The following is a 144179-nucleotide window of genomic DNA, read 5'->3' as shown; positions in this document are numbered from 1 at the left end:
ATGAGTTTAAGGTAATTTCAGGATGGTATTTGATAGGGTTTTGTAGCTGACCGCGAAGTCCACTATTGTATCTTTCTGCTATCTAGTTAGTGGGCCTCGCTGTGCTAAATCTGCTTTCATACTACGTGTGTCTTTTCATCTGAACTCACCGTTATTGTATGTGGGGGGCTGCTATCTCCTGTGGGGACTTTCTCTGGAGGCAAGCCAGGACTGTGTTTCTTCTATCAGGGGTAGTTGGTTCTCCGGCTGGTGCGAGACGTCTAGCGAAAACGTAGGTACGTTCCCTGGCTACTATTGGTTGTGTGTATAGGTTTAGCATCGCGGTCAGCTCTAGTTTCCATCACCCGAGAGCTTGTCCGTTTTTCTATGCTCCTGATGTTCCCCTGCCATTGGGAACCATAACAGGCCACTCTAGATACTATCAGGTGAAGGTGTTATAGCATGTTGGCAGCCACAATGTGTTTGATCATTTAACCACCCCCTGGTGTGCTGGCCCCAGCTGCCAAATTATCCCCACCCTGGTCCCACAATCCATCTCTTCTGACCCAGCATTGGACTATAAATGTAGAACCATCCTTAGGGGTGCACGCAAGTGGGAGTGCACGCATCACAGAAGCAAAGCGTCACGGAGATAAGCGTCGTGATACAGCAGTTATTCCATGGCACTTAGAGCAGGAGTCAGGTAACCCACACTCTGTTCTCCCTTCTATCCATGTGCTTTATTCCTATCCTCCTATGCTCCCTTGCAATCCACATTCACTGCCCAATACCCCCTCCGACACCATCAGCTCCTCACTCCTTCCATCTCCCATGTACAGCTCCCATGCACTTCTCACCTTCCTGAAAAACCTCAGCCCATCTTACCCAAACACACTGCACAAAAAAACTCCTTACACTTCAAAAAACTACTTGCGTTTTATCTTGTTACTCCTACTGATTTCGGGGGACATATCCCCCAACCCCAGTCCCCCATCCGCCAACCTCAACCGCTACCCTACCTCATATCAAAACCATACTAACCTTATTAATATTACTTGCACTCCCTCATCTCTCTCAATTGTGCCTTTTGGAATCCACGGTCTGTATGTAATAAGCTTCCTTTCCTGCACAACTACTTTGTGAACAACTCTCTGAATCTGTTGGCTCTCACTGAAACCTGGATCCAGGACTCTGACACTGTCTCCCCTGCTGCCATTTCCCATGGTGGCTTACAATTCTCTCATTCCCCAAGACCCACAAACAGACCTGGTGATGGAGTCGGCATACTCTTGTCCCCCCAATGCACGTTCCAGGTTATACCCCCAGTTCCTTCACTTTCATTCCCTTCTTTTGAGGTCCACACCATCAAGCTCTTCCGTCCCCTCTCCCTCAGAGTAGCGGTCATATACCGGCCCCCAGGCTCACCCACCCACTTCCTGGACCACTTCTCAGCCTGGCTGCCACACTTCATGTCCTCAGAACTAGCAACCCTTATCCTGGGAGACTTCAACATCCCCATTAACAGCCCCACTTCCACATCTGCATCCCAGCTTCTATCACTAACCACTTCCCTAGGCCTCTCACAGCTCTCAACCTCTGAAACACACAAAGACGGTAACACCCTGGACCTGGTCTTTGTCCAGCTCTGTTCAATCTCTTACCTAGATAACTCACCACTTCCCCTCTCTGAGCACAACATTCTCTCCTTCACACTCACAATTACTCGCCGACCCCAGCACTCTCCTACCTACCACACATTCAAGATCTACAAGCCATTAACCCTCATACACTTTCAGACTCCTTACACTCATCACTGTCCCCAATCTCTTCTTTTTCCTGTCCTGATCTGGCTGTACATCACTACAATGCAAATCTTAGAAGCCCCCCAGACCAAGTAGCTCCCCTCACCCTCAGAACCTCCAAACACAGAGTGAAACAGCCCTGGCTCACATCGCAAACCCGATTTCTCCAGCGATGCTCTAGGAGTGCTGAACGCTTATGGAGGAAAACTCGCACCCCAGAAGACTTCATACACTTCAAATTTATGTTAAGGACCTATAACTCTGCCCTTCACCTCGCCAAACAGTCCTACTACACCACCCTAATCTCCTCACTATCCAACAACCCCAAGAAACTTTTTAACACCTTTCACTCCCTCCTCAGGCCAAAAGCACAAGATCCTATCACAGACATCTGTGCTGATGACCTGGCCTCCCACTTTATAGAGAAAATAGACATTATCCGTCAGGAAATCCGCTCCCTGACACCAAGTGCAATGACTCCCATTCCTCCCTGCATCTCCCCTGGCTCACTCTCTGCATTCGATCCCATCACAGAAGAAGAAGTCTCCAAGCTCCTCTCCTTTTCTCGTCCGACTACATGCACCACCGACCCCATTCCCTCACACCTCCTCCAGTCTCTCTCTCCAGTCATCACAACTCACCTAACTACAATTTTTAATCTCTCCCTTTCCTCTGGCATTTTTCCCTCCTCCTTCAAACACTCTATCATTACTCCATTACTAAAAAAACCCAACCTTGACCCATCATGCATAAACAACTACAGACCGGTCTCCAATCTCCCCTTCATCTCAAAACTCCTGGAGCGCCTAGTATACTCCCGCCTTACCCGTTACCTCTCCACTCATTCCCTCCTAGTCCCTTCACAGTCTGGGTTCCGCCCCCTACATTCGACAGAAACTGCACTCATCAAGGTGACCAATGACCTTCTGACAGCAAATTGTAACGGGGACCACTCTCTGCTCATTCTCCTCGATCTTTCTGCAGCTTTTGACATGGTTGACCACCCTCTCCTACTCTCTAGGCTCCAGTCACTAGGCATTAAGAACACTGCTCTCTCCTGGTTCTCTTCCTATCTTTCTGAACGCTCCTTCAGTGTTCTGTTCTCTGGCTCCACTTCATCTCCTCTTCCTCTCACTGTCGGGGTACCTCAGGGCTCAGTCCTTGGCCCCCTTCTCTTCTCCCTCTACACGGCCCCAATTGGACAGACCATCAGCAGATTTGGCTTTCAGTACCATCTTTATGCTGATGACACACAACTATACACGTCATCCCCTGACCTTACCCCTGCTGTACTACAGAACGCCACTGACTGTCTGTCCACAGTCTCTGACATCATGTCCGCTCTCTATCTGAAACTCAACCTCTCCAAAACTGAACTTCTTCTGCTCCCGCCTTCTACTAACCTCCCTAAATCTGACATTTCCCTCTCTGTGGGTGGAACCATAATAACACCCCGGCAGCAGGCACGCTGTCTGGGTGTTATGTTTGACTCTGATCTCTCCTTCACCTCCCACATACAATCTCTTGCCAGCTCGTGCCGCTTACACCTAAAGAACATCTCTAGAATCCGCCCTTTTCTCACCATGGAGACAACAAAAACTCTCACTGTCGCCCTAATCCACTCCCGTCTGGACTACTGTAATGCTCTATTAATTGGCCTCCCCCTCACGTGACTTTCCCCTCTCCAGTCTATCCTTAATGCGGCAGCCAGGGTTGACCATCTGGCTAATCGTTACTCGGACGTGTCCGCTCTTCGCCAGTCGTTACACTGGCTGCCCATTCATTACAGGATACAATTCAAAGTACTTGTTCTCACCCACAAAGCTCTCCACAGTGCGGCACCCCCTTACATCTCCTCCCTCATTTCTGTCTATCGGCCTAGCCGACCACTGCGCTCTGCAAACGACTTACGTCTAACCTCGGCACTAATCCGTACCTCCCACTCCCGACTCCAAGACTTCTCCCGTGCTGCGCCAATCCTCTGGAATGCTCTGCCCCAAGATATTAGGACCATCCACAACTTGCATAGTTTTAGGCGCTCGCTCAAAACTCATTTGTTCAGAGCGGCCTATCACGTTCCCTAATCAAACTCATTTTATGTTTGTGTGTGTGTATCCCATTCACACACACACACACACACTATCTCCACCTACCCCCCACTCCCTGAAGATGGCTGGACCATCATTGTAAATACATAATTGTAAATACACACCTGTGCTTTGTATCTCCCCACCTCATTGTAGATTGTAAGCTCTCACGAGCAGGGTCGTCTTATTTCGTCTTATTTTGTCTTATTTTGCTTTATTACTGTATTGTTAACATTGTTACCCATGGCTGCTGTGTTTAAAAACTGTTAAACTGTAAAGCGCTGCGGAATATGTTGGCGCTATATAAATAAAGATTATTATTATTATTACTGTGTACGCCAATACCCCATATGTTGTTAGAAACTACTGTTTGAGCACACTTTTGAGCTTGCAAGAGAATGGACACTCTTTGGCTTTAGAAGCACAGATTTCCTTGGCGCAGCTTTCCGGTGGAATTTTCAGAGCCCCAAGTGTGGTATAAGAGCAGAAAATTAGACCCCTATGAGAATTCATCTAGAGGTTGTAGTTATAAGTGTGCAATTAGTGTTGATGAGTAAAAATTTAAAACATGCCAGCTTATTACCCACCATATTTTGCCCAGCTTGTGCTTCTGGAGACATTCACCCTGCGTTTCCCACTACAGCATCGGCATACATGTAGACGCTATCTGCAGTTGGATTTGGGATAGCATATGTCGCTATTTCCTAATTGTATTTTTTTTTTTACTGTTCATCATGTTAGTAAGGTGATAAAACTATTTAATTCTTAAAGTCAGTATGATTAAAGTGATAACAGAATTATATCCTGATATATGGATTGTTTTGCACGTTAAAAGCGGTTTTAAATTTATTTTTTTTTTAATTATTTCTTTCTGTATTTCCATATTGTGAGAGATTTTTTTTTCATTTTAGACCTTTAGTAGATTTTACTGCAGTTTTTCAATTTTACAAAAGCAAATTTCACTCTTCCCCATTTCTCATCTCCACAGATTATGATGTTGCAAAAAATTTTTTTTGCAATATTTACATTATATACAGTAATATCAAAGTGGTTTCTAGTATTTCTACACAAACATTGTGAAATCATCCACTTCAACATGTTCTCTGTTTACAAGTGTTAGTAAGATATTTATATGAATAATTTATATTAGGGATGAGTGAACCCAAGCTGTAAAATTTGGAGTGTGTGCCTAGGTGTCCAGTGCTGACCTCTAAGCAAGGACTTCTCATGGAATTCTGTTTTAGTGTTTGGAGTTTGAATGCTGAATCGAGTTGGCTGAAAGGCTGCAGCACGGCCAATCTGTGATGCTAGTCACTTCTCACAGCCAAGCCGTGAGTAAAAATGGTCAAGGAGTCCAAGGTCAGAAGCCAGGTGGGTGCGTCATTAACAGAAGGAAAAGACAAAAGCGTGGTCAGGTAAGGTTCCGAGGTCAGAGTACTGGGAGGATAACGAATCAGAGCTGAAGGGGTTAAACAGATGAATGGTCAGAATGAAGTCCAAGGTCAGGCAACAGATGAAGCATACAGAACTCAAGACACAGGACAACAAACCTCACAAGCTGAATGTACTTCTAGCAGAGGTCTGGGAGACACAGCTCAGTTAAGTGGCATGTCAATCACCTGGAATAATGAACACTTGGAGACAGCCGACTCCTCACAGTCTCAGATTGGATAGTTGAGCTGTCAATCAACACACTGACAGCTCAGCATGCCCCTTTACCAGATTGTATAGCCAAGCTGTTGTTGTAGCTATTGTTGTTCTGACCCAAAGTCAGATATGTCGGATCACCAGTGAGGCTGAATTAAGAGACTTTCCCCTAAAATAACAAGCGCTCGGAGAAAAGCATGCACACTGGTTGTGAGCAAGTCACTTTTCTGTATATTCACACAAGAATGCAGTATTTTATACCATTTACAGCAGTGAAACCCAGTGTAACTCATGTAGCCCCCCTATTACCCAGGTCACGATGACTTTATTTACCATGTACCCAAAACATGTTTTTGCAGACTCCTAAAAACATTGCATATGAGATAAGAAGTATAAAATCCTAGAATTGTAGACTATAAGGCTACGACAATATAAAAACACATTCAAGCAAAAGAAGAAAAAACATTAACCCTTCTATATCAATTCCCCCCTTTTATAAATGGTATAACCTTTTTCCACAGGGTCAGTTGGTGTCCACAAAGGAGCTACTGTCTCATGGGTCTAGTACCCTTAAGGGGACTTCCTACCTGCTTCGCCCATCCACCCTCAGGCCATGTGCACACGTTCAGTATTTTTCACGTTTTTTCACTATAAAAACGTGATAAAAACACGAAAAAAACGCTTACATATGCCTCCTATTATTTACAGTGTATTCCGCATTTCTTGTGCAAATGTTGCATTTTTTTCAGCGAAAAAATCGCATCGCGGAAAAAAAAGCAACATGTTCATTAAATTTGCGGAATTGCGGGGATTCCGCACACCTAGGAATGCATTCATCTACTTACTTCCCGCATGGGGCTGTGCCCACCATGCGGTAAGTAAGCAGATTATGTGCGGTTGGTACCCAGGGTGGGGGAGAGGAGACTCTCCTCCACGGACTGGGCACCATATAATTGGTAAAAAAAAAAAAGAATTAAAATAAAAAATAGTGATATACTCACCTTTGCTGGCCCCGGAGTCTTCCTGCCTCTCAGCGGTGCCTGCTGCCGCTTCCGTTCCTATAGATGGTGTGTGTGAAGGACCTGCGATGACGTCGCGGTCTTGTGATTGGTCGCGAGACCGCTCATGTGACCGCTCACGTGACCGCGATGTCATCGAAGGTCCTGCACACACACACCATCTATAGGAACGGACGCCGCTGAGGAGATCGGCTATCTGCAGGTGAGTATAACCATTTTTTAATTTTTTTTTATTATTTTTAAACGTTCTATCTTTTACTATTGATGCTGCATAGGCAGCATCTATAGTAAAAAGTTGGTCACACTTGTCAAACACTATGTTTGACAAGTGTGACCAACCTGTCAGTCAGTTTTCCAAGCGATGCTACAGATCGCTTGGAAAACTTTAGCATTCTGCAAGCTAATTTCGCTTGCAAAATGCTAAAAAAAAAACGCGAAAAAAAACGGGAAAAAAACGCAAAAAAAAAAAAATGTGGATTTCTTGCAGAAAATTTCCGGTTTTCTTCAGGAAATTTCTGCAAGAAATCCTGACGTGTGCACATACCCTCAGTGTGGACACCTACTTCCCGTCAGCAGTGGTTATCTGGGGTCTATGATACACTATGAAAGGTTCAGCCTTAGATTCATTTTTTACACATACACTATTCAATAGCTTAGGTAATACATATATCAGTGCTTTTACGGCTGAGTAGGGCAATAAACAAAACAATAAAATCTGCATGCAAGTCTGTACAATACCAGAAATCCATCTCGCTAGGCCACTAAACCAGTTGAGTGGATTTAAAAAGGAGAATGTGTTACCCCACCAGGAATCTTTATTTGCACTGTGTTGCTTTAACTATTGATTGGTCTCTGAGATTACCTATACTGGCCCTGACCTGGAGATTGCCAGCGGGGTCAATATAATTGCAACAGGTGGGCCCAATTATTTGACACATTCCTCCTTCTTTCGCTGTCAGGTAATCTAGTACTATAGTATGTTGGTTAGTAACTATGATTAATTATCTTTATATTGTATTAGCCTCATTAAGAACCTCAAGAACCTGGAAAATCTGATCTTCCATGTAGTCGGTAGCTTCCACTAAGGCTACTTTCACACTAGCGTCGTGCACTGCACGTCGCTATGGGTCGTTTTGCAGAAAAAACGCATCCTGCAAAAGTGCTTGCAGGATGCGTTTTTTCTCCATAGACTTTTATTAGCGACGCAGTGCGACGCATTGCCACACGTCGCAACCGTCGTGCGACGGTTGCGTCGTGTTGCGTCAGACCGTCGCCACCAAAAAACGTTGCTTGTAACGTTTTTTGGTGCGTCGTCTGCAGCATTTCCGACCGCGCATGCGCTGCCGGAACTCCGCCCCCGCCTCCCCGCACATCACAATGGGGCAGCGGATGCGTTGAAAAACAGCATCCCCTGCCCCCGTTGTGCGGCGCATTCACTGCTAGCGTCGGTGAACGTCGCCCGACACTAGTGTGAAAGTAGCCTAACTTATCCTAAATTTGTGTTATGAAGGCGTATATTAGTATACTACTGAAAATTTTATTTGTTATCCCCAATTCTACTAAATGTGGCCTACCATTTGGACGGGGCTTATTGTCTGCAGCCCTTCTATGTAAGGTGTGAATTGGGACTGCTGCTGTGTCTATATTACTATGAGGAACTATGAAAGTGACTGGTAGTTTGGCAAGAGTGCAAACCCCTGTTACATCCAGGCTCACCCACCTGTAGGCACGATGTCCGCAAACTATGAATACTCCTTCTGGGAGAACACAAATGTGACCAGGGGTCTGTATACATTGGTATAAATTCAAAAGTCCCAACAGCTTTATGGTCTCACCAAATATTATTCATTTATTTTTCGTTTATACCAAACTAGTTGAAGAGCCCGGCGTTGCCCAGGCATAGTAACTAACTGTGGTTAGCTATAACAGATTGTAATGATTATATTGCACATAAAAACATTTCACATCATATATTCAGCACTACAGATTTGCAACACAAACTAACTAAATGATTACCCAAGTATTGATAGTATTTTATTTTCAACTCATTCAAACAGCATTTTTGGTTTTCCCTTCCGCTGCAAAGATGAACAGATTTTTGGCAGTTCCAACTCTTAAATAGGCCACGTAAAGTTGACAATGAGAAAAGCATGGAGATTGCAATTGCAATGACGACTTTTAACGGCGACAGTTAAAGGGAAGGTGCCATCAAAAAATTTTTTTTTCCAGCGATTGAAAAAATGTAAAGAATTAATGTTTACATTTTCTTAAAAAATATTATAATTTGTTTATAATTTAGTAAATATGAAAAATAATTTTAAAAGGTTTGGCATTTCCACTTTTAAATACTAGGGGGAGCAGCTAATGAAATTTGACAAAAAACTAGTGTACAACTAGCTCACATTACTGCACTGCAGTAATTATGGGCGGAGTCTGCTGACATGGCTGTGAACACAGTGAGAAGCCATTTTGTTGGTGACTGCAGAGTTATACTGACAAGTAGACAGTCAGAGGATGGCAGGCAGCAAGGATTTTGGGAGATATATGGTGGAGGGAGCAGGGTGACAGCAGCACAGAGTATTTCAGGAGAGCAGTGTGCTGGTCTATGGGGGGGGGGCACCCTGTTCGGTGAGCGGAGCAGCCAGAAATTGTACATAGAACGCTGTCTTTTATACACATGGATGGGCCGACTGCTTGTCTGCTTCACAGAAATCCAGGAAACATTTCTGTGGATTGATGGCCTGTTCTGATCCAGACTTTGCATGCAAAGACCCCATTCCTCTCCTCTGATCCTATCCTGGCGATGTGGGAAAGCGAGGCGACAGGCACAGTCCGGGGTGACGCTGGGAAGGAAATGTAGCCATATAGTAATGATAAAAATGAGACCCCTCTCTTCAGCTGCCTCACCAGCCTTCCCCTGACTGCACCTAAGGCCTCTTTCACACGTCAGTGTCTCCGGTACGTGTAGTGACAGTTTTCTCACGTACCGGAGACACTGACACACGTAGACCCATTCAAATGAATGGGTCTAGGCACATGTCTCTGTGTATCACGGACCGTGTGTTCGTGTTGAAAACACGGAGACATGTCCGTTTTTCTCTGGCAGCACGGTCCGCAAAGCGCCCCGCACACTTGCACACGGAGAACAGTGTGCACTCTCCTCCGTGTGCACGTACCGCAAGTTTTTGTTTTTTTTTGTTAAAAATAAAATATGGGGGTCACGGAGGGTGGGAGGCAGGAGGTGACCCCCAAACTTTATTTTTAACAAAAAAAAACAAAAAAAAAACCTTGATTTTTCATCTCTTCTCCCCTGCAGGAGAGAAGAGATGAATGCCGCCTTCACCACCACACGCAGGGGGGACAGCGCTTACTGTAGCGCTGTCTCTCCTGCACGGTCCGTGTGGTCCTCAGGCGGCACACGGGCGGCACACGGCTGCCGCCCGTGTGCCACACTGATGTGCCATGTGAGCACACGGACACAGATAACTCCGGTACCGATTTCTCCAGTACCGGCATTATCTGGACGTGTGAAACCGGCCTAAGTGGAGGTCATGCTGCCCCCTCTATTACCCCAGACCCGTGTGCAGCTGCTCAGCCAGAACCACCCTAGAATGGGTCCCCTTTCTGAAGATAATACTGCCATAGTGTTCTCACATAATACCGCCATACAGATCACACATAATACTGTCCTATAGTTCTCACATAATACCATCATATAGTTCGCAAATAACAACGCCATAGTGTTCTCACATAAAACCCGCCATATAGATCACACATAATGCCGCCATATACTTCACACATAACACCATATAGATCTCACATATCACCAGTGTTCTCACAATACCGCCATATACTTCACACATAATACCGCCATATACTTCACACATAATACCGCCATGTACTTCTCACATAACGACGCCATATAGATTTCACATACCACCAGTGTTCTCACAATACCGCCATATACTTCTCACATAATACCGCCATATAGATCACACATAACAGGGGGAGAGGAGTGCATAGGAGAGGATTAGATACACGGCCCAGCAGTCAGTATCACACATAGGAGGATTAGATACACAGCTCAGCAGTCAGTTTCACACCGGATAGTATTAGATACACAGCTCAGTCAGTATCACACAGGAGAGGATTAGATACACGGCTCAGCATACAGTAACACACAGAATAGGATTAGATACACGGCTCAGCACGCAGTATGCCACAGGAGAGGATTAGATACACGCCTCAGCACAGTATCACACAGGGTAGGATTAGATACATGGCTCAGCAGACAGCATCACACAGGAGAGGATTAGATACACAGCCCTGTCAGTATCACACAGGATAGGATTAGATACACAGTCAGCACAGTAACACACATGGGAGGAGATACACTGCTCAGAGTCAGCATCACAAAGGATAGGATTAGATTACCTCTCCCCTTCCCCCGCCGATATTACTTCACTGCTGCCGACGCTGCTCCTTTCTCCCTCCTGTGCCGTCCTTGGTCCTCCTCTCAAGTGGAGCACACAGACACACTGTGATCTCCAGAAAGATGGCGCCGATCTCCTGCCTCTGCTGTGGTGTTGACAGCCCAGGGGGTGTGGCCAGATTACAGCACGGAGCAGCTCAATGCAAAGAATAGGGTCGGATGCCGACCGCAGATCTCTATGCCCAGGGCTGCCGTATTTGCAGAGTGTAAGTGTCGTGCAGCTACACTTACACTCCTGCAAACCAAAATGGCGGCGCCCAGTGGCTGAAAAAAAATAATAAAAAAAATGTTAAAGTTAAAAAATGTAAATTTGTATTAAAAATAATTGTTTATATAAACAATAATTTTTAATACAAAAAAATAAAATGCGGAACCTTCTCTTTAAGGGGCCTTATTCCTCTGCACCTCATGCTCCTTCTTTTTACACAGCCTCCTCCTGCACCTGATGCTCTTCCTTTATACACAGCATTTTTCTGCAGCACAGCTTTTCTCCTTTATAATCGCCTCCTGCAGCACCTCACACTTCTCTTCCATATACAATTGGATATGCAAATTGCCTCTTCAGAGAAAAAGAGGACTTGAACTCTATAGCGTCACCTATTGGAAGTAGCGATCCTACAAGTCACAATCAACCCTTTATAACGAGTCTTGCAATATGACTTAGGATAAAAGCCAAATCAGTATCTCAATTCGCAGACACGGTGTTTCGGGCTGTTAGCTTTCGTCAGTACGAAGCATGAGAACTGATTTGGCTAGGTATATACAATATATACAATATACAATTAGAAACACTTAATGTTTTTGTCTGGACAGGATTCAGTGTAATTTGCTTAGGTCTGGTTGCAGCACAGGTCACACAAGTACCTCTCCAGTCTGGGTTTGTCTGACTACAGTGTTTACAAGTCCATCTGTCTTGTCTGGGTCTCTGGTTATACAGAGGTAGAGCAGTAGCAGTCATGTAGTGATCATAGTCTTAAACTTTTGTGCATCAAAACATTCAATACACCTCACTTCTGTACTGCTGCACTTTCTTAGCTACACGACACCATTTATTCACTTGCCACTTTCTCCCCTCGTCTGTGCTATTTTTGTATATCCAAACATCCACATGCAGCACCCCAGGTAGCCGGTTGCTGCAGTGATGTTGCCTTCCCTTTGGGGAGGGTGATGTCATGCTTGGAGGCAAGGGGGATTTTTTCTATCAGGTAAGGCACTTACATTCAACACATCTGAATCTAGGCCAGGAGGGGGAGCTCAAGACCCAGAGTCAGGGGAGCTTACCTTAGCTATATGTATCCTGGTCTGGAGGAGGAGCCAGTCAGTTTACAGCGAGTTGTAGAGAAGTCAAGAGAGAAGAAGGACGTCTGGAGCAGATGTAGGGGCCGAGCAGCCACGAGGGAGCTGCTACCCCTGGAAAGAACGAGAATGAGAAGGAGAGTTGAATAGTGAAGGAGCTTAGAGGGAAGAAGCACAGTAGAGGAAAGGGCTCAGGAGGGGAACAGCGGAAGGACACCCTCAGAGCTAGAGCGCAGAAGCCGGGTACCGGGAGCCCGAGGTCGTGTTCTTCTCCAGGATGTGCGACAGAACCGGAGGGCATAGTACTATATGTCAATTTTACCTGTAACAAGTCTGAGGTGAAGCAGTAACCCTAAGAGCCGGGTCATCTAAGAGATCCTATAAACAGGCTCAAACTGGCTATCATACAGACATCTGTCTTAGGACAGGAGAGAGGGGACCCTGTCAGCAAGCTTTAAGCCGCAGGGACCTTGCCATCTGGTGCAAGTAGGAAAGGCTTACGGACCTCACCTGAAGTGGGATCTCTTATTGCCTCCAAGCCGGCCGGACTACAGCTACCCTACACCTGGTACCCTGGACTGAGGACTGCTACTATCAGTAAACCAGGTAAAAGACTGCAAACTCTGTGTCCTCCACTTATTCGTCGGCTTACACCATCTTGCCATACACTTGGGAAGCCCTGGGGACTCCGCTTCACCTGTGGGAAACATTACCATCTTGCAGCAAGAACATCACCCCAGAGGACCCCTTTAAGCAGCGTCGGTCCCTACTGACCGAATACCACAGGTGGTATCACGAACAATAGACATTACAAATCCCCTTAACCCCTTCACGACATGCCCCGTACTAGTACGGCGCATGTCGTGTCTCCCCCTTTGATGTGGGCTCTGGCGCTGAACCCACATCAAAGTCGCGACATGTCAGCTGTTTTGTACAACTGACATATGCGCGCAATAGCAGCAGGTGGAATCACGATCCACCTGCCACTATTAACCAGTTAAATGCCGCTGTCAAACGCTGACAGCGGCATTTAACTACCGCTTCCGGCCGCGCGGCCGGAAATGCGGTCATCGCCAACCCCGTCACATGATCGGGGGTCAGCAATGCATCGGCATAGTAACCAGAGGTCTCCTTGAGAACTCTATGGTTACTGATGCCGGCTTTCTGTGAGCGCCACCCTGTGGTCGGCGCTCATAGCAAGCCTGCAATTCAGCTACATAGGAGCGATCTGATGATCGCTGCTATGTAGCAGAGCCGATCAGGCTATGCCAGCTTCTAGCCTCCCATGGCTATTGAAGCATGGCGAAAGTAAAAAAAAAATGTTTAAAAAAAAATATGAAAAAAATAAAAAAATATAAAAGTTTAAATCACCCTCCTTTCACCCCATCCAAAATAAAACAATAAAGAAAAATCAAACCTACACATATTTGGTATCGCCGCGTTCAGAATCGCCCAATCTATCAATAAAAAAAGCATTAACCTGATCGCTAAACAGCGTAGCGAGAAAAAAATTACAAACGCCAGAATTACATTTTTTTGGTCACCGCGACATTGCATTAAAATGCAATAACGGGCAATCAAAAGAACATATCTACACAAAAGTGGTATCATTAAAAAAGTCAGCTCAGCACGCAAAAACTAAGCCCTCACCTGATCCGAGTTCCCAAAAAATGGAGACGCTACAGGTATCGGAAAATGGCTCAATTATTTTTTTTTTAGCAAAGTTTTGAATTTTTGTTTCACCACTTAGATAAAAAATAACCTAGACATGTTTGGTGTCTATGAACTCGTAATGACCTGGAGAATCACAGTGGCAGGTCAGTTTTAGCATTTAGTAAATCTAACAAAAAAAACGTTAGCCGTAAGCCGAACAAAAAACAAGTGTGGGATTGCACTTTTTTTTGCAATTTCACCACACTTGGAATTGTTTTCCCCTTTTCTAGTACAAGACATGGTAAACCCAATGGTGTCGTTTAAAAGTACATCTCGTCCTGCAAAAAATAAGCCCTCACATGGCCATATTGATGGAAAAATAAAAAAGTTATGGCTCTAGGAAGGAGGGGAGCGAAAAACAAAAACGAAAAAGGGCTGCGTCTTGAAGGGGTTAAAGACCTTTCCCTTTACTTGGACACCCAGGGCCACGGACCGGGTCGCAGCCACCGTGACATCCCCTTTAAGACTGGTCCCGGTACCGAGTACCCCGCTGCCCTGGTTGGGGCGCTCCACACACTCTGGCATGTTTGCCTTTTTCAATATTGGTCCCACGTTCTTCACTGCTTATTTTCCTTCTCTCTTTTTTATGATCTGTATAGCTATTTTGGATCCCATTGGGGCCCTTGACTGCTCACAGAACAAGTTTCCCATGGCTTCAACTTATTCTCCAGACAGCTCACCTTTCTGCAAATGCCCTCTCAGTGTGCTTGGACCTTGTCTACAGGCCACACTCTAGCAAGTCAGAATTAGCTTGTCAAGGTGAAGCGGGAAGGCTCTTTCAGCTCTCTCACCCATTAGACCAGCTGACTAAAAAAGGAAGGCCCAGGTGTGATAGGCCTCTCACATTCTAGTACAGCCATGCACTTGACTACCCTCTTTTGCTGATCCTCAACTAGCTGTATATCAATCACACAACTAGAAGCAGGTAGCAACACTGATGACTAGTGTTGAGCGATACCGTCCGATACTTGAAAGTATCGGTATCGGAAAGTATCGGCCGATACCGGCAAAGTATCGGATCCAATCCGATACCGATACCCGATACCAATACAAGTCAATGGGACTCAAGTATCGGACGGTATTCCTGATGGTTCCCAGGGTCTGAAGGAGAGGAAACTCTCCTTCAGGCCCTGGGAACCATATTAATGTGTAAAAGAAAGAATTAAAATAAAAAATATTGCTATACTCACCTCTCCGAGGGAACCGGCAGCGTTGTTTGCTTAAAATTCGCGCTTTTCTTTCCTTACGTGAAGTCCCGGCTTTGTGATTGGTTGCTTCGCAGTCACATGGGCGACGCAACCAATCACAGCAAGCCGTGACGTAATTTCAGGTCCTTAAGGATTTTAAAATTATGTCCCGGCTTTGTGATTGGTTGCGTCGCAGTCACATGGGCGACGCAACCAATCACAAGCCGTGACGTCACGGGAGGCTGGACACGCGCCCATTTTAAAATGCGCGCGTGTCCAGCCTCCCGGCTTGTGATTGGTTGACCGCGATGCAACCAATCACAAGCCGGGACGTCACGGGAGGCTGGACAAGCGCGCATTTTAAAATGCGCGCGTGTCCAGCCTCCCGTGACGTCACGGCTTGTGATTGGTTGCGTCGCCCATGTGACTGCGACGCAACCAATCACAAAGCCGGGACTTAATTTTAAAATCCTTAAGGGCCTGAAATTACGTCACGGCTTGCTGTGATTGGTTGCGTCGCCCATGTGACTGCGACGCAACCAATCACAAAGCCGGGACGTAATTTTAAAATCCTTAAGGACCTGAAATTACGTCACGGCTTGCTGTGATTGGTTTCGTCGCCCATGTGACTGCAACGCAACCAATCACAAGCCGGGACTTCACGTAAAGGAAAGAAAAGCGCGAATTTTAAACAAAGAACGCTGCCGCTTCCCTCGGTAAGGTGCAGGCTGCGTCGGAGAGGTGAGTATAGCAATATTTTTTATTTTAATTCTCTCTTTTACACATTTTTACATTAATGTTTCGATACCGATACCCGATACCACAAAAGTATCGGATCTCGGTATCGGAATTCCGATACCCGCAAGTATCGGCCGATACCCGATACTTGCGGTATCGGAATGCTCAACACTACTGATGACTAAACAATCACTTACAAGTTTTCTCTAAAATAGGCACAATATTTTACTTTAAACTTCCAAATTCAACTTACAATATTACTTTCCACCTAAGTACAGTATTGTTACTTTAAAAGCACACATCTCTCATGGCACACTCCACCCAGCAGCCCAGAAACACAGAGAACTTGGTTACAGCTTCATCACCCCTCCCGTCATGTACTGGCAGAGATAAGAAAACTTGCAGTATCGTTTACACAGAAACAGAAGGTAGCAGTTCTCAGACTTAATTTATCGCTGCAAAACCTTCATCCTCATTCTCAGGGAACCAAGGTATTTCACTATAAGGGCTCCTTCTCATTTGCGTCAAATACGGCCGAGTCTCGCAGGTTAAAACCCGACTCTGCCGCCGGCACTTGGGAGTGGAGCGTGCAGCTCCATGTATTGCTGTGCGGCTGCATGCTCTGCTCTGGAGTGCCAGCGGCAGAGCCGGGTTTTAACCTGCGAGACTCGGCCGTATTTCACGCAAGTGAGAAGGAGCCCTATGGGCAGATCACTGCACGATTTGAATAATCTGACCACATCTGGCCAAACACATACAGGAACCTGTCCAATGTCATACCATTTACAAAACAGGCTTCATTGTTATGCAGCACCCCAGGGTCCTGGTCGTTGCATTAATATCATTCTCCTCTAGGGGGGAGTGATGTTACGTTTGAAGGCAATAAAGGAGATCTCTTTACCAGGTATCACAAACCATGCAACACACTTCATGCTCCAGTCCACCAGGGGGAGCTATGCTCCTATTTATTAGGGCACTCTTCACAATTAGGTAAAACTGGTGGTCTGGATAGAAAGTTAGTCAGAAGCTGACTGGGCTTCACTCAGTTAGTATCTGTCAGGCAGACAGAGAGGAAGGAGGAACATCAAGCAGTTGCCGACAGGGTGGCCCTGACTGGGGTGGGTGTTGTGAATTTGCTTTTTGGCTCCCTCTAGTGGTTACTAGTGATTTGACTCTGGGTATGTCAGTCATCCCTTGTATGCTCACCTGGGCCGTTAGTTCAGGGGTGTTGCTATATAAGCTCCCTGGACCTTCAGTTCTATGCCTGGCAACGTTGTAATCAGAGCTAATCTGTTGTGCTCTTGTCTACTGATCCTGGTTCCTGCTAGATTAAGCTAAGTCTGCTTTCTTGCTTTTTGCCTATTTGTTTTTGTTTGTATTTTTGTCCAGCTTGTACCTAATCTTATCCTAACCTTGCTGGAAGCTCTAGGGAGGCTGGAGTTCTCCCCCCGGGCCGTTAGACGGTTCGGGGGTTCTTGTATTTCCAGTGTGGAATTTTGATAGGGTTTTTGTTGACCATATAAGTTATCTTACTACATTCTGCTATTAGTAAGTGGGCCTCTCTTTGCTAAACCTAGTTCATCTCTGTGTTTGTCATTTCCTCTTACCTCACCGTTATTATTTGTGGGGGGCTTGTATCCAACTTTTGGGGTCTATTATCTGGAGGCAAGAGAGGTCTTTGTTTTCCTCTTCTAGGGGTAGTTGGTCCTCCGGCTGGCGCGAGACATCTAGCGACCAACGTAGGCATGTTCCCCGGCTACTTCTAGTGTTGGCGTTAGGAGTAGATATATGGTCAACCCAGTTACCACTGCCCTATGAGCTGGATTTTTGTACTTCGCAGACTTACTTGTTCCTCTGAGACCCTCGCCATTGGGGTCATAACAGTTTGCCAGGCCAGTATTAAATGTTAAATGCATTGCAGAAGCGGGATTATAAGAAAGAAAATTCTGAGGTTTTTTTTTCTTTTTCTCATTTTTTTTTTTCTTTTCCCCTTTACCTCTGAGTGGCTTGTGTTTGCTGCAGACATGAATGTCCAGACCTTGATTACAGGTGTGGACCAGCTTGCTGCTCGTGTGCAGGGCATACAAGATTATGTTACCAGAAATCCTATGTCAGAACCTAAGATACCGATTCCTGAACTGTTTTCCGGAGACCGATTTAAATTTAGAAATTTCAGGAATAATTGTAAATTGTTTTTGTCCCTGAGACCCTGTTCATCTGGAGACTCCGCTCAGCAAGTGAAAATTGTTATTTCTTTTTTACGGGGCGACCCTCAGGATTGGGCCTTCTCGCTGGCGCCAGGAGATCCGGCATTGGCTGATATTGATGCGTTTTTTCTGGCGCTCGGTTTGCTTTATGAGGAACCCAATCTTGAGATTCAGGCGGAAAAAGCCTTGCTGGCTATGTCTCAGGGCCAGGACGAGGCTGAAGTGTATTGCCAAAAATTTCGGAAATGGTCCGTGCTGACCCAGTGGAACGAGTGTGCATTGGCTGCAAATTTCAGAAATGGCCTTTCTGAAGCCATTAAGAATGTGATGGTGGGTTTTCCCATTCCCACAGGTCTGAATGATTCCATGGCCCTGGCTATTCAAATCGACCGGCGGTTGCGGGAGCGCAAAACCGAAAATTCCCTCATGGTGTTGTCTGAACAGGCACCTGATTTAGTGCAATGTGATAGAATCCTGACTAGAAATGAGCGGAAAATTCATAGACGCCAGAATGGCTTGTGTTACTACTGTGGTGATTCTACACATGTTATCTCAGCATGCTCTAAACGTCTTACTAGGGTTGTTAGTCCTGTCGCCATTGGTAATTTGCAACCTAAATTTATTCTATCTGTAACTTTGATTTGCTCACTGTCATCGTATCCTGTCATGGCGTTTGTAGACTCAGGTGCTGCCCTGAGTCTGATGGATCTGTCATTTGCCAAGCGCTGCGGTTTTGTTCTGGAGCCATTAGAAAATCCTATCCCTCTTAGGGGTATTGATGCTACGCCTTTGGCAAAAAATAAACCGCAGTTTTGGACACAGGTTACCATGTGCATGACTCCCGAACATCGGGAGGTGATACGTTTTCTTGTTCTGCATAAGATGCATGATTTGGTTGTTTTGGGTTTACCATGGTTACAGACCCATAATCCAGTCTTGGACTGGAAGGCAATGTCGGTGTCAAGTTGGGGCTGCCATGGAATTCATGGAGATTCCCTGCCCTTGTCTATTGCTTCTTCTACGCCTTCGGAAGTTCCGGCGTATTTGTCTGATTATCAGGATGTCTTCAGTGAGTCTAAGTCCAGTGCACTGCCTCCTCATAGGGAATATGACTGTGCAATAGATTTGATTCCTGGCGGTAAGTTTCCTAAGGGGAGACTGTTTAATTTGTCGGTACCTGAACATACCGCGATGCATTCATATATCAAGGAGTCTCTTGAGAAGGGGCATATCCGTTCTTCTTCTTCCCCTCTTGGTGCGGGATTCTTTTTTGTGGCCAAAAAGGACGGATCTTTGAGGCCTTGTATTGACTATCGGCTTTTAAACAAGATCACTGTCAAATTTCAGTATCCTTTGCCGCTGTTGTCAGACTTGTTTGCCCGGATTAAAGGTGCCAAGTGGTTCACCAAGATAGACCTTCGTGGTGAGTACAACCTTGTGCGCATTAAGCAAGGCGATGAATGGAAAACCGCATTCAATACGCCCGAAGGTCATTTTGAGTACTTGGTGATGCCATTTGGGCTCTCTAATGCACCTTCAGTTTTTCAGTCCTTCATGCATGACATTTTCCGGAAGTATCTGGATAAATTTTTGATTGTTTATCTGGATGATATTCTGGTTTTTTCTGATGATTGGGACTCGCATGTGGAGCAGGTCAGGATGGTTTTTAAGATTTTGCGTGAAAATTCTTTGTTTGTTAAAGGCTCAAAGTGTCTCTTTGGTGTACAGAGGGTTCCCTTTTTGGGGTTTATTTTTTCCCCTTCTGCTGTGGAGATGGACCCAGTCAAGGTCCGAGCTATTCATGATTGGACTCAACCCTCGTCAGTTAAGAGTCTTCAGAAGTTCTTGGGTTTTGCTAACTTCTACCGTCGTTTTATCGCAAATTTTTCTAGCGTTGTTAAACCATTGACGGATATGACCAAGAAAGGCTCTGATGTAGCTAACTGGGCTCCTGCTGCCGTGGAGGCTTTCCAGGAGTTGAAACGCCGGTTTACTTCGGCGCCTGTTTTGTGCCAACCTGACACCTCACTTCCCTTTCAGGTGGAGGTGGATGCTTCGGAGATTGGGGCAGGGGCCGTTTTGTCGCAGAGAGGCCCTGGTTGCTCTACTATGAGACCTTGTGCCTTTTTCTCCAGGAAGTTTTCGCCGGCAGAGCGAAATTATGATGTGGGCAATCGGGAGTTGTTGGCCATGAAGTGGGCATTTGAGGAGTGGCGTCATTGGCTCGAGGGTGCTAAGCATCGTGTGGTGGTCTTGACTGATCACAAAAATCTGATGTATCTCGAGTCTGCTAAACGCCTGAATCCTAGACAGGCCCGCTGGTCATTGTTTTTCTCCCGTTTTGACTTTGTGGTCTCGTATTTACCAGGTTCTAAGAATGTGAAGGCCGATGCTCTGTCTAGGAGCTTTGTGCCTGATGCTCCTGGAGTCGCTGAACCTGTGGGTATTCTTAAGGAAGGAGTTATCTTGTCAGCTATTTCTCCTGATCTGCGGCGTGTGTTGCAGAGATTTCAGGCTGGTAGGCCTGACTCTTGTCCATCTGACAGATTGTTTGTGCCTGCTAAATGGACCAGCAGAGTCATTTCCGAGGTTCATTCCTCAGTGTTGGCAGGGCACCCGGGAATTTTTGGCACCAGAGATCTGGTGGCCAGGTCCTTTTGGTGGCCTTCCTTGTCAAGGGATGTGCGGTCATTTGTGCAGTCCTGTGGAACTTGTGCTCGAGCTAAGCCTTGCTGTTCTCGTGCCAGCGGGTTGCTCTTGCCCTTGCCTGTCCCGAAGAGACCTTGGACACACATCTCTATGGATTTCATTTCTGATCTTCCGGTGTCTCAGGGCATGTCTATCATCTGGGTGATATGTGATCGTTTCTCCAAGATGGTCCATTTGGTTCCTTTACCTAAGCTGCCCTCCTCTTCTGATCTGGTTCCTGTGTTCTTCCAGAACGTGGTTCGTTTGCACGGCATTCCTGAGAATATTGTGTCGGACAGAGGATCCCAGTTTGTTTCCAGGTTCTGGCGATCCTTTTGTGGTAGGATGGGCATTGATTTGTCGTTTTCGTCCGCTTTTCATCCCCAGACTAACGGACAAACGGAGCGAACTAATCAGACTCTGGAGGCTTATTTGAGGTGTTTTGTCTCTTCTGATCAGGATGATTGGGTGACCTTCTTGCCGTTGGCTGAATTTGCCCTTAATAATCGGGCTAGTTCCGCCACCTTGGTTTCGCCATTTTTCTGCAACTCTGGTTTCCATCCTCGTTTTTCCTCGGGACATGTGGAGCCTTCTGACTGTCCTGGGGTGGATTCTGTGGTGGATAGGTTGCAGCGGATCGGGAGTCATGTGGTGGACAACTTGAAGTTGTCACAGGAGAAGGCTCAGCGTTTTGCCAACCGCCGCCGCGGTGTGGGTCCCCGACTTCGCGTTGGGGATTTGGTATGGCTGTCTTCTCGATTTGTTCCTATGAAGGTCTCCTCTCCCAAATTTAAGCCTCGCTTCATTGGTCCTTACAAGATATTGGAAATCCTTAATCCTGTATCCTTTCGCCTGGATCTTCCGGTGTCGTTTGCCATTCACAACGTATTTCATAGGTCCTTGTTGCGGCGGTACGTTGTGCCTGTGGTCCCTTCTGCGGAGCCTCCTGCTCCGGTGTTGGTTGAGGGCGAGCTGGAGTACGTGGTGGAGAAGATCTTAGATTCTCATCTCTCCAGGCGGAGGCTTCAGTACCTGGTCAAGTGGAAGGGCTATGGTCAGGAGGATAATTCCTGGGTGGTCGCCTCTGATGTGCATGCGGCCGATTTGGTTCGTGCCTTTCACGCCGCTCATCCTGATCGCCCTGGTGGTCTTGGTGAGGGTTCGGTGACCCCTCACTAAGGGGGGGGGGTACTGTTGTGAATTTGCTTTTTGGCTCCCTCTAGTGGTTACTAGTGATTTGACTCTGGGTATGTCAGTCATCCCTTGTATGCTCACCTGGGCCGTTAGTTCAGGGGTGTTGCTATATAAGCTCCCTGGACCTTCAGTTCTATGCCTGGCAACGTTGTAATCAGAGCTAATCTGTTGTGCTCTTGTCTACTGATCCTGGTTCCTGCTAGATTAAGCTAAGTCTGCTTTCTTGCTTTTTGCCTATTTGTTTTTGTTTGTATTTTTGTCCAGCTTGTACCTAATCTTATCCTAACCTTGCTGGAAGCTCTAGGGAGGCTGGAGTTCTCCCCCCGGGCCGTTAGACGGTTCGGGGGTTCTTGTATTTCCAGTGTGGAATTTTGATAGGGTTTTTGTTGACCAGATAAGTTATCTTACTACATTCTGCTATTAGTAAGTGGGCCTCTCTTTGCTAAACCTAGTTCATCTCTGTGTTTGTCATTTCCTCTTACCTCACCGTTATTATTTGTGGGGGGCTTGTATCCAACTTTTGGGGTCTATTATCTGGAGGCAAGAGAGGTCTTTGTTTTCCTCTTCTAGGGGTAGTTAGTCCTCCGGCTGGCGCGAGACATCTAGCGACCAACGTAGGCATGTTCCCCGGCTACTTCTAGTGTTGGCGTTAGGAGTAGATATATGGTCAACCCAGTTACCACTGCCCTATGAGCTGGATTTTTGTACTTCGCAGACTTACTTGTTCCTCTGAGACCCTCGCCATTGGGGTCATAACAGGTGGGATCCTGTCAGAGGCCTAGACAGAAGGTCACGGAGCTGCACCTGCCCGATGTGCGTTAGCATCCTAAGAAAGAGACACGAACAGCGAATTGTATTGTAGAGGGTGAGAAGAGATAACATAGCAAAAGGAGAGGAAACGAGAAGGAATTCTGCCCTGCACAGGCTGCCTCCTTCTGAGGCACAGGATCCGGTAGCCGGAGCACCGAGGGAGCAACAGTCTCTATGCCTTGCTCCAGAGACCGGCAGGACAGCTAATTCCACATTACCTGCCCGACCTATACCCAGGAGGCACGGTGGCAACTTGTGGGGGCTGGGGCGTTTTAGAGTCCCTGTAAAAAGCCTCAGGCCATCAGTCATACGGGTTTGTCCTATCCTTACCATCAGAAGGACAGAGAGAAAGAGACATAACATCTGCAACAGTTGTGAGGACCTTATGACAGGCTCAGCAGTAAGGTACTACAACACCCAGGTGCTAGAGGAAGGCTACTGATTTCCACCTGGATTAGGGGACTCTGGATTTGCCTTCAGACCGGCCGGACTCTGCCTGCCCTGTGACCTGGTGCTCTGGACTGTGGATGCGGAAGCCTTCAGTAAAAAGGTAAAGAGACTGCAACCTTGTGTCCTCGTTCTTCACTGCGCCTCACACCATCCACCATCTACACTCTGGGAAGCCCTGGGGATACACTTCACCTGTGGGAAGGTATACCATCTAGCTGCCATAACATCACCCCAGCGGACCCCTTACAGCAGCGTCGGTCACCCTGAAGGAATACCACAGGTGGCGTCACGAATATTATCCCTTTAAAGACCTTTCCCCTGTAGCACCCCCACTGCCGCAGGGCCGAGGGGTACCCGGTACCGGGCCTCTGAGTCTCTGCTCTGGGGTTGTCACGGTGGCTAGACCCAGTCCGTGACCCTGCTGAGGGGCGTACAATGAAGGTGGTGGATTGGGGATGATGTTATGGTGCGGTGAAGTGCCGGCCGCAGTAAATAATGAGGACACCAGGTTGCAGTCTCTTTACCTCTTTACTGAAGGCTTCAGGATCCTCAGTCCGGAATACGGTTAACTGGGCTGCGCGAGTCCGGCCGGTCCGATGGCACCTCCAGAGTTCCCTTTGCAGGTGGAAATCTGTGCCTACCTTCTAGCGCTTGTGTGTTGCGGTCCTCCCCTGCTGTGCTTACGGGATAGTCCCCACAACTGTTGTGTCTGTTTCTCGTGTTCCCTCACAACTCGATTCTGATGTTCTTCTTCGTCCCCCAGATGATATGGCTAGGACGCACCCGTATGACGGGTAGGCTCGGAGCTCTTCCTGGACCCTAGTGCCGCCCTTCTCCTGTTGTTGCCCCCTATGTCTTCGTAGGTGATTTGTGTGAGACAGCCCGCCTATAACTGACTGTCCTGCCGTAGGTTTGAAGTTAGGCCTGGAGCTCTATACTTCCTCGGCATTCCGGCCACCGGTTACGCGCCTCAGTAGGATGTTGCCTCGTCTTACAGCACGACTCCTACTGGTATTCTCCTCGTTGCGTTGATCTCGTTTCTCACTCAGCACAATAAACCTCGCTTCTTGTCCTTTCTTAGGGCACCGCCGCTGTTGTGAACTGTATTTCTTGGCTCCCTCTTGTGATCACTAGCAGTATGACACTTGGATTGTCTTTCTCCAGGTTGGTACCCACCTGGTTCGTTAGGCCTTGGGTGTTCCTATTTAGACTTCCTGGAAACTCAGTCTAGTGCCTGGAATCGATGTAGTCAGTCTATGTCTGTTTGCTCCTGTCTCCTGGTCTCCTGCTTTTTGCAAGATAAGCTAAGTCCTGCTTTCCTATTTTTGTTTATTCGCATTACTGCTATTTTGTTCCAGCTTGTTACAATGTGATTCCTGATTTTTGCTGGAAGCTCTAGGGGGCTGATATTCTCCCCCCACACCGTTAGTCGGTGCGGGGGTTCTTGGATATTCAGCGTGGATATTTTTGTAGGGTTTTTGCTGACCGCATAAGTCCTCTTCCTATTTTCTGCTATTAATTAGTGGGCCTCACTTTGCTAAATCTAGTTCATACTTATGTTTGTCTTTTCTTCTTACCTCACCGTTATTATTTGTTGGGGGCTTGTATCATAACTTTGGGGTCCTTTCTCTTGAGGCAAGTGAGGTCTTATTTCCTCTGAAAGGGTTAGTTAGTTCTCCGGCTGGTGCGAGACGTCTAGAATCAACGTAGGTACGTTCCCCGGCTACTTTTAGTTGTTGTGCTAGGATCAGATATACGGTCAGCCAAGTTACCACCTCCCTATGAGCTAGATTTTGTGTTTGCGGACTTGGCTGGAACTTCTGCGATCCTCTACCACTAGGATCACAACACGCCGCTATCTAGTGCAGGCGCGGTCCCGTAACGTTCTCTCAGTTCGCTAGGCCTCTGTCAGGATCCCACCCCTGACAGGGACCCCCCTGAGTCTCTCCCCGCAACACCCTCTGCCACAGGATGTTGCCTGTTCGATTCCCAGTCAGCTTCTGTCTAACTTCCTATCCAACCCCCAGTTTTACCAGATTGTGAGGAGTGGCCTAATACATAGTACCCTTAGCTCCCCCTAGAGGCCAGACTGTGAAGTGTATTGGTGTCTGTGATACCTGGTCAGGTGAACTCCTTCAGTGCCATCAGACGTACCACAGCCCCCCTTAGCGGCGGAGCATCAGTACTGCAACGACCAGGACTCTGGGGCACTGCACCCCCTTTTACAACGGACGTCCCTAGGGCCACAGACAGGTTCAGCCATCGTGACATCCCCCTTGAGAACCGAAGGGCCTGGTACCGAGTACCCCACTGCCCTAAGGGGGCGATCCAGTTACACAATCTCAGATGTAGATTAAAATATCTATAACGTATCTGTCCTGGACCAACTGCAATAATTGGCAAAGTAAAGGTATCAGGAATCCATGAAAAAAATCCTGTAGGGCTCAGCCCCTTGACACACTACATCCAGAATACCTTTGCACCTTTCACAGAATGATGTGTGATGATTCATTCTTATGTGCTTATTCAGGGATTTTTTTTTTCCAGCGATCGGAAATCGGCTGATTTTACAAAAAAAAGAACAGAATCCCTTATCTCATTCACTTCGCTTTGAGCAGGGGGTTGGACCAGATGACCCAAAAGATCCCTTCCAACTCTACCATTTTATGATTCTATGAATAATGTCTTCTGTCACATACAGAGGACCACACCTAACGGATCCCCTCATCAATCAGGGACTTATTTATTTGTCCTTTATACTAAGTTACTCATCACTCATGTCATTCATAGGTTCTCATAAGCATACATACAAAGATTAATGCAGCCTACCTACTAGTCCTAGGAATTAGTACAACCTATGAGGACTGCAGTGCCCACTGACAATTAGTGTTGAGCATTCCGATACTGCAAATATCGGGTATCGGCCGATATTCGCTGTATGGGAATTCCGATACCGAGTTCCGATATTTTTGCGTTATCGGAAATCGGAATCGGGATCCATATTCATGTAAAAAATAAAGAATAAAAATAAAAAATATGGATATACTCACACACCGACGGACCCTGGCTCTCAGCGGTGCAACCGGCAGCCTCTGTTCCTAAGAATGCAGTGAGTGTAGGACCTGCGATGACGTCGCGGTCTTGTGATTGGTTGCGTGACCGCTCATGTGACCGCGACGTCATCGAAGGTCCTTCACTCTGCATTCTTAGGAATGGAGGCAGACGCTTGCAGCGGTGACAGCCAGGGGCCGTCCGAGGGTGAGTATATCCATATTTTTTTTTTTTATTCTTTATTTTTTACATGAATATGGATCCAAGGGCCTGAAGGAGAGTTTCCTCTCCTTCACACCCTGGGAACCCTAGAGGATCGCTCCCTATTACGTTCCGATATTTGTGTCCCATTGACTTGTATTGGTATCGGGTATCGGTATCGGCGATATCCGATATTTTTTGGGATATCGGCCGATCCAATCCGATACCGATACTTTCAAATATCGGAAGGTATCGCTCAACACTACTGACAATCCAAGAACGCCAAAGCCGATTACATAAACACAGCCTTATACAAAACACAACCTTGTACAATGTACTCCTAATCCAAGATGACCAAAGCAATAAAACTGCACAGAGACTGTCCCAGCTCTGCACTACACAACCAGTTAGTAGTCTGAAAGAAAATACAGATAACATAGATAGCACTTATTATCTTATTACTCTATTATTCAACTCTCATACAGACATAAACAGACATAAAATCACAATTCTCTGGTGGTGTTGGTTCTTGAACCGTGTTTGCAGCCTTTACCAAGAGATATGGAGAGATCCAGAGAGATTGCAAGCACAAAAACAAAAGTGTAAGGGTACTGTCACACTCTGCAACTTTCCAACGATCACGACCAGCGATACGACCTGGCCGTGATCGTTGGAAAGTCGTTGTGTGGTCACTGGGGAGCTGTCACACAGACAGCTCTCCAGCGACCAATGATGCCGAAGGCCCCGGGTAACCAGGGTAAACATTGGGTTACTAAGCGCAGGGCCGCGCTTAGTAACCTGATGTTTACCCTGGTTACCAGCGTAAAAGTAAAAAACAAACAAAACGTACATACTCACATTCCGGTGTCCTTCGGGTCCCTTGCAGTCTGCTTCCCGCTCTGACTGAGTGCCGCCGTAAAGTGAAAGCAGAGCACAGCGGTGACGTCACCGCTGTGCTCTGCTCTTACTTTCCGGCCGGCAGTCAGTCAGTGCGGGAAGGAGACGGCTAGGGACCTGACGGACACCGGAATGTGAGTATGTACGTTTTTTTTTTTTTTACTTTTACGCTGGTAACCAGGGTAAACATCGGGCTACTAAGCGTGGCCCTGCGCTTAGTAACCCGATGTTTACCCTGGTTACAAGCGAACGCATCGCTGGATCGCTGTCACACACAACGATCCAGCGATGACAGCGGGAGATCCAACGACGAAATAAAGTTTCAAACGATCTGCTACGACGTACGATTCTCAGCAGGGTCCCTGATCGCTGCTGCGTGTCAGACACAGCAATATCGTATGGATATCGCTGGAACGTCACGGATCGTACCGTCGTAGCGATCAAAGTGCCACTGTGAGACAGTACCCTAAGAGTAAGGGCTCATTTCCACTTGCGAGACATACGTCTGTAGTGCCCCCACTGCCGCAGGGCCGAGGGGTACCCGGTACCGGGCCTCTGAGTCTCTGCTCTGGGGTTGTCACGGTGGCTAGACCCGGTCCGTGACCCTGCTGAGGGGCGTACAATGAAGATGGAGGGATGGTGACGATGTTATGATGTGGTGCAGGCCGCAGTAAATAACAAGGACACCAGGTTGCAGTCTCTTTACCTCTTTGCTGAAGGCTTCAGGATCCTCAATCCGGAATACGGTTAACCGGGCTGCGCAAGTCCGGCCGGTCCGATGGCACCTCCAGAGTTCCCTTTGCAGGTGGAAATCTGTGCCTACCTTCTAGCGCTTGTGTGTTGTGGTCCTCCCCTGCTGTGCTTATGGGATAGTCCCCACAACTGTTGTGTCTGTTTCTCGTGTTCCCTCACAACTCGATTCTGATGTTCTTCTTCGTCCCCCAGATGCTATGGTTAGGACGCACCCGTATGACGGGGAGGCTCGGAGCTCTTCTGGGACTCTAGCGTCGCCCCTCTCCTGTTGTTGCCCTCCCTGTGTCTTCCTAGGTGATTTGAGTGAGACAGCCCGCCTATAACTGACTGTCCTGCCATAGGTTTGAAGTTTGGCCTGGAGCTCTATACTTCCTCGGCGTTCCGGCCACCGGTTGCGCGCCTCAGTAGGATGTTGCCTCGTCTTACAGCACGACTCCTACTGGTATTCTTCTGTTGCGTTGATCTCGTTTCTCACTCAGCACAATAAACCTCGCTTCTTGTCCTTTCTTAGGGTACCGCCGCTATCTGGTGCAGGCGCGGTCCCGTAACGTTCTCTCTGTTCACTAGGCCTCTGTCAGGATCCCACCCCTGACAGGGACCCCCTGAGTCTCTCCCCGCAACACCCCCTGCCACGGGATGTTGCCTGTTCGATCCCCAGTCAGCTTTCTGTCTAACTTCCTATCCAACCCCCAGTTTTACCAGACTGTGAGGAGTGGCCTAATACATAGCACCCTTAGCTCCCTGTTGTGTATCTGCTTTTTGGGCTCCCCTGGTGGTTGCTGGTGGTACTGGTGACTTGTTTGCACTTTGCTGCTTCTGTTCACCTGCTTCCATCAGTGTTTGGGAGTTTCCTATTTAGCCTTGCTCTCCAGTCATTTCCTTGCCGGTCATCATTGTAACCAGAGCCTTCGGTTGCATGTTCCTGCTACTAGTCTGCTGATCAGCTAAGTGGACTTTGTCCTTTTGTTTTGTACCTTTTGTCCAGTTTGCAGTTTTTGTAATTCTCTGTAGCTGGAAGCTCTTGCGGGCTGAAATTGCCACTCCTGTGTCATGAGTTGACACAGGAGTCTTAAAGTAATTTCAGGATGGTTTTTGAAAGGGTTTTCAGTTGACCGTGAAGTCCTCTTTTGTATCCTTCTGCTATCTAGTAAGTGGACCTCTCTTTGCTAAATCTACTTTCATACTGTGAATGTCTTTTCCTCTTAATTCACCGTTATTACATGTGGGGGGCTGCTATCATCTTTTGGGGTATTTCCCTAGAGGTAAGCCAGGTCTGTTTCTTCCTCTACCAGGCGTAGTTAGTCCTCCGGCTGGCGCGTGGCATATAGGAAGCCGTAGGTATGCTCCCTGGCTACTGTTAGTTGTGTGGTAGATTTAGCTCACGGTCAACTCGAGTTTCCATCACCCGAGAGCTCGTTCGTTACTTATATGTTTCTTACGTTCCCTTGCCATTGGGAACCATGACAGTATGACCGGCCTGTGTTAAACTTATTGGCAGAAGAAAGGAGAGAAAAAAGAAGTCTGTACATTTTTTTTTTTTTTCCCTTTTTCCTCTATGCTTGCTCCATAGTTGGATCAGTTGTATTTCAGCTTTAATTACAGCCTTTGCCTTTCTCTCCTTATAATCCTTGAATGGCTCTGAGCTCACCTGTTTAAAGATGGATCCTCAGAGTTTGGCTGCAGGTTTAAATAATCTTGCTACGAAGGTTCAAAATTTACAAGATTTTGTTATACATGCTCCTATTTCTGAACCTAAAATCCCTACACCAGAGGTGTTTTCCGGAGATAGATCTCGGTTTTTGAATTTCAAATATAATTGTAAATTATTCCTTTCTCTCAGACCTCACTCCTCAGGAGATCCTGTCCAGCAGGTTAAGATTGTAATCTCTTTGCTGCGAGGTGACCCTCAAAATTGGGCATTTTCATTGGCACCAGGGGATCCTGCGTTGCTCAATGTGGATGCGTTTTTCCTGGCTTTAGGGTTGCTTTATGAGGAACCTAATTTGGAGATTCAAGCTGAAAAAGCTTTGATAGCCCTATCTCAAGGGCAAGATGAAGCGGAGATATACTGCCAAAAATTTCGTAGGTGGTCTGTGCTTACTCAGTGGAATGAGTGCGCCTTAGCGGCAAATTTCAGGGAGGGCCTTTCTGATGCCGTTAAAGATGTTATGGTCGGGTTCCCTGCGCCTACAGGTCTGAATGAGTCCATGACAATGGCAATTCAGATTGATCGGCGTTTGCGGGAGCACAAACCCGTGCACCATTTGGCGGTATCTTCTGAAGAGACGCCAGAGAAAATGCAATGTGACAGAGTTATGTCCAGAAGCGAGCGGCAGAATTATAGGCGTAAAAATGGGTTATGCTTCTATTGTGGTGATTCTGCTCATGTTATATCGGCATGCTCTAAGCGTACTAGGAAGGTTGACAAGTCCATTTCAATTGGCACTTTACAGTCCAAATTTATTTTGTCTGTAACCTTGATTTGTTCATTATCAGTTATTACCGTGGATGCCTATGTGGACTCTGGCGCCGCTCTGAGTCTTATGGACTGGTCCTTTGCCAGGCGCTGTGGGTTTGATTTAGAGCCTCTGGAAGTCCCTATACCTCTGAAGGGTATTGATTTTACACCTTTGGCTTGTAATAAACCACAGTTCTGGACGCAAGTGACTATGCGTATGACTCCAGACCATCAGGAGGTGATTCGCTTCCTTGTGTTGTACAATTTACATGATGTTTTGGTGCTTGGATTACCATGGTTACAGTCTCATAACCCAGTCCTTGACTGGAAGGCTATGTCTGTGTTAAGCTGGGGATGTCGGGGGGCTCATGGGGACACTCCTATGGTGTCCATTTCGTCATCTATCCCATCTGAGATTCCGGCATTTTTGTCTGATTATCGTGATATTTTTGAAGAGCCTAAGATTGGTTCACTCCCTCCTCACAGGGATTGTGATTGCGCCATAGATCTGATTCCTGGCAGTAAATTTCCAAAGGGTTGTTTGTTTAACCTATCTGTACCTGAACATGCTGCTATGCGCGAGTATATTAAGGAGTCCCTGGAAAAGGGACATATTCGTCCTTCATCACCTTTAGGAGCCGGTTTTTTCTTTGTCTCTAAAAAGGATGGCTCTCTGAGGCCTTGTATTGATTATCGTCTCCTGAATAAAATTACAGTCAAATATCAGTATCCGTTGCCTTTGCTGACTGATTTGTTTGCTCGCATAAGGGGGGCTAAGTGGTTCTCTAAGATTGATCTTCGTGGGGCGTATAATTTGGTGCGAATTAAGCAGGGGGATGAGTGGAAGACCGCATTTAATACGCCTGAGGGCCATTTTGAGTATTTGGTAATGCCTTTCGGCCTTTCTAATGCACCTTCTGTCTTTCAGTCCTTAATGCATGATATTTTCCGTGAATATTTGGATAAATTTATGATTGTGTACTTGGATGATATTTTGATTTTTTCTGATGACTGGGAGTCTCATGTTCAGCAGGTCAGGAGGGTTTTTCAGGCTTTGCGGGAGAATTCTTTGTGTGTAAAGGGTTCAAAGTGTGTTTTTGGGGTTCAAAAGATTTCATTTTTGGGGTATATTTTTTCCCCTTCTTCTATTGAGATGGACCCTGTCAAGGTTCGGGCTATTTACGACTGGACGCAGCCTACTTCTCTGAAGAGTCTCCAGAAATTCTTGGGCTTTGCTAATTTTTATCGTCGATTTATAGCTGGTTTTTCTGGCGTTGCTAAACCTCTGACGGATTTGACTAAAAAGGGTGCTGATGTTGCCAATTGGTCCCCTGCTGCCGTGGAGGCCTTTCGGGAGCTTAAGCGCCGCTTTTTGTCTGCCCCTGTGTTGCGCCAGCCTGATGTTTCTCTTCCCTTTCAGGTTGAGGTCGATGCTTCCGAGATCGGAGCGGGGGCGGTTTTGTCGCAGAAAAGTTCCGACTGCTCAGTGATGAGACCTTGTGCGTTCTTTTCGCGAAAATTTTCGGCCGCCGAGCGAAACTATGATGTTGGTAATCGGGAGCTTTTGGCCATGAAGTGGGCATTTGAGGAGTGGCGTCATTGGCTTGAGGGTGCCAGACATCAGGTGGTAGTTTTGACTGATCACAAGAATTTAATTTATTTGGAGTCTGCCAGGCGCCTGAATCCTAGACAGGCACGTTGGTCGTTGTTCTTTTCCCGGTTTAATTTTGTGGTCTCGTACTTACCGGGTTCTAGGAATGTGAAAGCAGATGCTCTTTCTAGGAGTTTTGAGCCTGATTCTCCTGGGAATTCTGAACCTGCTGGTGTCCTTAAGGATGGAGTGGTTTTGTCTGCTGTCTCTCCAGATTTGCGACGTGCTTTGCAAGAATTTCAGGCGGATAGACCTGATCGTTGTCCGTCTGGTAGACTGTTTGTTCCTGACGAGTGGACCACTAGAGTCATCTCGGAAGTTCATTCTTCTACTCTGGCAGGTCATCCGGGAATTTTTGGCACCAGAGATTTGGTGGCTAGATCCTTCTGGTGGCCTTCCCTGTCTCGAGATGTGCGTGTTTTTGTGCAGTCTTGCGATGTGTGTGCTCGGGCCAAGCCTTGTTGTTCTAGGGCTAGTGGGTTGTTGTTGCCCTTGCCTATTCCGAAGAGGCCTTGGACGCACATCTCTATGGACTTTATCTCGGATCTCCCTGTTTCTCAGAAGATGTCTGTCATCTGGGTGGTGTGTGACCGTTTTTCAAAAATGGTTCATTTGGTGCCATTGCCTAAGTTGCCTTCCTCATCTGAGTTGGTCCCTCTGTTTTTTCAAAATGTGGTTCGCTTGCATGGTATTCCGGAAAACATCGTTTCTGACAGGGGTACCCAGTTCGTGTCTAGATTTTGGCGGGCAGTCTGTGCCAGGTTGGGCATTGATTTGTCCTTTTCGTCTGCATTCCATCCTCAGACCAATGGCCAGACGGAGCGAACTAATCAAACTTTGGAGACTTATTTGAGGTGTTTTGTGTCTGCGGATCAGGATGATTGGGTTGCCTTTCTGCCTTTGGCGGAGTTTGCTCTTAATAATCGGGCTAGTTCTGCCACTTTGGTTTCTCCTTTCTTTTGCAATTCAGGGTTTCATCCACGTTTTTCATCTGGTCAGGTTGAATCTTCGGATTGTCCTGGAGTGGATGCGGTGATGGATCGGTTGCATCGGATTTGGGGACAAGTGGTGGATAATTTGGAATTGTCCCAGGAGAGGACTCAGCAGTTTGCTAACCGTCGTCGTCGTGTTGGTCCCCACCTTCGCGTTGGGGACTTGGTGTGGTTGTCTTCCCGTTTTGTCCCTATGAGGGTTTCTTCTCCCAAATTTAAGCCTCGGTTCATCTGTCCTTATAGGATTTTGGAGATTCTTAACCCTGTTTCCTTTCGTTTGGACCTCCTGGCATCTTTCGCTATCCATAATGTGTTCCATCGGTCGTTGTTGCGGAGATATGAGGTACTGGTGGTTCCTTCTACTGAACCTCCTGCTCCTGTGCTGGTGGAGGGTGAATTGGAGTACGTCGTAGAGAAGATCTTGGACTCCCGTATTTCCAGACGGAGACTTCAATATCTGGTTAAATGGAAAGGCTATGGTCAGGAAGATAATTCTTGGGTAACTGCCTCTGATGTTCATGCCTCGGATTTGGTTCGTGCCTTTCATAGGGCTCATCCAGATCGCCCTGGCGGTTCTTGTGAGGGTTCGGTGCCCCCTCCTTAAGGGGAGGGTACTGTTGTGTATCCGCTTTTTGGGCTCCCCTGGTGGTTGCTGGTGGTACTGGTGACTTGTTTGCACTTTGCTGCTTCTGTTCACCTGCTTCCATCAGTGTTTGGGAGTTTCCTATTTAGCCTTGCTCTCCAGTCATTTCCTTGCCGGTCATCATTGTAACCAGAGCCTTCGGTTGCATGTTCCTGCTACTAGTCTGCTGATCAGCTAAGTGGACTTTGTCCTTTTGTTTTGTACCTTTTGTCCAGTTTGCAGTTTTTGTAATTCTCTGTAGCTGGAAGCTCTTGCGGGCTGAAATTGCCACTCCTGTGTCATGAGTTGACACAGGAGTCTTAAAGTAATTTCAGGATGGTTTTTGAAAGGGTTTTCAGTTGACCGTGAAGTCCTCTTTTGTATCCTTCTGCTATCTAGTAAGTGGACCTCTCTTTGCTAAATCTACTTTCATACTGTGTATGTCTTTTCCTCTTAATTCACCGTTATTACATGTGGGGGGCTGCTATCATCTTTTGGGGTATTTCCCTAGAGGTAAGCCAGGTCTGTTTCTTCCTCTACCAGGCGTAGTTAGTCCTCCGGCTGGCGCGTGGCATATAGGAAGCCGTAGGTATGCTCCCTGGCTACTGTTAGTTGTGTGGTAGATTTAGCTCACGGTCAACTCGAGTTTCCATCACCCGAGAGCTCGTTCGTTACTTATATGTTTCTTACGTTCCCTTGCCATTGGGAACCATGACAGCTCCCCCTGGAGGCCAGACTGTGAAGTGTATTGGTGTCTGTGATACCTGGTCAGGTGAACTCCTTCCGTGCCATCAGACGTACCACAGCCTCCCTTAGCGGCGGAGCATCAGTACTGCAACGACCAGGACTCTGGGGCGCTGCACTCCTCCCCGGTTAAATCCAGTACTCCTGGACTGGGAAGAAAACAACAATACATGTCAGCAAAAAGACATACAATTTTAGAAATGCAGTAACAATAAGCAAATTTGAACAGAGCTTCCCTTTATGGGAGGTGAGGACACTTGAACGTTACAAACATGGTTAAATATTACAAGTAACATACTATAAATAACTTTTCTTACCCAACCGGGTATTCTACTTAGTACAAATTTTTGAACAATAATTTAACATTGCCTTTAAGGACGTACACGCTGAATCCACTAAAGACCTTCTTATAAAACACTATAAGGCTAATCAACTTTTTCTTCATTTTCCATCTTTACATCTGCAGGACTGCCTGTCTATCTGCTCCAGGCCTACTGCCTCTCGTTCTATTACAGGACCGCCCCTTTCTGCCTGGGCCTACTGCCTTTCTGCTGCTATACACAGTATAGAACTTATCATCCATCTCTCAGTTCAGGATCACCGAGCCATCTCTGTATGGCTCCTAGGAGGACTCACTGACTAACCCCGTCTGGGTTCACTTCCTGTCCTCATTCTTCTATCAACATCATTGAACATTTCTTACAATTAACTAGTTAGCTACATATAACTTCCACATATTGGCATTATCACTTCTTCTTTCAAGACATCATTACCATTTAACCATCTTAAGGCAACACTGTTCATAAGTGCAACATGTGAACATCCCCTTTAAGAGGGGACCAAGTCTCTATGAGGTAGTGCAACTTCTCAAGCTGCAAGTCTGTTTACAATAAGGACTCCGGTGCTGTTTCCAAAAACAGTTTCTTCGCAAAGAGTCCTTTCTTTGTGTAAAACCAGTAGAGGGCACCTTTAAGAAGGTGCGAACTATTTACAAGGAGTTTGTAATCATGCAGTGTTCATGATCCAGCAGTTCTTTTCCAAATAGGGGGTTAAAAGGAGCAGAAAGGGAAAACAAAAACAAAAATAAAAAGCAATAGGGATCCCGGGTAAACAAAGGGATCCCTTTAAGAATAACCCTTGTCGGGTTTAAAGCAGCAAAAAGCAAGGAAACAAACAGTTAACTATTTACATATCCATGGCATCGAGGTTTACTCTCGCTCTGGTGGCAGTAGCTCCGCATAGACCTCGCTCGGCAAAGGTGATCGGCGAGATCGGGGCCTTTAAGAAGTGTTCCATACCCGTGACCTGATCCCAGGGTGTAAAGCGCCGGAGTCTATAGGTCCCAGGGAGAGGGGGTACTGCGACGGGGCCTATCAGCAAGTCCTCTGCTGGCGAGGCAGGGTCGTTCTTCATACCTGCTTCAGATGCGGTCCCTCCGGTGCCGATCTGCGCCGTCTCTGCTGGGGTCTGGAACACCAGTTGCAGGGCCTTGCGCTGCGGCGTTGTCATCTCCGTTTGCACCACCTCGCTTTCCGGCAGGGCCTTGCTTTCTGGCTTCGGAGTTCTGGAACTTCTTTCCTGCTCCGGACCGGATGAGGCTGCCAACAGACGTCTGATGAGGCTCCTGATGAAGGTCTTCTTCCACCCGGCCTCAGTGCTCAGCTGCGTCCGCCGGAGTTGGTCGCTGAGCTCATCCACTCCGGCCGGCAGGAAGTCAGTACCAGCGGCAGAGGCCTGGTCACGGTGTCCCTCCGGGTAGCTGGGGGAGTCCTCTGCTCCGACCCCACGCTCCGGTTCCGGGCAGCTCGCCATGGCGTCCTCCACGTGGTTCGCTTCTTCTTCCTCGTCCTTTTCCCGCTCTCTCCTTCGTGGGCGGTTTCGCTTTCTTTGTCTCTGCCCACCGTTGAGGATCAGGAGGCGGATCTCGGCTGCTGACGGACACGTCCTCAAGGGGCCGAAATATTTAGACTGGGCGGCCATTGTCTTTCGCGCTCTTCAGCTTGTCTACGCCCACTCCACGCCCTTCTTCTTCTCCTGCGCTCTCCTTAGCGATGTAATGGCGGCGGTTTTGGCGGGAACTTTTGGCGGCAAGTGGCAGTACACAGTCTTTGCAATAAGTCACAGTCCAAGCACAATAAATCACAGTTCCAAGGCACACATGACCTAATTCTTCAGGCTTAAGTAGATCCTGTTCATGACGCCAAGTTGTAGCGCCCCCACTGCCGCAGGGCCGAGGGGTACCCGGTACCGGGCCTCTGAGTCTCTGCTCTGGGATTGTCACGGTGGCTAGACCCGGTCCGTGACCCTGCTGAGGGGCGTACAATGAAGATGGAGGGATGGTGACGATGTTATGATGTGGTGCAGGCCGCAGTAAATAACGAGGACACCAGGTTGCAGTCTCTTTACCTCTTTACTGAAGGCTTCAGGATCCTCAATCCGGAATACGGTTAACCGGGCTGTGCAAGTCCGGCCGGTCCGATGGCACCTCCAGAGTTCCCTTTGCAGGTGGAAATCTGTGCCTACCTTCTAGCGCTTGTGTGTTGTGGTCCTCCCCTGCTGTGCTTATGGGATAGTCCCCACAACTGTTGTGTCTGTTTCTCGTGTTCCCGCACAACTCGATTCTGATGTTCTTCTTCGTCCCCCAGATGCTATGGTTAGGACGCACCCGTATGACGGGGAGGCTCGGAGCTCTTCTGGGACTCTAGCGTCGCCCCTCTCCTGTTGTTGCCCTCCCTGTGTCTTCCTAGGTGATTTGAGTGAGACAGCCTGCCTATAACTGACTGTCCTGCCGTAGGTTTGAAGTTTGGCCTGGAGCTCTATACTTCCTCGGCGTTCCGGCCACCGGTTGCGCGCCTCAGTAGGATGTTGCCTCATCTTACAGCACAACTCCTACTGGTATTCTTCTGTTGCGTTGATCTCGTTTCTCACTCAGCACAATAAACCTCGCTTCTTGTCCTTTCTTAGGGTACCGCCGCTATCTGGTGCAGGCGCGGTCCCGTAACGTTCTCTCTGTTCGCTAGGCCTCTGTCAGGATCCCACCCCTGACAGGGACCCCTCTGAGTCTCTCCCCGCAACACCCCCTGCCACGGGATGTTGCCTGTTCGATCCCCAGTCAGCTTTCTAACTTCCTATCCAACCCCCAGTTTTACCAGACTGTGAGGAGTGGCCTAATACATAGCACCCTTAGCTCCCCCTGGAGGCCAGACTGTGAAGTGTATTGGTGTCTGTGATACCTGGTCAGGTGAACTCCTTCAGTGCCATCAGACGTACCACAGCCCCCCTTAGCGGCGGAGCATCAGTACTGCAATGACCAGGACTCTGGGGCGCTGCACGTCCGTGTCTCAAAGATTAAAACCCAGCTCTGGTGCCGGCACTCCAGAGCGGAGCATGCGGCCGCATAGCAACACATGTAGCTGCACGCTCCACTCCCATGTGCCGGCGCCAGAGCTTGGTTTTAACCTGCAAGACACGGACGTATGTCTCACAAGTGGAAATGAGCCCTAAGGCCGGCGTCACACTCAGCGTATGAAAATACGGTCCGTTTTTTACGGCCGTAATACGCAGAAATGTTCCCAAAATAGTGATCCGTATGCCATCCGTAGGCAGGGTGTGGCAGCGTATTTTGCGCATGGCATCCTCCGTATGTAATCCATATGGCATCCGTACTGCAATATTTTCTCGCAGGCTTGCAAAACCGACATCTAATGGATTTATGTGCTCAAATGTTTGTTAAAACATATATATACAGTGTATATATATGTCATTGAGACACATATATATATATATATATATATATATATATATATATATATATATATATATGTATATACTGTATTTATATTTATTTATTTTAAAAGCCGGTAATTCAATTGCCGGCTTTTTCTTTCTCCTTCACAAACACGACAGGATATGAGACATGGTTTACGTACAGTAAACCATCTTTATATACCTTTTTTTTTTTGCATATTCCACACTACTGTTAGTAGTGTGTATATGCAAAATTTGGGCGCTGTAGCTGCTAAAATAAAGGGTTAAATCGCGGAAAAAATTGGCGTGGGCTCCCGCGCAATTTTCTCCGCCAGAGTGGTAAAGCCAGTGACTGAGGGCAGATATTAATAGCCTAGAGAGGGTCCATGGTTATTGGCCCCCCTAGCTAAAATCATCTGCCCCAGCCACCCCAGAAAAGGCACATCTGGAAGATGCGCCTATTCTGGCACTTGGCCACTCTCTTCCCATTCCCGTGTAGTGGTGGGATATGGGGTAATGAAGGGTTAATGTCACCTTGTTATTGTAAGGTGACATTAAGCCAGATTAATAATGGAGAGGCGTCAATTATGACACCTATCCATTATTAATCCAATAGTACGAAATGGTTAATAAAACACACACACATTATTTAAAAGTATTTTAATGAAATAAAGACACAGGGTGTTTTAATATTTTATTATACTGGTAATCCACCTGAAGACCCTTGTCACCTGAAATAAAGTTAAAAAAAACAAACAACAATATTCCATACCTTCCGTCGTTACAGTCTTGTCCCACGCTGTAAATCCATCTGAAGGGGTTAAATCATTTTACAGCCAGGAGCTGTGCTAATGCAGTCGCTCCTGTCTGTAAAATGTTGTGAATGAATGTAATGCAGGGGAATGTCCTGTAGTTACCTTGAGTCGCGGTGATGCGCCCCCTTCTGGATGTCCTCATATGAACTCATATAAATATGATTATTATTATTAACAGAAGAATTTTTGGGGGCCTGTCGATAAGGCCTGTACAAGATTGAGTGGATGCTCCAAACAATTTAAAAGTGACATGTCCCCTACTGTATGTGAGTCGTCCACCAGGGCGTGGGGTACTCGGTACCGGGTCTGGTCGTCGTTAAAGGGGTGGTCACGGTGGCAGCAAACCGGTCCGTGGCCTTAGGCGCCCAAGTAAAAGGGATAATTTTTAAAGGGAGTTGTAAAGCAATAAAAGTTTGTGACGCCACCAGTGGTACTCCGCCAGGGGTGACCGACGCTGCTTAAAGGGGTGCTCTGGGGGTGATGGAATGGCAGCAAGATGGTATCACTTTCCACAGATGAAGCTGGGTCCCCAGGGCTCCTGGTGTGCTGGTCCTGGTGTGTTGGGCAAGGATGGTGTATGCCGGAAAATAAATGGAGGACACAGCGTTGTAATGTCTTTACCTGGTTTACTGGTTGAATCAGGCCACAGTCCAGGGTACCAGCAACAGGTGGTGATGTGGTTTGGCTGGCCTGGAGGCAATGGTGGATCCCTCTCCCAGCCTTCCTGCTCGCGCTTGTATACGAGATCCTTGTTGCCTGTGGCTTCCTGACAAAGTCCTCTCTCCTGTCCTGGGACAGTTACCCGTATAGTGGGCAGTATGAGCCTTTTTATAGGGTCTCTATCACAACCCGGGCTCTTCGTGTACTGCTTCAACTTCAGGTGTGGGTGTGGGCAAACTACATAAAGTCCTTTGCCCTCCGGTTCTGCTGTGCGACCTGGAGTACAACACAGCCTCCGACTCTCGGTGCCCGGTTCCTGCGCTTCGGCTCAGAGGGTGCCCAGTCACAGTTCCCCTCTAAGCCCTTTCCTTCTCCTTTTCTCCTTTCCTCAGATGCTCACTACATTCCAACCCTTCAGGTTATCTTCCGTTCCTGGAGCTGCAGCTCACACGTGGCTGCACAGTCCCACTCTCTGCTCTTCTTCCTCACTCCTCCACTGTCTCTGAACAACTAACTCCTCCAGACCAGAATACATATATCTGAGGAAGCTCCCCTGAATCCAGGTTCAGAGCTCCCTCTTCTGGCCTGGATTCAGAATGTGTTGAATGTAGGTGCTTTACCTGGTAAAGGGAATCCTCCTTGCCTCCAAGCATGATATCGCCCTCCCCGAAAGGAAGGCAATATTACTGTAACAATCGGTTACCTGGGGTGTTACACTCCCCCCCATCAACTCCAGTACTCCCGGACTGGGAAAAGAAAAACAACAATACAGGTTTTCATGACCCCAGCCTATTTTGACCTTAATGACCTGGCCATTTTTTGCAATTCTGACCAGTGTCCCTTTATGAGGTAATAACTCAGGAACGCTTCAACGGATCCTAGTGATTCTGAGACTAAGTTTTCGTGACATATTGGGCTTCATGTTAGTGGTAAATTTAGGTCGATAATTTTTGCGTTTATTTGTGAAAAAATTGGAAATTTGGCAAAAATTTTGAAAATTCTGCAATTTTCAAATTTTGAATTTTTATTCTGTTAAACCAGAGATATATGTGACACAATATAGTTAATATATAACATTTCTCACATGTCTACTTTACAGCAGCACAATTTTGGAAACAATTTTTTTTTGTTAGGAACTTATAAGGGATAAAAGTTGACCAGCGATTTCTCATTTTTACAACACAATTTACAAAACCATTTTTTTAGGGACCACCTCACATTTGAAGGGTCTATATGGCTGAAAATACCCCCAAGTTAAACCATTCTAAAAACTGCACCCCTTCAGGTGCTCAAAACCACATTCAAGAAGTTTATTAACCCTTCAGGTGTTTCACAGCAGCAGAAGCAACATAGAAGGAAAAAATAAACATTTAACTTTTTAGTCACAAAAATGATCTTTTAGCAACAATTTATTTATTTTCCCAAAGGTAAAAGGAGAAAGTGGACCTTAAAAGTTGTTGTCCAATTTGTCCTGAGTACGCTGAAACATCATATGTGGGGGTAAACCACTGTTTGGGTGCACGGCAGGGCTCAGAAGGGAAGGAGCGCCATTTGACTTTTTGAATGGAAAATTAGCTCCAATCGTTAGCGGACACAGTGTTGTGTTTGGAAAGCCCCTGTGTGTCTAAAGATTGGAGCTCCCCCACAAGTGACCCCATTTTGGAAACTAGACCTCCTAATGAACTAATCTAAATGTGGGGTGAGCACTTTGAACCACTGTTTGAGCACACGTCGGGGTTCGGAAAGGAAGTAGTGACGTTTTGGAATGCAGACTTTGATAGAATGGTCTGCGAGAGTCATGTTACATTTGCAGAGCCCCTGGTTGCCTAAACAGTAGAAACCCCACACAAGTGACCCCGTTTGGAAACTAGACCACCCAAGGAACTTATCTAGATGTGTGGTGAGCACTTTTTACCCCCAAGTGCTTCACAGAAGTTTATAACGCAGAGCCGTGAAAATAAAAAATCTTTTTTTTCCTCAAAAATTATTTTTTAGCCTGCAATTTTTTTTATTTTCACAAGGGTAACAGGAGAAATTGGACCCCAAAAGTTGTTGTGCAGTTTGTCCTGAGTACGCTGATACCCCATATGTGGGGAGGAACCACTCTTTGGGCCCATGTCGGGGCACATATCGGAAGAGAAGTAGTGACGTTTTGGAATGCAGATTTTGATGAAATGGTCTGCGGGCGTCATGTCGCGTTTGGAGAGCTCCTGATGTGCCTAAACAGTGGAAACCCCCCAATTCTAACTCCAACCCTAACACACCGCTAACCCTATTCCCAACCCTAACCCTACCTCTAATCCAACCCTGATCACCAGGGCAGGAGGGGGGCTGAGAAGATGCAGCAGCAGGTGGAGGAGATGGAGCCGGCAGCAGCAGGGGGGGTGATCAGGGGGTGATCACTGGGACAGGGGGGAGGGGTTGATTACCGAGGCAGGAGGGGAGGGAGCGAAGGTTGGGGGGCATGGATTTGGATGGCGGGGGAGTGGATGGCAGCAGAGGGGAGTACCTGGTGGTGGCAGCGGTGATAATGATGGCGGCGTTGGCGATCGTGGAATGTTTCATGGCAGCAAGCAGGCACCTCGCTGTTCAGCTTCCACGGACGGCATGAAGCTGGACAGCAAGGCAGCCATCGTTTACTCCACCCCTCCACATCTGAATGGAGAGCTAGAATCACATTGACGCTAGCTCCAAACAGATCTGGGGGTGGTGACAAAGTGGTCACCAGGGCTCGAGTACAAGTCCCCCTGTACCTGCAGGTCAGGTGAAATTTCAGTTAACCCTTTCACCTAACCTGCAGGAACGCGATCCCACCATGACGCAACATAGGCGTCACAGGTCGGATTGGCACCGACTTTCATGATGCCTACGTGGCGTCATAGGTCGGGAAGGGGTTAAAGATGCAAATTTTTACACATGCATGTCAACAGGTTAAACAGGTAAAACTTAGGCTTCCCTTTATGGGAGGTACTTTGCTTGAACATTATATAAGATATTTACAAAAATGCATAAAAGTGCAAACATGTGGAATGTGTAAACATTTTAATAACGGTGTCCTTGTGCACCAATAACAACAATGATGCGGGGGATCCATCATAAATCCCCAACTTTGGACTTGGGCAGGCTACAAGGCATAGCAACCAGACCTGGTCTTCAGCTGCGCCACACGTTTTTTCTTCGGTCTGTAAAACAACAGGGTAAACAGGGTCCTACACACGCTGCCGGCACGTGGTAAAACCAATAAGGGGCACCTTAAGAGGTGCCAACTATTTACAAGAGAATGTTCTCAGTTAAGCACTATTCATTACCTTACTGTCCTTTAAAACTGTAATAAACATCAAATAAACATAATCAAAACATAATCAACAATATTTTCAAGCAGGTAAATGTCTCTATTTTCTTTTCCAGGGCTGGTCCTGGTGTCCACAGCTTCCTGACTGGGGAAGTTCTTTGCTATATATCACAACTGGTGACTCCATAGGAAACAGTCCATCAACAGAGGTTTGTGTAGCCTGGTTATGCACTCCACTCTCAGTGGCTACACGGGTATTAGCACGTTTCTCTGTGCACCTGGTTACATAGTATCCCCTTTCACCATGGTGCTGCGTAAAGGATACTTTTTCTCCTGGGCAAAGGTCGCGGTAAGGGAGTCCCTTTAAGAGGTGTGTCTCAACTTCTCGGCGATTCACAAACAGTTCTGTATGCTTTCCATGCTCTCTACTAAACCCCCAAACGATGTGAAAAACAACATATAAACCACAATACTGAACATCAGGTTAAATTATCCCAACTAATAGCATCGCTTAGAAAGGAAATTTAAAGGATGAGAACAAATATTGTGCAATACTAAAAAAAAAGCCTAGGTAATAATTGTGCAATAAGACCACATCACCACCCAGATCCCAATACTCAAAGATAATAGAACATATGACCACAAACCAAAGTCAAGTAACCTGAGAGGATGCCTGAGTGGAATGCTCTATTTCCTCCAAGGCTTTATCAGGATCATCAAAAAACACCGGCTTTCCATGAAGCACCACCTGGAGGCGTGCAGGGTATAGAAGGGCAAAATGTGTGCGCCTGTCATGTAACAGTCTACAAACTGATGAGAAAGCACGGAACTTGGCCACCACCAAAGTGGAGAAGTTCTGAAACATGAGAAGGACCCTCATACTTCAACGAGGAGGCAGCTCGAAATGCCCAAAGCAACTGGGATGTGATTGTTTCCTGCAAATGATTGGAAAGACTGAAGTCTGGTGTCAAGCGCCGGCATGAGTTCCATCGTAATAGAAATGACAATGGCTTGCAGAGATTCCTCAGACATGGCAATATTAGAGTCCAGTGTTTTAAGAGATTTGGTAACCTGAGCTCTTGTTTTAACAGATTTAGAGCTACCAGGGTTCAGTTCACAAATGTATCCATGGGGGATGGAGAGGAGTATGTAGTCACAAGGTATGCATGTAAAAAGACAGATGGATACTACAGCCGACATTTAGCGGAAGCAGCTTACATAGTCTATATAATGTTTAGACATCAGAGAAAGCCAGGTAGGATTAGATAAAAATTGTTTAGTAAATATGAACAATAGCTTAGGGCCAGCAACAAACAGGCACAAATACACCCCCGGTAGGGCCGGGGTCAACCGCAATACGGAAGGAGAGCCCCAATGGAGGGGGGCTTTATCTGTTATTTATCCAAGTACGTGTAGGTAGGCGCCGTTATGAAAAAGCAGTAATCACTGCATAGCGTTGACCTCCGGAATTAGCAGATAGAAAGTTCACATCAGTAGCAGGCTCAGAAGCAGTTTTAGATGTTGGTTCAAGGTGTTATGGAGCCTCAGAGAGATGAAGAAAACTTCAAATGGCAGCAGGGGCAGTAATGAGGTAGGAGAAATGCTAACCCAGGGGCTGTACCCACTTTGTGGATATTGAAGGTCAAAATATAGGCCAAAAAAGAGGGCCCTTATATGAATCTCTGGTACAAACTAGACCTTCTGCTAAGATCGTAGGAACAGATGCTGCTATGGTGTGCCACCTTCAGGAAGGGTGAGAGTGATCTGGTGACAGTCCCATTAGTGGTCAGAAGTGAGTGGGGTATATTTTCGAGGCCACCATCGCCTGATGGCTGTGCTAGGAGCTGGGGATAAGCAACTATTTTAATGAGGTGCAGGGATCTGTGGTGTGGCTCCACTCACCAGCCTGCAGTGTCCGGTCCTGCTTGGTTTTAAAGCCAATATCTCAGCTGTGCCAGCACATATAGGATCACAGGTGGACTTAGATTGTTCCACAGGCAGTTCTGAATCAACCCAAACAGGGTCCAATGAGACCAGCTTCTTTTTTGTTGAGTTATAGGTCACATTTTCTGGTGTCCCCACAGAGCTCAGGAAACCTGCTTCCTACATGCCAGGACTCCAGACCACCCATACTGGAATTTTAAACTTCAAACCAGGGTTCCATTCGGTATGAACACCAGACAAGATCTAATCTTTCAATATAATTAGTTAGCTTCATTATTGCTGTAACTTTTTTTATCTATGCATTTTTTGTGTGAGATTTTACTTGTATTTTCAATATTGTGATCATATATACCTCTGTTTATTTACTACATTAGGTTAAATCACAGGTTGATGTTAATTAAATGACTGACACACCGGTGTTTTATAGAGGAGGTTAGGCTAGGTTCACATGAGCATTTCTGTGCACAGCGTATTTAAATACATGCTTATGCTGCATTTTTTATCTGCATCAGCTTACGCATTATGCCAACAAAATGTTGCGTGTGCATGCATTTGCATGCGTTTTTGCATGTGTTTGGGGCGCTGCACATGCGCATAAACAACGCAGAGTCCTGGTTGTTGCAGTAATGTCGCTCTGCCACTAAAGGGAGGGATGTTACGTCTGACTGCACTAAAGGAGTTCACCTGATCAGGTAACACTCACACTACACTTCACACTCTGGCCACCAGGGGGAGTGGTTCTATCTACTAGGCCAGAGGTCCCCAACCGCCGGTCCGCGGACCGGGACCGGGCCGTTGGGGTTTTTCAGCCGGTCCGCGGCGCCCCTGTTCAGCGGTCACGTGGGACCGCTCATTAGAGAAATGAATAGGCTGCTCCACCTCCCATAGGGGCGGAGCCGCCTATTCATTTCTCTAATGAAGCGGTGCCGGTGACCGCTGATAGAGAAAGAGGCTGCGGCGGCACCGAAGACAGGCAGGGGGAGGAGCGGGACGCCGGGAGCAGGTAAGTATGTCATATTCACCTCTCCTCGTTCCCACACGCCGGGCGCTGTCTCCATCTTTCCGGCGTCTCTCTCTCCTCACTGACTGTGCAGGCAGAGGGCGCGATGACGCATATAGTGTGCGCGCCGCCCTCTGCCTGATCAGTCAGTGCAGAGAGACGCCGGAAAGATGGCGCCGAGGAGCTGCAAGCAAGACAGGTGAGTATGTGTTTTATTATTTTTATTGCAGCAGCAGCAGCACAGCTATGGGGCAATAATGAACGGTGCAGAGCACTATATGGCAGAGCTATGGGGCAATAATGGTGCAGAGCACTATATGGCAGAGCTATGGGGCAATAATGGTGCAGAGCACTATATGGCAGAGCTATGGGGCAATAATGGTGCAGAGCACTATATGGCAGAGCTATGGGGCAATAATGGTGCAGAGCACTATATGGCACAGCTATGGGGCAATAATGGTGCAGAGCACTGTATGGCACAGCTATGGGGCAATAATGGTGCAGAGCACTATATGGCACAGCTATGGGGCAATAATGGTGCAGAGCACTATATGGCACAGCTATGGGGCAATAATGGTGCAGAGCACTATATGGCACAGCTATGGGGCAATAATGGTGCAGAGCACTGTATGGCACAGCTATGGGGCAATAATGGTGCAGAGCACTATATGGTACAGCTATGGGGCAATAATGGTGCAGAGCACTATATGGCACAGCTATGGGGCAATTATGAACAGTGCAGAGCACTGTATGGCACAGCTATGGGGCAATAATAAACGGTGCAGAGCACTGTATGGCACAGCTATGGGGCAATAATAAACAGTGCAGAGCACTGTATGGCACAGCTATGGGGCAATAATGGTGCAGAGCACTATATGGCACAGCTATGGGGCAATAATGGTGCAGAGCACTATATGGCACAGCTATGGGGCAATAATGGTGCAGAGCACTATATGGCACAGCTATGGGGCAATAATGGTGCAGAGCACTGTATGGCACAGCTATGGGGCAATAATGGTGCAGAGCACTGTATGGCACAGCTATGGGGCAATAATGGTGCAGAGCACCAGGGAAACAAGCATGGTGCTCCCACTCATTCTGAACCTATGGTAAGTTGAATCACATTCTCATTATAAATGTCATAATTATATGATAAGTATGCACTAAGCTCCATCCCTCCATAACCCCACCCCCATATGACCAAAGCCCCGCCCCTGCCCCACCCCCACCGGGCCATGGAAAACTGGTCTTGCTTAAAGCCGGTCCCTGGTGCAAAAAAGGTTGGGGACCTCTGTACTAGGCCACTCCTCACACTCTGGTAAAACTGGGGGTTGGACAGGAAGACAGAAATAACTGGGAAGAGCTAGAGAGAGGACCTGTCAGGGATGGGATCCTGACAGAGCCCTAAGAAAGGACAAGAAGCGAGGTTTATTGTGCTGAGTGAGAAAACGGGAATACAGCAAAGAGGCAATAGGACCAGAAGGAGTCGTGCAGTAAGATTGGGGCAACATCCTTCTGAGGCGCAAACAGTCGGTGGCCGGAACGCCGAGAAAGTAAGAGACTTTAAGCATTACTTCAAACCACGGCAGGACAGCCAATTATAGGTTGGCTGTCTCACTTAAACACCTAAGCAGACAACGGAGGCAGCTGTGGGAGAGGGGCGACTCTAGAGTCCCGGAAGAACTCCAGGCCTACCCCGTCATACGGGTGCGTCCTAACCATATCATCTGGGGGACGGAGAGAACGAACATCAGAGACAGACAGAATCAGTTGTGAGGACTATCCTGGGGTGCTCAGCAAGGAAGGACTACAACACACACAGGCGCTAGAAGGTAGACACTGATTCCCACCTGCAAAGGGAGCTCTGGATGTGCTGTTGGACCGGCCAGTCTCAGCCAGCCCTGTTAACAGAGCCCTGGATTGGGTACCACCAAACCTTCAGTAAAAAGGTAAAGAGACTGCAACCTGGTGTCCTTGTTATTTCCTGCGACCTGCACCGCACCATAACATCATCCCATACCTCCACCTTTATTGTACGCTCCTCAGCAGGGTCACGGACCGGGTCTAGCCACCGTGACAACCCCAGAGCAGAGACTCAGAGGCCCGGTACCGGGTACCCCTCGGCCCTGCGGCAGTGGGGGCGCTACAACTTGGCGTCACGAACAGGATCTACTTAAGCCTGAAGAATCAGGTCATGTGTGCCTTGGAACTGTGATTTATTTTGCTTGAACTGTGACTTATTGCAAAGACTGTGTATTGCCAATTGCTGCCAAGAGTTCCCACCACAATTCGCCATTGCCGCGCACGGAGGGAGGAGCCTTAGCTTCGTGGGCGGAACCGGTCAAAAGAAGCACGGAACGAGAAAGCGCGGTAAAGTGCCAACCCCGGAAGAGAAACTCCAACCTCCAGCAGGTTAATGGGAGGAAGGGACAGCCATGTCCGAGTCAGGAGGAGCGGAGGTGGCGGCCGCAGCCGTGGACGCAGGGGCAGCTCCGGTCCCCGCAGCGGGCGAAGCCGCGGCCCTAATACCACCACCGGTTGCCGCAGAACCCGCTGCCCCCCTCAGCCAGTCGGACGCTGCCGCTACCACAAAAGCCATAATGCCCTTCTCTATGCCGTACCTGCCCGGAGCGGCCTGGCTCCCACGATACTCCGGGGAGTCGCATACATTCACTGACTTTAAAGAAGGGATCTGCAGCCTGCTCGAGTTCTATCCCCTGACAGAGCCTCAGAAGGTTCATATGATAATAGGCCAACTATTTGGGGCGGCTCTGAGAGAAGTGAAGTCCTGGCCCGCCGCGGATAAGGGGACGGCACAGCAGGTTTTTGCCAAGCTTAAAGCCACCTTCGATACCCGTACGGCTACAGAAATTAAATTGACTTTCTATGGATGCAAACAGAGACCGCAGGATAGCTTACGAGACTACGCCCTTAATCTCCAGGAGGCGCTGCGGGCCATTAAGCAGAGTGACCCCAGCAGCATGCAAGATGAGGATAAACTCCTGAAAGAGCGGTTCATTGAGGGGCTCCTGTGCAGTCACCAAAGGGGCCAACTACACTTCCTGGCCATGCAGAATCCAGATTTGACTTTTGCACAATTCAGGGATAAAGCTATCCAGGCGCTGCAGGAGCGACAACCCAGCTGCGCAATTCCACCCAGGCTTCCTGCTCTCACATACCACCAGGAGGTGGCGTCGGATGCCCCAGTCACCGCCGAGGCCGACGCCCAGAGCCTAGAGGACGACTCCCCTGCAGGACCCCGCCTCCAGATGCAGGAGCTGACCAAGAGCGTTGCTGCCCTAGCCCGGACGGTGCAGTCCCTACAGGAGGCCCCCAAGGAAAAGATCCAGCTGGCCTCCAGACCAGAAGATGTCCCCTGGATGCGACAGAGGAGGACTCCACCGACCAGAGGCCGGGACAACGATCGCTTCCATCAGGACGGACGGACGACCCATCTGCCGCCGCTGTCACCAGGTGGGCCACCTTGCAAGGTACTGTCCTTTAAACGAGCAACCCCTGGGGCAAAGGGCCAACCCCCAGGAGTAGGACGGTCAGGCCCGCAGCATTGGAGAGCCAAATACATTGGAGGGCGACCAGTTCTTCCTGTAGTGGTTGACGGTATCCCCATGAACGCTTTGCTGGACACCGGTTCTCAGGTGACGACTATGCCTTACGTGCTTTACAAACGGTATTGGGAGGACACCGATATTACTCGTGGCCCCGATGACGATTTCACCATAATAGCCAGTAATGGTCAGCCATTGCCACAAGTGGGGTATAAAGAGGTCACCATCAAGGTGGGGCGGGTGGAATTGAATGCCCAAGGGATTGTAATTGTTGATATTGACCGCCGAGAATGTAATCCCATGATGACTATCGGTACTAATGTTATAGAAAATTGTCTTGCAGAAGTTATTGTTTTGTTGCAACAGGTAGCAGAAACCGCTGGCCACAGTGAACAACGCGCCCTGCAAAAAGAAATCAAAGCTCTGATGCAGAGACAGCAGGTAGAGCTGACTGGTGGTGAGATTGGTCGTGTCACTGTGAGGGATTCAAACCCCATCGCGATACCCCCCAGGAGTGAGATGTTAATATGGTGTCGGGCAGCCATAGGCCTCCGGGGTAAGGACTACCAGGCCTTGGTAGAACCCGTATATTCAGACAATAGGCCTACTATCCTGACAGCCCGGGGGGTGGTCGACGTCCGCCATGGGAGGGTGCTCGTACGTGTCCTCAATTGTGGGGAGGAAGAGGTTCACCTCACCAAGTATGCCACGCTCGCCAAACTGTTCGCTGTCAACAATAGTGTGATACAGACACCTGAACCCTTGGTCCCGTCAAACGTGGCGGAGGGCAACGGTTCTGCAGGACACCCGAAAGATTGGTGTCAGGAATTGCATGTGGGCACTGACTCTACCCCATCCCATCAGAAACAAGGGGCATACAGGGTGGTTCACGAGTACGAGCGGGTATTCAGCAAACACCCCTTAGATTTTGGACAGGTGAAAGGGATCCAACATCACATCCCCACGGGAGATCACCGACCCATAAAAGAGAGATACCGCCCTGTACCCCCAGCTCATTACCAGTGTGCCAAGGACATGTTGTGAGAAATGAAGGAGGCTGGGGTGGTGAGAGACAGTTGTAGCCCCTGGGCAGCTCCATTAGTCCTTGTTAAAAAGAAAGATGGCACCATGAGGATGTGCGTTGATTACAGGCAGTTGAATCGCATTACACATAAGGATGCATACCCACTGCCCAGGACAGAGGAGTCTCTGGCTGCCTTAAAATCTGCTAACTACTTCTCTACCTTAGATCTCACCAGTGGGTACTGGCAGGTTCCCATGGCAGAGGCGGACAAAGAGAAGACGGCCTTCACGACACCGATGGGTCTCTGCAAATTCAACTATATGCCCTTCAGATTGTGCAACGCCCCGGGAACGTTCCAGAGGATGATGGAGTGCTGTCTGGGGCACAAGAACTTTGAAACCGTACTGCTGTACTTGGATGATGTCATTGTCTTCTCTAAGACCTACGAAGACCATTTGAAACACCTGGCTGAGGTGTTTGAAGCCCTGTCCAACTTTGGCTTAAAGGTGAAACCGTCCAAGTGTCATCTGCTGAAACCCAAAGTGCAGTACCTGGGCCATGTGGTGAGCGCTGAAGGAGTGGCCCCAGACCCCGACAAGGTCACGGTGATCCAGGACTGGCCGAAGCCCAGCAACCTCCACGAAGTCCGGCAGTTCCTCGGGCTGGTGGGCTACTACCGGAGGTTCATTAAGGACTTCACCAAGAAGGCAGCGCCCTTGCAAGACCTGTTGGTGGGCCAATCCAAGAAGACCAAGAGGAAGAACACCCCATTTGATTGGAACGAGGGGCTGGAAGGATCCTTCACTTGCTTGAAGTCGGCACTGACGGGAGAAGAGATACTGGCCTACCCTGAATACGACCAACCGTTTGTGCTGTATACGGATGCCAGCAATATAGGATTGGGGGCCATGCTGTCTGTTGTGGATTCTGTTTGTGGGCTCCCTCTGGTGGTTACTGCTGGTACTGGGTGACTTTGGTGGGTTGCGGCCTTTGGTTTCCACCTGTCCATCAGAGGCTGGGTGTTTCCTATTTTACCTGGCCTTTCTATCATTCCCTTGCCGGCTATCAATGTATTCAGATGTGCTCTGTTTGGTTCCTGCCTACCTGCTCCCAGATCTTTCAGGATAAGCTAAGTGCTGATTTTCAGTTGTTTGGTTTTTTGTCCAGCTTGCTTATTATGTCTCTATGCTAGCTGGTAGCTCTAGTGGACTGAGGTTCTCCCTATGTGCCATGAGTTGGCACATGGGTTCTTGTAATCTCAGGATGGTTTTTTGATTAGGGTTTTTTGCTGACCGCTCAGACCCCTTTTGTATCGTTCTGCTTTCTAGTTTACAGCGGGCCTCAATTTGCTGAACCTATATATATCATCTCTATGTGTGTGCCTTCCTCTCATTTCACCGTCAATACATGTGGGGGGCAACTATACCTTTTGGGGTTCATTCCTCTGGAGGCAAGTGAGGTCTTATTTTCTCTGCAGTACTAGTTAGCTCTTAGGCTGGTGCGTGGCGTCTAGAACCAACGTAGGCACGCTCCCTGGCTATCTCTAGTTGCGTTTGTCAGGCGTAGGGCAGCGGTCAGCCCAGGTTCCATCACCCTAGAGCTCGTCCGATATTTTGTATTACTTTGCTTGTCCCTTGCTATCCCTAGCCATTGGGATTCATGACAGCTGTCCCAGGTCCAGAAAGGCAAGGAGAGGGTAATCGCTTACGCCAGCAGGAAACTTCGCCCCACGGAAAGGAACCCTGACAACTACAGTTCCTTTAAGCTGGAATTCCTTGCCATCGTCTGGGCAGTGACAGAGAGGTTCAAACACTTCCTGGCCTCAGCGAAATTCACCGTCTTCACGGATAACAACCCGCTAACGCATCTGGATACCGCCAAACTCGGGGCCTTGGAACAGCGGTGGATGGCCCGGCTGTCCAACTACGACTTCACCATCAAATACCGGGCAGGACGCAAGAATGCAAATGCCGATGCCTTGTCTCGAATGCCCAATTTGCCAGAAACGGGGGAAGACCCGGAGGCACTTGAAGAGGTGGAGCTGCCTGCATTCCATCGCCCCAAAGCCACTCAGAACTCCCATCATGTGAAGAACAGGCACAAGAACCAACCGGATGCCACGCTGAATCCCCTGCCCCATCACGGATGGGCGGAAACCCAGGATGGTGACCCCGCGGTCCGTCGGGTGAAAGAGCTCTTGACGCAGGTAGGGTTGCATCCCGGCCCAGATGATCCACAGGAGACCCAACAGCTGTGGAAGGGGAGAAGCAAACTGTTCATCCATGATGGCAAGCTGTGCCGGAGAAGCATCGACCCACGTACTCACGAATTGGTGTGGCAGATAGTGGTGCCAAGGCGAGATGCGCCCATGGTTCTGGGAGCCTACCACGATGGAGCCGGACACTTCGGATGGAAGAAGCTGGAGAGGCTACTCCGAGGGAGGTTCTATTGGATTGGCATGAAGAGAGCCATTGAGAAGTGGTGTTGAGAGTGCGGTCCCTGTAGCCTACGCAGGAGGGACCGTGGCAGCCAACGGGCTCCCCTGCGGCCTATCATCACCAAACGGCCGCTCGAACTGGTCGCGCTGGATCATGTGAAGCTGACACCTAGCCGGTCAGGCTATGTCTACGCTCTTACCATCGTAGATCACTACTCCAGATTTTTGATGGTTGTACCTGTCAAGGATCTAACGGCCAGGACTGCCGCTAAGGCCTTCCAGCAGTACTTTTGTAGGCCCCATGGCTACCCGGAGAAGGTACTGACCGATCAGGGACCAGCATTCGAGGCAGAAGTGTTCCAAGAGTTTTGCCAACTGTACGGGTGTAAGAAGATCAGAACCACACCGTACCATCCTCAAACCAATGGGATGTGCGAAAAGATGAACCAAGTAGTGATCGACTTATTGAAGACCTTACCCGTAGAAGAACGGAACCTGTGGCCGACAAAGTTGCCTGACTTGGTGGATATATATAATCACATCCCAGTAAACTCCACAAACTGCACCCCAGCGTACCTGATGCGAGGAAGGTCTAGCCAGTTACCCGTTGATCTGGACATGGGGGTCCTAGTCCCCGAAGATACCTCGCCGGATACAGATTGGGATGCAGAAAGGCAGCGAAGGTACCGCAAAGTACAGGAGTGTGTGGAAAGAAGTCTCGCCCAGGCTAGGCAAAAACAAGAAAGGGACTACAACCAGCACGCTCCCGCGATTCCCCTGTCACCTGGTGAGCAAGTACTCAAATGAAAGAGGAGACTACACAAGCTCGATGACCAATGGGAAGCGGAACCGTATACCATCCTGCCATCCGATTTCGACAACACGAAGGTCTGACTCATCAGCAAGGACGGAGGGGAGACCTCGACAGCGATATCCAGGGATCACCTTAAGGTCTGCCCCGATAAGCTGAGAGAGAGGGAAACGGCTCCAGGAATCTCCCCGCCTGTGGAGGAGGAGAAGATGATACACACTGTTCTTGGTGATTTTCCCCAGTCCTGGACTCAGATAAATCAGGCCATCGTGGTACCTGTTCTAACGTTCTGCCAGCCGGACCCACCAGAAATAATTGTGGTGCCAGATCATCCAAGCCCGCAATCTCAGCAAGCCTTACCTGAAGATGCCATGTCAACCGTTGAACCGGCAAATCCTCCCTCTGCTATCGGTGAATCTGCCGTACCCACTGTTGGTAGCAGCAGCCCTGAGAACTCCAGCCTGCCAGTGCTACCCAGACTCACTAGAAGCGTAGCTAGAAGACAGTGCACTACACCAGCGGTAGCAAGCATAGCGGACCCTGTTAGGCCAGTAGCAACCCCTGCGCTGCGAAGGTCTACGCGCAGCACTCAGAATCAAACTCCCCTCCGCTACAAAACTTGGAGGTATTAATAAGGGCTGCTATTTAGTTGAAAATGTTTGTGTGCATATCTTTTGTTACAGGTTTTAAAATGGACAACAGAGTAATGGACAGTGAATTGCTCTAAAAACTTCTAAAAGGGGACCCCTTTGTTTACCCGGGGTCCCCGCTGTTCAACCACTGAACTGAGAGTCATAAACTGTGCATGACCTAACTTTCGCAACGTTCAAGAAGTCCTCACCTCCCATAAAGGGAAGCACTGTTATGTTTAATTGTTTATGATATTTCAAATTGTTGTGTGTTTCCTGTTAACATGTATTGTTGTTCTTGTTTTCCCAGTCCGGGAGTACTGGATTTAACCGGGGGGGAGTGCAGCGCCCCAGAGTCCTGGTCATTGCAGTAATGTCGCTCTGCCACTAAAGGGAGTGATGTTACGTCTGACTGCACTAAAGGAGTTCACCTGATCAGGTAACACTCACACTACACTTCACACTCCGGCCACCAGGGGGAGTGGTTCTATCTACTAGGCCACTCCTCACACTCTGGTAAAACTGGGGGTTGGACAGGAAGACAGAGAGAAATAACTGGGAAGAGCTAGAGAGAGGACCTGTCAGGGATGGGATCCTGACAGAGCCCTAAGAAAGGACAAGAAGCGAGGTTTATTGTGCTGAGTGAGAAAACGGGAATACAGCAAAGAGGCAATAGGACCAGAAGGAGTTGTGCAGTAAGATCGGGGCAACATCCTTCTGGGGCGCAAACAGTCGGTGGCCGGAACGCCGAGAAAGTAAGAGACTTTAAGCATTACTTCAAACCACGGCAGGACAGCCAATTATAGGTTGGCTGTCTCACTTAAACACCTAAGCAGACAACGGAGGCAGCTGTGGGAGAGGGGCGACTCTAGAGTCCCGGAAGAACTCCAGGCCTACCCCGTCATACGGGTGCGTCCTAACCATATCATCTGGGGGACGGAGAGAACGAACATCAGAGACAGACAGAATCAGTTGTGAGGACTATCCTGGGGTGCTCAGCAAGGAAGGACTACAACACACACAGGCGCTAGAAGGTAGACACTGATTCCCACCTGCAAAGGGAGCTCTGGATGTGCTGTTGGACCGGCCAGTCTCAGCCAGCCCTGTTAACAGAGTCCTGGATTGGGTACCTCCAAACCTTCAGTAAAAAGGCAAAGAGACTGCAACCTGGTGTCCTTGTTATTTCCTGTGACCTGCACCGCACCATAACATCATCCCATACCTCCACCTTTATTGTACGCTCCTCAGCAGGGTCACGGACCGGGTCTAGCCACCGTGACAACCCCAGAGCAGAGACTCAGAGGCCCGGTACCGGGTACCCCTCGGCCCTGCGGCAGCGCTACACATGCGTTCAATATTTCCAGGAGAATTTGGGTATGCGGACAATGCTTTTCCAGTAGAATCTCCTTGACACAAGCCACACACAATGGGCGTGTCTCATGGGATTTCTATATATAGACCCTGCACAGATGAAATCCCCTTCTTTTGCTGCTGTATCCAGCTGCAAGATGGATTTTTGCATGGAGAGCTTCAATCTTAAACTTGATTTGTAATTGAAATTGGTTTTTGCCTTTGCTGTGGCCTGTGAAGAAGAAAGAAGAAGAGAAAGACGGAGAAGGCGTCGTCGTCGCTATTGGCAACACCCTATCATTGAAGTTCGAGAGAGCCGTGGAGCCTACTACTCGTTGTACTCCGAGCTGTGTGAAAACCAAGAGACGTTTTTCAACTACACGAAGATGTCGGAACAGAGTTTCAGTGACTTGCTGCTACGTGTTCTGACGATCCATCACCAGGCAGGACACACAACTACGTCAAGCAATTCCTGCTGGGGAACATCTGTTGGTGACCCTGAGGTACGTAATTTTGAAAAAGAAACACATGTCATTAGTATTATTGTTATAAAAGCCATGTACTGATTTTTCCATTTTCTGACTACCGGAAAGACCTTATCATCTCTACATTTTCAATTCCAGATTGGAGTGTCCACCCTTTCTGGGATAGTCGCAGACATCAGCCGTGCTTTATGTGACGTTCTGCGTGAAGAATTCCTCCCCCAACCCACAACTGAACTCTAGCTGGAAAATGCTGCAAAATTCCAGGACATTTGTAATTTTCCAAACTGTTTGGAGGCTGTGGACGGCAAATACATTCGGATTATGAAACCTGCAGGAAGTGGATCTGAGTATTTCATTAACAAAAAATAATTTTTGATTGTTCTCATGGCGATTGCAGATGCTGACTGTCACTTTGTGGCCGTGGACGTTGGCTCATTTGGACGAGGAAATGACTCTCAGACTTTCAAAGACTCTGACATGGGCCAACGTTTGTATGGGAATAATTTCAATTTTCCAACGCCATGACCTCTTCCGAAAACTGAAGGACCGCCAATGCCATTTGTTGTGCTTGGGGATGAGGCGTTTCAAATGTGTGCCAACCTCATAAAACCATACTCGAGTCGGGACTTGAATCACACCAAAAGGATTTACAACTACCGACTGACTGGCATCTAAATGGCGTATTTTGGGAACAGCCATCAATCTAAAAACTGAGACAATTGATGAAGTTGTCAAAGCATGTGTTGTTCTGCACAAATACATCCTTGCGAAAGAGTGACACCACTTAAAACTTGAGGAACCTGTTGCTATCATATTGCAGGATTGCCAAGATAACCCTCTGAGGACTACAGTGGAAGTTGTCCAAATGAGGATAACTTTGCTGCTTACTTTGCTTTGGATATTGGACATGTGGCATGGCAAGACGAAATGGTTTAATCCGCTTGTAAGTAAACGTACCTGTAATGTTTGCTGACCTTAATAGTAATACCTCCACTGGAACACCCATTATTACTTCACTTAACAATACAATACACACATGTGTGTCTTTTCAAAGAAGACAAGAGACAAAGAATACACAGGGATTGTGAAGACAAAAGTAAATTTTTATTAATAAAAATAAAAAAAATTGTTTATTTTACATACATTAATTTAAACAATAAATTAAAATCAGGCTTAGGTTCGGGGTCTGTCCGATGGTGTGATCTTGTGGAACTGGGGGGGTGTCAGGCTGGGATGATTGAGTATGAGTCGGTGATGGAGTGGTTACAGGGGAAGCAGCAATAAAATGTAGGATTGGTTCACGGATGGTGTGGTCTACGATGTTACGCATTGGAATAAATAATTGGGCAGATGACCCATTGGGAGCAGATGGAACATTGAGAGAAGACAACACATTAGGAGTTGAATATAAATTGGAAGGGATGGACACATTGGAAGAAAGAGACCTAAGGGAAGGTGGAGACAGATAGGGATGTGAGGGTGGAAGTGGTGGTTTTTTTTTTTGGCGACCTTTTCTTCTCCCGGTCTTTACTTTTGGGTGTTGAGCAGAGTCAGTACTGGGCGCCTGTTTTTTGGTGTTCCCTCTGCGTTTCTTGCTTGCATGTTGCAGGGGTTCTGCACTCGGCTGCGTGATTGAAGCTGCATGCTGCAGGGGTGCTGAACTCTAAAATGTAGTGTAGCTGGGAACTGGAGGAACTGCCGTAATGTCCAGCGGTGGTGATGGAGGATAGTTGACTTGTGCTGTCATCAGTTGTTGGGATGACATGTATCCTAGTCCTTGAGATGTGTGCAGTGGTGCTGGCGTCTTCTGCCACTGATGCTGTGCTGGCCCTTGTTGCCGTGTAGGCAAAGAAAAGTGTGCCTGCTGGTGATATCCTGACTGCGGATGCTAGGTTTGGGACTGCTGTATGACCTCACTGTAAGCAGCCTGACAAGCCTTCATTACATACAGCTGGAGTTCAGGCGGCAGGTTCTCCGACACGCCCGCTCTATTGCGGGGAAAAAAATTGTGTCGCCGGTCTCTGAAGGTCGGCTTCCAGGCAGTCAAAGCGTAGGTGGACTTCCTGGAAAAGTGTGTTCACCTGAGTGAACCCACTATCCAGTCTTTCTACAACCACCCTCATCCTATCCTGGAAGATCAAGCTTAAGTGAATAAACTCGGGCATGATTGACCTCTCCCAGGCCCTCTTGTTGTGAATTCTGTTTTCGAACTCCCTCCTGTGGTCATGAATGGTACTTCAGCAAGTTCTGTCCGTGGACTCCCTCTGGTGGCTGTGAGTGGAGCTGCTGGTTATGAGGTTCCTTCCACAGCTGACCAAGTTTATTCCTATGCTGGCTTCTCTATTTAACTCCACTCAGATCGTTACTTGATGCCAGCTGTCAATGTCCTAGTACTGGTTCAGATCTCTCTTGGATCTTTCTGATGACCTTGCCGGTCCCGAAGAGGCCCTGGACGCATATTTCCATGGATTTTATTTCAGATCTCCCTGTCTCTCAAAGGATGTCGGTCAACTGGGTGGTTTGTGATCGCTTCTCTAAGATGGTCCATTTGGTACCCTTGTCTAAATTGCCTTCCTCCTCTGATTTGGTTCCATTATTTTTCCAGCATGTGGTTCATTTGCATGGCATTCCGGAGAACATCGTGTCGGACAGAGGTTCCCAGTTTGTTTCGAGGTTTTGGCGGTCCTTTTGTGCTAAGATGGGCATTGATTTGTCTTTTTCTTCAGCTTTCCATCCTCAGACAAATGGCCAAACCGAACGAACCAATCAGACTTTGGAAACATATCTGAGATGCTTTGTTTCTGCTGATCAGGATGATTGGGTGTCCTTCTTGCCTTTGGCTGAGTTCGCCCTTAATAATCGGGCCAGCTCAGCTACTTTGGTTTCGCCTTTTTTCTGTAATTCTGGTTTCCATCCTCGTTTTTCTTCTGGGCAGGTTGAGCCTTCGGACTGTCCTGGTGTAGAGTCTGTGGTGGACAGATTGCAGCAAATTTGGACTCACGTAGTGGACAATTTGACATTGTCCCAGGAAAAGGCTCAACGTTTCGCTAACCACCGTCGCTGTGTTGGTCCCCGACTTCGTGTTGGGGATTTGGTTTGGTTGTCGTCTCGTTATGTTCCTATGAAGGTTTCCTCTCCTAAGTTTAAGCCTCGTTTCATTGGTCCTTATAAGATTTCTGAAGTTCTCAATCCTGTGTCATTTCGTTTGGCCCTTCCAGCTTCTTTTGCCATCCATAATGTGTTCCATAGGTCGTTATTGCGGAGATATGTGACGCCTATGGTTCCCTCCGTTGACCCTCCTGCCCCGGTGTTGGTCGAGGGGGAGTTGGAGTATGTGGTGGAGAAGATTTTAGATTCTCGTATTTCGAGACGGAAACTTCAGTACTTGGTCAAGTGGAAGGGTTATGGTCAGGAGGATAATTCCTGGGTTGTTGCCTCTGATGTTCATGCTGCTGATCTAGTTCGTGCCTTTCATTTGGCTCGTCCTGATCGGCCTGGGGGCTCTGGTGAGGGTTCGGTGACCCCTCCTCAAGGGGGGGGTACTGTTGTGAATTCTGTTTTCGAACTCCCTCCTGTGGTCATGAATGGTACTTCAGCGAGTTCTGTCCGTGGACTCCCTCTGGTGGCTGTGAGTGGAGCTGCTGGTTCTGAGGTTCCTTCCACAGCTGACCTAGTTTATTCCTAGGCTGGCTTCTCTATTTAACTCCACTCAGATCGTTACTTGATGCCAGCTGTCAATGTCCTAGTACTGGTTCAGATCTCTCTTGGATCTTTCTGATGACCTGTCTACTCCAGCAGAAGCTAAGTCACTGCTAGTTTATTTGTTGTTCATTGTTTTCTAGTCCAGCTTGCTATCATGATTTTGCTTTGCTAGCTGGAAGCTCTGGGATGCAGAGTGGCACCTCCGCACCGTGAGTCGGTGCGGGGGTCTTTTTGCACACTCTGCGTGGTCTTTTTGTAGTTTTTTTGTGCTGACCGCAAAGATACCTTTCCTATCCTCAGTCTGTTTAGTGAAGTCTGGCCTCCTTTGCTGAAACCTGTTTCATTCCTGTGTTTGTGACTTTCATCTTAACTCACAGTCAATATTTGTGGGGGGCTGCCTTTTCCTTTGGGGAATTTCTCTGAGGCAAGGTAGGCTTTATTTTCTATCTCTAGGGGTAGTTAGCTCTTAGGCTGTGAAGAGGCGTCTAGGCAGAGTTAGGTACGCTCCACGGCTATTTCTAGTGTGTGTTGATAGGATTAGGGGTTGCGGTCAGCAGAGCTTCCACTTCCCAGAGCTTGTCCTGTGTTAGTTTAACCATCAGGTCATTCCGGGTGCTCCTAACCACCAGGTCCATAACACCCTCTGCCGCTGGCGAGAAGACCCAACAAAACCAGTGGCAAAGGGCTGGGAGAGGGGAAAACCTGATGGACCGGCTTCCTGTTCCCCAGCCTGTGAAACCTGCCTGGTTGCTCCATCGCTGGTGGATGATTGAGACTGTTCTTTGGTTGATGAGAGGCCGCTACAACTGAGGACGATCCAGGTTCTTTAGTGCTGCTCCAGGTTCTGTGTGTAAAATAAATTAAAAACATTACTAAAATAAAAAAAATAGTTTTATAGTAAAAACATTACACACTGCCCTGCATACAGTTTATAGTAATACAACACAAAAGATACTAACGTTCACTGAGCAACCGCAGGCCTCAGGAAAGACCGCATGCGATGGTATTTGTATTTCGTGACCTTTGGAGCAGCACCACTTCGAATCGGAATCTCCTCTCTCATATCCTCATGGAAGCGATCCTTCATTGAACTCCAATGGACTTTTACTCTCTTCACTGTGAAGGGGGAAGAAAAAAAACAAGTAAATTGTAAAACAATGCACCTACATTTACAGGTTCACTGACGCATCAGACCACATTGCAATACTTACAAAAATCCTTTCTGTCTTGTGGGGTGGCATGGTCCCAATCAGCCAACAGCGATCTGGCCACTTCTTCCCAGAGTTGCTGAATCAATCCTGAGTCAGAATGCTGACGATCATGGTTGTCCCACAATGCTACTCGCTCTTGCACAAGAGGAATCAGTTGGTCATTGTCAATGAAGGGTTTGCCTTCCTCACGTTGTGGAACCTATACATCAAAGAAATAAAACAATAAAGCAAAAAATAAATTATAAGTCATATAGTTTTAAAGATACAAAACTTAAACCAAATTCAATTACAACTCTGATAATGAAAAGACTACAGGAACTTGAGCCTGACGACCCTGGGAAGATTCATTTCCACTCGAATGCTCCTGCGCCTCTAAAGAAAATACATGATTTACCACATGTGTAGTATTGACAGTCAATACATACCAATCAGTATAGCAAGTGTGATGTCCACTCTGGGAAGCATTCTGGTCTTCACTGGAGGACACGTTGGAAAAGCAGGCAGCAGTCAAGTGAAACACTAGATAACATAACAGAAAAGAACAGATAAAAAAATTGAACTTGTTAAAAGCCGACAACAATGTAGCCAAAGAAAAAAAAGAAAAGAAAAAAAAGGGCAAAATTAAAAACACAATGGACTCCAAGACTTACTGTACATTACAGGCAGTAGTCCAACAGCACAGCAGTCACTCAGCACAGAAATGGGACAGCAGCACAGCATCGGGACAGCAGCACAACACCAAGACAGCAGCACTACACCGGGACAACAGCACACCGGGACAGGAAAAATCAGGGACAGGAGAAATCAGGGACAGGAGAAATCCGGGACAGGAGAAATCCGGGACAGGACTAATCCATGACAGGAGCACCGCACAGTCTACAAGGAACAGAAAGCAAAACATAAGACACAAAGCGACGAAGAGTGTGAGACTGGGCAGAATGTGAGACTGGTTAGAGCAACATACTAATTGAAAAGTACAGACACTCATACTTACATTAAGTAGCAGCTGACAGGGCCAGTACCACACCACCAAACAGGAGAAATCAGGGACAGGAGAAATCAGGAACAGGACTAATCCAGGACAGGAGCACCGCACAGTCTACAAGGAACACAAAGCAAAACATAAGACACAAAGTGATGAAGAGTGTGAGATTAGGCAGAGTGTGAGAATGGGCAGAGCAACATAGTAATTGAAAAGTACAGACACTCATACTTACATTAAGTAGCAAGCTGACAGGGCCAGTACCACATCATCGGACAGGAGAAATCCGGGACAGGACTAATCCAGGACAGGAGCACCGCACAGTCTACAAGGAACAGAAAGCAAAATATACAGCTCTGGTAAAAATTAAGAGACCACCACATCAAAACCCTGTCATGGGCAGCCCAATCTCCAGACCTGAACCCCATTGGAAACCTCTGGAATGTAATCAAGAGGATGATGGATAGTCACAAGCCATCAAACAAAGAACTGCTTAGATTTTTGCACCAGAGGCAGTGTGAAAGACTTGTGGAAACATGCCAAGACACATGAAAGCTGTGATTAAAAATCATGGTTATTCCACAAAATATTGATTTCTGAGCTGTTCCTGAGTTAAAACATTAGTATTGTTGTTTCTAAATGATTATGAACTTGTTTTCTTTGCATTATTTGAAGTCTGAAAGCAATGGTCTCTTAATTTTTGCAAGAGCTGTAAGACACGAAGTGACGAAGAGTGTGAGACTGGGCAGAGCAACATAGTAATTAAAAAGTACAGACACTCATACTTACATTACATAGCAGCTGACAGGGCCAGTACCACACCACCGGACAGGAAAAATCCAGGACAGGAGAAATCCGGGACAATAACACTGCACAGTCTACAAGGAACAGAAAGCAAAACATAAGTACAGAGTACAGTGAGAGACATAGAGTACAGACTGCAGTGAGAGAAACAGACAGACAGACATTTTCATAGCTTCTATACTTAAATACAGAGTCTTGAGATAACATCCAGGGTCTTGAGAGTTCTGGAATTCCAGTGTCAACACCCCCTTTTATACAGCTGGGATTTGGGAGGTGATGAATCATCAGTGCCTGGACATGCTCAGTCTGAAGTACGCATGCGCATTGAACGCATCCATGCACATGTCCTTGGGTACCAATGCGTTCCCATAGACAGTAATGCATTGTTTTTATGCACTCATCCGCATGTGCATGCCTGCGCATATTTGATGGATCAAAAAATCCAGCATGTTGCGTTCGACGGGAACCGAGAAACGATGCACGAGGACGCATCCGCATACAAACTGATGCCAACGCATGTCCCTGCGTACACAATGTTAAATATAGGCACACAAGACACATGCGGATCTTAGGAAAGGAGTATGCAGGCCTACGCTGCGCACAGATATGCTAAAATAAACCCGGCCTTATATAGACGCATTCTCACTTTTCTTGTAACATACCAATACTTTTACCTGAAACCCATTGATTTTGCCATGGAAATGTCTTGGTGGTCAGTGTGTTTTTTTTTTTATAATGGATTAATAATTGTGATTTTTTTTATCTTGACATTGTACCTGCCATCACTGGAGAAAAACTTTCTTTATTTTTTAATTTTGGTTCACGTCCTGGACTAGGACAGCTCGCTGTGACAAACAACACCCAGGCAAGGTGTATCTGAACGGGGTGAGCAGACCCTCCTTTATCCCATTCCCTCCCTACGAGAAGGGAGGAGGGGGCATTTGGATTTGGGATAACAGATATCGCTATTTCCTAATTGTATTTTTTTTTTTTAATGTTCGTCATGTGGTTAAAGTGATAAGACAACTTTATTCTTCAGGTCAGTATGATTAAAGTGATAACAGAATTACATCCTGATGTATGGCTTGTTTTGCACATTAAAAGTATTTTTTTTTCAACAAAAATATTTTTTTTCTACATTTCCATATTATGAGAGCTCTTATTTTATTTTAGATCTTTAGTAGATTTTACTGAAGTGTTTCAATTTTACAAAAGCAAATTTTACTCTCCTCTTTCTCCTCTCCACAGATTATGATGTTGCAAAATATTTTTTCGCAATATTTACATCATATATGGTAATATCCAAGTGGTTTCTAGTATTTCTACACAAACATTGTGAAATCAACCACTTCAGCACGTTCTCTGTTAACAAGTGGTAGTAAGATATTTATATGAATTTAATGACATTTATTGATATTTATTAGGAATGAGCGAACACGAACTGTAAGTTCGGGTTTTTTTTTACCTTGGTGTCTGGTGCTGAACTCTGAACACGTAAGTCCGTTTTAGTGTTTGGAGTTTTGATGCTGAATAAAGCTTGTTGTAAGGCTGCAGTGCAGCCAATTAAGAAGCTTTTCGGCTGTGGGCACTTCGGCAGCCATCACAACTATGCCGAGTATTTGCATGGCTGTGATTGGCTGGCGCACCATGTGACCCGGCCTGTATAAGTACCGGATCATGGGTAGCGCCGCCATTCTGTTCTGACTAGCGAAGGAACAGGATGTGGCTCGAGTGAGGGACAATGTTAGGTTCTGTGGTGGTAATCTGCAAAACAGTCTCAGCACAGCCAGGGAGGAATGACATCAGGCTGTTCTGAAACTTATCTGTTTGGGGTAAAAATACTGCAATGCGAAGGAGCTGTGAATGGGGATCAAACGACAGACCAATGAGAGGTTGGTGCCACTGAACCTCAAGCCCAGCCTTGTGGTGTGTGATAATGGGCGAAATCTTGTAGCAGCTTGGGGCCTAGCCGGTTTGATGCACATTCCTTGACTGTGATGTGTTGCTGAATATGGTGGTGCACAGCTTCCTGAAAAATTACTTTCAGATGTCTGAGCTGTTGCAGAAAGTGGGGGCTGTTTTTACGTACTTTCAGCGTTCTCACCTTGAAGCTGCTCACCTGTCTCGCTGTACAGGGGCGGACACTGACAGCTTGGGGCCCCTGTGCAAGAAATGTGTCTGGGACCCCATTCTTCTATAGTGACAAAGCTACATATATATACACTGCTCAAAAAAATAAAGGGACCACTAAAATCCCACATCCTAGATATCACTGGATGAAATATTATAGTTGCAAATCTTTATTCATTACATAGTGGAATGTGTTGAGAACAATAAAACCTAAAAATTATCAATGTAAATCAAAACTAATATCCCACGGAGGTCTGGAGTTGGAATGATGCTCAAAATCAAAGTGGAAAATGAAGTTACAGGCTGATCCAACTTCAGTGGAAATACCTCAAGACAAGGAAATTATGCTCAGTAGTGTGTGTGGCCTCCACATGCCTGTATGATCTCCCTACAATGCCTGGGCATACTCCTGATGAGGCGGTGGATGGTCTCCTGAGGGATCTCCTACCAGACCTGGATTAAAGCATCCGCCAACTCCTGGACGGTCTGTGGTGCAACGTGTCGTTGGTGGTTGGTGTGAGACATGATGTCCCAGATGTGTTCAATCGGATTCAGGTCTGGGTGGTCCAGTGCATAGCTGCAATGCCTTCATGTTGCAGGAACTGCTGACACACAGCTACCTCTGGCGAGCACATGGAGGACGACCCTCCAAATAAATGCCACCCCACACCATAACTGACCCACTGCCAAACCAGTCATGCTGAAGGATGTTGCAGGCAGCAGATCGCTCTCCACAGCGTCTCCAAACTCTGTCACGTCTGTCATATGTGCTCAGTGTGAACCTGCTTTCATCTGTGAAGAGGACAGGGCGCCAGTGGCGAATTTACCAATCCTGGTGTTCTGTGGCAAATGCCAAGCATCCTGCACGGTGTTGGGCTGTGAGCACAACCCCCATCTGTGGACATCAGGCACTCAGTCAATCCTCATGGAGTTGGTTTCTAACCGTTTGTGCAGACACATGCACATTTGTGGCCTGCTGGAGGTCATTTTGCAGGGTTCTGGCAGTGCTCCTCCTTGCACAAAGGCTGAGGTAGCGGTCCTGCTGCTGGGTTATTGCTCTCCTACAGCCCCCTCCATGTCTCCTGGTGTACTGGCCTGTCTCCTGGTAGCACCTCCAGCCTCTGGAGACTACGCTGACAGACACATCAAACCTTCTTGCCACAGCTCACACTGATGTGCCATACTGAATGATCTGCACTACCTGAGCCACTTATGTGGGTTGTAGAGTCTGTCTCATGCAACCACAAGTGTGAACGCACAACCAACATTCAAAAGTGACCAAAACATCAACCAGAAAGCATTGGTACTGAGATATGGTCTGTGGTCCCCACCTGCAGTACCACTCCTTTATTGAGTGTGTCTTGATAATTGCCAATAATTTCCATTTGTTGTCTATTGCATTTGCACAACAGCATGTGAAATTGATTGTCAAACAGTGTTGCTTCCTAAGTGGACAGTTTGATTTCACAGAAGTTTGATTTACTTGGAGTTATATTCTGTTGTTTAAGTGTTCCCTTTATTTTTTTGAGCAGTATATATATATATATATATATATATATATATATATATATATATTTATTGTGAGGCAGTGCCTGGTGTTACATGTGAGGGTCATTGTATATTCACCCCAGGATGTGCACGGAGGCGTATTGAGGCCATGAGAGTGCATTGCAGTCATAGGCGTATCTGTTGTGGCAATGCAGACTAAAGTGAGTATAGGTCTTGGACATGCTGGTTGCCCAAGGCAGATTTAGGGATAACCTGCTCTGGGCTTTTGAGCTTTGAACCAGATTGCAGGATGGTAGTCGTGCCATTCGTTTCACTCCGGGCTGGGTTTTCCATGTGGCTGAAGGCCACAGATTCAAGTTAAAAACCCTGCAGTATAGGGTTTGAGTGTGTCAGGTTCAGAGTCAATGTCAGTCTGGTGTTGGCAGGAGTACAGAGCAGGAGGCTCTGCAGAGCTCTACCTGTGTGAGGCGACACAGGCAAGCAGAGCCAAGCAGCCAAGGGAGCTGAAGGGCCTGGTACCCACAGCATGCACAGCAGTGCAGTCGCCCATGGCAACTGGTCTCAGGAGGTGGACTGGTGTGCTTAGTGACTGTATTCAGAAGATATGGTTCCCGGTCGCGATCTGGAGGATATCGTTTACTGTGTATTGCTGTGAATAAAGGGACATTAACACGGCGGTGTAGTCGCCTACGGCAACTAGCCTTAGGAGGCGGGCTGGTATGTTTAGTGACTGTAATCCAGAGGATATGTTTCCCGGCTGTGATCCAGCCTGAGACTTTGACCCCAGCCCAGATGGTAGAGAGGGTGGTGGTCGACCCGATGGTGAGGGCTCTGCTGGCCGCCCTGCAATGTTTGGTGGGGCAAGGGGACCTGGACAATCTGGACCAGCTGATAAGCTGGCTTCAGTGGTATACAGCCACTCAGGACTTTGTACACGAGAATGGTAAAAGTTTACAAACCACTGTTGGTGCTAACCGGGACCGATCCCGTGATGAGGGGGAAGCCCGAAGTGAGGGTGACAAAAGTTCTGTTTCTCCTAAAGCAGCTTCAAGATGTAGTCGTGCTGTGGCGATTAAGTGTTGGCAGTGCCAACCCGGACATGTGGCTGTCAACTGCCCCCTGGTGTCTGAGCCCATGGACTATGGGTATGCTTGCCAGGTGTCTATGTATGCCCAGCCAATCTGTACCGCCACTACAGGCACTGCCAGCAGCAAACCACCGCTGTGCAAGGTACTCGTGAACAGGTACCAAACAGAGGCTTTCCTGGACTCGGGAAGCGTAGTGACTTTGGTCCATGGGTCCCTTGATGCCGGGGACAACTCTAAAGGATGGAAAGTGGAGGTGATGGGTATCCATGGGGAAATTTGGGAGTACCCGCAACGGAGGTTAATTTTTCCACACCATATGGGGACATTAAACATGGGGTGGGAGTGGTGAAGACTTTTCCATATGTGGCTGTTCTGCTACCTGTGGGAGACCAGGGTCAACCCTCCCAAGGTAAATGTTGTCACAGGCTTAGAAGCCAAAGATCCCAAGTCAGGGATACCTGCCATAGGAGTCACCAACCTAGGGACAGAGTGTAACCTCGATAGGTTCCCCTAGAGGTATTGGCAGGAGAGGCTGAGGGTGTTGTTGTGGGTACAGAACCTGAAGATCCCGATTTAGGGTTACCTGCCATCGGGGTCGCCAACCTAGGGACAGAGTGTAACCCCGATAGGTTCCCCCTAGAGGATGTGGCAGGAGAGGTTGTGGAGACCCCACTGAACCCCGAGCTGGAAAGGTCCCCTGTTAAGTTCGGGACAGCTCAATTCCAGGGTCCCACGCAGAGACGCAGGTAAAAAAAATGCACGTATAAAAAGAAACCATGTAGGAATCAGGAAGGTGTGGTCACGGAGGAGACTAGGGACATACGCAAGAGGAACCCTCTGGCACCGGCCAAGGACGTGGCCAGGGTCAAGGTAAAATGGATAAAACTCTCGCTACACTGCAGCATCGGGAGGCTTGAGATCGGGTGCGACGTTGTACGGATGTATGTCCAGAGTTGCCGGGGCGGACCTCTGTGTTTCAGCGTGGCATAGTCACTGAGGCACGGGTAAGGGTACAAAGGAAACGTTACCAAGGGTCCGAAGGCAGGTACTTGGGTCATGGGATGAGCTGTGGGGTTAGTGAACCCCAAATAAACAAGGTCGAGACCACTCAAAACTGTCCCAAATCTACTGTTAGTCAGGAAAGGGGTGTGTCATCTGCAACGGAGAACAGGGAGGTGCTTCGTTGGGTAACAAAGTATGGATGAGAAACACAAAGGGGAGGGATGCGTGCGTCAACCAATGGTTCCGGTCCCTACTTTGGTTTCTCAGTGCAGTGAGGGGACAGGGACATGGGGTGGTGACATTTAATCAAGTCTACCTCACTTAAGCTCCTAGGTACTTTATGTAAGTATTTCAAAAGCACCTTACTTTCACTTTTTGTCCCATTATTGAGAGTAATCTCTCTGTTTCAGAATAGCTTTAGGCACATAAAGCCCTATGATTGTTTGGCATATGCACTTTACATGGGAATCATTGATTGTACCTACATATAGTAAAAATGGACTATTGGTGATATATTTATTATACCTATGAGTTTATATCCACTTGGATTGATTTCATTTATGTATAGACTTGCACTTTTCACTTTCGTTAGTCTTGCTTGAATTTTTATTATTGTTTTAATTTTGGAAATAAATATTGGTTATTTTAAATTACTAATTGGTGGAATGGATCCTCTTTTCCCTAATTAAATTATTTGGGGAGGTGTAGCTATCATATATTTGGGGATATATTCCTTTATTATATTTACTGTTAGACTGTGTTTATAAAATGTATTGCTTGTAAATTCAGAGACATGTTGTCAGAAGTTTATAGAATAAAAGAACAATTTACATTTTACTCAAAAATATACCTATAAAGAGAAAAATCAGACAAACTGAACATTTTGCGGTGGTCTCTTAATTTTTGCCAGGGCTGTATATATAAATAGCCACACAGACATACATATATACATACATAGTCTCCTTTATTATGTATAGCGCCATCCCTTATTACACAGTGCCCTCTTTTGTTATGTACAGCTCCATCCCCTACATATCGGATTTTATAGTTCTTTATTACATACCATCCTGTCTTGTTAGATGTATAATGCAATGACAGCTAATGGAGCATGGGAAAGCTTCTTTTCTAAAGGAGGAGCTCATGGATAGGTCACTGACTGCTCATCAGCGGTCCTTTTATATCTAACAAAAGAGGGGACTATGTAATAAAAGAGGGCGCTGTGAATAACAAAAATAACAAGAATACACTAAGTAAGGGACAGCAGTGTACATAACAGCAGAGGAAGCGATATAATAAGGGACGGCACCATATATAACTAGAGAGGATAGTACGCAATAAGGGACGGTGATATACATAATAAAAGAGGAAACTATGTAACTAAAGACAGTGTTATACATAATAAGTGAGTATACTATACACTAAGAGACTTTGCTATACATAAGTGAGTACACTATATACTAAGGGACTGTGCTATACATAATAAGGCTACATTCCTGTATCTGTGTGTAGTGTCAGTGTGCTGTCTGATTTTACAGATGCATTGAGCATGTCCTATTCTGATCCTCAAAATCGGATCACAGCAGAACATTCTCTGACCCTCACGGATCTCATTCTTAGATCCAGGATTTTCATGTATGTGTGAATGGACCTACGTATAAAACTCTATGAGCTTGTGTGCCATCCAATAAAAAAAACCTGGAAGCACACGGACATTTCACACAAATGTGAGAATGTAGAATAAAGGATTCTACAAAAAACATTATCACTCAAAGTCACACAGGGCAGATGCAGAATAATATTCACATCCAAGCACTTATCGCAGATGTCTTGTCTGATTAGAAAGATGTTTAGAATTGAGAGTCCTCAGTGGTTGATACCTTTTAAAGGCTTATCTACTGGCTAACACGGTACCAAGATATATATCTTTCTTGTCTGATTAGAGTCGCTTTCTCCTGTTTCTTCTCCATCTGGTCAGACCTTCACGTCGACATCTCCCAGCCACGACTCGTCTTGTCGCGATGATCTTCGCAGCCTTGAAAATAACAAGGTCACATACATTGTATACATAAATGTGTCTCTCCACTGAATACAGATACTGTATGTACCCCAGCACCAGCATTAATATACTATTAGCCACGCACCTTTAAAAATATAAAGTGATAAGCAGCACTGTGTCCCCAATTACCTATAATCTCTGACTCCCAATAATATAAATTATTCAGTCTCTCCCCAATTATCTGTAGGCTATGTGCACACGGAAAATGTACAAGGTTTTACTGCACACGCAAAGTGAATGAGAGCCCTGAAGTCTCATGCACACGCTGCTTATTTTTTCCTTGCAGATTTGCAGCCTATTAAAATCTGCATAATGCCAGAGTATTTCACTCGTATTAATGGGGAAAAATACGTAACAAAAGCATGGCAAAAATTTATGAAAAAAATGTATTTTATGCAACTTTCTTCCTGCCAACACATTAGGATATGCAGCAGAATTTTGTCCTGCAAATCCTGAACATGTGTACATAGCCTTAGTTCCTGTCCTGTGTCCCCAACATTCATCATAAGTCCTGGATAGCATCAAAATGAATTTGGAAGTGGGAGAAGACGCTATCAGGTACTGAGCATCCTCTGCCACCTCCCACTCATTACAAGTCCCTGACAGTGTCTTCTCCCACCTTTCAGTTCATTATAAAGGGTCCTATGCACATTACCCTCTCCTCTCCCCAATACATTTTAAGTTCTTGAAAGCATCACAATGAATTGTAAGATGGTGGAGGACACTATCAGTGGCTTAGCACTCTCCCCCAGTATCCAATTAATTTTACATCCATATCTAATGTCTTCCTTCCCCTGTTCATAATTCCATTATAAGTCCCCCTTCCTCCCATCCCAATGTCCCCCCTGCATCCCATCATTGTCCTCCACCCCACCTCCATCATTGCCCTCTCCATTACCTCCATCACTGCCCTCTCTACCACCCCAATCACTGTCTTCGCCACCACCTCAATCATTGCCCTCTCCACCACCTCCATCATTACCCTCTCCACTACATCCATCATTGTTCTCCCCCTCCACCCCATCATTATCCGCTCCCCACCACCTCCATCATTGCCTTTTCCCCATCACCCCCATCATTGCCCTTTCCACAACCCCCATCATTGCTCTTTCCACCACCTCCATCATTGCTTTCTCCCCCACCACTCCCATCATTGCCCTCTCCTTCACCCCCACCACTGCCCTCTCCACCACACACACACACCTCTTCTCAGCATCTTCGTCGCTGGCAGCTTCCTCTCTCTAACACAGCTCACGTTGAATGCTGACGTCATCCAGCCGAGCTGCTGTGTCAGACAGGGAGCGTGGGCAGGAAGCAGGATGGATCCCTGCAGCTCTGCTAGGCACATGCGGGCAATCTGGCCAAGGGCCCCCGGATCCTCGTAGATGGATAAACAGGCCAGATTGCCCTCATTAGTAGCCACCCTGCAGGGGCCCCCTCTACCTCCGGGCCCCAGAGGAGCCACACCAGCTGCACATATGGTATGTCCGCCCCTGAGTGGTTCCATTAAAATGGAGACCAGACAAGTGAGAAAAACAGATTTGTAAATGTAGACATTATTTGTTTCTGCAATTCATCTGCCAAGCAGTATCTAGGGAATCAGCCCATTTCTGGCAGAGTCTGTAACTAGGTTTATGCAGGCTTATCTGAGGACAGCATAAACTGGGGACTGAGACCATGATTCCTGCACTGGGTCACTTACTTTTTTGGTGCAGTAGTTTTTCATATATTAATCACTCTGTATAAGCTGCAGAGCTAGAATCATCTCATTGTAATGCATTCTCTGCTCAGTCCTCGATAATCACAAACAGCAGGCTAACCCCACTGTACACTGTGTAAAGGGACAGAGCCATCAACCAGGGATAATGGGGCAAGGACTTGGCAGCACATGTATTACATTGCGAGGACTCCAGCACTGCAATTATTTTGTGAAAACTATCACACAAACAGAAGTGAGTGACCCAACATAGGAATGGGGATCTCTCTCCATACCTTTTTCTGCTCTTGGTAACAGTTTCCTTTTGATGTATTTTTTATTTGTTTGGTTGCTCAACCGTGGATTTCATAACTCTGTGCTTTCCTCAATGACTACAAAAATTATTTTAGGGTTGTTGTAGACAAAATATTTCTTTAACAATTCTTGCAATATTACATTTCGCAAAGCAATATAAGTTTCTAACATGTTAGCAATATGCTACAGCTCATCCTAAAATTTATGTTCATTACATTTGGATTTTTTTGATTTGTATTTTAAGCTGGATAATTAATTTTATATTTTGATCTATTTTTTAAAATAGCAATAATGTGTATTTTTCAGTTCTTAATTTTTAATGGGGCACATGTTGTAGGTGCCGCTGTAATATTGACAGCAACATTTAACAACTTTGCTCCACATGTGGCTGTTAGAGGCGCTGTTATAACGGCACTGACTCTCCCGCTGATCGCATGACATTGGCTGCAGGGATAGCGAGAGGCAACAATCAGTGGTCGCTACACTTTCCCCACCTTTGGACGTATCACATACATCCAGAGGAAGTGAGAGAGCAGCAGCACTCTCCGGATGTGATTATAATGTACGGTAAGTGTTATTATTTTACTGGGGGCAAACATACAGATTGAAAAGGGGTTGTCCCAGTAGTGGAAACTCCTTTAATGTATGCCTTGTTGCCCGTAACTTCATAACTAATCTGTTACAACACAGCGATCTAGACCACACACTATACTCAAATTAACGGCTGCCAAATGAAAAATTACAAAAGCTCAACATGAATTATTCAATAAGATACCAATCTAAATGCCTATCAGCCCACAACAATACAAGCTGAGTAGACTCTTCTCTGTGAAATTCCTATATTGTATGTGTAATGCAGGTGCCTGGAGGCAACGTACAGAGATCACGAAGCGGAAACAGCCAGGGGTTGATATTTTGGTATTTTAATACAACAATAACTTCTAAACAATTAGGGTTAGTAAATATGCAATTTAACAATATAGAGAATTATAACAGGTTATGAACAAGATAGAAAGTCTTTCCGTACTTAACGTTATTGGTGGGCCCAGTCTTGGGAGCCACCACGTGAGTTCTCATCTGAAGCTCTGGCTCTAGCGAGGATCACCGGGTTTTCCCGCTGGGCCGCAAGTCTCTTCCTGACGTAGTCTATTAAACCTGTGTTCCTAGTCCCAGCCGGCCCCAATACCGTAGGTGATAGCTGGAAGTGACAACTCTGCTCACTTGCACTGTTCCTCCTCTCTTGCAGGCATGCCTCTCCTGTCGCAGTTGCCACATGGCTCTTCTTGGCTTGACCGTCAGGGAAAGTCTCTCAGGCTCAGGGCAGAGAGGAACGGGCCTCTACTCTTGACAGGCGTAGTCTAACCTTGGAGGCTTCAAAGCTCAGGGCGCAGATTACTGCTCTGACCAGTGTAAGACGTACTCGGGGGTACCTTCTGGGGTATCTAGAACTTGCCAGGTGGTGACCAACAGCCAGGTAGCACAGACTCCCTGCTGAGGCCTGTCACATTGGTCTCAGTGGAGTCTCTGGAGCACGTCTGCCCCGCTCTCATTACTGGCACCAAATCCACCTGTGATTTGGTGCTGGGATTTTATTTCAGTGAAGTTCTTACAGAGGGTCACTTGATCTGGTCCAGCACACAATGTTCTTCCCTCTCCAAATCTTCTAGCACGCTTTGGTTCCGCTTGATTTTAGCTGGCCAGCAGATGGCAGCCTCTCCACATTAATGGAACAACTTGCACTAATTTTCCAGAGGGCTCATGTTTTCTTGCTACATTTGGGCAAAGACCATGTTGCAGCTCATAGATTTGCTCTATCTAGATTTGGGACATATAAAATTTCAGATTGCTGCCATGGAAACTAGTTTAATTTGCTCTAAAGTTCACAGGTGTTTGGATTCCTTGTGTATGTAGCAGTGTTTTATTATGTAAGATTTTATAATTGTATGTGACTGGCACAATCATATGGGTAACTTCAGTACCATTAACCCCTTTCCGACAGCGAGCATAATGGTACGCCGATGTCAGACTCCTTCTGTTTGGCGCGGGCTCCGGTGCTGAACCCGTACCTTTCCGGGCACATGACAGCTGATTTATATAGCTGACATGTGCCCGCAACAGCCGCGGGTGGAATCGCAATCCACCAGCGGCTATTAACATGCTAAATGCCGCTGTCAAGCTCTGACAGCAGCATTTAACTCGGGCATCCAGCAAGCGCGCTGGAAATCCCGCCCATCGGTGACCCCGTCACATGATTACGGGTCACCGATGGGTTGGCATGACAACCAGAGGTCTCCAGCAGCAGGGCTGACCCGAAGGTATAGGCGAACTAGGCGGCCGCCTAGGGCGCCAACCCTAAGGGGGCGCCAGAGAAAAAATAGAAAAAATTATAAAAAATCTTTTCAAAAGGCAAAAGGTGTATGGAGCGGAGCTGAATGTGTATGAGGTGTATGGAGCGGAGCCGTGTGTGTATGAGGTGTACGGAGCGGAGCCGTGTGTGTATGACGTGTACGGAGCGGAGTCGTGTGTGTATGAGGTGTACGGAGCGGAGCCGCGTGTGTACTAGGTGTATGGAGCAGAGCGCGTGTGTACAGGGCACAGCCGCGTGTGTAGGAGTAGCTATGTGTGGCCATTATATGGTACGGAGTATCATGTGCGGCCATTATACGGTACGAAGTATCATGTGCGGCCAATATACAGTATGGAGCATTATGTGTGCTCATTATACAGTATGGAGCATCATGTGTGGCCATTATACAGTATGGAGCACTGTGTGGCCATATTTTTTTGTTTATAATTATTCTTTATGAAACAGTATGATCAGCAGTGCTAAATGGGTGTGGTTGGGACGTGGATATGGGTGTGGCTAGTTATGAATGGGTGTGGTCAGAGGCGTGGCCTAAAATTTGCCGCAGGTTAATAGCGTTATGATGCTGTCCGGCACCTGCACGCAGCCTAATGCAGAAGGGAGAAAATGATCTTTATTTTCCCTGCCAGCATTCGGTATTCAGTCATAGGGGCAGGGGGTGGAGCCGGTTCAGTCACGCTCTGAGTATACAGAGCGGCCACTTTAATCGCAGCCCCAGCCCTGACTGACAGCTGAGCCCCAATGTAGAGCCAGCATAGAGCCAGAAAGACTTGAGGGAAAACCTGATGACCCCCCCCCAGGGGCCAGAGTTCCAGAGAGAGAGCGAATCTACGTGGTAACTCCCATGGATGCGTACCACCTTTGTGAACAGACCTTTAGTGTTATATAGTGAAGAACTTTCGTTGCTAATTCACTTGTATCAGTATTTGGTTTATTGTTTGATTTACCTTGCTATTATTACCAACTGTTTAGAATTACTGTAAATTATTATTGCATTTAAACAGAATTACATTGTTCATTGACTGTGTGAGGAATATTGGTGATACAATTCCATGTCAATCATTTGTATCCTCTTTGGCATGGGATTATAAAAACCAGGGGGGTAACTACAACAGGTGCAGGGGTTGCAATCGCACCCGGGCCCTGGAGCCTAGGGGGGCCCTAAAAGTCTCTTTGGCCTATAGAAAAAGACTATTGCTATTAAAGATTTAAAATATTTGGGGGCTCCGTTGGTGCTTTCACAACGGGGCCCATGAGTTTCAAGTTACACCACTGTAAAAACCCCTTCAGTATGCAGTTGTAACAGAACACCTAGCAGCAGCAGGGGGTCAAGAGTCAAAGGACTGTGAGTATACGAAAAATTGGCCTGCACTCTGTAATAATGCAGGGTGCTGGGGTAACGGACCAAAGGTCCAATATCAGTAGACTAAGATTCACCGCACACCCTTAGTGGAATATCTTTCAGAAATGAACAAATTATTCATTATGCACAAAATCAATCAGATAACATAGGTACAATGGAAAAATAATATGCTACACAGATTACTGAGGTTTCGAATCCTCCCGGGTCTTACTCATAGGTCGCTGAATCCAGATGTAGTATGGGAGCAGAACTCAAGAAAAAGGAAGGGATGTCCCTGTAGTATCTAGGGGCTAATAATCCCAGAAATTCAGCTGTGATGGTATAGGGTGCCTATTGTGGCTGTGGACCTTATTTGCAGCGTGATTCAGCGGCGCTCCCGCACCTTGCTGTGTGGTGTCAGCCCGGACGAATTTGATGCCGCCAGAACCAACAGCCTAGGACCGTCAAGAAAGGAGTTATGATCTTTCATAGGTTTTGGAAGACTTAGTTACAAACTTCCAGTGGAGGGGATTTAGGATCAGTCCAGAGGCATGAGGGGAGTGACCCAAAGGGGATAAAAGCTAGTGTAAGGCCATGTGGTCGCTCTGTCTCTCTGATGCACATGGTCCACTTTAAAAGGGGGATCATGTTGAGTAATGTGCTGTGAAGGACCTAGGACCCTACTGCAAGCTGATACCCCCTGAGGCCCAGCATACACATGAACGAACATCACCTGGTAATTGGCATGACCCATCTGCTCATATGTTTTGTCCTACCACTTCACCCTGACGAAGCGAAACGTGCATTGGGGCAGCGGGGACGCCATAAAAACACAACATCTAGTCATGTAAGTGCCTTTTTCATACCTTCTCTGCCTGATATGCTCCACTGTTGGGAACAGTGTATCCCCTGTACTTATACTGGCATTATTGGCCCTGCTATAAACTGGTCTTATATGTATTCTATTTATTTTTTGGTCACATGTGTCCCTGCGTGGTTAGCAGCAACCCTGTTTAATACTTATTTCCTGTAACTTTTTAATGATAAATAATAAACTTTAGTCTTTTACTGGCAATGTATACTGTTGATTCATTCTGGTGTTCATCTGATTTTCAGTTTTTGCCCTCCCATTGTTGTTATTTTTGGGTTCTCGATGTAGTTATTACCACGAATCCACATGTCTGTTTCTTGGTTTAATTTTCCATGCTACCGGGGCTGTTTTCTGGCCAGATATAACTCTGCTAACAGACCAAGCATATATTGAACAAGGAACTGGTAGCAGTCCTACCGGGCCAACACTGTTTCACTGGTGCTAGTGAAAGGGGCCTCTCAGCCTGTCATGGTTGTGGGTGAATGTGGTGCCATATCAGTGGCTGCTTGGGTAAAATCCTCTTACTCCCCATGCCTCCCTGGAACCGTGTTGACAGGGCATATCTGTGTAAAACTGTACCAATCTGATCTTGCATGTCCCGAGGTGCTGCGGAACGTCATGCTGGTACAAGTGGGGAAACCTTACTACGTGATCTCCCTGACGTAATGTTGACATCAGACGGGGTGGAGAAGTATGGATCCTTCACAAACTGTTCTTGCCGTGCGTTATCTGTGTGTTTCATCCGGTCACCTGCATTACATTTGGCGCAGTCGGCAGGATGCAACATTTAAACACAGATATGGCAGTATCTTTATGGCAGTCAAGTAAAATATATCTTTAGGCGTTATGCTCAGTAATCTTCCCAAGTTCACAGGGAGCAGCGTGCCACTATGGTTCTGGATAGAGAGACTGAAGAGTATGCTGCGCATGTACATCATGGCCCCCTCCGTTCAGGCCAAGTTAGCCCTCCTGACCCTTGACGGAGAGGCTTGACAGATGGTTATGTACCACCCATCTAGGGACCGTGACACTGTGGATAAAGTGATAAAAACCTTAGATGACATGCATGGTGACACTACGGACCTAGGGCACCTCATTCGGTTGTTCCAGCGGATTCAAGGGGAAAGTGAGACAGTAGCTCAGTATGTTAATGCATTGCAGGAAGTGATGGCCCACATCACCAAAAAGACCCAAGACAGGCACAAAGGACTAGGTCCATTGGATGAAGTGCTACAGGATCAACTGGTTGCTGGATTGAGGGACCCTATCTGAGACTGGAATTAAAAGGAACTGCTGCAGCTGAATCCAGACTTGGGCTTTCTTGAGGTCAGGGCTGAAGCTAGAGTCCTGAAAAGAGAGGCCCCTGTCCTGACCAGCCCTGTCTGGAGCCATGAAGTGGCCATCTCTGAGTCAACCTACACTGATCCCAGACCCAGGGAGATACATCAAGCGTTCCCCATCCTACCCTCACTGCCCAATGTGAAAGGAGGCCAAAGCGGGAAAGCAGTTTCTCCCGAGCCCATGTCCATAGTCCATCAGTGGAACGCGAGCCAGATTGTTAGACATCAGATGGAAGAGGACATATCTCAAGAGACTGATGCGCCCCACGGTCGTGGAACATACCGTGGGGTTTCAAGCCTTGCAGGGCAGAGAAGGGGACTGCTGCTGCTACCATGTGTAAAAGTTTCCTAACACCAGAAGTGCATCGATATGTTTCAGCATTGAGATATCCAAAAAAGGCCCATATATGACTAAAGGGTGTAAAATTGGTCAGGTGATTACATACAAAAGCATGGATTTTTATCCAAAAAGATTGTATTTCTGAGCAAGACCACATGCAATGGTACAGGTCATACACTGCCAATATGTCAAAAGTATAATACAATCTTTTATTAGTTACATAAGTAAAACAGTAAACTTAGAAACAGTGGAAATAAAAGGGAAAAGAGAAGTCCTCATGAAGTGCAAGTACACAGGCTAGATAAGACAAAGGTCATCAACTTGTATAAAGTATGAAAAGATATTAAATATTGGAAAACACTATAAATTCCATACATTTGTATAGAGTTATGCCATATGTAAAGATTGTAGAAAGTAAAGTGGCATAAATAAAGTAAATACAGACTCTCCGGACTCAACGCAGGCATCCTTTGGACTCCTGTTGCAGTCTAGAGTGGAACGCACGCTGACGTCACTTCCACCCGAGTCGCCACGTTCCTATGGAAGAAGCCACTCTTGGCGAATGTAATGCCGGTGATACCATGCATGGTGGACACGGTCACTAGAACTCACACGTTTGAACGATTAAATCAAGGTGAGGCTCTGATTGGCTTTCCGTCCTTTATATACCCCATACAACCTTACATCTCAGTTCCCCGTTGAAGTCGTATACGAAACGTGCATCGGTCAGGTGCAATAACAGTAAGTTAGTATTATTTTGCCGCCATTACCTCCCATGTGTCTGCATATTTTTTACCTTTGGTCATCTTTTCTTGTGTGAGGAAGTGAAGGTGATCATATGCGAGGGTCGATATGTATCCCCCAGGATGCACATAGAAGCGCATTGAGGCTGCTGGAGTGCATTGCAGTCACAGGCATAGCTGTGATTGCAGTGCAAAATGAAAGTAAGTTTGGTCTTGGGCAAGCTATTTGCTCAAGGCATATTTAAGAAAACCCGGCATGGGCTTTTATTTTTGCAGCGAACTACAGGATGGTACTGGGGCCATTTGTTCCCTCCAGATCGGGTCTTACAAGTGTCCGATGGCCACAGATCCATTTAAAATCCCTGCAGCAAGGGTTGGGTGTGTCAGTCTAGGTTTGCAAACTGCAGAACAGGTGGCTCTGCAACACCCGGCTGGTGTGAAGTAACACAAAGTCAAGTGAAGCAAAAACGCCTGGTGCCCCTCAGCGTGACTCGGCGGTGTAGTCACCCACGGTAACAGGTCTCGGATACGGACTGTCTCGACGCCCTGGCTGCGATCCAGAGGATACTGTTTGCTTTTCATTTGTAAGTTTTGGACATTAAACACATTTTTCTTTGAACTTTCCTGTGGTCCCTGCCTATTTGTCGCACTCCACCAACCCCACTGCGCTACATTTGCTATACTATTTATAGACTTATGTGTTACATGAGGTACTCCTCTGCTATATGTGGTGATTGCTGTGCAGCTCTTCATAGAGTTATTACTCATTTAGCACTGACTTTACTCAAATCCTAAATTATTAGGCTGCTCTGAAACAGGTTGTTTCATGCACTAACATGTCTCTTTACATTTATTGAGAATCACTAACTCAGCACATGCCACTTTACTTTCTACAATCTTTACGTATGGCATAACTGTATACAAATTTCTGGTATTTCCAATCTAATATCTTTTCATACTTCATGCAAGTTGATGACGTTTGTCTTATCTAGCCCCTGTACTTGCACTTAATGAGGACTTCTTCTCTTTTCCCTTTTATTTCCACTGTTTCTATGTTTACTTCTTTAATTATGTAACTAATAAAAGATTGTATTACTCTTTTGACATATTGGCTGTGTATCATGTTTATAGGCATTGCATATCCTTAATGGGTACACAGTATTCAATTATTCTGTTTAGGCTTGTTAATAATTTGATGTAGGAAAAATACCCATCTTATGTCTTCTAATGGGATTAATATAGGCCCAATGACAGAGATTGAGGAGCATTTCTATATATTGTGCTGAAGGAAGAAACTTATGGCTATAATCAATTGCTGTAAGTGTGTTTGGTATAATGAGTTCTGGTATATCCCTCGACCATTTGGTTAGTGATGTTGACTGGGCGACATGGTCTGTTGGTTTATTAAGGCATTTATAATACCTTGATATTTGGCTTTTTGAGGACTGAGATGGTGAAAAGAGTATTCTTAAAAGTGGGTTCCACTCTGTTTCGGTAAGGTGGGGCAGAAAAAGTTGAAATATAGATCTTAGCTTGTACAATTAGAAAATTAGAAAAACAGGAGCAGCACCAGGGAAAGGTGACTGCAGAGCCTCCCTGGCACAGAACAAACCATTCAGATAAGAAGTAACGAATGGAGGCAGCACACCAAGCAATATGGCCAAAAAAACAGTGGTATATTAGACTATAGTGTCAGTGGCAATGTTTCGGTTTTGAGGTATGAACCTTTCTCAAGTTTTAAAATACAGAGGGGTGAAGCCAGCGCTGCTTATGGTTAGAGCACAATACAAAAAGTGCATATGCACTTTATGTATTGCGTTCTGACCATAAAAAGCGCTGGCTTCTCCCCCTTTTTTATTTTGATATTGGTTTGTGGTTGACCACCACTGTTGCCGTGCGTGCTAGGTTATGTACGCCATTCTTTCTGTGTTTTTTGTGATTGACCTAGGCTGCTGTACACACTTACATCAGCCCTGCCTTGCCCTAGGCTTTGTTTGATTGTGCACCTGTGTCCAAGCCTGTCTCACCCTTCACCTGTGGTGCTGGTTGGGCAGTGTGGAGGTTGTATCTAAAATGTCTATGTCCAGACCTGGTCAACCTTAATCTGCGCTTGCCCTTCTGGCGCCATGGGAGTGATTTAGAAAAGCTTCAGGTACAGTTTGCATTTAACCCCTTTACCCCCAAGGGTGGTTTGCATGTTAATGACCGGGCCAATTTTTACAATTCTGACCACTGTCCCTTTATGAGGTTATAACTCTGGAACGCTTCAACGGACCCTGGTGATTCTGACAAAGTTTTCTCGTGACATATTGTACTTCATGATAGTTGTAAAATTTCTTTGATATTACCTGCGTTTATTTGTGAAAATAAAATGGAAATTTGGCGAAAATTTTGAAAATTTCGCAATTTTCCAACTTTGAATTTTTATGCAATTAAATCACAGAGATATGTCACACAAAATAGTTAATAAGTAACATTTCCCACATGTCTACTTTACATCAGCACAATTTTGGAAACAATTTTTTTTTTGTTAGGGAGTTATAAGGGTTAAAAGTTGACCAGCAATTTCTCATTTTTACAACACCATTTTTTTTTAGGGACCACATCTCATTTGAAGTCATTTTGAAGGGTCTATATGATAGAAAATAACCAAGTGTAACACCATTCTAAAAACTGCATCCCTCAAGGTGCTCAAAACCACATTCAAGAAGTTTATTAACCCTTCAGGTGTTTCACAGGAATTTTTGGAATGTTTAAATAAAAATGAACATTTAACTTTTTTTCACAAAAAATTTATTCAGCTCCAATTTGTTTTATTTTACCAAGGGTAACAGGAAAAAATGGACTCCAAAAGTTGTTGTACAATTTGTCCTGAGTACGCTGATACCCCATATGTGGGGGTAAACCACTGTTTGGGCGCATGGCTGTCACGGGAGACCTAGGCAGGAACGAGCTTATAACCCGGGCCCCAGTGATTTCCCTCAGACTAGGGAAACCCTGACTGACCCTCTACCTAGAGTTTACACTGATGGTGTGCATGTCTAGGCCTCCACCCTCTCCCTATCTCCTGTTTCAACCCTAGGCTGAAAACACCCCCCTCCACCCAGTGAAGGGATAATACACCAATACCCACAGTTAGCACAGACAAGGATAACGGAAAATATACACCACGCCGCAGTCACTCAGGAATACAGTATAAATGCACAGGGCAAAATAAATACAAATATAGGAAGGAGTAAATAAGACAAAGGGAAATACATCACCAGATACGATACTCCAACTACTAGCTCACCACTCCAGACCGAGATAACCAAGCACTCGCCCTTCACCATGCTGTGATTTTAATTACATCCATACACAGTTGGTTCTGAGCTTCCTATAAAAGCAGGCTTTACCATGTTATTAGCCATAGGTAAGTGTTCACACTAGGCAGTCAGCTCAGGTACCCATCCGATCTGAGATTACCTTGACGTTTGGTGGATGGGCTCACAACGTTTGGCCAAATATTGTGCTAAGAATCTCATGTGTTTTTTCACAAATTGCCCTAGCCATTATGCTATTCACATTTCATATATTGCACATTTCCTTGTCTTAGCACAGTAAATTTTGAGTGCAGCCATTGATCTATTTGCTATATAACCAAGCACTAGACAGAAGCTATAATCGGCGATGCCCAATGTTCAGGAGAACTATTTAAAGGCAGTGGGCATGGCCCAGCTTCCAATCCGAGCACCAGGTAAATTAACCCCGGACCAGCTAGATAAAATCTAGCTGACGCCAATGAGCGCATAGTGGTCAAAAGCGGAATTACCGCTGTCTGTCGAACGACCTGGTCTGAACAGTGTCCGACATGACAGTACCCCGCCTTCTACGAGGGACCCCAGGGCCCTCATGGCTTATAGGACCCGGCTTGTCCGGATGGCGGCGTTGAAAAAACCTGACCAGCCGATCTGCATGAACGTCTGAGGCTGGTACCCAGGACCTCTCCTCAGGCCCATAACCACGCCAGTGTACCAAGTACTGTAAAGTGCGGCGCACTACACGAGAGTGAATCACCTTGGAGACTTCAAATTCCAAATTACCATCCACCAAGACTGGAGGTGGCATAGGCGCCGCATCCACGGAACCCACCACCTTCTTTAACAGAGACCTGTGAAACACGTTGTGTATCTTATACATCGTAGGAAGCTCCAATCAGTACGCTACTGGGTTAATGACGGCGGTGACCCTAAATGGACCAATAAACCGTGGACCCAATTTAAGAGATGGTATTTTGAGTCTTATGCTTTTTGTGGATAACCACACCCAGTCATCCACACTCAGCTCTGGACCTGGCACATGCCTACTGTCAGCCACACGTTTGTACCTGGCACCCACACTCAACAGACGCTGTTTAACTCTCCTCCAGACTGAAGATAATTGTGCTCCTAACTGGTCTTCCTCCGGGACGCCGGAAGAGACCCCCGGACTCAAAGTACAAAATTGAGGATGAAGCCCGTAAACACAAAATAACGGAGACTCCCCATGCGACTCCTGGCGGTGATTATTGATGGCAAACTCAGCCAAAGGAAGAAACTTCGACCACTCCTCCTGGTTATCTGAAACAAAGCAGCGTAAGTATTGTTCCAAATTTTGGTTCATACGCTCGGTCTGACCATTAGACTGAGGGTGAAACGCCGTAGAATGAGACAATTTGATCCTCAGCCGTGAACAAAATGCTTTCCAAAGTTTTGCCACAAACTGAGACCCCCTATCAGAAACGATGTCAGACGGAACCCCATGAAGTCTGACCACTTCCTGCACAAATACCTGAGCCAAAGTCTTAGCATTAGGCAACGAAGGTAAAGCCACAAAGTGCGACATTTTTGAGAACCGATCAACAATCACCAAGATGACCGTGTTCCCAGCTGAGGAGGGCAAGTCAGTGATAAAATCCATGGAGATTTCCGTCCATGGCTTACTAGGTACCTCGAGAGGAAGTAGTGTGCCAACAGGACGGGAGCGGGGCGTCTTAGTCCTAGCGCACGTGGTGCAAACTGACACGTATGAGACCACGTCCTGTCGGATCTTGGGCCACCAAAACCGAGGTGACACCAACTACAAGGTACCCCTAACCCCTGGATGGCCAGCCAGGACAGCATCATGATGCTCCGCCAAAACCTTTAAGCGGAGATGGAGCGGTACAAACGTTTTGTTGATGGGAAGCTCAGATGGTACCTCCACCTGAGCCTCGGCAATCTCAGCCTCAACCTCGGTAGTGAGAGCCGAAACCACAACACCCTTTTGGAGGATGGGTACTGTATCTTCCCGAGGCTCTCCCCCCGGAAAACACCGGGACAAAGCATCCGCCTTAGTGTTTTTAGAACCAGGTCTGTAAGTGACAACAAAGTTGAACCGCGTGAAAAACAATGCCCAGCGAGCCTGCCTCGGAGACAGACGCTTGGCAGACTCCAAATAAAGCAAATTCTTATGGTCGGTAATAACAGTAACCTGATGAACCGACCCCTCCAAGAAGTGTCGCCATTCCTCAAAGGCCAATTTGACTGTCAACAACTCTCTGTTGTCGATATCGTAGTAACGTTCGGCGGGCGACAGTTTCTTGGAAAAATAGGCACAAGGACGCAAACCGCTCAAGGATGAGCCTTGTGACAACACCGCCCCCACACCAACCTCAGACGCATCGACTTCTACAACAAAAGGTTTCGATACATCTGGCTGCACAAGAATGGGAGCCGAAACAAACCTGTTCTTAAGAGATTCAAACACGCACACAGCAGCCTCAGGCCAAACGGAGAAATTGGTACCCTTTCTAGTCATGTCAGTTAGCGGTTTAGCAATGATGGAAAAATCCTTGATAAACTTCCTATAGTAGTTAGAAAACCCAAGGAACCGCTGAAGTGCTTTCAGGTTATCAGGCCTTTTCCAATGCAACACCGCTTGCACCTTAGCGGCGTCCATCTTAAAACCCGAAGCAGACACAATGTAGCCCAAGAAAGGCAACTCCTGTACCGAAAATACACATTTCTCCAGTTTTGCATATAGCTTATTCTCTCTGAGAAGCTGTAACACCTGCCTGACATGATCTAAATGAGTATCACGGTCGCAAGAATATATGAGGATGTCATCTAGGTACACAATAACGAATTTCCCCAAAACATGCGAGAACACATCATTTATGAAATGTTGAAACACTGCAGGTGCGTTTGTCAACCCAAATGGTATCACCAATTTTTCAAAATGACCCTCAGGGGTATTAAAATCCGTCTTCCACTCATCACCTTGACGGACTCTTATGAGGTTGTACGCCCCCCTGAGGTCAAGCTTGGTAAACCACTTAGCACCTGCCACCTGGTTGAACAAATCCGGTATCAATGGCATAGGGTATGGATCATGAACCGTAATCTGGTTTAACTCCCTGAAATCCAGACACGGCCGTAGTCCACCATCTTTCTTAACGAAGAAGAACCCTGCTGCCACTGGTGAGGATGAAGGCCTGATGTGCCCTTTGCTCAAACTTTCAGCAATGTAATCCTTTAGCGCTTGTCTCTCCGGACCGGAGATGTTAAACATCCTTGCTTTAGGCAACTTGGCCCCTGGTTTAAACCTGATAGAACAGTCATAGGAGCGATGTGGTGGCAACTCTGAACAACCCTTCTCAGAGAACACATCCACAAAATCCAGAAGTGACTCAGGAACGCTTGGAGTCACAGCAGAAACACATGTGGCCAAGCAATTCTCCTGACAGAAATCACTCCACTGAATTATGTCCTGAGTTTTCCAGTCAATAACTGGGTTGTGTGTAGACAACCATGGAAAACCCAGAACCAATTGTGCCGGAAGACTCTTGAGCACCTTACATGTAACCTGCTCGAAATGAAGAACCCCAATGTGGAGATTAATCTCAGCCACAAACTCAGTAATCTCCCCCTGTGGGAGAGGAGCAGAATTGATGGTGACCACGCGGATAGGATGAGGCAGTTTTTCAATCCTAAAACCAGCAGTGCGCACAAACTCCTCATCAATGAGATTTGTGGCAGAACCACTATCCACAAAAACAGTGATTGGCAGCTCTCTGCCAGCGACAACAACTTTGGCAGGGAGCATGCACTGAGAAACCATCATGGAGGATATACATAAGCTCAGATTGGACTCCTCCACACCCTCTGAGCTTAGAAGTTTTTCCGCCGTTGCGTTTTTCTTTGACAGCAGAGGACAGATATTAATAAAATGACCAGTCTTATCGCAGTAAAAACAGGCTCCCTGCTTCCTGAATACAGGGGCTCGAGTCTTAACATGTGATACCCCTGCGACTTGCATAGGTTCCGTGGGCTCACCTGCAGCAACCTCACGTGAACCTAAACCTTCACCCACAGGTGGCGTCTCATGATCCCCCTGACGGAAACGGCGATCAATGCGGACAACAAGACTCATAGTGGAATCTAGTGAAGCAGGAGTCTCATACATCAGGAGGGCTTTTTTAACCCTATCAGAAACTCGATGAATAAAGTTACTCCGCAGCGCGGAATCATTCCACTGTGTGTCGACCGCCCAGCGGCGAAATTCAGAACAGTAATCCTCTGCAACTCGCTCCCCCTGGCGAATAGTGCGTATCTTAGTATCTGCTAGAGCCATTCTGTCAGGCTCATCGTAAATGTTTCCAAGAGAAGAAAAAAAACTCTCCACAGAGTCAAATGCAGCAGAATCAGATGGCAAAGAAAACGCCCATGCTTGGGGATCCCCGTTTAATAATGACAACACCAGACCCACACGCTGAGCCTCATTACCGGAGGAGATCGGGCGCATACGGAAATACAGTTTGCAAGGTTCACGAAAAGAAACAAATTTACTGCGTTCCCCAGCAAATTTTTCAGGCAAAGGAAATTTAGGCTCAGAAACTTTACCTGTAATTCCGGCTTGCACATTAGACACTGCTAGTCCCTGTTGCTGCACTGCCCCCCTTAACTCAGTGACCTGCAGGGACAGTGCCTTCAACTGGCGGGTTATGGAAATCATGGGGTCCATAGAAATAATGTTGGCCGATTATAATGTCACGGGAGACCTAGGCAGGAACGAGCTTATAACCCGGGCCCCTGCGATTTCCCTCAGACTAGGGAAACCCTGACTGACCCTCTACCTAGAGTTTACACTGATGGTGTGCATGTCTAGGCCTCCACCCTCTCCCTGTCTCCTGTTTCAACCCTAGGCTGAAAACACCCCCCTCCACCCAGTGAAGTAATAATACACCAATACCCACAGTTAGCACAGACAAGGATAACGGAAAATATACACCACGCTGCAGTCACTCAGGAATACACTATAAATGCACAGGGCAAAATAAATACAAATATAGGAAGGAGGAAATAAGACAAAGGGAAATACACCACCAGATACGATACTCCAACTCCTAGCTCACCACTCCAGACCGAGATAACCAAGCACAAGACAGAAGCTATAATCGGCGACGCCCAATGTTCAGGAGAACTATTTAAAGGCAGTGGGCATGGCCCAGCTTCCAATCCGAGCACCAGGTAAATTAACCCCGGACCAGCTAGATAAAATCTAGCCGACGCTATTGAGCGCATAGTGGTCAAAAGTGGAATTACCGCTGTCTGTCGAACGACCTGGTCTGAACAGTGTCCGACATGACAATGGCAGAGCTTGGAAGCGAAGGAGCACCATTTGACTTTTCAATGCAAAATTGACTGGAATTGAGATGGGATGCCGTGTTGTGCTTGGAGAGTCCCTGATGTGCCTAAACATTGAAACCCCTCACAAGTGACACCATTTTGGGAAGTAGACCCCCTAAGGAACTTATCTAGATGTGTGGTGAGCACTTTGACCCATAAAGTGATTCACAGAAGTTTATAATGCAGAGCCGTAAAAATAAAAAATCATATTTTTTCACAAAAATGATCTTTTCGCCCCAATTTTTTATTTTTATTGGACCCCAAAAGTTGTACAATTTGTCCTGAGTATGCTGATACCCCATATTTGGGGGTAAACCACTGTTTGGGCAGAGCTCAGAAGGGAAGGAGCGCCATTTGCCTTTTCAATGCAAAATTGACTGGAATTGAGATGGGACGCCATGTTGCGTTTAGAGAGCCACTAATGTGCCTAAACATTGAAACCCCCCACAAGTGACACCATTTTGGAAAGTAGACCCCCTAAGGAACTCATCTAGATGTGTTGTGAGAGCGTTGAACCCCCAAGTGTTTCACTACAGTTTATAACGCAGAGCCGTGAAAATAAAAAAAAAAAAATTTCCCACAAGAATTATTTTTTAGCCCCCAGTTTTGTATTTTCCCAAGGCTAACAGGAGAAATTGGACCCAAAAGTTGTTGTCCAATTTGTCCTGAGTACGGTGATACCCCATATGTGGGGGGGGAACCACCGTTTGAGCGCATGGCAGAGCTCGGAAGAGAAGGAGCGCCATTTGGAATGCAGACTTAGATGGACTGGTCAGCAGGCGTCACGTTGCATTTGCAGAGCCCCTGATGTAACTAAACAGTAGAAACCCCCCACAAGTGACCCCATATTGGAAACCAGACCCCCAAAGGAACTTATCTAGATGTGTTGTCAGAACTTTGAACCCCAAGTGTTTCACTACAGTTTATAACGCAGAGCCGTGAAAATAAAAAATCCTTTTTTTTTTCATAAAAATTATTTTTTAGCCCGCAGTTTTGTATTTTCCCAAGGGTAACAGGAGAAATTGGACCCCAAAATATGTTGTCCAATGTGCCCTGAGTACGCTGATACCCCATATGTTGGGGTAAACCCCTGTTTGGGCGTACGGGAGAGCTCGGAAGGAGCACTGTTTTACGTTTTCAACACAGAATTGGCTGGAATTGAGATCGGACGCCATGTCGCGTTAAGAAAGCCCCTGATGTGCCTAAACAGTGGAAACTCCCCAATTATAACTGAAACCCTAATCCAAACACACCCCTAACCCTAATCCCAACGGTAACCCTAACCACACCCCTAACCCTGACACATCCCTAACCCTAATCCCAACCCTATTCCCAACCGTAAATGTAATCCAAACCCTTACCCTAACTTTAGCCCCAAACCTATCTGTAGCCTTAACCCTAGCCCCAACCCTAGCCCTAACCCTAACCCTAGCCCTAACCCTAGCCCTAACCCTAGCCCTAACCCTAGCCCTGACCCTAGCCCTAACCCTAATGGGAAAATGGAAATAAATACATTTTTTAAATTTTTTAAATTTTTCTCTAACTAAGGGGGTGATGAAGGGAGATTTTATTTACTTTTATAGCGGGTTTTTTAGCTAATTTTTATGAGTGGCAGCCATCACACACTAAAAGATGCTTTTTATTGCAAAAAAAATTTTTTGCGTTACCACATTTTGAGAGCTATAATTTTTCCATATTTTGGTCCACAGAGTCATGTGTTTTTTGCGGGACAAGTTGACATTTTTATTGGTAACATTACCGTGACATTTTTTTATCGCTTTTTATTCCGATTTTTGTGAGGCAGTATGACCAAAAACCAGCTATTCATGAATTTCTTTGGGGGGAGTTGTTTATACCGTTCCACGTTTGGTTTGGTAAAATGGATAAAGCAGTTTTATTCTTCTGGTCAGTACGATTACAGCGATACCTCATTTATATTTTTTTTATGTTTTGGCGCTTTTATACAATAAAAACTATTTTATAGAAAAAAATAATTATTTTTGCATCGCTTTAATCTGCGGACTATAACTTTTTTATTTTTTCACTGACGATGCTGTATGGCAGCTCATTTTTTGCGGGACAAGATGACGTTTTCAGCAGTAACATGGTTATTTATATCCATCTTTTTGATCGCGTGTTATTCCACTTTTTGTTTGGCAGTATGATAATAAAGCGTTGTTCTTTGCCTCGTTTTTTTTTTTTCACTGAAGTGGGACAGTTTTATAGGTCGGGTCGTTTGATCACAGTGTGCTGGGGGTTAATGTGTCGGGGGCGGTCCGTGACCGCTCCTGGCACATAGTGCCGGATGTCAGCTGCGATAGTCAGCTGACACCCGGCCGCGATCGGCCGCGCTCCCCCCGTGAGCGCAGCCGATTGCTATGATGTACTATCCCGTCGGTGGGCATACGGGCCCACTGTCACGGGAAACCTAGGTAGGCAAAAGCTAATAACCCGGGCTCCTGCGATTTCCCTCAGGCTAGGGAAACCCTGACTGACCCTCTCACAGAGTTTACACTGATGGTGTGCATGTCTGGGCTTCCATCCTCACCCTGTCTCCTGTTTCAACCCTAAGCTGAAACCACCACCCACCACCCAGTGAGGAGAACACACACCAATACCCACAGTTAGCACAGACAAGGATAACGGAAAATATACACCACGCCGCAGTCACACAGGAATACACTATATGTGCACAGGGCAAAACAAATACAAATATAGGAAGGAGAAAATAAGACAAAGGGAAATACACCACCAGATACGATACTCCAACTCCTAGACCACCACTCCAGACCGAGATAACCAAGCACAAGACAGAAGCTATAATCGGCGATGCCCAATGTTCAGCAGAACTATTTAAAGGCAGTGGGCGTGACTCAGCTTCCAATCCGAGTACCAGCTAAATTAACCCCGGACCAGCTAGATAAAATCTAGCCGACGCCACTGTGTGCATAGTGGACAAAAGCGGAATTACCGCTGTCTGTCGAACGACCTGGTGTCGGACAGCGTCCGACATGACAGTGCCCCGCCTTCTACGAGGGACCCCAGGGCCCTCACGACTTATAGGACCTGGCTTGTCCGGATGGCGGCGGTGAAACATACTGACCAGCCGATCCGCATGAATGTCCGAGGCTGGTACCCAAGACCTCTCCTCAGGCCCATAACCATGCCAGTGTACCAAGTACTGTAAAGTGCGGTGCACTACACAAGAGTCAACCACCTTGGAGACTTCAAATTCCAAATTACCATCCACCAAGACTGGAGAAGGCATCGGCGTCGCATCCACAAGACCCACCACTTTTTTTTAGCAACGATCTGTGGAACACGTGTATCTTATACACCGTAGGAAGCTCCAATCGGTAAGCTACTGGGTTAATGATGGCGGCGACCCTAAATGGACCAATAAACCTTGGACCCAATTTAAGGGTTGTTATTTTGAGTCTTATGTTTTTTTGTGGATAACCACACCCAATTATCCACACTCAGGTCCGGACCTGGCACACGCCTATTGTCAGCCACACGTTTGTACCTAGCACCCACGCTCAACAGGCGCTGTTTCACTCTCCTCCAGACTGATGACAGTTGTGCTCCTAACTGGTCTTCCTCCGGGACGCCGGAAGAGACCCCCGGACTCAAAGTACAAAATTGAGGATGAAGCCCGTAAACACAAAAAAACGGAGACTCCCCAGAAGATTCCTGGCGGTGATTATTTATGGCAAACTCAGCCAAAGGAAGGAACGTCGACCACTCCTCCTGATTATCAGAAACAAAGCAGCGTAAGTACTGTTCCAAATTTTGGTTCATACGCTCGGTCTGACCATTTGACTGAGGATGAAACGCCGAAGAATGAGACAACTTGATCCCCAGCCGGGAGCAAAAGGCTTTCCAAAATTTTGCCACAAACTGAGACGCCTTATCAGAAACGATGTCAGATGGAACCCCATGAAGTCTGACCACTTCCTGCACAAATACCTGAGCCAAAGTCTTAGCATTAGGCAACGAAGGTAAAGCCACAAAGTGCGACATCTTTGAGAACCGATCAACAATCACCAAGATGACCGTGTTCCCAGCAGAGGAAGGCAAGTCAGTGATAAAATCCATGGAGATCTCCGACCATGGCTTACTAGGTACCTCGAGAGGAAGTAGTGTGCCAACAGGACGGGAGCGCGGCGTCTTAGCCCTAGTGCACGTGGTGCAAGCTGACACGTATGAGACCACATCCTGTCGGATTTTGGTCCACCAAAACCGACGTGATACCAACTCCAAAGTACCCCTGACCCCTGGGTGGCCAGCCAGGACAGCATCATGATGCTCCGCCAAAACCTTTAAGCGGAGATGAAGCGGTACAAACGATTTGTTCATGGGATGCTCATGTGGTACCTCCTCCTGGGCCTCGGCAATCCCAGCCTCAACCTCGGTTGTGAGAGCCGAAACTACAATAACTTTTTGGAGGATGGGTACCGGATCTTCCCTAGGTTCTCCCCCCGGAAAACACCTGGGCAAAGCATCTGCTTTAGTGTTATTAGACCCAGGTCGGTAAGTAACAACAAAGTTGAACCGCGTGAAAAACAATGTCCAGTTAGCTTGCCTGGGGGACAGACTCTTGGCAGACTCCAGATAAAGTAAATTCTTATGGTCAGTAATAACAGTAACCTGATGAACCGACCCCTCCAAAATGTGTCGCCATTCCTCAAAGGCCAACTTGATTGCCAACAACTCCCTGTTGCCGATATCGTAGTTACGTTCGGCGGGCGACAGTTTCTTGGAGAAATAGGCGCATGGACGCAACTCGCCCAAGGATGAACCTTGTGACAGCACTGCCCCCACACCAACCTAAGACGCATCGACTTCCACGACAAATGGTTTCGATACGTCTGGCTGCACAAGAATAGGGGCCGAAACAAAACTGTTCTTCAAAAATTCAAATGCGCGTACAGCAGCCTCAGGCCAGACGGAGAGATTGGTACTCTTTTTAGTCATGTCAGTTAGCGGTTTAGCAATGGTAGAAAACCCTTTGATAAACTAAACTTCCTACAGTAGTTAGAAAACCCAAGGAACCGCTGAAGTGCTTTTAAGGTTATCAGGCTGTTCCCAACGCAACACCGCTTGCACCTTAGCGGCGTCCATTTTAAACCCGAAGCAGACACAATATAACCCAAGAAAGGCAACTCCTGAACCGAAAATACACATTTCTCAAGTTTTGCATAGAGCTTATTCTCTCTGAGAAGCTGTAACACCTGCCTGACATGATCTAAATGAGTATCACGGTCGCATGAATAAATGAGAATGTCATCCAGGTACACAATAACGAATTTCCCCAAAACATGCGAGAACACATCATTTATAAAATGTTGAAACACTGCAGGCGCATTTGTCAACCCAAATGGCATCACCAAATTTTCAAAATGACCCTCAGGAGTATTAAAAGCTGTCTTCCACTCATCACCTTGACGGACTCTTATGAGGTTGTACGCCCCCCTGAGGTCAAGCTTGGTAAACCACTTAGCACCTGCCACCTGGTTGAACAAATCTGGTATCAGTGGCATAGGGTATGGATCACGAACCGTAATCTGGTTTAACTCCCTGAAATCCACGGGCGTAGTCCGCCATCTTTCTTCTTAACGAAGAAGAACCCCGCTGCCACAGGCGAAGACGAAGGCCTGATGTGCCCTTTGCTTAAACTTTCAGCAATGTAGTCCTTTAACGCTTGTCTCTCAGGACCGGAAATGTTAAACATCCTCGCTTTCGGCAATTTGGCCCCTGGTTTAAACCTGATAGTACAGTCAGGGGTGATGTGGTGGCAATCCTGAGAAACCCTTCTCTGAGAACACATCCGCAAAATCCAGAAGTGACTCAGGAATGCTTGAAGTCACCGCGGACACACATGTGACCAGGCAATTCTCCTGGCAGAATTCGCTCCACTGAATTATGTCCTGAGTTTTCCAGTCAATAACCGGGTTGTGCATAGACAACCATGGAAAACCCAAAACCACCTGTGCAGGAAGATTCCTGAGCACCTTACATGTAACCTGCTCGAAATGTAGAACCCCAATGTGGAGTTTCACCTCAGCCACAAACTCAGTAATCTCCCCCTGTGGGAGAGGAGCAGCATTGATGGTGACCACGCGGATAGGATGAGGCAGTTTTTCGATCCTAAAACCGGCTGTGCGTGCACAATCCTCATCAATCAGATTTGTGGCAGAACCACTATCCACAAAAACAGTGATTGGGAGCTCTCTGCCAGCGATAATAACTTTGGCAGGGAGCATGCATTGAGAAACCACCATGGAGGATATGCATAAGGTCAGATTGGCCTCCTCCACACCCTCTGAGCTTAGAAGTTTTCCGCCGTTACGTTTTTCTTAGACAGCAGAGGACAAATGTTAACAAAATGACCAGTTTTACCACAGTAAAAACAGGCTTCCTGCTTCCTGAGCAAAGGGGCTCAATGCTTAACATGTGACACCCCTGCAATTTGCATAGGCTCCGTGGGCTCACCTGCAGCAACCTCACGTGAACCTAAGACCTCTCCCATAGGCGGCGTCTCATGTTCCCCCTGATGCAAACGGTGATCAATGCGGACAACAAGACTCCTAGCGGAATCTAGAGAAGCAGGAGTCTCGTACATCAGGAGGACTTTTTTAACCCTTCCAGAAACCCCATGAATAAACTGACTCCGCAGCGCGGAATCATTCCATTGTGTGTCGACCGCCCAGCGGCGAAATTCAGAACAGTAATCCTCTGCAACACGCTCCCCCTGGCGAATAGCGCGTATCTTAGATTCTGCTAAAGCCATTCTGTCAGGATCATCGTAAATGTGTCCAAGAGCGGGAAAAAAAACTCTCCACTGAGTTAAATGCAGCAGAATCAGATGGAAAAGAAAACGCCCATGCTTGGGGGTCTCCGTTTAATAATGACAACACCAGGCCCACACGCTGAGCCTCATTACCTGAGGAGATCGGGCGCATACGGAAATATAGTTTGCAAGCTTCACGAAAAGTAACAAATTTACTGCGTTTCCCAGCAAACCTTTCAGGTAAAGGAAACTTAGGCTCAGCAACTCTACCTGTCGCTTCAGCTTGCACATTAGGTACTACTAGTCCTTGTTGCTGCACTGCCCCCCCTCAACTCAGTGACCTGTAGGGACAGCGCCTCCAACTGGCGGGATATGGAAGTCATGGGATCCATGGAATTAATATAATATTGGCCGATTATAATGTCATGGGAAGCCTAGGTAGGCAAAAGCTAATAACCCGGGCTCCTGCGATTTCCCTCAGGCTAGGGAAACCCTGACTGACCCTCTCCCAGAGTTTACACTGATGGTGTGCATGTCTGGGCCTCCATCCTCACCCTGTCTCCTGTTTCAACCCTAAGCTGAAACCACCACCCACCACCCAGTGTGGAGAACACACACCAATCCCCACACTTAGCACTGACACGGATAACGGGAAATATACACCACGCTGCAGTCACACAGGAATACACTATATGTGCACAGAGCAAAACAAATACAAATATAGGAAGGAGAAAATATGACAAAGGGAAATACACCACCAGATACGATACTCCAACTCCTAGACCACCACTCCAGCCCGAGATAACCAAGCACAAGACAGAAGCTATAATCGGCGACGCCCAATGTTCAGCAGAACTTTTTAAAGGCGTGGGCGTGACTCAGCTTCCAATCCGAGTACCAGCTAAATTAACCCCGGACCAGCTAGATAAAATCTAGCCGACGCCACTGTGCGCATAGTGGACAAAAGCGGAATTACCGCTGTCTGTCGAACGCCCTGGTGTGAACAGCGTCCGACATGACACCCACCCCACCTCGACGGGATAGTACGTCTAATGTCAGAAAGGGGTTAATGTGGTCTTGATTTTAATACATTTAGGAGGCCGTAATGGCACGGCGAATATAAAAAACGTAGAGTAGGACTGCCCCATTATGACAATGCCGTGACGTGGCGCGGTGGCTCAAAGAATTTATCAATTGCTTGCTAAATGTCTCATTTTGAAATACAGTTAGAAATCAATATGTGCATATGCACTTTATGTTTTGCGTTCTGACTAGTGTTGAGCATTCCAATACCGCAAGTATCGGGTATCGGCCGATACTTGCGGGTATTGGAATTCCGATACCGAGATCCGATACTTTCGTGGTATCGGGAATCGGAATCGGAAGTTTCCAGTGTATGGTTCCCAGGGTCTGAAGGAGAGGAAACTCTCCTTCAGGCCCTGGGATCCATATAAATGTGTAAAATAAAGAATTAAAATAAAAAATAGGGATATACTCACCTGTCTGGAGGCCCCTGGACTTTACCGCCGTAACCGGGAGCCTTCTTTGCTTAAAATGCGCGCGTTTAATGGTTTCCGTGACGTCACGGCTTCTGATTGGTCGCGTGCCGCCCATGTGACCGCGACGCGACCAATCACAACAAGCCGTGACGTAATTTTCAGGTCCTGATGCCTAATTCTAGGCATTCAGGATTTGAAAATTACATCACGGCTTGTGATTGGTCGCGTCGCGGTCACATGGGCGGCACGCGACCAATCAGAAGCCGTGACGTAATTTTAAAATGCGCGCGTTTACTGCCTCCCGTGACATCACGGCTTGTGATTGGTCGCGTCGCCCATGTGACCGCGACGCGACCAATCACAAGCCGTGACGTAATTTTCAAATCCTGAATGCCTAGATTTAGGCATTCAGGACCTGAAAATTACGTCACGGCTTGTTGTGATTGGTCGCGTCGCGGTCACATGGGCGGCACGCGACCAATCAGAAGCCGTGACGTCACGGAAACCATTAAACGCGCGCATTTTAAGCAAAGAAGGCTCCCGGTTATGGCGGTAAAGTCCAGGCTGCGTCGGAGAGGTGAGTATATCAATGTTTTTTATTTTAATTCTTTATTTTACACATTAATATGGTTCCCAGGGCCTGAAGGAGAGTTTCCTCTCCTTCAGACCCTGGGAACCATACAGGATACCGTCCGATACTTGAGTCCCATTGACTTGTATTGGTATCGGGTATCGGTATCGGATTAGATCCGATACTTTGCCGGTATCGGCCGATACTTTCCGATACCGATACTTTCAAGTATCGGACGGTATCGCTCAACACTAGTTCTGACCATAAGCAGCGCTGGCTTCTCCCCTTTTTTATTTCTCAAGTTTTAGGTATTTAGAATTAAGCTCTGAAGTTGTTAGTATTCGTCAGTGTGAATGATCTAATAAATTATCAATAGGTCTAAGTTCCATTTTATACCAAAGGTAAAAAGTATGATGAGATTGTCCACATTTGAAGCTATGGTTTTGAATTAGGGGGAGTTCGGTGGAATAGTTAAGGTGAAATGACAACAACTGCACTGTTCTTCAGCCTTGGCATAGGACTTTTTACATTTCCACGATGAAAAATAGGATACATTTTCATTTTTTATAGTCTAATCTATTTATTTTTTCAGTTACTTATAAATGTCCAATATATGGTTCAGCACTGTGCAGTGATCAATACTGTTGTCAGTCTCTGTTCAGAGCAGGCTCACAATCTAATTTCTCAAACTTAGATATACTGTAGAAGGCTAGACGAAATGCAAAAACACAATACTATATAGGGTAAGCTGAACACAAAAAAAGTGTACAATCACAGGATAATATAGGCTCTCCTCGAGGTGTTGTCATCTGTATGAGCACAACATTAGGTTTGAGTATATCTGGATTAAGGATCCTGCTAATGACCATTGTTACGTGGGGGTACACACACTATACCTTGTTATGTCCTTTATGTCTGTCTAACCTCACTGTGGATCATCAGAACATTTATGTTCTGGAGTACCAAAGGAAGAAGATGGCATTTTTCTAATGCTAACCTACTTAAAATATTGAAGAATATCTTCACTCAAAGAATATTTTGCCCCAAAAGTGCTCACTTCATCTGGTGTCAGACCAGACAACATTACTGCAACACAACATTGCTAACAAGTTAAACCACCATGCTACCCTTCTCCATCATCATGTTCTTAGTAGCTGTAAACTTATGTATTGTGGAATGTGGTGTTACCAGATGTCAAAAAAAATTTGTGTCACCTAAGTTAATTTATAGAAGTCCAAAAACAGGAGCAGCACACCGTGATCAGTGAAAAAAAGGAGCTTTTATTTAGCTCATGACAGCGACGTTTCGATTCAGACAAATGAACCTTTTTCAGGTTCATTTGTCTGAACCAAATCGTCGCTGTCATGAGCTAAATAAAAGCTCCTTTTTTTCACTGATTATGGTGTGCTGCTCCTGTTTTTGGACTTCTATACACAAGGTTTGGTCTTTTGCCTTTGGGAGCTTTTTTGCACCCGGACTATTTATTTTTTGCTTGTTGTGCTGCTCTGTTTTTGTTTTTTTCTAAGTTAATTTATATATATTGCATCAGATAAAATATATATTGTTTGGAAAGCTAACAATGCAGGAAGAAAAATAATAATTAAACCTGATGGAGAATGGAAATTTGGTATCAGAAGCTGAAGAAAGTCTCCAAGTTCAGCGCATATGCGATGACGTGCATCGATGAGCTGATAGAGAGACTTGGGCCGGCAAGATACATGGCCATCTTGGATCTATCAAAGGGGATATTGGCAAATCCCCGTGTCACAAGAAGACAAGGAGAACATGGCTGTCTCTATGCCTGACTGTTGCTTCCAATATGTACGGATGCCGATCTGACTGCAGGGAGCTTCAGCCACCTTCCAGAGAGCCATGGACCATCTCCTCGCACCTACAAGAATTACTCTGATGCATACATGAACGATAATGTAATTTTCAACTCAAATTGGGGAACTCATCTGGAAAAGGTCCATCCAGTGTTTGATGCACTCAGAAAGGCAGGGTTCTCTTTAAATCCAAAAAATGTGCCGTGGGGAAAGTGGAGGCCAAATACCTTGGATATGTAGAAGGTAGAGGTTAAATAAAAGCCCAGACCAATAAAGTGGATGCACTCCACTTTTAAAGAAGCAAGTTAGGGCATTTCTGGAAATCGTGGGGTACTACAGGAGGTTGATTCCAAACTTTGCCATGGTGGCTGCACCCCTGACCGATCTACTTAAGGGGACAGAATGTCATGGCCAAATGGACATCGGAGGCTGAGACGGCATTTCAGGAACTGAAAGTGGCTCTGTGTAAGCAGCCAGTTCTGATTGCCCCGATTTTAAGAAGGAACTTGTACTCCAAATGAATGCCTCAGAAGTATGACTAGGAGCGGTCCTTTCTCAGGAGATTCACGGAGAGGAGCAGCCTGTTATGAGTAGGAAACTGTCGGCATGTGAGAAAAATTATTCCATTGTAGAAAAGGATTGCATAGCCATAAAGTAGGTGGTGGACACATTGCCATATCATCTCTTAGGGTGAGAATTTAAACTAGTGTCAGACCATGACCCACTCCGGTGGAAGAGGAAGAAAAAGGGGTAAATGTGGAGTTACCTGCTGGTTTCTAGCCCTGCAGGATTTCCACTAGTATGTAGAACATAGAAGCGGGAGTTACATGCTAATGCCGATGCTCTCTCTAGAATCTAGTGTCTAGTGGTGGAAGGTGCCAAGCCCACAGCTTTAGGCAGAGGGGGAGGTATGTGAGGTGGCTTTTGGACACCTAGTAGTTGGGAGATAAACTTCAAGTAATGCTTCAGTACATACAGGACTAAAAGGGGTTAATCAGCCATGACAGATTGATTGTGAGCAGCTGATGAGTTGGGAGAGACTCACCATATGTCTACCCCTGGTGTAGTTCACTTTGTAAATGGAGAGATGTTTGTCTCACACATGCCTGTGTGTATGGAGGTGTGCAGATCTCCTGGATTGAATACCTTTGCTAAAGGACTAAGAAGCTGGACTCTAAGTCAGGCAGGGTAACCAGCACTATTGTATGGACTTTATGCTTTATGCTGTACTTTGAGCCAGACATTCAGAGTTTCATCAGGGAATTCCTTCATTCAAGACAACAAAAGAAGACCATAGGCCATTCTGCAATGAGGATAACAGCTCACAGGCCTAGGCAATATGCCCCACATGTCCTCTGACATACAATATGAGCCCCCACACAGCGCCCTATATACAGTATGAGCCTCCACATAGCTCCATACATAGTGAGCCCACACATAGTCCCCCTACATACAGTATGAGTCCACACACAACCCCCTACATACAGTATGATCACTCACATTGCCTCCAGTATACAGTATGAGCCCCCACATAGCCCCCTAAATACAGTATGAGCCCCCATATAGCCTCCTATATACAGTATGAGTCTTCATATAGCTCCTTATATAATGTATGAGCCAGAACATAGCTCCCTATATAAAGTATGAGCCCACACATAGCCTCCTATTTACAGTATGAGCTTGCACATAGCTCCCTAGATACAGTATGAGCCTGCACATAATGCATATAGGAAGTTATGAGCCCTCACATAACTCCCTATATATAGTATGATCCCGCACATAGCCTCCTATTTACAGTATGAGCCTGCACATAGCCTCCTATATACAGTATGAGCCCCCACATAGCATATTATAAGCCTCTTATATACAGTATGAGCCCCCTTATATACAGTATGAGCCCTCACAAGGGCTTCTATATACAGTGTGAGCCCCTACATATCTCCCTATATACAGTATGAGCCCACACATAACATATTATATACAGTATGAGCCCTCACATAGCCTCCTATATACAGTATAAGCCCCCATACAGCCCCCTATATATAGAGAAGGAAGAGATCATTTACTGAAGAACTGTTCATATAGATTAGGAAGCGATTAATTTGCTCTGTGACTGGGGCTAATATGCCAGCCATGTTACTGCGAAAATCGGATCTAAAAACATTTATTTCAATGTTGTTTTGCCCCCCAAAAGTCTTTTATAACCTTATGATTGACATAATGTATGAAATAAATGAAAATGTTAAATAAAGCAAGAAAAAAATGTAAACAAAAAGTTACTGGCAGTACGAATCGTTTTCACCCTGCCCCAGTTCAAAGAAGACCCTTTATATCTCATATATAAAAATAATTTATTTGGAAAGGAAAACCATTTTAAATACGTTTTATTGGTCCTTTTTGGTCGAAAAAAAAAATAATTTCACAAATGTGTAAAGCACTTAACTTTTTTTTCCCCACAAGAAAAAGGAGGTCGCATGTACCACAAAAAAAGGCCAAAAATTATTTAATTATCCAAATGAGACAATTTAGAGCTTTTAAAACTAAATGTATGGAAAAAAATGTATGTATGAAAATGTGCATGGTCATAAACGGGGGAGAGATAGCCTGGTGTCGAACAGGTTAAATGATCTTGCTGTAACAGCTAAATTTGGAGAAAACTTTAATCCCAGATTTTTAATCATCCATTACATATTTATTTACAAAGCAGCCCTATGGCTTATGTCAGTTTTAAATATCAGATTTTTTTCTTCTGCATGGAAAAACAGACCTTTTTTTTCAGTGTGGTGGAATCATTTCTGGTCCATGTTTCTTTTTTTGTATCTTTTTTGCATCCGTTTTTTCTGGAACAAAGAAAGAAATTCCTTTGCCATTAAAAAGTAATGTAAAGTAATGTACTTGTAATTCTCGAATTTGATCCACAACACAGATCTAGGCAGGACATCCAACTACACATAACCTACATCAAATCTCAAACTAAATAGATTTTTTTCTAAAGGTACTAAATGTCACAAACCTTGAAAAAAAAACATACATTTTTGGTATATATAAATAATGTATGCTAATGTACCATTATTTTGAATGATAAAAAAAATAAAACAAAATTAATCATTCTATTCGTGGAAAGAGGAACTAGACGAACGTCTTTTGAAATGTGACAGGCAATTTGAAGGAACTTGATTTACAGCTTTTGTGGTATTTTTTCCCATGACCACAATTGGTTTACTCCATGAACAAAGACTAGTTGTATTTTACGATGGGTATATAAGCATTTTATGTGACAGGCACACCTTAATCTACGAGCACAACTATGAAGTGGCAAATCCATATCATTGGAGGTCTCCTGATCATAAGTGTATTTGCAAGTGGAAAAAAGTTTGAAAAATGTGAACTTGCAAAGGACATGAAAAATAAAGGACTTGATGGTTTCAAAGGTTACAGTCTGCCAAACTGTAAGTATATTTTGGTTCCACAATTTTAAGTGGAGATAAGTTCTTTTTTGCATTTTCTGATTTTAGTAATTGATGCAGGAAGTTTTCCTTACCTTGTTTCCTATATAATAAATGTTAGAAAAAAATTTCTCAATGCACACTCGCTTGCACCGTGATCCCGGTATTTCCCTTGAACACTATATAGCTTTAACATGTTCTTGTGGCTTATAGATTTTTACTCCTGTCTAATTGCTTATACACTATATCAGCACTGGTACGCGTGTTCTTCTTCTTTTGCACATCCAATTAATGATAACAATTGCTTGGAAAGAGCAGAAGTCTGGAAATAATAGCAAATAGACAGGAAGAAAAAGTTTATGTATTTGTTTGTTTTTTATTGTTTTTTATTTTGCCTCTCTATTGTGGGAATATTGGCAATCAAAATATTTGGCACCTAATGAGTTAATTTTAGTGGGATTAGATATTTTTCACTAGTGGAGTGTAGGTCTCCCTGTACAAGTTGCTATCTGATAACACCCACTTGGATTTAAGAGTTAATTCATTATATACTAATATACTTTGATTATTAACAGCTCCACAACAGAGAGGCGAAATTAAAATGAAGCAGTAATGTTTTATTACGTTCTGCAGCCGCTATTACATCGTGTGTCCAGTGACAATGACAGGTCCCCTTTAAAGTTCTAAACAACCCTTTTGAATAGTGTTATTGAAATACCAGGACCATGTAGAAAAATGCTACAAAAAATATGCATATTAGGATCCACAATAGTTCTAGTACTAAAAGGAATCTGTCATCAGAGCCATGGTGCCTGAACCACGGCCAGCAGGAATCAGACACAAGCATTCAGAACAAACATTGACATGGCGTCCGATGGTGTATCTTCTCTGACTAGTCTGTGGCCCGCTTCTTCCCTCCCAGCTCCAGTTGACTGGTAAGTCCCCCCCCCCCATGTGATCCTAAGGGATCGGGCAGCATGAAATCTGACGGTTTCCCTTTAAGTTGTTAAATAAGTTATAATATGTTGTAGTAAAGGAGTAGTTGGTATTTATGATAGTAACTAGATGGTGGCCCGATTCTAACGCATCGGGTATTCTAGAATATGTATGTTCACGTAGTATATTGCCCAGCTACAAAGTATATAGCACAGAGCCACGTAGTATATTGCCCAGCGACTTAGTATATTGCCCAGCTACAAAGTATACAGCACAGAGCCACGTAGTATATTGCCCAGCGACTTAGTATATTGCCCAGCGACTTAGTATATTGCCCAGCGACTTAGTATATTGCCCAGCGACTTAGTATATTGCCCAGCGACTTAGTATATTGCCCAGTGACTTAGTATACTGCCCAGTGACATAGTATATTGCCCAGCGACTTAGTATATTGCCCAGCGACTTAGTATATTGCCCAGTGACTTAGTATATTGCCCAGTGACTTAGTATACTGCCCAGTGACTTAGTATACTGCCCAGTGACTTAGTATACTGCCCAGTGACTTAGTATACTGCCCAGTGACTTAGTATACTGCCCAGTGACTTAGTATACTGCCCAGGGACTTAGTATACTGCCCAGCGACTTAGTATATTGCCCAGCGACTTAGTATATTGCCCAGCGACTTAGTATATTGCCCAGCGACTTAGTATATTGCCCAGCGACTTAGTATACTGCCCAGCGACTTAGTATACTGCCCAGCGACTTAGTATACTGCCCAGCGACTTAGTATACTGCCCAGCGACTTAGTATATTGCCCAGCGACTTAGTATACTGCCCAGTGACTTAGTATACTGCCCAGTGACTTAGTACACTGCCCAGTGACTTAGTATACTGCCCAGTGACTTAGTATATTGCCCAGTGACTTAGTATACTGCCCAGTGACTTAGTATACTGCCCAGTGACTTAGTATACTGCCCAGTGACTTAGTATACTGCCCAGTGACTTAGTATATTGCCCAGTGACTTAGTATACTGCCCAGTGACTTAGTATATTGCCCAGTGACTTAGTATACTGCCCAGTGACTTAGTATACTGCCCAGTGACTTAGTATATTGCCCAGTGACTTAGTATACTGCCCAGTGACTTAGTATATTGCCCAGTGACTTAGTATACTGCCCAGTGACTTAGTATACTGCCCAGTGACTTAGTATATTGCCCAGCGACTTCGTATATTGCCCAGCGACTTAGTATATTGCCCAGCGACTTAGTATATTGGCCAGTTCCATTGTATATTGCCCAGTGACGTAGTATACAGCACAGAGCCATGTAGTATATTGCCCAGCTATGTAGTATATTGCCCAGTCATGTATGACACAGGTTACAAAAAATAAAAAATAAACATACTCACCTTCCGCTGGCGCGTTGTAGCTGTGTCGCCTGTGTCGGGTGCAGCCGGCCGCCTCCGTTCCCAGGCTGTAATGACGTCGCAGTCAGGTGACCGTGTCGCGGTCACATGACCGTGACGTCACGGCAGGTCCTTTTAGCGCAGGCGCGCAGGACTTGTGATGACGTCGCGGTCACATGACCGTGACGTCATGGCAGGTCCTTTTGCCAGACTATCCGTGAACCGGAACGTGCCGGTTGCATCACGAGGAGCGGGAAAGGCGGCGTAGGTGAGTATATTATCATTTTTTATTTTTTTTATTATTTTTACCATTAGATGTTTTTACTATTGGTGCTGCATAGGCTGCGTCAATAGTAAAAAACTTGGTCACACAGAGTTAATAGCGGCGGTAACGGAGTGCGTTACCCGCGGCATAACGCGGTCCGTTACCGCCGGCATTAACCCTGTGTGAGCGGTGTATGCGGACACCGGCAGTGAGTGCGGGGAGTAAGCGGCCATTTTTTTCTGGACTGTGCGCGTCGCTGATTGGTCGCGGCAGCCATGACAGGCAGCTGCCGAGACCAATCAGCCAACGAATAACGGTGACAGACAGAAGGACAGACGGAAGTACCCTTAGACAATTATATAGTAGATGGCTGTGTATTAACACCAAAATGTTGCTCTTGAAACTAAAATCTCTACAGGGGTGTGTACTGCCTTCTACGAGAGCTCCTTTAACACAGCCAGCACAAACTTCAACCCAGGCGACAACAGTACTGATTATGGCATTCTTCAAATAAACAGTCGATGGTGGTGTAATGATTTCAAGACCCCCAGAAGTCACAATGCTTGCAACGTCAACTGCCAAGGTAAAGAGACTGGAGTGACAAAAGAAGAAAATAATGTATTTTTAAATATATGAATTGTAATAGTATGTGAGAAAAGGAAGTAATAGAGAACTATATAGTTTTATAAGGGTTAGGCTCTTTTAGCATCACTCACATGATAAACATCTGCTTGATATAAGCTGCACATTACTATGGACTTCAATATTTAATGAGTGACAAATATTATATGTAAAAGAACCATAATTTATTAACAGATATTCAATAACAGCAGGAGATTAAATTAAATAGAAGTAAAAATATTGGTAATGAAATTCCTAATATACTGTAATTGCTGCCAACTTGAGAATATTGAATCTTTTAAAATTGAAATTTGCAAGATTTGGCACATTTTTCCCAAAAAAGCAGCAACAAAAATTTGCTGCAAATTGCAGGTTCTCCAATTGCCCTAAAAAGTGTGTATAAGGCCTCTTTCACACATCTGTGTCTGCGGTACATGTGGTGACAGTTTTCACACGAATCAGAGACACTGATACACGTAGACTCATTCAAATGTGGCACACGTAGACCAATTCAGTGTGTTTCCACAAACCATGTGTCCATGTGCCCCACACATAGACATGTCCATTTTTTACCGTCGGCACAAACGGCAAAACGTCCCGCACACGTGCACACAGCGAACACAGAGAACACACATTGATGTCCTCCGTGTGACATGCATCGGCACTGGGGAAGAAGCGCTACAGTAAGCGCTGTTCCGTGGCAGCAGGTGCTGAAGATGGCGCTCATCATTCTCCCCTGCTCTGCCAGCAATCGGCAGGAGCAGAGGAGAATGATGAGAGTTATGTTAAAGTCAGAATGATGACAGCAGGTGGGGACTTTTGGGACTCTTACTCCCATCATCCGACACCTGCTGCCGCTAATAACAGTGACAGCAGGAGCGGATGATAGGGGTATTCCTCAGCTGCCGCCTGAGATATAACGAAATAAATGAATGAAAAACCCATCGTGGGTTCTCCCTATTTTCTTGAACCAACCGGGAAAAACTCACAGCTGGGGGCTGCAACCCTCAGCTGTCAGCTTCAGCAAGGTTGGTTATCAAGAATAGAGGGGTCCCAACGTTGTTTTTTTAATTATTTATATAAATTATTTTTTAAAAACGGCATGGGGTCCCCCCATTTGACAACCAGCCTTGCTAAAAAAACAGTTCGGGGCTGGTATTCTCAGGCTGGTAAGGGGCCATTGATATAGGCCCCTCCCAGCCTAAAAACAGCAGCCTGCAGCTGCCCAGAAAAGGCGCATCTATTAGATGCGCCAATTCTGGTGCTTTGCCTGGCTCTTCCCACTTGCCCTGTTGCGGTGGCAAGTGGGGTTAATATTTGTGGGGTTGATGTCACCTTTGTATTGTTCGGTGACATCAAGCCCACGGCTTAGTAATGGAGAGGTGTCTATAAGACACCTATCCATTACTAATCCTATAGTTATATGTTAAATAAAGACACAGCCAGAATAAAATCCTTTAATTGAAAAAATGACACAGACTCCTTTAATAATCTCAAACCATGCTTACGACCTCGCCTAATTCCACCGAAGCCCTTGATCTCCTGTAATAAAAGTAAAATAAAAAAACAACAATATACCATACCTGTTGGTCGTTCTGCTCCATGCCGTAATCCATGTCTGGGAGAGAATTCGTTTTCAACCTGGATGGTGCCAAGATGCGTACCACTGGTGAATGAGATGCTGCGAGCACAGCCTTAGTGAAGTCACTGAGGCTGTGCTCTCAGCAGGCTGAACTGCGGTGACCTCTGGACCGTGGGAAAAAGTCAGTGTTGAGGTCACCGCAGTTCAAGCTCAGTGTCTTCACAGCAGATCACTGTGAGAATTATTCACATCCTCTCATTAACCATTGGTTCTCAGCCTGGACGGACGCAACTTGGCACCGTCCAGGTTGAAAGCTAATTCTCCCTCAGACATGGATTACGGAGAGGCTAACTTCCATAATTGGCACATAAGATACACCTTTTCTGGGGTGGCTGAGAGCTGATACTGGCCCCTTCCTAGGCTATTAATATCAGCCCGCAGCTGTCTGCATAGCCTTTGCTGGTTATTAATTAGAGGGGGACCCATGTCATTTTTGGGGGGTCCCCCATTTTATTAGCCAGTAAAGGCTAAGTATACAGTTGTGAGCTGATATTAATAGCCTGGGAAGCTCCATGGGTATTACCCCCTTTCCAGGCTATAAACATCTGCCCCCAGTCGTCGGCTTTCCTTCTGCTGGTTACAAAAATTGCATGGGAGCCCATGCCATTTTTTTCCAAAAAATAATATTTCAATAATTAAATACTTATACAGTAATTTGCACACACACTGTACTAGTCGTATTTGTCACTAACATCTATATATCTATCTATTCTATTTGTATTTACTGTATGCAATCCATGTCTTCTATTCTGTCGGCTCCTGCAATGATTTTACAGAACACGGCAGACAATTTACCGGCTTTTCTTCTATCTCTATGTAATATAAATACATATATATATATATATATATATATATATATATATATATGTGTGTGTGTGTGTGTGTGTGTGTGTGTGTGTCACTGACATCTACATATCTATGTATTCTATATGTATATACCTATTCTATCTATTTTATTCTAACCTGTCAGTGTGATTGTCCTGTACACCGCACATGAATTGCCGGCTTTTCAAAGGATACCAATTCGTAAACATCGGACAGCACCCACATGGTTCGTGTGGTGTCGGATTTTTTCTTGCACTCACGAAGAATACGCCAGAGAAAAAATACGGTGATTTACGCTGCCCCATAGATTAACACTGATCAGAGTGCTATGCAATGTTTTCTCGCATAGCACTCGTCCGTATTTTACCATAGTGTGACCCTGACCTAAGGATAAAATTTTTGTCTCCTTATTACATGGCCTAATACCACCCATAAGTGCCAACCAGTAACACACATTGAGGTCAGTCAACACCATTATAAGAGGATTTGAGACTCTCACATATGTACCAGTTACATATCTCACCAGCTCTACTCTTAGGGTAAGTTCACACTGGGCGTTTTTTCGTTTGTTTTTTAATGCTAATTTTCAGTTCTGTTTTACAGTACCAGCTATGTCTATGAGATATCAGAAATCTCATGCACACACCTTGTTTTTTATAACATCAGAATTTTCAGCATTTTTCACCCATTGACATGAATGGGTGGTGGGTGAAAAAACACTGAAAATCTCCAGCAAAAATGCAGGTATCAGGTTTTTCAGCATTGTTTTGTGCTAAGACCTGATTCTGTAGAATAGGGCTTTTTTTGCACTAAACTTTATCAGCATGCGCGAGAGAAAAATCTAGCATGCCAAAAACAAAACAAAAAATGCAGCAAAAAAAAAACGCAAGAAAAAACAAGCAAAACCTGCTTTTTCTGCAGCTTCTTTCTGGCCAAGAGATCAGGTTTTGCTGCAGAAAAAAAAGCTGAAGAAACGCCTAGTGTGAACTTACCCTTACTGTAGAATGTTGACTTGTTCAGATATTTTAATTAGCAGAAGACAACACCATTTTCTTGATGTCCAAATATTCCTTTATTAATATAATTATTACTAGCCCCAGTTCATGACACCTTTTGTTTTATGGTGAAATAAAGGCAGGGGACTCCCTGGGGCAAATGGACCTAGAATTTGAAGCTCTTCCACTAACTCTGGGGCACTTTTGGTTGGGGGGTAGGCAAATTAAACAGTATCAGTCACCAGGTCAAAAGTGGACTCTTTTTTTTTCAATCCACTATATGGTGCCATAGATATTGGCCTTTTTATTTAGTTCACCCAATACGTTAATTTTTGTGGTCTTTACCAAGGGGTAGTTGCTCACAGTATTCTCTGTGGGCGTCTCTTTATGCTTCACTGCATTATTACCCCCTTGGTAAAGTAATCTAATAATAAAAAAAACAAATGAGTACTTAAGGGAATAACAGGAATAAAATAAGAGCAAAGATTCTATATTTTTGACTCGGTGACAGATCCTCTTTAACGGAGCCATTATAGGAACAGACGTAAGAAAATAAAGGTGTGTTGTACATATGTGGATGGAGCCTATGATTACCTTTTAATGTAATGATGCATTATTATTTAAAGCTATAACATAATTTTGTCAATTCTAATTTTCATGTCTTTTAACAGAATTGCTGTCTGATGACATAACGAAATCTGTGCAATGTGCAAAGCGAGTTGTGAGTGATCCCAATGGTATGAATGCATGGTGAGTATAAGGTGCTACACAAATAATATAATCATGTAACAGTAAAAATAGTAAATCATGGCTTTATATAAATGTATATTCAATAACATATACAGTATTGTGACATCATCACAATAGATCATTGGCCACAAATAAATGAATATACAGTACAGAACATGATAAAATACACATTGCAACAAAGTGCAACCAATAAATACCAATAAATACACATATTCACTATTGTTATATTGTTGTAACATCACTACAGAGGTATCACAGCATAAAGACACCCTGTTGTGAAAGCAAAACAAGTAAATCATGGGGCTATTGTAACAACATGATGAATGAGTGCAATCCATAAAAAATCCACATTATTGTGACATCGTCACTGCAGACTACAGCCTACAAACACACAAGTGCGACGCTATAGTAATAGACCACTACCTATAAATACAAATACGCTATACAGTAGGTACAGGAAGTATTCAGACCCCTTTACATTTTTCACTCTTAGTTTCATTGCAGCCATTTGGTAAATTCAAAAAATTTCATTTGTTTTCACATTAATGTACACTCTGCATCCCACCTTGACTGAAAAGAAACTGAAATGTAGACATTTTTGCAAATTTTATAAAAAAGAAAAACTGAAATATCACATGTTCATAAGTATTCAGGCCCTTTGCTCAGACACTCATATTTAAGTCAGATGCTGTCCATTTCCTTGTGATCCTCCTTGAGATGGTTCTACTCCTTCATTGGAGTCCAGCTGTGTTTAATTAAACTGATAGGACTTGATTTGGAAAGGCACACACCTGTCTATATAAGACCTCACAGCTCACAATGCATGTCAGACCAAATGAGAATCATGAGGTCAAAGGAACTGGCCAAGGAGCTCAGAGACAGAATTGTGGAAATTCACACATCTGGCCAAGGTTACAACAGAATTTCTGCAGTACTCAAGGTTCCTAAGAGCACAGTGGCCTTCATAATCCTTAAATGGAAGAAGTTTGGGACCACCTGAAGTCTTCCTAGACCTGGCCATCCAGCCAAACTGAGCAAGAACCCCAAGATCACTTTGGCTGAGCTCCAGAGATGCAGTAGGGAGATGGGAGAAAGTTCCACAAAGTCAACTATCATAGCAGCCCTCCACCAGTCAGGCCTTTATGGCAGAATGGCCCAACGGAAGCCTCTCCTCAGAGCAAGACATATGAAAGCCCGCATAGAGTTTGCTAAAAAACACATGAAGGACTCCCAGACTATGAGAAATAAGATTCTCTGGTCTGATCAGACGAAGATAGACTTTTTTTGGTGATAATTCTAAGTGGTATGTGTGGAGAAAACTAGGCAATGCTCATCACCTACCCAATACAATCCCAACAGTGAAACATGGTGGTGGCAGCATCATGCTATGGGGGTGTTTTTCAGCTGCAGGGACAGGACAACTGGTTGCCATTGAAGGAAACATGAATGCGACCAAATACAGAGATATCCTGGATGAAAACCTCTTCCAGAGTGCTCTAGACAGCAGACTTGGCCAAAGGTTCACCTTCCAACAAGACAATGACCCTAAGCACACAGCTAAAATAACAAAGGAGTGGCTTCAGAACAACTCTGTGACCATTCTAAACCCAATTGAGCATCTCTGGAGAGACCTGAAAATGGCTGTCCACCAATGTTCACCATCCAACCTGACGGAACTGGAGAGGATCTGCAAGGAAGAATGGCAGAGAATCCCCAAATCCAGGAGTGAAAAACTTGTTGCATCATTCCCAAGAAGACTCATGGCTGTACTAGTTCAAAGGGGTGCTTCTACTCAATACTGAACAAAGGGTCTGAATACTTATGACCATGTGCTATTTCAGTTTTTCTTTAGTAATAAATTTGCAAAAATTACTACATTTCTGATTTTTCAGTCAAGATGGGGTGCAGAGTGTACATTATTAATGAGACAAAAAATGAACTTTTTTTAATTTACCAAATGGCTGCAATGAAACAAAGAGTGAAAAATTTAAAGGTCTGAATACTTTCCGTACCCACTGTAGATTATATATGAGGAGTCACAGGTGAAGTAGCCTCTAATAGGAAATCTTTTTCCTGATCTTGGGTGTGTGAATGTGTCTCCTTTGGTTACATTGGAGCATTGCAAGCAGGGGAATGTCCATTTGCATTGGTTAGACAAGACAAGCCTTCTTGTCTGCCCAACACATGTATACTATTTGATCAAATGTCTATATGGTCTCAGATAAATGTAAACTTTATTCAGCATGGAACCCAAACTTTGGACGAACCTGAATATCAACGGGTCCGCTCATCCCTAGTCACCATGACATCCTCTAATCATTAAAGATAACATACCTGACAACGCTGCTAATGTTGAACTTATGGAATCTTTTTTTTCTTCTACAGGGTTGCTTGGAGAAATCACTGCAAAGGCAGAGACTTGTCAGAATGGATTAGAGGTTGCCAGCTTTAATTCTGAACATTTATTATAGTTTTTACAGTCTCATAGATTTAGCTCAAAATATTTTATAATCAACAATGGCACATTGGGAAGGAATTACTAATCCCGAGCAATAGTTGGGGCAAATTTAGGCTACATAGTCTTAAAATGCAGTAAATTTATGACTGAAGTTGTAATGCTAGATGATAAATGTATATAATCTTTCGACCCCTTTGTTTAACTTTATACCATCTAAGTTGGTTGCTGTGGCACATTAGGAGAGATTCATTAACTACATGTTTTCTGATGTTAAATAGTCACAATTTTTCTTGATGTTTAATTTCTAACATCCTAAAGTCACAATCATAAATGTCTAGATTAATGGTATTTGTGTATTAAAAACATTAAACGATGTTAAAAATATAGGTGTATTGATGATTATTTCTTGCAACGACATCAAATTCATGGCTACACAAGGGCGCGTAACTTTAGTCAGTGGACCTACAGTGATAATACAAACAGTATTTAAGACTATGTGCTGATTTGTTTTCCTTTTTTAAAATGCAAAATTAAGTATTTTTCTAAATAGTCTTCACTAGAAATGTACTGCCATTTTGCTGTATCAAGTTCTTCGCCTAGCTAGCTTCACTGCAAAATCTGTCAGGGCTTTGCTCCTCACTTTGATGGCGCTCTTTGCTCTCCCCCATGCTCTAAGTGTTAGCGATAGCAGCTGGGAGGGTGAGGAAGATGTACACAGCAGATCAAAGTCTGGACAGGGATGAAAGCATCTATGTTCTCATGGAGCGCAGAGAAAATGGGCTGCAGCTAGAGAGGAAAATGCAAGACGAACAAAATAAGTCTACTAATAAAGCTGATACATGAGAGCTGTTAGAAACAACATCATTCTCAACGGACTACAAACCTCCCAGCTAACATGTATTACAAAGAAAGAACCACTGTGGCATGATTCTAGCATAATTTACACCCAAAAAACTGTGTTCATGACTTGCATCATATTTATGGTTTGTTTTAGACACTTTTTATGACTTGTCCAACTAGGGGGCATGGCCTTGCTGGAAAGGGGAAGTGATATTATTACATGATTAGTAGACATTTTGTAACAATTAGGTAACTCTGAGGTAGATTGGTTACTACCAGTTAATTCAACCACTATTATAAATGTCAAAATTAAAACAATCATTGATCATTAGCTACTCTTAGGGTAAGTTCACACAGGGCGTTTTTGCTGCGTTTTTTAATGCTAATTTTCAGCTGCTTTTTACAATACCAACAAAACCTATAAGATTTCAGGAATCTCATGCACACACATTGTTTTTTTGTGTCATCAGTATTTTAGTATTTTGTGCTTTGCTGCGGTTTTTGGACATAGAGCATGTCAGTTTTCAGCGTTATTCACCCATTGACTTGAATGGATGGTGAAAAAACGCTGCAAATACGCAGGTTGACTTTTCTTGCAGCGTATTTGCTGCAGAAAAGTCAAGGACAGCCGGATGCAACTTTACACTCTGCTCTGCTACATCTAGATGGCAGGCTGCATGATGCGTCCATGCAGCCTGTCAGCCAGCAGAGGTGACCCGAACCCCATTCACTTGAATGGGGGGTCCCACATTACAGTGTTTGACACGCTGTCATATGCATGACAGTGTGGCAACCATTGCTTCTGATCGGGGCGAAATCCTCCCAGTCAGAGCCGCGGTTCCCATACTGTCAGAAGACACCGGGAGCGCTCAGCTGTGATCGGAGGTATAAACTTCACCTCCGATCACTGGTGTCAGGTGATGGGACCACTGCTTCCATCATCTGACACCTATGGGAGTATTCATCAGCCACTCCTGCGCTATAGATAATTTAAAAAAAACGGCGCGGGCCCCCCCCCCTATTTTGATAACCAGCCAGACAAAACTCACAGCTGGGGGCTGCAACCCCAGCTGTCAGCTTCAGCAACGCTAGTTATGAAGAATAGAGGGGTCCCTCCTGATGCTTTTTTAAATTTAAATAAATATTTTTATAACGGCGTAGGGTCACCCCCATTTTTGACAACCAGCCTTGCAAAGCTCACAGTTGGGGGCTGGTATTCTCAGGCTGGTAAGGGGCCATTGATATAGGCCCCCCTGCCTAAAAATAGCAGCCCACAGCTGCCCAGAAAAAGTGCATCTATTAGATGCGCCAATTCTGGCACTTTGCCCTCCTCTTCCCACTTGCCCTGTAGAAGTGGCAAGCAGGGTAATGAGGGGTTAATGTCACCTTCCTATTAAAAGGTGACATTAAGCGGGCTTAGTTAATAATAACCCAGCACAAATACTCCCTGATCCGTCGTAGTCCAATATAACGAGTGTCCCACGCAGTATCTAGGGGAGATAAAGCTAACAACCAGGAGCGCTGCTAATGTGACCGCCCCGGCTGTAAGCGACTGGGCAATGAATGAGACGCAGCTGGCGCAGGCTCAGTACCTAGCGGTGACGTCACCGAGCCTGCGCTCCCTCACAGACTGACCTGAGGTAACCTCTACACCGTGGGAAAATGCCGGGGTAGAGGTCACCGCAGGTAATGTATCTATTCTATTCTATCTATTCTATCAATCTATCTATTCATTCTATCTATTCTATCAGTCTATCTATTCTATCTACAGGAAGTTTTTTTTTTCTCTGTGCGCACTCAACTTTATTGGCATGCACAAAGAGAAAAAAAACACATGAAAAAAATGCACCAAAAACGCTTCTTTCCTGCCAAGATGATCAGGTTTTGCTGCAGAAAAAAAAACGCAGTAAAAATGTCCTGTGTGAAATTACCCTTATATGTCACTTACAAAATAGTATATGACTTCGATCTTTCTTCTATGTAATACCCCAAATACATAGTAGACTGTCTAAACCACCAAGGAGACCTAATGTTGCTTTCGCTAACTCTATTCTATCACCACTTTCTATCCACCATGACAAAATATTAAGGCCTCTTATTAAAGAAACAGGCTCATGTCTCCTGGACATAGGCAAAGTTCTAAATCTCATAAGGGACCTAGGCCGAATGCCGAGGATTCTCTACTGGTTACATGGGATGTGTGTAGCCTCTACACTTCTATTACATGACACAGGTCTTGAGGTGGCATAGGAATGGTTTCGCGGATAATGTTAGAGACCTCTTCATTGACCTCTTACTTCTGATTCTCAAAGAAGTTTATTTTTTTGTTTAAGGATTTTTTTCTAACAAATACAAGACATAATTATGGGATTCAATGTGCCCCCCCCCCACACACACACACACCTTTGCAAGTTGCTATATGGCTAACTTTTTTAAGAAAGATTAATATCCACACAAGCCTATTTAGGTCATATTCCAGCTGCTGGTATCATTATATCTGTGATATCGCAAGAATGTAACAGATGTGGCACTCACCCCGAGATTGCTGAAATCAATGTCCTTTATTCACCTTTATGCGGTAATAGACATTTATGGAGAGGCGGCAGGTGAAGGAGAGGGATGCGGGGAGGCAGGAGAGGATGACGGCCGTTTCGCGCAAATGCGCTTCCACGGGTCCAGGACCTCGAGGTGCGTGCCACATCTGTTACATTCTTGCAATGCCTGTGACTCCATTTTTCTGATATATGTTAAGCACAGCCCTTCGATGCGTTCATAAACATTGTGTTTTGAGTCTTCTGAAAAATCCGTCCTCCATTTCTTAGCCTGTGAAGATTACTAATACCTAGTGCCGCTCAGTTCTGAATCTTTTTTAAGTCTATATCTGTGATATCGTTTGCATTTAAAGGAGAGTGAGAGTGTCATTGAACACCCTTGTGGATTTCCACAATTGCCTAAATAGCATCTGACCAGAACTGCAATTTGTTTTGCACTTTTATCAAAAAGAGATTCACCTTTTAGACAATGCTGACATCAAAGAAGAAGGAGGCTCTCTATTGATTGACCTTTATGTGAAAAAACAACCAGAACAATCTTCTGCATTTCTCCAGGTGTCATCCATCTGCAACAAAGAGATCCATTCCCATCTCCCAGCTTCAGCTGGCAAGATTGTATTCAAGGGGGATGTCAAACAACAACGTTTTAGTGAGATCTATAATACATTAAAAAAGAGAGGATACATAGACACTCAAACAGAACATAATGTATGTCATAACCCAAGTGCTATGAATAAGGCAGGAAGGGCAAAGACTTTCATTTGTTCACGTCTACCATCCCTTTGCTTACAGAAGTCATAAATTGATTCATAGACATTGGACCATACTAAAGGTTACCGCATGGTTGAGGAATTCCAAAATCCATTTCTCCCATGTACTCACACCCCCTTCCAATCTGAAAACCAGATTGGTGCAGGCTAATGAAAAGAGGATGATTAAAAATTCTAAAGACCGGCAAACCTTTCTAAACCCCTCAAAAAAGGGACACATTTCCTTGTTTCATTTGGGTAAAGTGCAACAACATACAAAAGAGTAAGATCTATCACATTCAAACTGTAGAGGGTATCTTAATGGATATTTCATATTCATCATTAGCCATATATACCAGGGCTGGCTGCAGGTTTTCATGGGCACAGGGCAAAAGAGTCTCAGTGGGCCCCTTTAACACATAGCACAGTTCATGATGCAAAGATACGACAGAGTAATATAGGTATAGTACAATGCCAAAGATTTCACTTACTGCTCACATGAGTGATATCTATTGTACATTCTACAATAACTCAGAAACCGGACAGTACAGTCCTCCATACAGTATTATGGGCACCACATAGTGCTCCATACAGAATAATGAGCCCCATGTATTGCTCCATACAGTATTATGGGCACCACATAGTGCTCCATACAGAATAATGAGCCCCATAAAATGCTTCATACTGAATAATGAGCCCCATATAATGCTCTATAGAGTATAATAAGCCACATATATTGCTCCATTCAGCAAAATAAATCCCACATATTGCTCCATACAGAATAAGGGACCTAATATAATGCTCCACACACTATAATGAACCCCATATATTGCTCCATACAGTACTGTATATTCAGGGAAATATATTGCTCCATACAGAATAATGAGCACCACATGGTGGTAAAAATGCAAAAATACTCGGGTTTCCCATAGACTTACATTGGGCTCGTTGCTCGGGTCGAGTACCCGAGTATTCCAATTTGCTTGACCTGAGCAACGAGCACCTGAGCATTTTAGTGCTCGCCCATCGCTACTGATGACAAAAAAAAAACAGGCTAAATATGAAATCCAGGAGATCAGCTGTATAATCGCTATACTTTCTGTGACTAATGACCTATAGGTGCAAATATAATCCAATAGTTTATTTTGTTCACACGCTCTGAGTTGAAATTGAAGGGTTTGATCGGCTAAAAGGGAATGTAGCTGTCACTCTCAGTCAGCACGTTTCCAACTGACCCCACATAACCTGTATTATTAATCACCACAATAGATGCGCTTTCATCTGATATTTAATACCAATATCATTTAGTGATTCAAGTTCGGTTATAGATTCGATTTTCTTGGCTTTCATTAGCTCTGGAGAATTACTTCAGTGTTCCTCAAGTATACGGCCAGCACGTGTCCGCTTTGTACCCCAGTGTGACCGCGCGCTTATAGTGTTCCACCGCCGCCGTAGCCCTGTGGGCGGCCTTGGCATCTCTGACACAAAGACTAACCCTACAAAATGATGGCCACAATGACAGCACCAGGAGGACCCCAGGAGGCGCGGGCGACATGGCCAGTAGTCATCAGCCATTCTATCCAGTCCAGGATCCATTCAGTGCAATAGGAACCAAGTCCTAGGAATGTCTCCGGCTTCTCGCCTTTTCTGCTGCTGTTTTGTGGGTCAAAAATACTCTGCACCACTTTTTTTGCAGGGAAAAGTGTAGTTGCCCATGGCAACCATTCAGAATTCCCCCTCAGTGTTTAGGCTGAATGCGGTGCCGGGCTGCTACAATGGGCAGCGACTATTATTAACCCCCTCCTGGCCCTCCATTATTCCCATTCCAAAGGCAGCCAGAGACGGAAGAGTCCAAAGCATTCCCCACGTGACCACGCCCCCCTTCCAGTCACTGGGCGGGCGCGTTAGTGTTTGGACTGTACCATTGTCATAATGAAATAGGAGGGTTTCGTGTGCCGTAGAAGGTTTGTATCAGCGCTCGGACCGCGGCGTCAGACGCTGAAATTCCCGCAGCTCTGTGTACGCTGTGCGCTTTCTTGTGGCCGCTGTCCGGTCGTTTCCTGCGGTGAGTGGCGGTGGCTCGTCCGTGAGCTGCTCCTGCCCCTCCCCGGCCGCCTCCCGCTTCACTATGTTCAAGAGGATGGCTGAATTCGGCCCGGACTCCGGAGGGAGAGTTAAGGTGAGGGGGCCTGGACCCTGCTGTGTAGCCGGCCCTGCAGGGGTCCCTGACCCCCACACGGCTGTGTCTGGGGGTCCTCTGCCCGGGAGCCGGCTCTGGGCGCCCGGCATATGTGTGTGGGTTTATTCCACTTTGTGCTGGCAGTCTGCGCGTGTACAGCCGGCAGAGGCACAAAGAGGCGTGTGCTGCTGTACTACAGAGCGGGGGGTCTGGGGCTGCACTATGGAGGGGGGGGGGGGTCTGGGGCTGCACTATGGAGGGGGGGGGGGTTCTGGGGCTGCACTATGGAGGGGGGGGGGGGGGTCTGGGGCTGCACTATGGAGGGGGGGGGGGTCTGGGGCTGCACTATGGAGGGGGGGGGGTCTGGGGCTGCACTATGGAGGGAGGGGGGGGTCTGGGGCTGCACTATGGAGGGAGGGGGGGGTCTGGGGCTGCACTATGGAGGGGGGGGGTCTGGGGCTGCACTATGGAGGGGGGGGGGTCTGGGGCTGCACTATGGAGGGAGGGGGGGGTCTGGGGCTGCACTATGGAGGGAGGGGGGGGTCTGGGGCTGCACTATGGAGGGGGGGGGGTCTGGGGCTGCACTATGGAGGGGGGGGGGTCTGGGGCTGCACTATGGAGGGGGGGGGGTCTGGGGCTGCACTATGGAGGGGGGGGGTCTGGGGCTGCACTATGGAGGGGGGGGGGTCTGGGGCTGCACTATGGAGGGGGGGGGTCTGGGGCTGCACTATGGAGGGGGGGGGGTCTGGGGCTGCACTATGGGGGGGGGTCTGGGGCTGCACTATGGGGGGGGGGTGGTCTGGGGCTGCACTATGGGGGGGGGGTGGTCTGGGGCTGCACTATGGGGGGGGGTGGTCTGGGGCTGCACTATGGGGGGGGGGGTCTGGGGCTGCACTATGGGGGGGGGGTGGTCTGGGGCTGCACTATGGGGGGGGGGGGTCTGGGGCTGCACTATGGGGGGGGGGGTCTGGGGCTGCACTATGGGGGGGGGGGGGTCTGGGGCTGCACTGTGTGGTGATCGGAGACCCCCGGACCTTTCCCATGGTATAAATGGGCAGAAATGCTCAGCGGCTTTCTGTACGGTGAAGTCCCACTGGGGACAGTGATGCTGTGGAATGGCGCTGAGTGAGTGAAATACATAGTGGTGCTTCACATGTAATGGGCCATTTATCCTAAGGACCTGTGATCTGTTACCTGCGGACCCCTGTTCACATATAAGAGACCGTAGCATTGCGGGTACAGGTGAGAGGCTCTGTGAGCGAGCTGGGCCCGTCCCCACCATTGCATTGGGGTCTTTCCTTGCACGGCTGCATGTGACGGCGACCATATCCCAAGCTGTGAGCGGATACCGGTACATCTGCCTGATTCCCATTCTAATGCGCCAGCCATAAGTACACCATGGGGGGATATATTAGATTTTGAGGCTTTTCACGGAATTTTAATGGTGACTATCATTTAATTATTGCTTTTTTTAGCCTCATATATCTTGTTACCAGGGCTGACCGCGCAGCCTCCATTTGCCACAGTTTTGTAAAGCCTTTTTATGGGCCACTTAGTTGATGATTAAATATGGCCCATGGTTTCTAGGTGGAAGAAACATTCAGGAGATTGTTATAATTCTGGGTTGTCAGAATCCACTTAGTTTCCAACCTGCAGAGTTGTCTGATCTCTTTCTGGTGGATTTTGGAATCAAGGTAAATCCACAACTGTTATGTACCATCAATGTGCATAGTGTTCCAAAAGCCTGTTTTATCATTACTGGGTAATGTGTCTCTATTATTAGGAGCCACTATTCTATATTGGTATCTTGTTTAAAAAAAAAAAAAAAAAGCACTCCTCCTCCGATCGGTTTTATCCTCTTAATATATTGCAGCCATCATGTTATATATCACTGTCTGCTTACAGTTGCTCATTTTGCCTTTCTACCCAGCTAATTCTTCTTTTATCTGTGCTATGTAGAAACAGGAAGTCTCTTGTCCCTGCATTTGTCATTCTCCTCTTCAACCCCTCACCCAGCTGCTCCCTCCACCATCTACCAGGGACTTTTGCAGTGACTTATGAGTAATACAGGGAAAATTGACCTCCTGTTTCTACATAGCGCTTAGAGGGATTCAGCTATTCAGTGTTTAATCATGTGATGTCATAGATCTAATGGGAAAAGACAAGAATTAGCTGGGTAGGAAGGCAAAATACACAGTGCTATATTATATGATGACTGCAATATATTAAGAGGATAAAAACTTTGGTAGGAGGAGTGCTTCTTTAATTGTCTTTCTTTTTCCCGATCTAGGGAGTTACAATTGTAAAACCTGTCGTCTATGGAAATGTTGCCCGTTACTTTGGGAAGAAGAGAGAAGAAGATGGGCATACTCACCAGTGGACGGTTTATGTCAAACCCTATCGTAATGAGGTACCAGTAACACAATTCATTGTTCTTGTCAGATGTTTTCTATATCTACACTAATGACATAAATTCAACTTAAAAAAAAAAAATGTTGGGAAAGGTTTGCGTCCTTCATATATTTTACTAACCCCCGTCCCAGAACACTAATAGCGCAGTTGCAATTTGGACAGAGACTGAAGTTGCATTTCTTTCTACTTTCAGGACATGTCTGCCTATGTGAAGAAAATTCAATTTAAATTGCATGAAAGTTATGGAAATCCTTTAAGAGGTATAATGTTAAATCCCAATGTCTTGTAGGTTGCAGGTTAAGGCCCCGTCTCACATAGCGAGGTCGCTAGCGAGATCGCTGCTGAGTCACAAGTTTTGTGACGCAACAGCGACCTCAGTAGCGATCTCGCTATGTGTGACACGTACCAGCAACCAGGCCCCTGCTGTGAGATCGCTGGTCGTGTCGGAATGGCCTGGACCTTTTTTTGGTCGTCGAGGTCCCGCTGACATCGCTGAATCGGTGTGTGTGACACCGATCCAGCGATGTCTTCACTGGTAACCAGGGTAAACATCGGGTTACTAAGCGCAGGGCCGCGCTTAGTAACCCGATGTTTACCCTGGTTACCAGCATAAATGTAAAAAAAAACACAGTACATACTCGCCTTTCGGTGTCCGTCAGGTCCCTTGCCGTCTGCTTCCTGCTCTGACTGAGTGCCGCCGTACAGTGAGAGCACAGCACAACAGTGACGTCACCGCTGCTCTCTGCTCTCACTGTACGGCGGCACTCAGTCAGAGCAGGAAGCAGACGGCAAGGGACCTGACGGACACCGAAAGGCGAGTATGTACTGTTTGTTTTTTTTGGTAACCAGGGTAAACATCGGGTTCCTAAGCGCGGCCCTGCGCTTAGTAACCCGATGTTTACCCTGGTTACCCGGGTGCTGCAGGGGGACTTCGGCATCGTTGAAGACAGTTTCAACGATGCCGAAGACGTTCCCCTGATCGTTGGTCGCTGGAGAGAGCTGCCTGTGTGACAGCTCCCCAGCGACCACACAACGACTTACCAACGATCACGGCCAGGTCGTACCGCTGGTCGTGATCGTTGGTAAATCGCTATGTGAGACGGGGCCTTTACTTTAGATCTCAGCATGACTAAATATCTATTGTATTTTAAAAAGGGAAATCTGTCAGAGGGATTCCACCCCAAACTATTTGCACATTTAGCTGTTCATAGACAAGTCTAGCAATATATTTGTATGGTCAGTCCGTTCCTCCATTACAGGGAAATGGGTATTTGAATTGATATGTAATTGAGGCTAAAGTGCTTTTGTGCATTCAAGCTCTTTCCAAGCCTCTGTCACCCCAGCTCTATTCCCTGCCCAGTGGTGCCTCCTCCTGCTTGTGTGCCAGCTCCTTTGCATGAAGTCACACAGCATAGAGGTTGTTGGGTATGAATATTCCTCGCTGGGCGGGGAATAGAGCTGGAGTTACTGACTTTTGTAGTGCTTCCACACTCAAAAACTTTCAAATGCTGATTTCTCCGTTATGGAGGAATAAACTAGCCTTGTAAAAGTATTGCTGGACTTGTCATTGAAAGAGCTACACCTATCTCTGCAAAAGCTAATGTATGTCAAGTGCAGAATGGGAAATAAACTGCAGTTCCAACAAGCACTTGCATGGCTTCATAGGTGTGTCAAGATGGTGGCAATGATGGCCTTCAGTAGGCCCCTCACTAGTTTGCATTGTCAACACATCGGCGGTGAGGACTATGGGCATCGGAGCGTCTCGCCTTTTAAATGCCCAGATCAAAGATTGATTAGTGAAATTTAAGTGATTAAACTGGAGTCATTGGCGCTATCTCTGATCATGTTAGTCATGTTCAGGCAGTTTAACACAGCCGGCAAAATCACCAAAAGCGATACATGGTAAATTCAGACACAGTATGGACAGAGAAACAGACTACGGCCGGGATCACACACAGAGAGATACGGCCGAGTCTCGCAGGTGAAAACCCAGCTCTGGCACCGGCACTCCAGAGCAGAGCGTGCAGCCGCACAGCAATACATGGAGCTGCACGCTCCGCTCCGGAGTGCCGGCGCAGAGCTGGGTGTTCACCTGCGAGACTCGGCCGTATCTCGTGTATGTGTGATCCCGACCTACTACAGGCCCTAAATCTTGAATGAAAAGGTGTAATAGGAAGAAGTACTACAGCTGAAGGATATAGTGTATACAAATGTGTAATGGAGCAAACTACCAAGAACAATTGTGGGCTTACATTCTACAGGATGGTGTTGAGGTGGTCGTGCGGTCATTACAGGTTGTAAGCTTCTTATATAATATAATATAGGAGTCATCGTACATAGTTTACCTATGGCCATGTTGGATAACAGGGCAGAGAAAACATTTCAACACATGTTCGCCGCTGCCTTGCAAAATCGACTGCAAAAGTATCTGTGAAGCCACCTATGAGGGATGGAGGGTCACAGCTTGGGCAGTACTGTCTTTCACAAAAAGGGATTTTGTTTGTAATTCCTTTTTGTCCTTTATTTTAGTTGTTACTAAGCCGCCATACGAAATTACAGAGACTGGATGGGGTGAATTTGAGATCATCATAAAAATATTTTTTATTGATCCAAATGAACGACCTGTAAGTACACTCATCTTTTTTGCTCAATGTAAGGTTATGTTCACATTATACTATGACAAGTTTTTGTTTTCTAAATTGCTGTTAAAAAAAGGCACAATTTCATCCATTGAACATACCGTAATGTGCAGTGTTCAATAATTGGACAATGTCAAGTTCACACATGGTGATTATTTCTCATCTGCAAACAAATGACCTGTTTTTCATAAAGTTTAGGTCTCAATGGCCATTTTTTACCATCTGTGTTTCATCTGTTTCTCTTTTATGCACAAACTCCCCACTCCCCCAAAAATGAGGCTTCCCAAATTTTTCCTGGCAAAAAGTTATTGAAGGATGGCAAACATTAGGAGGTGGCTTTTTTCTCTCTATAAAGCCAGAACTGTCGAATAAGGGTGGGGGAGAACAAGTAGGTGTGAAGGTGCACTTAAAAGGACTCTGTCAGTATAGAATGACTGTTCAAACTATGTCCCGCTGCTCTGTGCTCTACAGCTAGACCAATTATTTATGTATACCTTTCCACCTGCTTGGTTTCCATATGTCTCTGTCCTTCTCTTGGTCTATGAAGCCAGAGCAGTCAAAGAGCGGGGTTGAAGATGATGGGGAAAGTGTAGCTAAATGATTGGTCTCGCCATGATTCACCGAGCACCTGTACTAAGTTTGAACTATCATTCTGTGCTGATGGTCCCTTTAAACGGACCATCATTGATACCGGATCTCAATCCAAAATCTGCTATTGGTTGCGCAGCCAAGTATTCGAGAAGGGAGTCTTTTACACGTGCCCATGTCATTTACTGTTTTTATTCATTATTTTTATTTTTTTTTTTTTGAAATGCCTGTATGAGGATGGGACGACTTCTTGTTGAATGTACCGGAGCATATTAAAATCTAATAAAACATAGATGGTCCGTATCCACCTATTTCTGAAGATATTGACTTTTAATAAAAACTATCATGTGGCAGTCACGTTGACCACAATTGTAAGTACCCTTTTTTTTGCTAACTTTTTATATATTTTTCTTTTTTTCGGTTTAGGTCACTTTGTATCATTTGCTAAAGTTATTTCAGTCAGACACAAATGCCATGCTGGGGAAAAAGACAGTTGTCTCAGAGTTTTATGATGAAATGGTAAGAAACCTTTGTCTATACAGGAGAAATGACTTGTGTAGCTAGAGTGATGGCTAGTGATAATTACTTACAGTATGCAGATAAATATTAGAAGCTTCTGTAAGATGTTCTAAAGGGCTTGAAGCTTCTGAGACTTCTAGTAATTAGCAGCTTGTTTCATATTGCTTTCACATTGTCCCATTCTATGTAGCAGTTGGCTTCTGTTTACTTTTCTGTCAAGATTCCATTTTAGCTTTTTATTCCACTACTGTGTAATAAAGGGGTTGTCCAGGACATATATAAAAAGTGTCACAGGGATTGTACAATGCTGATTATTAAGTTTATAATATACTCACTGCTAGGAAGTGTGTGTGTGTGTGTGTGTGTGTGTGTGTGTGTGTGTGCGCACAGAAGAAATGACAGGCAGTTAGTAACTACCTGCCTGTTGTGCTCTGTGTCAACCTCTGCCAGCACAGTGTTAGGAGACCGCTCCTGCCGGAGATTCGGCTGACTTCACGTTGAGAAAGCAGCGGTTTGTTCTGTTGACTGGTTGGGACTGCCCAAGTCATATTGATTGACAGCTGGCTCCCCGCTGGCTGCCTGTGATCATCATGGCGGCAGTCACTCACCTTTGATAGAGCAGCCCATGGAGCAGGTGAATTGCCTGCAGGAGAAGGCAGTGACTGATGAGTCTGCGATGGGTTGATCAGGCAGATACCTCCTTAGCAGCTACCTGGTGGTTAAGTTTTAGGTCATACTAAAAAAAAAAAAATGGTCCTGGACATCCCCCTTTAACTATATTGTCAGCTTTCAACCTTGTACCCCCAAAATAATAAAGTTTTATTATTATAGATTTTCCAAGATCCTACAGCTATGATGCAGCAGCTTTTAACTACATCCCGCCAGTTAACTCTTGGAGCATATAAACATGAAACAGAATGTAAGTTTTACTTCATTATAGAAGTACATTAAAGGCGTTTCCACCTCCTTTCAGAAGTCTTAAAAGTCTCTATTCTGCTATTTTGTTATTTCTGTGCTGCTTGTATACATTTCTCTGTGGGGAGTCACTGGGTGCAAAGCTGAATTTTTTAATGATTAACAGGGTGTCTGATCTGAGAATGTGCGTTTGGTCTTCACTCTGCCCTACCTTGATCTTGCCTGCCCCTTCAGCTGACAAGCTCTATTTGCAGCTTGTCATTAGATAGCGTATCACAGTACTTGTTAATTGAAGTGGCTCGCTCTACAAAGCATTGGCAGTCAGTTGGCGAGCTCGGGTATCAGGCTAAGTGCACATGTTGCGGAATTGCCGCGGAAACTTCCGCGGCAATTCCGCAACTCCTGCCGCGGGTATATCGCATGCAGAATTGGCATGCATATTCCCACTACACACTAGCGTTTTGCAAGCGTAATTAGCTTGTAGAATCCTAGCGTTTTCCAAGCGATCTGTAGTATCGTTTGGAAAACTCGACAAGTTGGTCACACTTGTGAAACAGTGTTTGACAAGTGTGACCAACTTTTTACTATTGATGCTGCCTATGCAGGATCAATAGTAAAAAGATCTAATGTTAAAAATAATTAAAAAAAATAGTTATTCTCACCTTCCGGCGTCCTGATCTACTCAGCGGTGCATGCGGTGGCTGGGATGCTGTGTGCGAAGGACCGGGGATGACGTCACGTGACCGCGATGTCATCGCAGGTCCTTCGCACACAGCATCCCAGCTGCCGCGTGCATCGCTGAGAGGCGGGAGGACTCCAGGGGCCATCGGAAGGTGAGTATATCACTATTTTTTATTTTAATTTATATATTTTTTGCCCTGTCCATGGAGGAGAGAGTCTTCTCTCCTTCACCCTGGGTACCATCCGCACATGATCCGCTTACTTCCCGCGTGGTGGGCATAGCCACATGTAGGAATTAAGCGGATCAATGCATTCCTATGAGTGGGGAATCCCCGTGATTCCGCAAATTAATGAACATGCTGCGTTTTTTTTTCCGGAATTCGTTTCCGCTCAGGAAAAAAGCACAGCATGTGCATACAAAATGCAGATTGCATTCTTTTAAATAGGATGCTTAATGTGAACGTTTTTTTTTCGTGGTTTTATCGCGTTTTTATAGCGAAAAAAAACGTGAAAAATCCAGAACGTGTGCACACAGCCTCAGACTTCACTGTCCTTTGCACTGAGCATGCTGATGCTTTGCAGTGCCAGCCCTTTCAATTGACTAGTACTGTGATGCGCTTTTCAGCTGGATTGAGCAGAGGAGAGTGAAATCTGACATTTGAGCATGTGTGCTTGGACCCCATGTCAAACATTGAAAGGTACCATGCCCCCGCCCATCAGGGACAAGCAATTTTAATTTCATCCAATTCTGGTGCCCGGATCGGGAGTAGTGGACAGGAAGAAGTGCCTGCATAACAAGAAAGGGCTATATGATCCTCAGAGATGTGCTCATAGTGGCAGCACAGGTAATACTTGCTTTTCTAATAAAGTTTAGGATCTATGAAAGGAGGTGGAATAGTAGGGGAAAAGCAATTTTTTTAATTTTTTTATGACAAGCATCCTGAAGTAAAATATATATATATATATCTTCATATGGTGACCTGAATGCATTCATTTTTGCTATTTTAGTCGTAGAACTAGAATCTAAAACCAGAGAAAAATTAGATGCTGCCAAGAAGAAGACAAGTTTTGAAATATCGGAGTTGAAGGAGAGATTAAAAGCCAGCCGAGAAACTATTAACGGTTTGAAAAGTGAGATCAAGAAACTGGAAGAAGATGATCAGTCTAAGGATATGTAGATAAACCATTGTGTTGTCTGTACAGTTTTTGATGTTATATTTGCCAGCAACTCATTGTAAGTAAATTTTAAATGTATATATTTTAAAATTTTTAATAACTGTTATTAAAATCTTAAAAACAACTATGGAACAAATTCCTCTGTTAGGTATGCACAAACTTTTCTAGTCTTAGAGCCACATCGTCAAAATAAAGCAGTCCCAATACCCTCAAGAAATTTTAGTTATTTCCTTTTGAAGACCTTTTTTGTCTTATTGAATGTATGTTTTAAATGAGCCGCATCCATTCCCAGGACTACAAACTATCTAGATAGCAGGTTTATGGCTCTTTAATAGTGGATGAGGGAGTATACTCATTACTCAAGATTTCCCGAGTATGCTTGGGTGTCCTCTGAGTATTTTTTTTTTTTTTTTTTAGTGCTCGGAGATTTTGTTTTCGTCACCTCAGCTGAATGATTTACATCTGTTAACCAGCTTGATTACATGTGGGGATTCCCTGGCAACCCCCACATGTACTCAGTCTGGCTAGCAGCTGTAAATCATGCAACTGCGTCAACAAAAACTAAATCTCAGAGCACTTACAAATACTCAGAGACCCCACCGAGCATGCTTGGGAAACCTTGAGCAACGAGTATACTCGCTGATCACTTCTCTTTAATGTTTTACTATTCCAACAGCCACACTTCTGCATGGTCTTTTCTCTACCTTCTCTGCTTATTTATGGTGTTTACAGCAGTTGGGAGACTTCCATTTGATGGCTACCCTTTGCACAACTGGTACTTCCTTCTCCCTGTTCCCCTTCCATCATAGAGCAGCAATGTGAACAGCACCAGACAGATAAGCAAGCCTATCACCAGATCATCAAGGCCACAGGTTGTGCACCCCTCTCCTAAAATGGAGAATCTTTAAATGTCAACAGCATACCAATATATTATGCCTGTAATCCAGCAACTGCCAAGACTACATCCTCAATTGCAGAGGAAAATATACATCTATGTATTAAGGTAATTCATAAAAAAGCAGAGTCATTCCACATCAAGTGGACCAGTTTTAAAAATCGTCCCCACTCGACCTCCGATTTTGCTGAAAATTTATATGGATGTACATGTATGTTTGAAAAGAGGTTCTGTAAATTTTTAGGGCCAGATCTCAAATACATTGGGCACTGTTGACCTTTCACTGGAGGTTCCACCAAGCCTGCGGCTTCAGCTAAGAGGATTTTGCAAACTTTGGCACATAGCCAGCATAGAACTCTAATGGCTATGATGATGAAATTTGGCATACTAGCTCAACTTTTGCTGCTAAACACGATAAAATTATTACCGGCTATGACAAAACAATATTTTGGCCGCAATTTTGTGTCAAAGTAGCTTGAAAAACGCATTGCATAAAATTTATGCCAAACTTTGCCCATATATAACTCAAGACCAAAAACCAATAGTAACTGGTGCTTTGCCCTGTACACCAAACATCTACATGACTTTGCATTGCTGCAATATCACGGTCAAAGCATAAGTATTTGTGGAAATATTCACACCCACATATGATGAAAAACGTTAAAAAAAAAAAAAAATTTACCTATTTTTAGGTCAAATTTCTCAACGGGTACCCCTAAAATATATTAATTCTGATATCATTAGAAAGAGCACATTTTTCTCTACAAGGATCATTGGGTTTTTTTTTAAGTCTCTCAGTTTAAGAAATTAAAAATGCCACTGAACATGGTGTTATTTATTAATACGCAATGAATGGTAACTGCACTATTCAAACCCTTGCGTTGGTCCATGGTGGTTATACCACAACCAATTCCCTAAGAATTGGTATTATAATCCTATTAAGAATTGTAATAATGCTGTCTTTCGAGAATTGGCAGCCCCATCGTCTAGGAGCCATGGCCGATAGCCGTGCAAGGCGAGCCTCGGGCGGTCTCTTTATCGCAGGTTCCGAAGCCTGAGGGTGGGTGTCTTTGCCTAGGATCGACTAGAAATTCTTTTAAAACTTCAGGACCCGGGCATTTATCACAACGGCCAAGCATACAGTCCTTTGATTCAATTCCACAGACCATTTTGCATATGAGCTCTTTGTAGTCATCATTGATTGGGCATGCTGCAAGCATTAGGTTTACATTTTGGTGAATGGTACACACACAAACGGAATATGTTCCAGCAGATCCAACGGTTACGCACCACTTTGGCCGAAGCTCACAAAACTTGGAATTGAATCCAAGGACTGTATGCTTAGCCATTGTGAAATGCCCGGGTCCTGAAGTTTTAAAAGAATTTCTAGTCAATGTGTTTGTCAACAGTGACCCTGAAGATATTGAGTTCAAACAATGGATTCACACTGATCGAGACACGCTTGATACCAAACAACTGACTATAGAAGATTTCATTGAAGAATTGGTTTGGAAAATTTCTAAACTTTGTAGCCATCACTACATTGCCAAGCATCAAAGTTGCTATCCGAAATCGTTGAAGGAAAATCTGAGACCTGGAGAGCTTGTGAACCTTATGGACTTTGCTGAAAATTACTCATTTATTGTTCAAGATGCCATTCAAGGTTTCCATTGGGAAAATAGTCAAGCTACAGAACACCCATTTGTAATTTACTTCAAGGAGTTAAATGGTGAAGCTGTGCAGAACATCAGCTTGTGCATAATCGGTGATTGCTCACGACATGACAAAGTTGCAGTCCACACGTTCTTAACAGTAATTGTGGAGTATCTCAAGTCTCTCATCTATGGGATTCGTCATATCCACTACTTCAGCGATGGATCTGCAGCCCAGTACAAAAATTTCAAAAATTTTCTCAACTTGTGCCACCACAATGCTTATTTCAATATCAGCGCTGAATGGAATTTTTTTGATACCAGTCATGGAAAGTCGCCTTGTGATGGGATTGGAGGGACAGCAAAGAGGTTGGCAGCTCGTGCCAGTCTTCAACGCCCAACTGAAAACCAAATACTGACCCCGGTGGATTTATTCAACTTTTGCAACGAGCAACTGCATGGAATCAATTTTTTTTTTTTTTGTTCCAAAAGAAAAAATTTACGAAATCCGGGTAGTTCAAGAGGAAAGGTTCAAAGATGGACATACAATTGCTGGAACAAGAGAAAATCACCAGTTTGTGCCAATTGATGACAAAAAGATTCGCATTTCAAGGGTGTCAAATGACCCATCATCTTTCATTGCCCATGTAGATAGATCTGTCAGATCAGAAATGCCTTTTGTGCCAATTGCAAACCTCCAGCCAGGGCAATACATTGCCTGCATTTACGATAGGAACTGGTGGATTGGAAATATTTCTGAAATTTCAGTCGACGAGCATGATGCATTAATAAATTTTATGCATCCTCATGGACCAGCTAGCTTCTTTCACTGGCCTGTGAGAAATGATACATGCTGGATTCCCGAGCAGTCAATCATTGCAATAATTCCAGCACCAGCTGCAACAGCAATGGGCCGACAATACAGCTTCTCTGAACCGATTATGTTGCAAATTCAGCAACAATTCCAGACCACTTAGACTGAACATTATGGCTTGGGAACCAACAAAAGATACCCAATATTAGGCTTGGGATCCTATGCAAAGACACCCACCCTCAGGCTTCGGAACCTGCTATAAAGAGACCGCCCGAGGCTCGCCTTGCACGGCTATCGGCGATGGGGCTGACAATTCTCGAAAGACAGCATTATTACATTTCTTAATAGGATTATAATACCAATTCTTAGGGAATTGGTTGTGGTATAACCACCATGGACCAACGCAAGGGTTTGAAGAGTGCAGTTACCATTCATTGCGTATTAATAAATAACACCATGTTCAGTGGCATTTTTAATTTCTTAAACTGAGAGACTCAAAAAAAAAAAACAATGATCCTTGTAGAGAAAAATGTGCTCTTTCTAATGATATCAGAATTAATATATTTTAGGGGTACCCTTTTTGAGAAATTTGACCTAAAAGTAGTTAACATTTTTTTTTTTTTTAAGTTTTTCATCATGTGGGTGTGAATATTTCCACAAATACATATGCTTTGACCGTGATATTGCAGCAATGCAAAGTCATGTAGATGTTTGGTGTACAGGGCAAAGCACCAGTTACTATTGGTTTTTGGTCTTGAGTTATATATGGGCAAAGTTTGGCATAAATTTTATGCGAAACGTTCTTCACGCTACTTTGACACAAAATTGTGGTCGAAATATTGTTTTGTCATAGCCGGTAATTATTGTATCGTGTTTAGCAGCAAAAGTTGAGCTAGTATGCCAAATTTCAGCATCATAGCCAGTATAGAACTCTAATGGCTATGTGCCAAAGTTTGCAAAATCCTCTTAGCTGAAGCCGCAGGCTTGGTGGTACCTCCAGTGAAAGGTCAACAGTGCCCAATGTATTTGAGATCTGGCCCTAAAAATTTACAGAACCTATTTTCAAACATACATGAACATCCTTATAAATTTTCAGCAAAATCGGAGAAGGTAGAGTGGGGACCACTGGTCCACTTGACATGGAATGACCCAGCAGGTAGGTCAAATTCAGAAAACGTCAGTCCCAATCCTGCAAGCTAAAAAGACCAGTGCCTCCTAACCTATCCTTAGCTAAAATTGAGCATTGGTTGAGCATATCAGCTATTGTTCCATTCAAAGGCTATGGGACTGGTATAGACAGTCTCATACGATACTCGAACACCATCAATCTGTTACCTATCCCCATGATAGGTAATAGTCCATGAGCCAAGAACCAAATTTGACGATATCGGTACCAAGCGGAGTGACTAATTCTCTTTGGTATTTTTAGGTAGATGCATGTCTGTAGTTTATTTTTTGATATGATAGCCCTTACATATACGTAGCTTATTAACCCCTTCAGCCCTAGGCCTATTTGTACCCAAGTGCCTAAGCCAATCTGACCTGTGCCACTTCATGGGCTAATAACTTTGGAACGCTTTCACCTATCCAAGCCATTCTGAGATTGTTTTCTCGTGACATATTGTACTTCACGTCAGTGCTAAATGGGAGTCAATATATTTTACCTTTCTATATAAAAAAATGCTAAATATTCGGAAATTTTGGAAAAATCGGCAATTTTTTAACTTTGAAATTCTCTGCTTTTTACAAAAATACTGATACCCCCCATAATAGTTATTAATTTACACTCCCCACATGTTTACTTCATATTGGCATCATTTTGAAAATGAAACCTTATTGTTTTACGACGTAATAGGGCTTATAGTTTTATGCGCAATTTTTCACATTTACAGCAAAACCCACTTTTCAAAGGACCAAGTCACTTCTGAAGTCACTTTAAGGGGCTTACATAACAGAAACCACCCATAAATTACCCCATTTTGCAAACTACACCCCTCAAGCTGTTCAAAACTCATTTTTAAAAACTGTTAACCCTTTAGGTGTTCCACAGGAATTTTAGCATGAGCCAAGAACCAAATATGACGATATCGGTACCACCCGGAGTGACTAGATGTAGTATTTGTAACAAAATTTAATCCAAGTTATGTAAATACACACTGAACATGTCATGTGCATATATATATATATATATATATATATATATATATATATATATATATATATGTTACTCCATAATATCTTCAACATCGGACTCTGAATCTGACTGTTGTTCTACTGGCTCGTCTTCAGTACCCTTGTTCTGGCATGTCTGTAATCTGCACATGTCTGTGCACTTCAGGCCATTGCTGAGGCAAGTACACTGAGGAAGTTCACATGACCGCACACACTTGCAGGACAGTAGCTGTATAATAGCTTCTGGTGCTGGTGCCCCTTGCATCCACTTGACAACAAGCTTTCCGTCGTTATCTATCATCCAACCGCAGTCTGTTGGGTTTGCAACCCATGGCTGGCTCTGCAGACTTCTCCTCCAGATCGCAGCCTGGTAGTTTGCACGCAGTGCATGCATGAAAAGGCAGTCCTGGCAAGGAGGGAGTTGACTTGACTCTACCACTCCACGTCTGGCACAGAACAGCTGATAACGGAGCCTGTTTACCTCAGTTGTTTGGGTAGTTGGCAGGTACATGTGGCAGGTGATTTCCTGTAACTTCTCAAAAAGTTCGGTAGACACTTCCCATGAACGACCAACTTCCTGAAAGGCATCCTGGTATGTCTTGTTCATCTTCAACTGCTTGAGTGTCGTCATCTTCCCACGGCCAGCGAATGCACTGACGGTGTCACAGCCTGTAAATGCATGCATACCAATCAATGAATCACATACGCTGCCTCCCAATGTTCGGCTCAGAGTGGTGATATCCAGGAATCTTGTCCGGTTCTGTGTACCGCATTTCTGGAACAGGTGGGATGGGATTTTGTGGCACATGCCCAGACACAGGACCATGACATCAGTATCCTCCGAAGTGATGATGACCGACTTGTAACCAGATTCTGCTGCATGAAGAGCATGGAGAAGGAGGCGTGTGTCTGCTTCTTCTTGATTTGACTTAAGGTCAGCAGCCTCTTCCCACTGTTCTTTGGTGATCTTAAAGCAGAGCTGCTCACATGTGACATACAGCTCCTTCTCCTCAAGCTTCTCCCTGTGGTGTTTCGCCTTCCATTCTTCTACCAGAAACTTTATGAGACTTGCCTTGTTGGAGGAACTACTTAGAAGCTTTTTCCACTGCTGGATGTTGTGCCCATGTTGAATGTTCTTGAAATGGATCCCTGTGCCTTCATATCTGTTGACTCTTTCTGTATCTTTGATGGATGTCTCCTTGTAGACGTCAAAGACAATATCAATGCGCTTGCTCTTAGCACCCTCATGGATAGCGCGACTCATTGCTGTGCCTGCTAGCTGGCCAAATGTTGCATTGTTTCCCTTCAGTTTCTGAACCAGGCTCATCCCATCAATGATGGTTGCAGAGGGCTCGGGGATCACTTCTGCAGGACGAGCATTCCTCTCCAACTCCCTTGCGAGGGCAGCCTTGTTGGTCTTGCGGATAGACCCATCACCATTGGCAAGTGCCCATGGCAATGGACCCAGGGGATGAGTCAAGACATCACTCATTTGTAGCTTTCTGTTCTCAGCTACAAGTATCATCTGGCCAAATAGGTTTCTGTCAGCCTTCAAAATTACCTCCTTGCCAAGACCTTGTCTGCGTGTCTTCATTTGGATGTTAGAGAACGTTTTAAGTTTGTTCTTCGTCATCTTGTCATGAAACAATGTAGTTGGCTTATCGGTACCCAAACGCTCATCCTTGAATGTTTGATATGCATCCTCTCCTATACTGTATGCCCCTTGAAGGTCTTTGGCTACATCTGGTGGTGCTACAGTCGCTGTTGACAAACTGATAAGTTCACCATTATGCTCTTTGTTGAAGGGGTTCACCCAACCTGTCTCCAGCAGTTGAACGAAAGATTGGACATTGGCTTCATCTCTTCTAATCCTAGACACCTGTAGGTCTGAATGGCTGAAGTCAGTATATTGTTGGCCTACCAGGGCCCTCAGCTGCCTCAAGTACATACTGCGGTACTCTGATGTCAGGTAGAACCTGGAAACAGCTCCAACTTTGAGGCTGAAGCCTTTTGTGCCCCCTGGTGTCTGGGTGTCTTTGTTGATTGTCTCTTCAATGGTCTGGTCCACAGGAATTCGTCCAAAAGGATTCTTGCTACCGATCTGGACCGAAAAGCCACCTTGCATGAAGTATTCATGGACCTCTGGGTGTTCTATGGGCAGCCGAGACATTGTGGCATAGTAATAGGTTAGGTATCGGGCATAGTTGACCTTGTCATAGGCAAAACACCATGGTATCATCTGTCGGATTGCTCCTAGGTGAAGCATCCAGTTGCCTTCTCTTGAAGCTCGAACCAGGGCCAGCATGGTCTCGACCATGTCCAAGTATGACATCCAGAATGCTGAGAGTTGTTCATTTCTGAGGGTCTCAAGATAAACTTGAAAGAGCTTCAGGGTAAGTGTGCAAGATTCATTATCCAAGAGCTTTTCGAAGGATCCCTGCGACACACTGATGCGAAAGTTTGTGATGTTCTTCAGTGTTTCATCCAGATGGTGAAGGTCCCTTGCATGGTTTTCTTCTAGCCATGGAAGGAAGTTTTTCCATGCAAGCCTCATAAGTGCTTCATAGACCAGCTTGTGTAGTCTCACTGCTCTGTTGTACCTCCGGCCGTCCATCACTCCAGACACTGATCCTTCAGCGATTACACCGGATTCAACACACAGATCTCTAAGGCCTGCATCCTGAAATCTGTTCCCTATGATAGAGAGGAGATTACAGATTGTGTGGAAGACACCCATTCTAATTATAATGTTCTTGAACTTCTCCTGTTTCCAGATAACCTCGGCAGCTTTGGCATAGAGTGCTTGATCAAACACACACACAATTCTGTTAAGCTTCAGGGTCTGCATGATGGCATGTGTTTGCTCCAAGACTTCATTCACAGTGGACATGGCTGTTGCAGGAGCATTGATAGTGGGCAGGTAGCTTACAGTGTCCTGGGCCACTACAATGTCGCTGCGGATTTTTATGTTGAACCCAGTCCAACTGCTGGTGGTCTGATCCTCATGGTCTGACATTCTAGCCAGAAGCCAGATATGGTTTTTGGTTTTTGAATCCTGGACCTCCTTGGTAGTGTTAACATTCGAAGTCTCAATCCTGGGTGGCTCTCCCCGCTGCCCAACATTGTATATCGGTAGCATTAATTCTGTCAGAGTTATGCTTCTTTTGTTCGACTTGGTTACATCTGGCAGGACTTTCTTTGTCACAGAGCATGCAACATTGGACTGAACAGCAATGCCATTGACTCTATGAGATGTACCTGCTCCACTTAGTGTCTCCTCAAGTCTGTCAATGTTATCCCAGGCCAGGGTTGTGAACACACCTGGGTAGATACTTGCTGGCATTGGGATGTCATCCTTTGAACATTCCAACTTCTGGATACAAAGGGCTGTATCGATCTCCTCAGCCATTGAATATGACACACAGTGGCCAAGACGATTCAGAGTTCGAATCAGTTCTGTATTGCCGGTCAAAGACTTAACTGCAAAGGATAGCAGTACGTGCTTTGGTGGCTTTGTCTTTCCATTGGTAACAGCAAAAACCAAGTCACTGCCGAAGGATGTGGCAAGACGTTGAGCTCTTTCACAGGTAGTTTGGCACTCACAATCTCCTGTAAGCAGGGTTTGCAGGAATTGAGTGACTAATGCAGGAACGACATTCTGATCTGTATTGGGAGGCCATGGCTGACTCACATCTTGCTTCTTGATCTCATTCCTTAGCTGCATTGCTGCTTTGGTTACGATATCTCCAGAGTTAGCAGCTCTTGCTTCTTGCAGATCTTTTGTCATGCTGTGTACTTGCCGGACAAGGTCGTCCATTGATAGGCTACATGGATAGACTAGAAGCTTACCTTTCTCATCTGAGAGAAAGCGGAGTGATTCCCCAATCTCTGTTTCAAGTTTTCGTCGAACATGTTTCTTTGTCGATGGTTTCAGTTGGATGATACCACGGGATATCATTAATCTCTCAAGCCTAGATGTGAGGTTTATCATAGGCAGTACTTCTGGGTTTGGGAACAATTTAGTCCTTATATACAAGAAGAGTTCTTCAAGGGCCTCTTTCTCTGCCTCTTCGTAGCGTACTTCCTCGCTTTCGACCTGATTTTCAGCTGCACTAGACCTACAGGCCACTTGGGAATCATCTTTTGTGAATAGTTTGTAGCACGACTTGTGGTAGTGCCCCTCTGCAGCAACAAGGTCTCTGCTAAGTAAACCAAGTATTCTCTGTGTGCCTTTCCTTATCGCTGCTCTGCGGATCGTCTCATCTGCTCGTAGCTCAACACACTGGACAATTGGCTCCCTTGTTTGTTTTCCTTTTAGGTACTTGCTTGACTTCTCACAGAAGATACATACTTTGGCATACACCCTGCTATCACTGGGGGCACCCCTCGGTAGCTTCCTCATGGAGATTTTGCTTGCTGTTTCGACATTGACACCCTTGCCAAGGATAGAATCCAGTGACTTCTTCATTGTAAAGATACTACGACATTTACGGTGATATTGTATGTGTGGTATTTCTCCTTCTTCAAGGCCCTTAGCTGCTACCAGGACTGATTCATGCTGCCTGATCTCTGCAGCCCTAAGCAATGTTTTCCAGGAGTCCAAATCCTTAAGGGACGCCAGATCATCGCTGTCATCATTAGAGCAGTGTATGATACAGTCGATCCGTGATTTCTTCCTTGCTGGTACTTCCATCATGCCGTTAGATAGTCAGTAAACACCTGCAAACACAAAGAAAAACATTAAAATTTTATTTACCGTATTTCCTGGCGTATAAGACGACTTTTTAGCCATGAAAAACATGGCTCCAAGAGGGCGGTTGTCTTATACGCCGAATACAGCCGCCGGGGGGAAAGGCCGCCGCGCAGGGAAGGAGGAGGCAGGGGCCCACCTTCATGAGGCGCTCGTTCTTAGAGCTGGGAGCGCTGGTGCTAGGTGACTGTTCCCCCTCTCTCCACAAGTTCCTTACCAGCAGCAGCACACAGTACAGGACTACAGGACCTGTGGTGATGTCACGGCCATGTGATCAGTCACAAGCCTGGGAGGTGTCAGCCTCTACAGAGGGAGATAGGAGCTCTGCAGAGAAGACCGGAGAGTCCTGTTCAGCACAGAACGTGTATGTGTCAGTGTGTGTGCGTGTGTTGGGGCACCTCAGGGTGTCTTCAAATGTGACATAGCCCCCTAGATTTCTTCCAGTAAAATTTGCACTCCAAAAGTCATTTGGCGCTCCTTCCCTTCCGAGGCCTGCCGTTCCCCAATACTGCAGTGTACGACAACATATCGGGTGTTGTTGTGTTCGGGAGAGATTGGTGAACAAATAGTGGGGTGCATTTTTTGCTGGTACACCTCTTAAAAATAAAAAAATGAGCCTAAAATGACACCTTCATGTAAAAAATGCACTTTTTCCATTTTCTCAACCAAGTGTTTCCAACTACTGTGAAACACTGGTTGGGTCAAAGTGGTCACTATACCCCCTAAAAGATTCCTTGGGGGTGTAGTTTCCAAAATAGGGTCACTTTTTGGGGTTTCCACTGTGGGGGTACCTCAGGCAGCCTTCAAATGTGACATGGCCCCCTAGATTTCTTCCAGTGAATCCGCCACCCAAAAACCACATAGCGCTCCTTCCGTGTTGAGCTGTGCTGTGTGCCCATACTTTAGTTTACGAGTACATGTGGGGTGTTTCTATAAACTGCAGAATTAGGGTAACCAAGTTTGGGTTTGCCGTTAACCCTTGCTAGGTTGCAGGTAAAATTGGATTACAATGTAATATCTGGAAAAAAAATGAAATTTTGAAATTTCGCCTTCATTCTGCTAAAATTCCTGTGGAACACCTAAAGGGTTAACAGTTTTTAAAAATGAGTTTTGAACAGCTTGAGGGGTGTAGTTTGCAAAATGGGGTAATTTATGGGTGGTTTCTGTTATGTAAGCCCCTTAAAGTGACTTCAGAAGTGACTTGGTCCTTTGAAAAGTGGGTTTTGCTGTAAATGTGAAAAATTGCGCATAAAACTATAAGCCCTATTACGTCGTAAAACAATAAGGTTTCATTTTCAAAATGATGCCAATATGAAGTAAACATGTGGGGAGTGTAAATTAATAACTATTATGGGGGGTATCAGTATTTTTGTAAAAAGCAGAGAATTTCAAAGTTAAAAAATTGCCGATTTTTCCAAAATTTCCGAATATTTAGCATTTTTTTATATAGAAAGGTAAAATATATTGACTCCCATTTAGCACTGACGTGAAGTACAATATGTCACGAGAAAACAATCTCAGAATGGCTTGGATAGGTGAAAGCGTTCCAAAGTTATTAGCCCATGAAGTGGCACAGGTCAGATTGGCTTAGGCACTTGGGTACAAATAGGCCTAGGGCTGAAGGGGTTAATAAGCTACGTATATGTAAGGGCTATCATATCAAAAAATAAACTACAGACATGCATCTACCTAAAAATACCAAAGAAAATTAGTCACTCCGGGTGGTACCGATATCTGGCCCGGCTCATGGACTATAATGAATGTTTACCTTATTTACATCTTGGGTGATTCACCAAGCCTTGGGAAGTAGCATCCAACCACATAGATGTTTATAAGTTACAAATAATTTTTTGAGCAGACAATTTCTATGCCTGTGCCAACGGCAGATCTAACCAAAAATGCCTACTGTAGGTTCCCTGGAGCAGTAAATGAAGTTGTATAGAAAGATGCAAAACTTTTCAAAAATTGGGAAATTCTTAATGGAACATTTAATTGTATGTTTCCAAGTGTTTTGGATTTTCTATCGCTGGTCACAAATTACATAATTGCCAAACACTTAAATACAAGCAACTTGGCTGTCTTTAGAAAGACTACTCAGAAAACAGAGTGAGGGTAACACATTGGGAAAGGTAATACTTTATTTCATAAACAGTCAATGACATATAGTATATTCCAAGCAAGTACGCAAGATGGTGCAAATGAGTCTCCCCCCTTCGGCTGGCTCGCCAGGGATTAGAACCTGCGCAACATCCAGGTCCAATGACCCTAACCAGTAGCTCCCTGCTTTTGGCAGGCACCCACAGAGAAAAGATAGTGGAAAGCTGACTTATCAAAGTAAGTGATTTGTCCAGGTGACCTGATTTGTCCCAACTTGTGGTCTCCAAACATTTTTGTGGATTCAGTGATGGGCAGTGAAGCAGATCTGTATTCCACCAGCTGGAGCCATGGTTCCTGGGCTGATGTCCTGAAGAGTCAGTGTGAAGACAAAGGCAGGCCCATTTTATGTCTCTTCCAGAGATCTCAATTTGTGCATGCACCACTTCCAGCAACTATATATATATATATATATATATATATATATATATATATATATATATATATATATATATAAAAAAGCCCGCTGCAGTGTACTGAATGGTAAAGGGGACTCTGCTCACTAAGAGCAGAGACAGACTGCTGTATTTCTCTAGTCACCTTCCATGACAGCATATGGAGGTTGTCTCTTTGCCCTAATGGGGAACAGGAAACAGGTTAAAAGGACCTCCCACTTGCCAGTGTCTTTCCTGTTCCCCATGGGACAGGGGGAGGTGTCCATGTGCTGTAGTGGCCGGCGACTGCAGTACCTTGTTCAGGCTTTGCCTGTTAAAGCCGTTCAGCTGGTGGTCGCTTTCAGCCTCCTCATGCTGCTCCCGTTGTCCTGCATGCTGGTGCCTCGGGACCCCCTCCCGGCCTTCCCGCGCCCCCACGAGGGAAAAGCAGGCCTGGGATCCCCGACCAGGTTCCTCCTGGAGCTGCCCGGCATTTCTCCCCCTCCATGCGGTCGGCTCGGCGTTCCGGAAGTGATGTCAGCGGCTCTCGCGCGTCACTTCCGGTTTCTTCATATCTCCCTGAAGCCGGTACTTCCGGGTTCGCCGGCCGGCGTGTCGGGCCTGGGAGTTCCCTCACATGGATCCTGGAGGGGGAGGGGGACATCTAATTGCTGGAGGCAGGTGCTTAGGACGGCGTCCATAAAATCCTGCTGAACCACCACTGAGGTAAGGCTATTTCCCCAGTATGGATGGTTCTTTGTGCCCTGCGTCTGCGGAGCCCAGCGCTACCCCTGCTACTGTGAGTATTTGCAGTGGTGGGATCCGGGAGGAGTATAGTAAGGGGGTTAGTCGTCCTCACCCCTCTCTCCCTTTGTATATTTCAGGGAGAAAAATCTGCCCCTAAAGCTGCCTATAGGAAGAAGTGCCCAGTCTGTTCTGTTAAATTCCCTCCTAACTGGGATAAAAAAAAACTCTGCCAGCCATGCACTGACAGGGTAATAAAAGCTGAGCAACCATCTATGCTGGATGAAATTCGCTCACTGGTAAAACAGGAGGTACAATCTTCCTTGGCAGCTTTTACTCCTCCACCTCCACCGCTGCAACCCCATTCCCCGGCTAAGAAGAGGAAAATTCAGGTCGTTGAATCTGATTCTGATTCGGACCTCTCTCATGCCTTATTTATCGGCTGGGAAGATCCAGTATCTCCTAAGGCTGAGGTCAGGAAATACCTTTTTTCTTCAGATTACATTGAGGATCTAGTCTCTGCTGTCCGTAACACTATGGGACTAGAAGAGGAACCTAAACCGCAGTCCATACAGGATCAGATGTTTGGTGGGCTTAGATCGGAGAAGAGAATGGGTTTCAAAGTTCACGCTAACATTGTTAGTATGATTGATCAGGAATGGGAACTGCCTGAGAAACGACTCAGTACCCCTTCAGAAATGAAGCATAGATTTCCTCTAGAGGGTGAACTTATTAAATTGGACAGTCCTAAGGTTGATGTGCAGGTGGCTAGAGTTGCCAAAAGAACTGCACTCCCCTTTGAGGATTCTTCACAATTGAAGGATCCTATGGATAGGAAGATTGAAAGTCTCCTGAGAAAATCATGAGAAACTTCTATGTCTGCCCTTAAGGCTAACGTCGCCTCTACTTGTGTGGCTAGGGCCCTCTCCTGCTGGCTGGAAAAATTGGAGACTCTCATATCTCAAGGTACCTCAAGAGGTGAGATATTGGATTCACTCCCCATTCTGCATAAGGCTACTGGGTTTCTGGCGGACGCTTCTCTGGAATCCGTTAGAGTTGCTGCCAGATCCCTTGTACTTTCCAACTCTGCCAGAAGAGCTCTCTGGCTTAAATTATGGAGCGGTGATATTACCTCTAAAGCCAAGTTGTGTGCCATACCCTTTAAAGGAGATCATGTTTTCGGTCCAGCCTTAGATGACATTCTTGACAAGGCTACCGACAAGAAAAAAGCGCTCCCGGAGCAAAAACAACCTAGGAAACGTTTTTTTCATGGCCCACAATCTCAGCCCTCTCAAACGAGAGGTAAAGGCAAAACTGGCAGATGGAGCTATGCAAAGGGTAGGGGAAAAATATTTTCGTCCCACAACAGCAGCAGCAGTCCCAACAGGACAAACAATGACTCTGACCCGGTGGGGGGAAGACTCAAAATATGTGGGTCAGTGGGAAAATATCACCAGTTCCCACTGGGTTCTCAACGTTATCAAGGAGGGCCTTTTAATAGAGTTAATTTCTCCCCCCCCCCCCCTCAGGGTCTAAAAATTACTACCCTTTCGACATCAAGAGATCGCAGTTTGTTGTCATTGGGTCTCAGAGATCTTGTGAGGTCAAACGTGATCTCCCCAGTTCCACAATCAGAATGGGGAAAAGGACATTATTCTCATCTTTTCGTGGTTCCCAAACCTTCAGGGGACGTCCGTATTATTATAAACTTGAAGGGTCTAAATCAACATGTGAAATATCGCAAGTTCAAGATGGAGTCTGTAAAATCTGCAATCCCTCTGATAGGACATCACTCCTTTATGGCAACTGTTGTGAATTCTGCTCTTGGGCTCCCTCCGGTGGTTGTAAGTGGTACTGCTGCTCCTTTGGATCTCAGCAGTCATCAGGTGCTTTCACTTACTACCAATTCTGACTGGGCTACTTATTCTGGCTAGATCTTTTAGCCAGTGCCAGTTGTCCATTGTTTTCTGGAGGATTCACATCTCTGCTTGGTTTCTCCTGCTGGATTGTCCAAATCATCAAAGATAAGTCCTGGCTTTGTTTTTGCAGTCCACATGCTGTGGACTTTATAGCTCAGTGTATTGCTATATTTTTTCTTGTCCAGCTTTGTCTGTATAAGGATTTATTAAGCCAAGCTGGAAGCTCTGGAGTTGCAGAGTTACCCTCCATGCCTTTAGTTAGGTGTGGAGATTTTGTATTCTCTGTGGTGGATTTTTGTAGTATTTTAATACTGACCGCACAGTACTCTGTCCTGTCCTTTCTTTCTAGCTAGCGTGGCCTCCTTGGCTAAATTCTGTTTTCAGTCTGCGTATGTAATTTCCCTCTCCTCACAGTCAATATTTGTGGGGGGCTGTCTTTCCTTTGGGGATTTTCTCTGAGGCAAGATAGTTTTCCTGTTTCTTTCTTTAGGGGTAATTAGTCCTCCGGCTGTGACGAGGTGTCTAGGGAGTGACAGGAACATCCCACGGCTACTTCTAGTTGCGGTGTTAAGTTCAGGGTCTGCGGTCAGTATAGAGGCCACCTTCTCCAGAGCTCGTCCATGCTGCTCCTAGGCCACCAGATCATAACAGTACAACTGGCCCACAAAGAGTTAAATGCATCTCAAAAGAAGGGAAGAAGAGTGCTGGGCCATTTTTTTTTCTGTAGTCTGTTTTATCTTCTCTTCCTTCTTAAACTCTGCAAGAGTGCAGGGTATTTTCGATTATATCGTCCAGACTCCGGT

The 144179-nt window shown here is 45.7% G+C and overlaps 2 protein-coding genes and 2 long non-coding RNA genes across 6 annotated transcripts; 2 read left to right on the top strand and 2 right to left on the bottom strand.

The window, feature by feature from the left end:
* Positions 1 to 60860: 60860 nt before the first annotated feature.
* LOC143773709 (uncharacterized) lies at positions 60861 to 62172 on the bottom strand. 2 transcript variants are annotated; one of them, XR_013215320.1, is made up of 5 exons: positions 62002 to 62172; positions 61777 to 61870; positions 61352 to 61550; positions 61100 to 61256; positions 60861 to 60984 (listed from the first exon to the last, which is right to left on the bottom strand). It is a non-coding gene; the product is annotated as an uncharacterized LOC143773709 (long non-coding RNA). The 2 variants fall into 2 exon arrangements; XR_013215319.1 differs by having other exon boundaries at positions 60861 to 61256.
* Positions 62173 to 62578: 406 nt separating this feature from the next.
* LOC143776169 (uncharacterized) lies at positions 62579 to 102121 on the bottom strand. Of its 2 annotated transcripts, none has more exons than XR_013215783.1 (3): positions 102078 to 102121; positions 63123 to 63211; positions 62579 to 62658 (listed from the first exon to the last, which is right to left on the bottom strand). It is a non-coding gene; the product is annotated as an uncharacterized LOC143776169 (long non-coding RNA). The 2 variants fall into 2 exon arrangements; XR_013215782.1 differs by lacking the exon at positions 102078 to 102121 and adding an exon at positions 70744 to 70828.
* A 363-nt stretch (positions 102122 to 102484) lies between these two features.
* LYZ (lysozyme) lies at positions 102485 to 113034 on the top strand. Its single transcript, XM_077265243.1, has 4 exons — positions 102485 to 102759; positions 105780 to 105944; positions 110116 to 110194; positions 112580 to 113034. The coding sequence occupies exons 1-4, from the start codon at positions 102618 to 102620 to the stop codon at positions 112644 to 112646; spliced, it is 453 nt and encodes a 150-aa protein (XP_077121358.1). The 5' UTR covers positions 102485 to 102617; the 3' UTR covers positions 112647 to 113034.
* Positions 113035 to 118633: 5599 nt separating this feature from the next.
* Positions 118634 to 128026, top strand: YEATS4 (YEATS domain containing 4). The gene is made up of 7 exons (XM_077265242.1): positions 118634 to 118972; positions 121263 to 121382; positions 121578 to 121644; positions 123914 to 124008; positions 125038 to 125130; positions 125962 to 126049; positions 127735 to 128026. Exons 1-7 carry the CDS (start codon positions 118922 to 118924, stop codon positions 127902 to 127904), a joined length of 684 nt encoding a protein of 227 aa, XP_077121357.1. The 5' UTR covers positions 118634 to 118921; the 3' UTR covers positions 127905 to 128026.
* Positions 128027 to 144179: the final 16153 nt, after the last annotated feature.

This window comes from Ranitomeya variabilis, chromosome 5 (assembly GCF_051348905.1).
Source record: "Ranitomeya variabilis isolate aRanVar5 chromosome 5, aRanVar5.hap1, whole genome shotgun sequence".
In the NCBI taxonomy this organism is placed as follows: domain Eukaryota; kingdom Metazoa; phylum Chordata; class Amphibia; order Anura; family Dendrobatidae; genus Ranitomeya; species Ranitomeya variabilis.
The sequence above is the reverse complement of the archived record's forward strand: the minus strand, read 5'-3'. Positions and strand labels throughout refer to the sequence as shown.

Excerpts from the sequence above, each read along its gene's own strand:
- LYZ (XM_077265243.1), top strand. The coding sequence starts at position 102,618 with ATGAAGTGGCAAATCCATATCATTGGAGGTCTCCTGATCATAAGTGTA. Across the intron at positions 102,760-105,779 it reads AGGTTACAGTCTGCCAAACT|GGGTGTGTACTGCCTTCTAC; the intron begins GTAAGTATATTT and ends AAATCTCTACAG. Across the intron at positions 110,195-112,579 it reads CCCAATGGTATGAATGCATG|GGTTGCTTGGAGAAATCACT; the intron begins GTGAGTATAAGG and ends TTTCTTCTACAG.
- YEATS4 (XM_077265242.1), top strand. The coding sequence starts at position 118,922 with ATGTTCAAGAGGATGGCTGAATTCGGCCCGGACTCCGGAGGGAGAGTT. Across the intron at positions 121,645-123,913 it reads TTATGGAAATCCTTTAAGAG|TTGTTACTAAGCCGCCATAC; the intron begins GTATAATGTTAA and ends CCTTTATTTTAG. Across the intron at positions 124,009-125,037 it reads TTGATCCAAATGAACGACCT|GTCACTTTGTATCATTTGCT; the intron begins GTAAGTACACTC and ends TTTTCGGTTTAG.